The sequence below is a fragment of the Coloeus monedula genome (genome assembly GCF_965178545.1).
Source record: "Coloeus monedula genome assembly, chromosome: 2".
NCBI lineage: Eukaryota > Metazoa > Chordata > Aves > Passeriformes > Corvidae > Coloeus > Coloeus monedula.
The window spans coordinates 60,873,766-60,989,672 of record NC_138782.1 but is presented as its reverse complement, the minus strand read 5'-3'; the positions used below and the strand labels follow the sequence as shown (position 1 = coordinate 60,989,672).

At 40.4% G+C, this 115,907-nt stretch overlaps 3 protein-coding genes across 6 annotated transcripts; 1 reads left to right on the top strand and 2 right to left on the bottom strand.

The window, feature by feature from the left end:
- Positions 1–8,808: 8,808 nt before the first annotated feature.
- Positions 8,809–17,794, bottom strand: ZBTB2 (zinc finger and BTB domain containing 2; the record flags this gene model as incomplete). Of its 2 annotated transcripts, XM_082302396.1 has the most annotated exons (3): positions 8,809–11,678; positions 13,662–13,845; positions 17,621–17,794. In XM_082302396.1, 2 exons carry the CDS (start codon positions 13,832–13,834, stop codon positions 10,316–10,318), a joined length of 1,536 nt encoding a protein of 511 aa, XP_082158522.1. In that variant the 3' UTR covers positions 8,809–10,315. The 2 variants fall into 2 exon arrangements, with proteins under 2 accessions (XP_082158522.1, XP_082158521.1); XM_082302395.1 differs by lacking the exon at positions 17,621–17,794 and having other exon boundaries at positions 13,662–13,867.
- A 7,262-nt stretch (positions 17,795–25,056) lies between these two features.
- Positions 25,057–46,153, bottom strand: RMND1 (required for meiotic nuclear division 1 homolog). 2 transcript variants are annotated; one of them, XM_082277196.1, is made up of 12 exons: positions 46,039–46,153; positions 42,923–43,434; positions 38,371–38,479; positions 35,399–35,474; positions 35,012–35,051; positions 31,891–31,991; positions 30,539–30,645; positions 28,486–28,550; positions 27,536–27,612; positions 26,258–26,378; positions 25,474–25,590; positions 25,057–25,242 (listed from the first exon to the last, which is right to left on the bottom strand). In XM_082277196.1, the coding sequence occupies exons 2-12, from the start codon at positions 43,418–43,420 to the stop codon at positions 25,210–25,212; spliced, it is 1,344 nt and encodes a 447-aa protein (XP_082133322.1). In that variant the 5' UTR covers positions 43,421–43,434; positions 46,039–46,153; the 3' UTR covers positions 25,057–25,209. The 2 variants fall into 2 exon arrangements, with proteins under 2 accessions (XP_082133322.1, XP_082133323.1); XM_082277197.1 differs by having other exon boundaries at positions 42,923–43,439; positions 46,039–46,147.
- An 89-nt stretch (positions 46,154–46,242) lies between these two features.
- Positions 46,243–96,069, top strand: ARMT1 (acidic residue methyltransferase 1). Of its 2 annotated transcripts, XM_082303156.1 has the most exons (15): positions 46,243–46,307; positions 47,682–47,787; positions 48,331–48,572; positions 50,013–50,178; positions 51,166–51,888; positions 66,637–66,768; positions 69,738–69,994; positions 73,621–73,765; positions 75,479–75,664; positions 82,098–82,415; positions 85,235–85,435; positions 87,226–87,399; positions 88,170–88,412; positions 89,287–89,523; positions 93,232–96,069. In XM_082303156.1, the coding sequence occupies exons 1-15, from the start codon at positions 46,258–46,260 to the stop codon at positions 93,427–93,429; spliced, it is 3,378 nt and encodes a 1,125-aa protein (XP_082159282.1). In that variant the 5' UTR covers positions 46,243–46,257; the 3' UTR covers positions 93,430–96,069. The 2 variants fall into 2 exon arrangements, with proteins under 2 accessions (XP_082159282.1, XP_082159281.1); XM_082303155.1 differs by lacking the exons at positions 46,243–46,307; positions 66,637–66,768; positions 69,738–69,994; ... (6 more) ...; positions 89,287–89,523; positions 93,232–96,069 and adding an exon at positions 46,478–47,362 and having other exon boundaries at positions 51,166–56,390.
- The last annotated feature ends 19,838 nt before the right edge of the window (positions 96,070–115,907 follow it).

Here is a 115,907-nt window from a genome sequence, read left to right as displayed (position 1 = left end):
TGGAAAGCGGTTGTGGAAAATGTACTTAGACGAAGAGCAAACTCTAAGTCAGCTAAATGTAGAGACAACACCTGTTTTACATCAATTAGCTGAGCTGCTCCCTTCATAATAATCTTCTGGGATCCATACCCAGGGATGGTGGTGACACAGTACAAAAAAAAGTAATGACCATGGCAGAGGGTTTTAAGGATGTGGTCTCTTAGGCACCCACATGGCAAGAAGCAAATAACAGCAGATTATGGAGGCCCGACAGCTGCTGCCAAACCACTCACTGCATCTGTTCCCAGTATGGCTGATACAGTCAGTCCTCGTAATGATGGATGGCAACTATCGACGTGAAAGAAATGTTTTTCATGACCCCCAGCACCGGGGGCAGATCAGATGAGGTTTGCTTTCATCTGGCAGGGACTTCACTGTACATTTACTTTATTCCAAAGTTTAAACTGTAGTCCTAGCATACGTGTAGCTCATGCTACATTGCCTGAAGAGCTGGAAATGTTAAAATTTCCACAAGAGGTCACTGTGAGGCAGTGCATCAGTGATGGAGGAGGCGGCTGCTTCACAAAACCGTACAGACTATGGACACCCGTGACAACACAGCCACAGTCAGCTGGGGTAGAGATAACAGCAGAACAGGAACAAGAGCCCGGTCATGAATTCATCTTTTGGGGAGTCAGATGGACAGGTGGGAGAAAAACAGGTGCTACAAGAAATCCAAAGATTATCACTGCCCCAGAATAAGAAATTAGTTATGTGCCATGCTAGAGACTTTAGGATCTTGGAGGGGACATATTCCAGGATTAAGAATAATAATCTGGCTACTCCATAAAGAAAAGTGCAATCTGGAAATGAGCCCACAACATAAGAAGCCCCCTAGATCTATTAAAGAAAACCATGAATGTGTTTCAGTCACTGGAACTCATCTGCCCTATGTGGCCCCTCTCACTACACATCCATGTGAGAGGGAAGGGATATTTCTGGGGATTAGAGCAAGACCTGGACCCATGCAACATCAAGTCACTTTGGGTTCCAAATAGAATGTAAGAATGCAGTCATATGTAACAATAAGACTGCTATAAAATAATGACAAAAAGAAAAATTATTTTGAATAGGAAACCAGAGACTATGACTTTAGAGGAAGGTCATGAAGCTGGGCAGTGGGGTCATCATGAAGGCAAATGCACTTCCCCTCTAATAAAGCTTTTTGAAAAGCGAAGAGCATGAGTGTTTATCTCCTCCCTCCGAAAGCCTTTTACACGTCAGTGAAATCTGCGTCAGGAAAGATGGTAGGTGTAGCCTCTCCCGAGACCATTTTATGCATTTGCTTAACTGAGACCTTTTTTCCTCCATCTCTAAGAACTGCTTGGGAAAATAAGATAATCTTGAGAGAGTATATTGTCGTTAATAAAACTTTCATAATTCTCTTCTTTCTGTCGGATACACTGAGCATTCATGTGCCATTTGGACAGATGTGGGTCTTAGAGAACAAGTGGCAAGGCTGGGGCAGAGTCAGGAGCTTTATTCATGAGGCTTGATTCAGCGGTGCTGATGGTTACCCTTTGAAGACCTTACCTTTTTGTCACGGTCATAAAAAGCAATGCCTTTAATGCTCAGTATAGCTACACGTGTGCTCCATGCCAAGGTTTGCACAACAGAGCCAGGATCATGGAAGATAACTCACTCCCCTCCTGGAAGGCAGCAAGGATTCCTCTCCCTCCTACTCCCTTTTCCTATTGTGAGACAGGGACAGAAACAGGGGCATGTACTGCACATGCTCTCAAGTGAAGGGAAAACTGAAGCTGAAATTAGGGAAGACTGAGAGAGAAGGGGAGAAAATCACATTCTGCTTAGAGGCTGCAGTGCTTGAAATACTTGTTTGGTGTCATTCCAGCAGAACAGGCGGTGTCCTGTGCCTGCACTCTCCACCAGTTGTTACACTGACATTCTACAGCCTCCCTCTTCTTTCACCAGCTCTCTTGCAGCCCCGTTCTGGTGAGAGGTTACCACTCTGTTTCTCTCTGTTTCTCCTAACCCTTATCCTTGTCCTGGTTCTGGCTGGGATAGAGTTAATTGGCTTCCTAGCAGCTGGTACAGAGCCACGTGTTTGTACTCAGCATGAGGATAATGTCGATGACACACTGATGGTGTCGTTGTTGCTGAGTAGTGCTTTCCCTAAGCCAAAGACGTTTCAGTTTTCCTCGCTCTGTGGGTGAGGAGGAGCATGAGAAGCAGGGGGGGAACACGGCCAGGATGTGAACTGGTCTGAGAGCACTGGGGTTGTGGCCTTCTTGACAGATCCAGCATGGCTGCTCCAGCGTGTGACATTGCCACCAAAGGCCCTGTCAGAGGCAGGGCCATTCCTGGACCTAACCATGCTTCAGCAGGTGCTTGATTTCCCTGGGGTCCCCTTTGGGTTTCTTAGAGCTGGAGCAACTCATCCGTGTAATCTTAACACATTTCTTGCTGCAGGATGATACCAAGAAATGCCCCTTCTTGGTCCCATCAGACACTGAAGAAGAATTTTGCCACTCAGCTGGTAGGTTTTAAACACGGACTGAGGAACTGCCCTTGTCTATAGCGCTTCGTAAGCTGGCACTTCTGCAAAACTGCCTGCTTCACTTCAGGCAGAGCAGTTCAGCTCTGTCCAGGAGACCTCTTGAAGCCTGGAGTGTTACTACTTTGCAAACCCTGGTTATGCTCAGTGGCAGACATCAGTGCTAAGTGCCACTGTCATTGTATCTCTATTTCCCAGCTCTCAGAGCCATGTTTAATCGCGTTCCTTGACAGCAACAGGAAATAGATGTGCTCATTTCTCATGTAAGAGTCACCATGGAGGTGTGGCACTGCAAGGAAGTACCGCTACTGGCAGCTACATGACAGAGCAAATAAATCCTCTTGGCAGCAGCAGCTGCACTTTTTTCCTCTCACCATGCCAAACCTCAGCTCCTGTAAGCACTCTGGAGGAGCCCACCAGCACGGCCAGTTGTAGAGGGAACCATCACCTCACACTTCCTTGCAGTAGTGTCAGAAGCAGGGAAATGTTTTCTATGACATTGCAACACTAGATGACTTTCTCATGGGTCCACCAAGGATACAGTAATTGATGACATTTCATTTCTGTAAGTCAGCTTCTTCTTAGAGCACAAAACAACCTATCTATGATGGGGGGAAGGGTGGAAAAAGCATCAATACAATCATAATTTCCAAATTCCTAGTATGCTCTTCTCTTTAAGACACAGATACAAATCCCATGCTAAGAGATTTCTGACCCTCGAGCTAAGGAGCACTGAAGGTGGTGCTCCCATTCCCTGAGGCGAGTGTACTGCATTTGGTAGCACCTTCTCTTGCTGGAAGGGGCAAGGGGAAAGCACCAGCCCTGAGAGGAGAACTCATCAGAGTGCTGCTAGCCCTGTGCTGGCAGAGCAGAAGCCACGTGTTCTCAATTCCATCTGTGACAGGCATTGAAAGGCAGAAGCTCCTGCTTCTACTCTTGCTCTAAGTTAGGGGCACGGTCTGACTGCGTAGATTCATAGAACTGTGCAGGTTGCAAGTGCTGTCTTTGCAAGCTGCCCAAGTGTCATACCCGCCGTGCAAAGTTATCACAGAAACCGCTGCAATGTCAAAATCCTCTATAAATGTAAAATATCTCAGTGTTATTTCTGTGCCTTACACATTTCCACTCTTCTAAGAGGAAACAGTTAATATAACGCAAAAAACACCAAAACAAAACAAAAAAAACCAAACCCCACCCCAAAACAGGAAAGGCGGTGTTCTTACAGGCATGATCACAGCTTCACAGTTTAGGTGGCTGCTTCCTGAGTAACTGCTCAGCTCTTTCAGACTCTCCTCATTTAGTTTGAGCTGCTGTTTCACCACATGTTAGCTTTCTAATCTGTCTGGCACAGCTCTGCACACAGATGAAAGGTGATCTATTTTTCAGCTGATTCCTTCTACTGATGTTTGCTTTTGTTTCACTTGCAGCAGATAGAACTCTGGTAACATTGTGGCCCTTTGCTCTGAGACATTTCCTATGTGACAGGAGAGTGATGCACAGCAACACTTACAGCTTTCAAGTCATGCCTGTAGTATGGGTTTTTTTTAAATGAATATCATACTACAGTTTTATTAAAAATGGCATGAAAATTTTGAACTTTAATAAACTCAGTGAAGAAGGATGAAGTTTCCACAAAGGTTCTTTTTCAGTTCTTCTGCACAAATCAGGACTTGTTCTAGGTCCCCTTCTGTTATCAGCATTGCAAAGGTGCCTCAAAATGAGATTAAAAAAATTTAATTCTGAGTAAGAATGCAATCATATCAAAGAATAATATTATTACTATCGAACAATCATGACTCTATATTCTGTGTATATGTCTGTGGAGAACTGTGAGCCAGCAGCTGGAGTGGTGCTGGTTTGCTGATGGGGCATCACCTTCCTTTCCTCATCAGCTGCCAGTCACATGCTTTGAGTGACTATTTCCCTTCGCACCTTTCAAGCACTGCTGTTGGGGTGGAAGGACCTGACCCTCCCCATTTTCCAGACTTTACCCTTTTATAGGATGCTCAGGAAAGACCTGCTCGTGCTGGGATGGGAAGCCCACGCTGGAAGTTTAACGCCCGGCCTGTGCTGGCGGAAGTGCTGGGGCTGCAAGAAGAGCGGCAGCTGTGCTGCTGCCGAGGCCAGAAAATCAGGGCTGCTGTGCCTGCAGCCTTGCAGAAGTGACTGCTTGGCAGCTTCTGATGAGCCTGAAAGTCTTCAGAGTGAGCTGCAACAAGCCACAGCAAAGGTGTGGTCCAGGCTTCTGCTCTGGGAGGCAGGAATAACCAGCTAACCCCAAAAGCCTTTGGCAGCAGGTCCAGCAGAAGCCAGGCTGCTGAGACTCCTTGCTTCCTAGGGTGACGGAGGGGACACCTGCAGCGTGATGCAGAGGAAGGATGAGCACCCTCACCCTCAGCCAGGCAACTCTCTTGCTCATAAGCATGTAGTTTAGTCAGTTCCTGAGTTAATGAACATGTGAACTGTTGAAGCAACACATTAGAAAATTGAAAGATGAGACCAGTTTATCAAAAGGGGATTGAACCCTGGTTTGATTTTTACCTAATAAGCTCATGAAATAAAGCTTGATTGACAGAATATATTGTTCTGTGAATTTGAGAGACCCAAATAAACAATGGCAATACATAAAATAATTCACTGCTGAAACTGGAATTGCACAATATAATAGTAACAAAATAGAAAATGCTTTAACCGTATGGTTGAGAGGTTAAGGATAGAAGGAAACAATGGACTGATCAGAAAGCTCCCTTAAAAAGTGTATGAGCTGCTTCAAAGTGAGTCCTGACACAGTCAGCAGATTGGATACAGGCCATGGATCTGTGCTGAGGCATGCTGGAGTGCTGGGTACCTCCTCCACACTCCACAGAGCAGTACAATAAGTGAACATTTGTGCTAACTTTCATTTTGTGGCTCTGCTTCTCTCTTTCCTGAGCAGGCTTCCTAAGGTTCCAGGAAGGCTTCAGTTTTGCCCAAGGCAATAGGCCTGGACTGAATATGAGGAAGTCCTACTGGCAGCTCCTTTGGCACAAGGACTAAAACACTGGCACTGCAAGGAATGCCAGCCACTCCAAGGCCATGCTGAGCTCTTGCATCTTGACACACGTGACCTGTTCAAAAGCACAGATGCAGCAACATCACAGCACCAAGGCTGCACTACAGAGGAAATGTGTTACATGCTTTGGCTAAATTTCATCAATATTTATGTCCTTCTTAATGGCAGGCTTGATAGAAGCCCGTATTTAAGGACGGCGAGTTTCTCTTATTTCTAGAGATGATCACAGATCATTTGGCAAATACACATTAATGAAGGGTGTTGCAAAAGACTTCTTGCTTCTTTCTGTTTTGTTCACTTTTGGTATGAGTGGGATTTCATTATCCAGTGCCAATGGGCATTTTTACAAACAAAAACAAAAGAACAAAATAAGAGCTGTAGAAATGGAAACACTCTGTCTCAGGTCGAGTAACAGCTGGGCTATTTAGACAGCCAGCCTCCATCACCACTGGTAGTCTGTCACCTAGATTTCATTAACCAAAGTGTGCTGCTGTAATTAACAGTGTAACATTTACAGTGTTGAAGTATGAATGCTAATTGGTTTTCAATTGTATTTTTTTTAAATAACCTGATTACTCCTTATCATTCATAGCTATGAAGTATCCTAATACATTTGTTGACTTTTGGGAAGCAATAAATAAGAGAGTCAATGACAGAATTCCAAAATGAACTTCCCTTATTTGTGTTTACTTTTTAAGATTAAAAGGTGTGGAAATACAATCAAGGAAAATTACTTTAACTTGGTTAAGAATGAATCAATTTTAAGTGCTTGGGCTGAAGGTATCCAAAGAACTATTATTACTCTCCAAAAGGCAAAATACCCAAAGGAGGTAATCCTGCTGTTAAGCAGATTGGGAAAAAAATACTGAGAGATTGTGATGCCACCAGGCACCACAGCACCTGCTCTTGTCTAACCAGGTCTCCTTTAATTAATGTAAAATATGTTGCAATGTCAAAGAAGTTATTTAAAGTAAACAGAATGAAATCTATTTCTTTTTTTCTCTTGCAACTGACAACTTTTTGTGACTGAGGCTTTTATTTTGTGGGATTTGGAGCTGAAGAGCCAGCCAGATTTTCTAAACATCAAGACAGCAACTGAAGGTCCTGCAGTGTAAACAAGAGCCCAATTTTAAGTATTCAGTGTTTGTAACCCAAGCATCTTCTGATAAATTCTCCCTCTGCAGAAGCAGAATAATTATCAGACCAGTGACTAAGAAGATACTTGATACAAAAATAATTGATTGCAATGGACTGCAAACTTCACTTTCAGAAGTGATAACCCTCTGTTGGAGCAGATGGATTTGTAGATGTTTCGTTCTTTTGAAGTGAAGGTAGAGATGTCAAGTGACATGCCATGGAAATTAACTTCGAAGATACTCCTTTGGAAAAACATGGGGCTGAAGTTCCAGCCCGCAGCCTTGAATGATGGCAGATTTTCACCAATTTCTCAGCAGTCTGCTTTTGTTTGGTAGAAAATTCACAACTTCAGCAGGTGAGCAGACTGAGTGATCAATGAGCAACTCAGCCACAAATTTCCAATTCAAATACTGAAAAATAAACCCTGAAGTTATCTCTAACAGTAATAATAATTCAGAGTTTAAATGAAGAATCTTGAACCAAATTGCATCTGTGCTGTAATTTCCCAAATTCTTGATGCAGCTGTTAATAACCAGAATATAATTTCTAATAGTTTTTAATTCACTGTAGAGAAACAAAACTGCTCAAGCAGTTGAAAGGCAATGACTTAAACATCCCTATGGAGCATCAGACAATAAAAGGGTATTTAAAAGACACCATTATCATAGCTCGACACATATTAAAACAGTCTCTTTATTGTGATTTTTTTTTCTCTTTACCCGACAGTGTTATTTCATAAGAATAAATATTAACAGGTGAAAGTATCTCTGCTGAGCCTGCAATTTCACGTTCCTTGTAGCAGCAGTAGTCATAACCAACTCCTTCCACGGCTGCTTGTTCCCTGCCCTACCTTGCTCCTTCTTGCTGGGCAGCACACTGGCCTGCAAGGCCACACTGCCCTCCAGAGGAGCTACCTGCCCAAGTGGGAGTCACCACTTCCCATCTTCTACATCCTGGATGTTGCTAGCAGCAACACTGGCTTCAGTAAAGCCTCTTCCCGGCTCATCTCCATCCTTGCACAATCTCTGAGTTGTTCAAAACCTTCTGCAGAGCTAAAATAAGGAACAAACTTGACAGAAAGAAATAGCACTTTTTTAAGACTGGTTGTTTTTCACTTGAGTCCATTCAACATGTAACTGAGCAAACATCATGATGTCCAAAGAGTGGAGAAGGAAAGGTGGGAGCAGGAATAATGTCTCACAATAAATGGTGTGGCCATGTGCACCCCGAAACAACCAGCCACCTGGAGAGTTGAGCTGAACTGTTGTACTTTGCCCCAGAGCAGAGCTCTGGAATGAAAAGCAAGAACAGCATCTAAGCAGTAACTAACAGCTGAGGTGGCAGGACCTTTAGCAGCTTCAGTCATTTTGGAAATGAACTTTGACTATCCCCTAAACCACAGATACCTCAAAAGCTGACATTACCCTGAACTAGGAAAGATTTATTCTTTTGTTTTTCTACTCTGAGAGCATTTTTAAGGAAGATTAAATAAACCCCACATTTAGGGGAATTATATTGGTAGATGAAGATCCTAAAGAAGTTTTAAAATGGGAAACACTAAAATAATTCTGTAAGATGTTATTTTTTTATCTCAAAAAGACTTCTATACTTTGAAGTCAATTGATTTTAAATCTATTACTCTAATACAAGAGAGATAATAAAATCAATACCACTTACAATAAACTTTACAATAACTGTCATATTATAATAAACTGGGAAAAAGTCTAGTATGTAGTAACTTTTTGTGCTAAATCCACCTTAAATTTTAGTAAGCTCACTGTTCACGTGTGTGACAGAGGTTTTAGTCTGATGAACAGGATACATCACTTGGCTTTTAAACTGATTCAGCAAGAGCTCATTCAGGAAGACCGAACACCGGCAACCTTTCACCTTCAACTCAATAAATCATATCCCATTTAATTCAGTTTTTATTCAATGAAATGATGTATAAAAACTTACAAATCTGAGAACTTAACTATACACAAAAAGATGATATTCAGTTTAAACGTACACACAGAGAAGAGCTGTGGTTTGTGACTTGCCCTCTCCCACCCCTCCCCCCAAACACACACTGTCTCCATTTATGATGGGGCACTTTTTCTGTCCACTTACGCCTTCTGCTGGCCCAGTAATTGCTCAGTGGGCTTCACTGCTGCTGTCAGTTTAGGTTTTTAGGCTACCAGCAAAAAATCTGGGCATCTATATGAAATAATAAAAATCAACAACTTGATTTTTAACACAAAGATGCAGTACTACCATCAGCAGTAACTAAAACTACAGAATTCATCCTTTCAGTTTTTGCAGGCTTCGTCTTGGCTTTCAAAATAACAGGACTCTCATAGAGCAGAATTTCCCAGCCAGCACTACAGATTCATTTTAAAACAACCATGATCCCCTGTTGCTAGAACACCACTTTTTCTCCCTCTTAACTCATGCCATTAGACCAAATGAAATAATGGACATTCCTTGCCTGAGTAAGGGAATAAAGCTTTTCTACTTTCATCCAGAATGACTCAAACCTATATATAGCTAACAACACACGCATGTGCTGCACTAGCGATGGTGCAGTGCTCACCAGTATGCCACTTCTCTAGTTTCCTTGGTAGCTTGGGTGACAACACTTACCTATTGGCTTCTCTTCAACAGGTCAATAAAAATGCACACAGCTCAGGATGTTTCAAATTTGGTTAAAAGTAACCTGTGCAATGACTAGTTCTGTTGAACAACTAAAAGACATTCCAGGCTGAATCTGAGAGTAGATGGCCAGTTACTTAAAAAGGATGTGTGCATTTATTTACCTGTACCAAATATACACACAAACACTTTATATATATATAAATCTTTATACATATACAGTGTATATATATATATATATATAAAGATTGCCATCACATTACTATTACAGCTACTTTAGTCAAAATTTGACTAAGTAACGACTTTGCTTGACTCTGAAACGGATACCCAAAGGCATACTTGAAGGAAAACATACAGCTAAAAGAAAACCAACACCCTCAGCTCTTTTTAACTCAATGAACAGAGATTTCTGCATTCCTTGAGAAAAGTTCTGAGGGCTTAGGTTATAACCTTAATTGACTTGCATGTGGACTTGTAAAGAGCATGGTGTTTAATCTGCCAGATCTCAAAATGCCTTCTACCAGGGAAACTAAAATACATATATCCTTTGCTTACCAAACTGATACTCTGTTTCTCGTTACACTCATCATTGTATCTAAATACACTTTTAAGCAATCTAAATTTTGTTTAAAATCTATTAAATTTGGAATAACTAATGCTATCAACATAGTTAGCTGGATTGTTTTTTCACGTTCCTTTGTATTAAAATCAATTTTGTTGTGGTTTGATGCAAGAGCTTTTTTGTTTGTTTTGGTGGGAGAGGCAAAGTCCAATTTCCTAATGTGCCAGTACAGTTCTGGTTGTTGAAGACAAAGGGTGGGAAGGAGGTTGCTGGAAAAGATGGCGGGGATAAGTGAGGTAAGAGGTAGGGGGAGGAAAAAATTGGTTTAATAAAAAATGAGTAAAGAAACTTTAAAAAATTGATATAGGTTTCACATTCAGTCCAACAACACTGCTTCCTGCTCCTTTTTGATGGAGGCTAACACTGCATTATCAGTCTCTGAGGCTTCTGTGTCCCCACCACCTAACAGAATGGAGCGATCTTCTTCTAGTGTAAAGACAGAGTTTTGATTTTGGCACGAATGTTTGACTACTTCATTGGGAGTTGAAAAAGTTTTGTCACACAAGTTACATTTGTAGGGCTTGTTGGTCTGTACTAACATGTTGTCCATTTGACTGCCTTCCTCAAAAGTACAGAGCTCCAGAGTCTGTTTATCCACCATCGTGTACGTGTCCATGCTCTGGTTTAGGCACACGTGTCTGGCAGCCTGGTTAGCCCTACAAAAGCTTTTGTCACAAGTGCTGCACTTGAAGGGCTTGCCTGTGTGTATGTACATGTGCTCCCTCCAGTGGCTTTTCTGAATAAATTTGCGACCACAGATGGAGCATTCGTATTTCCGTCTCTTTACCTCCCTCTCTTGATCTGCCTGCTCCAGGTTGTCAATGTCTGCGATATCAGAGGGGGGAGGTGTCTCTGACTGCTGCTGCCCATCAATTATTGGGGAGTCTGAGATCTGCTGCAGCTCGCTGTCACTAATCATCCCTGCTTCAGGCACTTCCATGGCGTCTTTATCAGCTGTGTTGTTACAGAGAGACAAAGAAATATTACTTTCTCCCTGCTGGCTAGATGTGAAGGGAACTCCTGTGTGGATCTGCAGGTGCTCCCGCAAACTGCTGCGCAGATTGAACCGGCGACCACAGAGGTGACAGGCATAGTATTTTGGGAAGCTTCCATTCCTTTTCATAATGCTTGGCTTGACATGTGCAATCGTGAGAGAGGCAGGCTGTTCATCTGAAGAAGATGCTTCCATGTTGGCCTCTTCTCCCGAAGGTGAATTATTACCAGCAGCAGATACCAATTCTGGAGATAGAGAAGATGGCAACGGGTCAGAAGCAGACATATTTGCCCGGGTCACTTGTGGCAGATTTGCACCCAACTGCGAGAGCTGTGAGCCTTCAGAAACCTGCTCTTGGTTCATCCGTGATGTCTGTGGCCGTGGTTCTCGCCCAAGTTTGTCAGTCGCTGACGTAACCTTAGTGGGATGTCTTATCTGGTGATCTGCAATCTGAATGCCATATAATGAAGATGCTAATGGAAAGACTTGATCCGGGTGAGAAAAAGTTCCCTGACTTGCAAGGCTGGCCTCTTGAATTAGTGGATATGCATGCAGAAACTTTATTCCCTGTTCTAGTCGAACTGGGTCAATGAGTTGTGGTGCCATCTTCCCAGTGTACATCAAATGCAAGAGATAACTGAAGATATCTGGTTGTATGTCGGTCGCTTTCAAACGGACACATTCACTGAAAGGTGAAACAAAATTATAAACAAGAGATAAGGAAAATATTTTTTTCCAGTTCTAGGTTATTCAAGCCTTGATAAAAATAGGAGGCTTCTACTTAAATTCAAAAGACAGAATCTGCAATGAATATTAACAGAAATGATTTACTGTAAAAGAGCTAAACTTAGGAGCTACTTGAAAGATGACTTTTTTCCTCAGTGAAGTAACCAGCTTGAAAGAAAAGCTGTCCCATTGCAATCTATACCATTCTAAACTGCTTGTTGTAAATGTGGTGTCACATATTAATATATTTTGTAAACTACAAAGACATTTTTCCCCTTTTCTTGGCTGGATTCAAACACATCTGTAGCTAAATTAAAACCTGATAGCATGGGACTCTAAATTCACAGTCCATTAAACTCTTCTCAGTATTTAACCCTGAAAACACCTAAAATTCATCTGGCATTTCCCTGCTGGGCTTCTATGTCCCACTAGGGTTTACAGCTACAGTTCTGCAAGTGTGTGGTATCGCACTGTCCCAAGTGCATTACGATCCAGAAACCATGCGGGACAGGCTGTGAATCCCCCTGGGCATCTGATGCAACAGGTGTAACCCATGGAGTCCAGGTTCCTTACGCTGCAGAACAGCAGCTTCTTTCCTTGAATAGGGAAGGAGAAACAGCACCACCAGTGGACCGCCTGGTCAGCCTAGCAGTCCCTTGGTTAGAGCACTCAAAGGAAGATGCTTAGGCTGTGATGCTTTCTTCAGCCCAACAGGACTGAAACCAACACCACCCTCCAGCTCAGTGTGCCCTATGCACCAACCCTTACGATGCTCTGGACTGACAGCTACCACTGCTCTAGCCAAAGCTGTACTTCCGTGCAGAACGCAAGGCTAGGTTCTCAGAAGAAGAAAGAAAACACGGAACATCTTGGTTAGCTCAGTTAGCTAACCAGAGAGGAACTGGGATTCTAATTATTTTTCAGAAGTATTTGTAGCTCCTCTATTAAAAACAAACATAAATAAAACACAGAAATTCAGAAATGGACATGACTGCATGCTGTGGCCTGAATGCTCTAACTACCATAGGCTACCAAGCTGAGGATGAAATTATAGGCAATTCTTCCATTTCTTGAGGTACACCCTTCTCGAGCTCTCTCTGTGACTGTTTCTGAATTCAGATATATGACTCAAAAGTAAACCTTGCAATGCTGTTTTCCAAAGATGACTGTGTGCTCTTGATGGAGCATCAAGACTGATACATCTGCCTGCAGTACTGTTTCAGAAGTGCAAATGCACTTCTGTCCTAGCAGTTCACTTTTTGCTAAGAACTCTTAGCCAAAGAGTTAAGAGTGTGACTCACTTAACATAAACTTTCTGAGTTATTTCAAGTATTTTGGAAAAAGACCAAAAAATCTTTAGAGTGGTCTCACACTTTGGTGATCTTTTCAATGTCTTCAATGTAAGGCTGTGGTACAAAAAAAAAAAACCCAAACACAGAAAGAAAAGTACCACAAACCCCCTTATTTTCCACCATGTAGTATTTTACTATTTAACTGACTGATAAACTGCAAGGAAATTAAACACATACACCTCTTTTGTAAGTTTATTTCTCAAAACCTCCTAGCAAATACTTACTGGGTTGTATGTAACATTACACAAATGTCAAGAACAGTGTCAAGACAGAGCAGAAGATAGTAAGTGGGGGAAGGAAAGTGCAGGAAAGAAGACAGGATCCTTGAAGTACTCAACTGTAGAAATTCTATGTTCTATGCTTTTTTAAGGATAAAGAACTTGTGCTGAATTATAAAATTACTGTTAATGAATCACAGTTCAACTTGAACATGTTTTAAAGTGAGGTTCTAGTTTGGAGATAAGACTGGATTCCATACTCCTTATGTCAGAGCAAGAAGCAAAAAGAACATTTTTGTTTCAAAATGTTTCTAGACTTCCTTAGCTTAGTTAACTGAACAACATTTAAATGGTGAACCTTTTTACAGTTACCTGGTTTGATGAACAAACAACATCTTGAAGTAGTTGGAGAAAGAAGCGAGGACAGATTTGTGTGCCTTGAAGTAGACATCCCCAATGGCAACTGTGCAGTCACACAGGAAACCGAACTCTCTCTGAGCATTTAGCTGCTGCAGCAGAATAAGTCCATGGTTGGCCAAATCCATTTTTTTACACTCTGAAAAGCAAATGACTTTCATGTAAAACTTAACAGTAGATGCACAGATGCAACAGTAGCTGTCTCTTAACAGATATTTTCTCCAATATCCAGATGCCATACTTTAGTAACACATCTTAACCACAAGTTACTGTATAAAAGATACCTTACATATAGGCAAGGATCTCTCTTTCGTGATCGGCAATGCAATTCACAAAGGTGTGAGTGATTTACCAAGGCTTAAAGAGCAAAGGAGAACCACGACTAAAGTGTTCTGAAAAGGCATGTTGTGGGTACTTGGATACAGAAATAAAAATAGCTAAGGAAGATATATTAGTAAGTAGTAAAAACACCTATACACAATAGGAAAAAGAAAGTGTTTTGGTTGCTACCTGTCTGCTCAAATAGGAAAGCTGAATTTCTGACGTCAGTCACCCTCACCTACGTTGGTGGGGGTGTATTTTTAACCTGGATTTTAATGTCTCTCTATATCTTTTACCTAAAAGTTATGGGTCCATCCAGCTGAATCCAAGTTCAACATTAAATAACCAAACATTTGTGATGGTTATGCCCTCTCCTGGGAAACACCAGATACACACCTGAATCTTCCCAGGCTCATACAGTGAATTCATTCTAGGTATTGGCAAGCCCTCTGGACTATAATTTCACCTAACAATTATTGATCTATTTACTGAGACCAGCCACAACAGCACTTTTAAGAAGTCTGCATGCCTCATGCCTGCCTAGCAAATCAAGAAACTGAAAGAGTGAGAGGTGCAGTTCTGTCCATGGCCGGCCGTCGGCACCAGGTAGGATGACGAACGGTGAAACGTGGCACTGACTCAAGCCCCCCTAGGCTGGGCTTCCACAGCCCCTCACCCTCCCAGGCACCTCCTTGTACCAGCTGCTGGAGGCTGCCCATAAAGCACTACCTAAGAGCTATAAACTTTTTCTCAAGGATTCAAGGGCAGCCTTGGAAGCAAAAATTGGTAACTTTGGGGGAAAAAAATAGCCAGGAAAACACATTAGGACAGTTACGCATGGTTGGATGGATGGACAAATATAGGGCTAGTAAGATCAACGAGCAGATACAAAGTTAATCAAAGCAAATAGAGCTTTGGTCAAAAAAAGTGAAAGTATGAAGCAATGTAGATTTGTACATAAACATATAAAACAGCAAGAGAAGCCAAAAAAATTCCTGGCCATGTAATGCCCAGAACAGAACCAGAACAGAACAGAAAGAGAAGGTGAAACTAGAAGTGGACCAAAAGGTTTATAAAAAGTCTTGGGTGTTTTCTCCCTAAACTTAGCAGGAAGTTATCAAAATTTTAAGTCAGGTTCAAGTGCCTTGTTTCTTTTATACAGTAAGAGCACGGCTTTTTGGGAAAGAGAACAGAAGTGTATCCCACATATGCCAGTATGTTCAGTCATTGGAGAAGCAAGTATTTCTACTTGCTGGACAGGGAAGAATTCCCTCATATTTAAAGCAATAACCAGGCTGGCCAAATGCATTCCTTTGCATTCACACGAGATCAGAACTCACTGGAGACAGGTGTGTAAAGACAAAGAAAGAAATACAGTGTAAGATACAGCTGATTATTTTCCTACAGTTAATAAGAGAAAAAGGTTTCAGCTCTCTTTAGGTACACAGTTTCCTCCCTAAAACAATGTTTGGTTAACTAAGTTTGTACATACAATATGCTAAAATTCTCTTCCTCTCTCCACAAGAGGGAATACTTGCTATCAGCAGGAACAAAAATTATGCTTGGTGTTATTTAATCCTGCAAGATGCGGCACGAGGGTGATGTTACAGAAAACACACTAGACATTTTTTTTTAACCTTTAATTTAGATTATTAATGTGTTCTACATTTTTTAATTCAGTCTCGTTTGCACTTGGACAACAAAACTTGCCAAGCAGAGCAAACCACCGATGTGAGAGTACTCTAAGCCAGACAGGCATTCTTTCTAGCTATTACCGGCCTAAGTTTGTTTGGCTTGGAGCTTTGCTCTTACCCAAACAGCAGGCCCTTCATCAGAGACCTGAACTGATCTTTTTAAAAAATGATACGTGTGCACAACGTTGTGTTTTGCATGTATCTGGATTATATTTGAATGCTCTAGCTAAAAGCACTAAAGGAATTACGCTCTGAGGAAATCACAGGGCAGATGAAAAGAGCGAGGAAAGCACGTTGTACATTATAGGTATGGGTGTGCTCAGGAATTTTACCCTTAGCTAAATAAAATGGTGATTAACACCGGCAAGGGCGTACTTCAGTGCTGACCGATTCAACAAGTGTGTGAAATACTTGTTGCGCCCTGAAACCCCGTGGGGACAGTCCTTCCCTGGCCCGGCCCCGCTCTGCCACGGCTTTGGAAATTACCTAATCTGTTCAACGCTGGGTGAGAAGCCGCGCGGGGGCGAGCCCGATCGGGAAGGGTGTTCGCTTCGGAGACCGCGCAGGGAAAAGGGGTACGCACAAGCCCAGGATAACACCGGGGAAGCGCCGGTACCACCCCGCGGGAGTGCGCGGGGCGCGGGCAGCCAACCGGGCTGGCAGGGGACAGCTCGGGCACGGCGCTTCCCGCTCTGCCCTCGCACCCCGGGCACCGAACCTCGAGAGCACCGAGCCCGCGGCGCTGCTCCCGCTCCGACGGCGGCCCGGCCCCGGCCGCTCAGAGACGCGCCGCACCTCCCGGAGCGGCGGCAGGCACCCACGCGGCCTTCGCCCTCACCCCGAGCAGCGGGCGGGGACCCGCGATGGGCCCCGGCCCGGCCCGGCCCGGCCCCGCCCGCCACGACGCGACGCGACGGGACGGGACGGGACGGGACGGGACGGGACGGGACGGGACGGCGCGCGCCCCTTCCCTGCCTCCCGCCCCCGCCGCCGGGGCGCTCCCGCCTTGTCCGGGGCCGGGGGCGTGTCCAGCCGCGCGCCCTCTCCATGCCCGGAGCACGCTCGGCCGCTGCGCGGGCGGGGACGGCGCCCTCCCATTGGCCGCCGGGGCGGAAGGCCGGGCGGCCGCGCGCCGCTCTCACTGGCTGCGCCCCGCCCCTCCCTCCTCCTCCTGGCCCCGCCCGCCGCCCCCCCCCCCGCGCACGCCACGCGCGCACGGACGGGACGGAGACGGCGCGCGAGACGCAGCGCGAGCGGAGCCGCCAGGGCGCGCGAGACGGGAAGAGCCGCCGCCGCCGCCGCCGCCAGGGCCGGCCCATCCCAATCCGCCGGGGGGGGACGGGGGACAGGCGGGGCCGCCCCGCCCCACGCGCGCCGGATCCCGCTGCTGCTGCTGCTGCCGCCGCCGCCACCGCCGCCGGAGGGGGCGGGAGGGAGGGAGCGCGGGCCTCAACCGGCCGAGCCGAGCCCGGCGCCGGGCGGTACCGACCCGCCCGGCCCCCTCCCTCTCTCTCTCCCTCTCCGCGACCCACCCACTCCCCTCCGGCTCGGCTCGGCCCGGCCCTCCCCTCGGTGCGCACCCATCCCCCCTTCCCCCCCCCCCCCCCCCCCCCCCCGTACCGTGTCCCGGATAGAGCCGCCCGGCCCGGTCCAGCCCGGCCCGGCCCGGCGGGGATTCACCGGGCAGTTCCACCTCCCGCCCTGCGTCCCCTCGGCCCGGCGGGGCCCGGGGCGCCCCTCGCACACAATGCGGAGGTAGGGCCGAGCAGGCCCCGCCGCGCCCCCGCCGCCGCCGCTTCAGCCCGGGCCGCGGCCGGCGCGACGGGGCCGGGCGCACGTGCGGGCGGCGGGGCCGGGCTGCCCCGCGGGGCGGGCGCGGCGCGGCCGGTGCTCGCTCACCTGGGGGGCGTGGGGGCCGCCGGGTGGCGCCGCGCGGGGGCCGCCGCCGTCTCCGCGCCCGGCAGCAGCAACAACGGAGTCAGCGCGGCGGCGGCGGCGGCGGCGGCTTTTCCTGTCCGGTTACGTTCGGGTCACATGACCGGGAGCGGAGCACAGAGGCTGCGGCGAGGAGCCCCCGCCGTGGGGGAGGGGAGGCGGCGAGCGCTGTGGCGGCAGCGGCAGCGGGAGACACCCAGCCCCCGCCCCTCCCTCCGCGCCCGCCCCACCACCGGGAACGGGAGCGGCCCTCCCGCCCTCCGGGCACCCCTGGGCCAAAGCCGCTGCTCCCGTCCTAGCGAGGCGCGCTGCCCCTTTAAAACTCCCGGGCGGCGGCAGCCGGTGTGGCCCCCTGCACCCCCCTCCGCCTCAAGCGCTGCGGGATAACGGGGATCATGGTGGCGTGCGGGGCCGGGAAGGGATGGGATGGGATGGGATGGGATGGGGCCGTGCTGTGCCGCGCCGTGCCGCGCCCGCCGCCGCCTTCCCGGCGCCCGTCCGGCCTCGCCGCGGCGGCAGAGGCTGCTCGGTGCCGCCGCCGGGGGGCACCGAGCGGCTCCCGCCGGGCGGTGCTTGGCGGCGGGCGTGGGATGGAGGGATGGATGCCGCCCGGTGCTGCCCTCCCGTTCGCTGCCGGGGAGGAGTGGCGGGCGCAGGTGCGTCCCTGCGCTTCCCGCGGAATCGCCGGGGATGTGGGAAACGGGGACGGGCCGGCAGAGGCGGGACGCGGTGTCCCGGGCCTCTCGGGCACGAACTCTGAGAGCCGGTGCCCTCCTCTGCGTCACCCTGGCTGCTCTCCAGGTGTCATTTATAGCCAGTCTCGGTTCGGTGCGCCGGGAAGGGGCGGCGTGGGACCGGTCTCTGTGAAACTGCCCTGGGCACGCCGTGGCTGAGCTGTCAGATGGGAGGTTACAAGTTCAGTTGTCAAAAAGAGTGATTCAGAGTACAGAAGGGGAAAGGTTGGGTCTGCTTGCGGTCTGTTGAGCTGGACGCAGGTTATTGGAAGCGGGTGTTCTGAACTTGCCTTTTTAGATGATATAGCTGTCCTATGTAAAAATTACATCTGCGACTTCCCACAGTGGCAGATTTTGTTGTGGTGGAGTGTGGAGGGAAGGTGGCTGCAGCAAGGCCTTGTTTTATCCAAATCTGAGGCATGCTGTAGAATAATCCATGGATGCTTATAAAACTGCATAAAGAAATGCACCAACAGACATACATGGAAATACACGTATGTCTGCGATACGTGGAAAAAATTGTTGGTCTTGCAGAAATATTGTCAGAGCTGCTAGTGTGGAGCAGGGATGCTGTCTTCTACAAGACACTGGGAAGCCCTTGGACCTGATTTCTCCAAGCAGGGAATCAGTCCAGGGACAGCCCGGATACATCTGCTAAGCGGAGCTGTGGCATGGACAGAAACGTTTTCAGAGAGAAATTTTGTTGTTGTTTTTGAAGACCTTGTGGGAAGATGTTTGGCCAGCAACAGTTAAAGGGGATTCCTTTGCACCTGCTCCCCTGGAGCCCTGCTCCTGCTGTCCTATAACATGCTTTTTGTTGTTCATGGGGAACAGCATATGCTGCAATGCCAACTGTCTGAATTAGGTCCAGATGATTATTACCTTTTTTAAGGTACTTCTTTACACAAGCATTTTGGGGGCTAGCTGTACCTGGGGTGTTGTTTCCACCATAGTTAAATAAGATGTACTATGGAAAAAAATGCCCAAACTTTGAATTTTGCATCTTGACAGCAGGTGTGCTGATGGGGAGGAGGAGTTTTGTATCTTGTCTGTTTTGTAGATCCACAGATGATTGCAGCCATCCCAGGCTATTGTTACTTTTACAGGATCTAAACTGATAAAGGATTAGGCCAGTTTTATGTGAGTCTGACTAAGCCATCTCCCACTGAAATTAATGGATGTCTTGATAGGCACAGCTTGAGTCTGTTTGTATCAAATAGCTCATGAATATTAATGTATTTACCCAAGTTAAACTGCACTTGGAAAGTACAGGTTTTTAAGACTAGTGAAGTCTTAAAAAACCCCAGCAAACCAACCCCAAAACCCAACAACTTTTAATTCTAATGGAGCTGACAGTTTGTCTGCTGCTATTCCAGTGCTTTGAATAAAGCAGCTGAACAGAACTTCATCTTTAAGACCCACCTCGAATAGCTGAGATGTTAAAAACATGTCCATTGTAGTTCAGCACAACTCTTTGAGTTCTGCAATGTGAGCATGTGGCAGAAAGTTTATAGAGTGTATTTAACCAGTCTACTTGGCAATTTTTTCCCCTGAATGGTTTCCCTTGCATTTCAGTTTTGCAAACTAAATACAAAGTAAAGAGAGTAGATGGGCATTTGAACTCAAGTTGCTTAGTGTCTGATGATCTGTCTCATTCTCATGGAAGATACTGAAAAAATGATATGATTTTTAATTTAATTGAGTGGGCTACTTAGGAAAACCAGTGTGTTTCTGGCAGATATCTGGCAGGCTTTGTGGCCTCTTTTTCTCTTTTATGCTGCACTTGCTTACTTGTGTGTTGGCATTCGTGTGGGATTCTCCTCTCTGCTGTCTCTGAACTGGAGAAAAATTAACTTAGCTATGGTTTATTCGTATTATTAATAGCTCATAATTCAGCTTTAAATCATCTTTATTTGGACTGCAGTACTTGAATCCAGAATAATGCAGTTTCTAATCCTGTTGGATTCAGTAGAAAGAAGGCTGTGTTGAGTATAATGCTGACAAATTTCAGTACTGACTGACACCTGAGACATGTCACCTGGGTCGCAGGGAGTGATAAGCAGTTCCACTGGTGCATTTGGGACACCCAATTTATGATGTGAATCCAAAATACTACTTCTGTCTCTTCTTCTGAGTTTTCGGTTTGTTTGTTTTCTAGGTTACAATCCATGCACCTGAAATTGTAATAAAAATTTATTCATGTCTCATTAAGTGGCATTACTGTGCTTTTAGTTTTTATGTGCTGGTTTTTCCTCCTGAGTTCCTAGAGGTACTTGATTAGGATTTCTTTCCCAGTTTTATGACTTTTTGAAAGGACTGTTCAGACTGTTTGAGATAGTGCTATACATTTGAGCACATTTTTAGTTAGGTGTGATGCTGTTGATGACAGCATCAGTCCCTAGGTTTTGGGTTTTACTTTGATCTGCACGTACTTGGATTAGAGGCAGCATTTTGTCTGATAAGATCATATTTTACATTGTAAATGAGCATACTGCTGATGATTTAAGTGTTAATAGGATGACGGAAGTGTCTGCTAATCTGAGTAAAAAGTCACTTGAGCAGTGGGAGGAACTTGATTCAGTCTCAAGTCCTGTAAGTGTGTCTTTTTGGAAGAGTTCAGTTGAAATCTGGAGTGGAATAGCAGATATTTTTACTGCTACAGTCAAAACCTTAACAGCTCTAGTGATGTTAATTAGGCTCAAAGTGCTAAGATTTTTAGTGAGTTTTCAAATTTCTCAGCATTTTTGAAAAGTAAGAGAGCAGGGCCCCTGTTCTGAAGAGCTCTTTGCTCACTGTTCCCTGCAACACTGCTGACCCACTCCCAGAGGAGTGGAAGCCATGAGGATCTGAGACTAGGCAATGTGTGGGAACTCTTCCCTGAAGGTGTGGGGCACTGCTTTCACATGGCTACAACTGTAGTAAAACATGAGTCTATGTCAGTGCTGTAAATCTGTTTTATTAGCACAGCTGCCGTTTCTAACACTTCCACTTTTTGATTTATGTTGGCTACAAGGCTTGGTGGCAAGTGTGACAGCTGCAGTAGCTTCTTGCTGGAACACTGTACCTCTGAGAGTCTCCAAGCTTTTCATCCAGGACTCTTTCCTTCCTCTGTTAGAATTGTGCACAGTTGGCCCAAGTCTCACCTATCTTTCATACAGCATTGTAGGAATGTAAAAGTGATCCCTGGGAAAACTGATGTATGGGTCCAGTAGCATTTGTGGAATGGCTCTGCTTTTTCTTGCCTTGGCTTCTGTGCCCTTCCTTGCCTTGCTGTTGGGGTATGTTTGTGAAAGGTGAGTGGTCATCCTCAAGGAGATCTGAACCTTCACATTTTTGTCGCCAGTAGGTCTGGTGGTCTGAGAGGTGGAGGAGATCCATGGTGTGTGAGCCACCTTTTGTGTAAGACCTATGAGGTGAAAAGATGAAGAAATGGATCTTGCTGTTCTGTAGGCTAAGGTGTTTTTCTGGTATCAGGTTATTAGGAATTTTTTCTACACCTAGTGAACAAAACTAGTTGAGTAGCTGCAATTTAGACCAGGGGAAATAATAATTATAACCATACGTTTGTCAGTACAATGTATGTCATTTAAGGAAATGGTTTAACTGTGTGTATAGTTTTTCTTGTTAGGAGACTCATCTCCATCATGAATTTTTAGTGTAACCCAACAGTTCCTGCAGTGCAGATTAGCTGTCTATTTTCTGCCTTTGGCTTAGTCCGAAATTAGCCTTTTACATGGGCCCTGCCCACTTTTAACTGGTAAAGTTCAAATGCGACAATGTTGTCTTGGCTGGAGCAACATATCTAGTGGAGCTTGACTATAAAGTTACAGCAATATATGTACTTGCATGTGTTGTTTTCCTCAGAAAAAAAGGATTCAAACGACACTGGTTCCCAAGTGCATTTTTAATGCTCATGCAGGTGAGGTATTCCATAGAGGAAGCAGCTCTCAGTGGCAGAGCTCCAGAGAGGTGTGTGTATGCATCCAGCAAGCAGAGCTGATGTGAACAGCAGCACAGCTGAGAGCAGAGACTGACTCTATACCCACGAGTGCTGTCACCCCAGAAAAATGGGTCTGCAATTGAGTCACAACTCTCAGCATTCCTTGCTGTTTTACAAATAGCTACTCTTGTGACAACTTCCCTGCAAATCTGCCAAAGAAAATCATGTGCAAGTTGTCCTTTACCTCATTTGACAGAAAAAGCACAGATAGAAACAGTTTGCACAGTTGAGGTCCTTATAAAGAATGGTCTAACAAGGCTCCATATGAACAGAATTTTGCCATTCAGTCCCAATTTTGTTAAAAAGGTCAAAATTTCAGAGTTCTGGATATTTTAGGATTCCTCTCTGGTTTTCCTTGCATTTATTGCTACTGCATCTTTCTTTTTTTTTTTTTCCCCCTCAAATGACCCTTACTGGTTAGAGTAGACCCATTTTGATGGAGACTCAAACTGTGCAAGCTGTAGTGACAATGATTGTTTTTAGTTACATGAGGGCACATGGTGGATGAAGCAGGCAGGTGTGTTCTCACAGCTAAGGCAATTTTGTGCTGCTTCTGGAGCTCGAGTCTCATCCTGCCTCTGCCATAAAACTTCCTCCTGGTCAGCCATGTGTACATGTGCATAGGCTGCCCAAGGGATCTCTGGCTTGAAACAGAAACAGGGACTGCAGGCAGGCAGTTTCCCACATGCTGTGCGGTCACAGAGGGCTCTACTCTCTGGTATACTGTGCTGGGAAAGCTCAAGTTACGTTCTTGGTGCACTCAACTTCCCAGCTTGGTTCTCTATGTGCAATATAGCAAGAGGATTCTCTATAGTTAGCTGCTAAAACAAAAACCCCTTATCCTTGGATGCAGCTGCCAGTGTGTACACCATGAAAAAACGGATACAAAGTTTTAAAGGTCTGTTAAGGCTTAACTGAAGCTTTTGGTTTTTTTAAACTTGACTAGCCACTCAATGGAGTAAGCAGGGTTGGGGGCTTGGCAGAAAGCAGAGTGTGACTTTATGGCTGTGGTTTTAAGTGCCAAGATAAACTGATTTACAGTTTCAAAAGTAACTGTGCTTCTCTCGTTGACGTGTTGGTAACTCTTACAGTCCTGAGACAGAATGCTTTAGATAATCAAGCCTAGACACTTTATGCTTTTAAAGAGCATTTAGGAGTCCTCCAATGACTTTGTTAAAACCACTTTTCCTAGTGATGCAGTTGGTCTGCATATTTACGTTTTAGCAAATGACCTGAAATACTGAAACATTAAATGTCCGATGAATATCTTTAAAGAACTACTGTTATTGAAAGCAAGTATTACACTCAAAAGAGCAGAAGAAGCAGCCTGAAAAATATTTGCTGGAAAAATTAGAATTAAAATGTAACCTAATTCTCTGTTACTGGAAGTAAGTCGTGCTTGGTTAGTTTTCCTGCTGCATAAAAGATGTAACATTCTGTTTCTTAACAACGCTGTGTAAGTCAGGTTACTGATGCAGTCTTTGTCACCAAGCTGTTCTGACCGATTCACTTCCCTGAGCAGGGTCTGACTGTTCAGACCTTCTCAGCAGTTCAGAGAAGCAGTACTTGAGCTAGTCCAGAACTAAGACCTCCAACTACAATCTGTTCTGATTCCAATGGAGAAAGCCTACTCTTAAGAGCAGTGCTTCTTCACAGGCACCCATGGCATTGTATCATAATTTATGGCAAAAGGATGGGTGTGCAGTCAGATGTTTTTCCTAGCTGTGCCTGACTTTATTATTTTCTCCATTATATCTGTTTGATGTATTCAACAGGAGTCCAGCATTACACTCAGAAATAATGCTCTTGGGTGAAGAGAGAACAGTAAGCTACTGAAAATGTAGTTGCATTTTTAGCCAGAATTTAGTCATCATGGCTTGTTAATGATGCTCCAGGAGCTTTTAACAGAATCTTTAGGTTCTGTTCCTTATTCAGTACACTGGACTAAAGTGACTTTGAAACAGGTGATAAAACAGCAGTTGTGCAGCAGTTTCTGAAAATACACTTAGAAAAAGAAGTTGCTAGGGAAAAAAATCCATTCATCCTCTCCTGAGTAAGTAACACTGTGGACTAGGAATAGATTAAAAATAAAAGAGAAGAAACTTTTACCTTAGAGGATGATTAAGACATCTTCCCCTATGCTAACTCACTCCCTGCAACTTACACTGATGAAAATCAGATAGCATGATAAGGTGCACAGAGAAATCCTGTGAATCTTAGTTTACCATTTTGCCACAGGTCCCTGTGACCTCAGAGATAACTCATTCTCCTTCCATATGAATACTAAATGTAAAAAAATATAAATAGTACTACATCTCAACAAATGTATTCCTGTACAAGTATGTAAACACCACTTTCTGATGGGGTGGAACATAACATTAAATATATCTGCAACATATATTAAAATCATGCCAGGAGAACAAACAGTAGTGCCATCTCCAAGCTTGGGACAGTGTGGTAGCTGCCCAAGAGGGAGCTGGTGAAAATGAGGGAAAACATCATCAATCAGAAATACACAAAGTAGGAAAGTATTCAGCATCATTTTAACTGCTAGGGGAGAAAGCAGTAGACTCCTTCACCAAATACATTCAGCACAGATGGGATTCATCCATAGGTTAAGACCTCTCTAACCATTCCAGTAGTGTTAGGGAATAATGTTCACAGACTGATTTTTAATTTTTTTTTATTTGAATAGAAGATTTAGAGATTTATCAAGAAACACAATTTCATGATTCTCCAGAAGCATATGATCGGAATTTTCTAAGCCTTCTGTTCTCTATTGTTTTGTCTGTTTTCTTCTTCCTGAGTTTGTTCTGCCATCAGAAAACTACCCTTGCAAGTTCAAACAGAACCTGTGGAACAGCAAACACATTGATAAGAATTTTTATTTTATTTAGAAATCTTTAAACCAGCTTACACTCTAAATCAGATAATCTGAAAAATAACTGTAGCTGCAGTTTGGAAATTGCAAAGAAATACTAATCCCCATGTACATCACATTAATAAAATTATTCCCAAATCATCGAAATATAGAAATTGCACTTATTATTACATTCTTAATATTGGAAAGAAGCCCCACCAACCTCTATGGTGATGAGTATTACTATCATCCACTCAAGGCGTAGTGTGTGCTTTTCATTCAGGTGATTCCGCATCAGGTCTGTCAGCTCCATGCAGTGCTGGAGCTTTTCATTCATTACCTGCAAGCAATTACAAACATCACAAATCTGGACTCCCAAAATGGAATCAGATCACTAAATAGGGAAACACACTCCACAGAACTAGAAAGGGGTTAACACCTCTGCAAATAAGAACAGAAAATTCTGTAAGGCAACATGCACAAGCAACAGAAGCTTCAGTATAAATGAACCTGTTATTTCAATAGCTTCCCCAAAAGAATATAAATTTGGATATGCATCTACAGGTATTGAGGTGCTTCTGGGGGATACCTACTCATGAGAACAGTCACAAGCAAAAGAAGATGCAGCTTTCTGGAATGCCTCAAATATTTATGCTTTCTGTACAATCAGGAGAGGTAGTTTTTGTGCTTCTTATTCTTGTCCAGCAGTAAACATTATGTCACCCTTCAGGAACTGATGTGAATTCCACTTCTCAGTTCTTCTAACTATTTAAAGCCTAATTTAGTGGCTCAGGAGATAAGCAGTTCATTCATGTGAGGCAGGTTAACCTAAATTGGGTAAAGGTGCGAGTGGGCTAAGAACACATGGAAAAGGGGAAAGTGTACAAAATCTTATTTTTTATTCAGTTTCTGCAGTTAAAGCACATTCACAGAGCGATCTGTGACCCTGCTGAGCCAAAGACAACTGATCTGAGCATGAAAAATTCTCTCAACAATATGACACTCACCTTAACTCTGCGATTAATGTTGAGAAACTGGCAAGTCTTGTCATAAAGCTCTTCCAGTTTTTCTCTATCCCAGTAGAAGTCAGGTGTTATTAGCAGGTCTGAGCTCAGATTTATACGGTGTCTAAAAAGAATGGGTACTACTGTAGTTCAGGCTTCATCTTGGTGAATATAGGAGCAAATATTTACATGGCAGTTAAATGAAATAAGAAAATTTTCCTGTAATGCTACATAAAATATGAAAAGAATTTCCTTTCATAGTAAAAATACATTTGGAGCAATTGTTTAAAATTGATCAAATCTCCTGAAACCTTCCTGGGAATACTCTACTGTGGAACTGTTCTGAACAAATGACTTTTTGCCTTATGGCAACACCGCCTCCTCAACCTGTCACCTGCCTTAATTTTTGATACCTGCAGAGAGGTCCCTGACTATGCTAGCAGTACACAAAATAACAATTCAGAACTCCTAAATGTGACTGGTAGTGCATACTGGATGTGTGAACATAGCACACCCCTCAGAATCAGACTATGGTCTAAGTATCATAAAGGCTAAAAGCTAAAATCTCCTGCCTTCAACATACTGCTAACATAAACCTTTGGATACTTGGAACATCATTGTTGATTACTGATCAGTTCTTCAAGTAAGGATGTAAGTCCTAGTGTTTGAAATAGGAATTTTTTTTTAATTTTACCTTGGAGATTTTGGTGGGGTTTTTTGTTGTTTTTTGTTTGGTTGTTGTTGGTTTTTTTTGGTTTTTTGTGGGGTTTTTTTTGAGTGTGTAATGGTCTGTATTGTCAATGGCCAAATTTCACCTGAGGGAGGAAAATATGTTAAATCCAGTAATTTTGCAGAGGTTTCTGACTAAGTCAAGGCAAGACCAGAACTCACAGAAGATTTTTACCAACTCTAGGCTGTAGCTAACAGTTCTACCTAGTTGTCTTTCCCCTGGTATCCTTTATGCGCTGTAGTATCTGCTGTAATTGCTAGTTAAGAGATGTGTTGCTGGACTCAGGAAGGGAAAAGGGTGTGGAATTTGGCCATTTATGATACACTGCCTGCCTAATGCCTGTAGTTGAAATGCCAGTGTGAGTGGTGAGCCACGGGGTCCTCTGACTAATGTAAACAGCACACAGACTCCGGTCAAAAGAAGGCTGAAGGAATTCTTCCACCCCATCTCACCCTGCTTTATACTTAGTGTGTATTCTGCTCTTTGTATCATGCACAACATGATTTTTAAGTTCCATGTAATACAATGTCTTGGGTGTAACCAAAAATTACCTTAGTGCGAAGAGTTCTCCAATTTTCTGCATCACATCTGCATGAGAGAGTTTTACCTTCCTTCGAGACTTTAGAATCTGAAAAGTAAATTCTTTGCTACTTGATCAAGAAACATGTACTAGTAATTAAGAAGTCCAGAACTTTACAGCCTGAAGTGTGTTAAAATCTAAATGCATACTGTACTTATTAACATTTTAGTTTTGTTTGCTTAGTGCCTTGCTTCTCTAGCTTTCTAAGAGTACCAAGCAACTGGTTCATCCAGGTGTTTCAATAAATCACTGAGTATGTCATCAGTATCTACAAAAAATACTGGGGAATTTTCTATAAATGATTTCCTGAACAAGAGACCATGTTTTTCCTTCCTACTATTTTTAGGTCATGACAGTGTTCTTTTACCTTGTCGCTACTTAGCCTTTTAATAGACTTTCTCCTTACAACAATCAATGTATATTACCATTTATTTCCTTCACATAGAAGTAATAAACCCAGCACTTTCTCTTTTGAACCCTACAAATTTCATTTTTATATACAACATCATATGGGCTTTGTACAGTAATTAAGTCTCATGAAAAACTTTTAAGTAATTCACTCAAACTCTTCATTATATTCAAGTCAAGGCACATTGTTTTCAGCCCAAGTTACCACACAGTGTGTTTGGCCAGGTTTTTAAATGCTGCTTGTCCCGTTACACATACATTCACCAGTAGCAGGTGACAGTGCCACAACATGGGAAACATCATGACAATGCAGAACCCCACTCCCAACCCTTTAAAGGTTGATGATTTATTGTCTGACCACTTTGCAGGTGTTCTGAGCTGCTCTACATTGATGGATTTACCATCAAATGTGTTGAACATTCAATTGCTTTTTCCCTACAGCTACATATGCACTGGTCTTTTACAAAACACAGGAGAAAAGGAGGGGAGAGTTACAAACAAGACCTCACTCACCTCAGGAATTGACTGGATAGATTCCACAAAGTTATCCAGTAATGATTCCCAAATAGCCAGCTTTACTGCAACACAGAGATGAGAAAGCTGACTGTGAGAGGTACATATGCTTTCAAGTAATTTTAACTTTAAATCTGCCAACAGGCTGCTTCAGGACATGTCGATGCTTACAGACATTTGAAGCAAGTTACAGTTTGTATTATATTATCACTATTCATGTATCAGTGGACAAATCTGGGCTGGGCACTGACACAGCTCTGCACACAGAACCAGCTGCACTTTGAGCGCAGCTTTCTTCTCCAAGCGATTAGTTTATATCCTGGAGAGTTTTTGCTTCAGCTCAGAAGCTGTGTGTCCAAGTGCTCTACTGGATGTATGAGCCCTCTGCAAATTACATTCCAAGGAGACTGGAGAAAATGAGCTATGCTGGTGTCAGGCTGACTTCATATGGTACCTCAAGAGCCTCCACTGCATTTCTAGTGTCCTGCACAGCTCTCATTCTCCATTTGTCCAGTATGGATGCACAGTGCTCCAACCACAGAGTTAGCTGGCATAGACACACCACCAGTTCCTGTTGAAGCTCAAGTCAAACTTGAGCAATCTCCCGTTTTGTTTTTAGGTGAGTGTACTGTTACTGAAGATACTAACTTCTGTTCTCTGGAAGCCTGAGTTCAGCACTGGCAGTGGCAACACAAATTCTACCATGCCTCAGCTTGAACCTGTTTCTACAAGATGATAATATAACTTGGGCCTTGTTCTTTAGTCAAGAATGAAGTTGCAACAGATCAAAAATTAACCCCATTCAAACAGAAAAAATAATTAGGGAAGATTTAATTGTCAAAATGAACTCTTGTGGCAATAGTATCATCTGGTTAGGACACTGACAGTGAACCCAATGCTGAGCATTTTGCACACTCATCTTTTGAATACAGAGGCCTAATCCAAGCCACTGACTTAAATGACTTTAAATTTAGCCCCTGAAAGAAAAGAAAAGCCAGTAAGCATTTAATCTGTCACCTGTTACTTGACAGAGGTTGGTCTCTGCTGTGTCATAAATTTGACTAGGGACTATACTTGCATCCTTTATTTTTACTGAACATAATCTCTTGAGAAAAAATCCCTTGCTCCCTTTTAGGTGGCATTATTCTTCCATACAGTGACTTTATGTATAGGAAAACTATAGAAAACAATATGCTTTTTTCTCAACAGCTCTTCCTTCCTCTTCCTTCAGGAACCATTTAGTTACACTGTACTCCTTGATCAAATGGTGTAGCACTTCAAAAATGTGCATTCTGTTTCTCTCCTGCATAAAGGTGGACTTCCCCAAAATACTACTGGAATCCTGGAATTTACCCTAAAGACAGTAGTGGTAGGCAGACCAGACAGACTTCCGTTAAAGGCCTTTCTGAGGACAGCCTTACTGCTGCTAGTTCCTAACTCCCACTTCCTACATCATTCAAGGTCTGAAGCAGCAGACAGGTGTTATTTCCTGAAGCAGCAGCACGACTGGTAAGCCTGACTTCTTCCCAGTGCCTCCCACTGTCTGCTACCATGGCTAATAAGCCTGGAAAACTTTATTTTGACTCTGGTCCAGATATGTGTATACTGATACACCTCCCCAGCTGGGAATAGCTGCTCTTTATCACTTTAGCTGGCATCTAGCTTCTTCTGTCAGAGGAAATGTCGTCAGTATGAATTACCCAAGATTACTGAGAAGTTCCTAATACTGAACTCTACACTCATTGTTATCGTAGGATAGTTCTGAAGGGTGGGGAACAGGATGCTCAGTAGAACGTGTATCTTTTGCAAAGCATGCTTGTTAATGTGCTTTGTTCAGCTTTAGAACGATTTACATTGAATAAGGCAATTCCAATTTACAAAAAACACAGTAAAAGCATTGAAAACAAATCCTCTCACTGAAGCACACTCCTTACACAGTTTGTCTAACCAGATACCAAGTCTTTTCCAGCCTGTGACTGTACAAGTCCCACTTATAATGACATTTCACAAAATCTGTAGCACAGACTACATAGTAGGAACAATATTAACTTACCGGAAAGACAAAGAGCATTTGAAAAGGCAAATTTCTGCAGAACAACTTCATCACTATCCAGCTCAGAATTTAACAAGATTTGTCCTTTATGGAGCTTTGACTGACCTCTGTTAAGACAAGATTGAAGCATCTTCACTGACGGAGCCACAAGCTTAGGAACATTTAAAGAATAATTGACAATGCAAGAAAGGCTGGTTGTTTATTTAGATAAGGCATGCCATATCTGTATGGGTGTCATACTCATCCTTCCATTTTACTCATGTTCAACCTGACAACAATCACAACAATCACTGAAAATTAGTTCCTCAATTTAAGACTAATATTATGACCAAATTTTCTAGGTGTAAATGCAAGTGCCGCAAGCTGTGATGGTAACTACAGCATTACTGCATACACACAGATAATTCAGAGCAGGATGCTGGCCTCTCTCCTGCTCTTTAGCTCTTCTGTTATCTTTCTGTTTTCATTTTCCACTGTCACTCTTACCAACCTTACTCCCTCCCCACTATAATGTTACTTTCCCTAAAACCTCTACTGCATAGGGGGCAAGGAGCAAAGAAAAGAGGACAAAAGACTCGTTTAACTTTTCACATGAATCTCTATGAAACATGCATAAGCATAATGGAGCATGTCAGGAATCACAAATTACACAACTGAATAGTACATGCAGTTTTCAAATGGTCAGGAAAAATCAAACACCTGTCTCCTTACCAGATTACCTTAAAATAAGCTCAACCTCATTAGTTCAGTTCCTAGTATTAACAGCGTCCTGTCTAGGGGTTGCTTTTAGGTGCTGTTGGAAAATTACAGGTAATTTATATAATCATTTTCATTGTGAAATATTTCTGTAGAGATAATTTTCCTTCCATGATGAAAAAACATTATTTAACAAGGAAAGACAACTTGCCAGGTTTATCATTACCCAATAATCGAGTTGTAACTTTCCTAGGAAATGACGTATATGCTAAAATTACATCTTTGTATATGAACCTCAGGGACAAAGAGAAAGCTTATAGAGAGCATCTTCTTTAAAATCAGACTTATCTCAATAATGCTCATAAGTTTCTTTGCTGTGAGGTACATAGTTTCTGTTTGGGATTGCTGAAGAACACAGAGAGTTGTGTGGGCAGGGAGCTTCTTATTTACAAGATATATTGTATAAGCAAATAGCAAAAGCCACTACCTGCAAGTTTACCAAGACAGCAACACTTGTCAACTTAGATTTACTGTTTTATTTATTTTACTCATTTGGGAAAAAAGTAAGGACAAGTATATTTTTACTAGCTGCTTTTGCTTGAATTAGCTTTAGGTGTCTATTAGCTTTTATATACAGAATGCCTGAAGATACTTACTCTCCTATTCTATAGTTCAGCTCTTCATTCTCCCAATGGACTAGTGCAACTTCATATGGCTGAATTTCATGCTGCTCTAGCACTCGCATGATATTCTTCATCTAAGAAGAAGACAATTGCAGCAACAGTTACCATGCAGTAAATTATCGCTCTGCAAAGAACTTGTATAGAGCAGGCTGATGAATGCAACCTTTATGCTGAAGTTATTTACATAACAATGAAGAGGTGTGCTAAATAATGAAGTTATTAATAACATAGTTTACTTCTGAAACTGCTTCAGAAGAATTTGTGGCTATTAACAACTGCAAGTAATCTGGGAAAACTGAAATGTCATTTAATATCTGCACACATGGAACACAGTAAAGATTAACCACAATAGCATTGAGGACAACATGGATGTATTCAGTATTATAACAATGAGCTGTACAAGATTTTGGCAGATGTCTCAATGTGGGAATGAATCTTTAGGATAAGTACATCAGGTGGTTGTTTCTGATAAAATTGCTAGTTTGCTGCTAAATCAGTAATTTTGTTTCTGATTGCTGCTGAAATCAGTAGTCTTGTTTCAGCTACCAGAGGTCAGTTATATTAGAGAAATCCTTTACCACTACAAAAATCTGGAAAAATTGTTATAACTGCCACATTCATCCCTGTAAATAGTTAAATGTGCAATTTTACTTGCAGAAGTAATCTCTTTGCTCTTTTATTCTCCAGCACACTAAAATCTGATGCAGGAAGAAAGAGCCTTTTTATCTCACAAAACTTTGTCCTCTGACACCTGATTTAGGCTCTCTCATCCTTGTTCCTTTTTATATGCTACAAGGCTCCCCTCATCTGCAATTAGAACAAGTTCTGAACTAAAAAAAGCACTCACCTACAAGTTTTTAAAAGGCATTTAGCTACACAACAGCCAATAAAAAACCAAACCACAAAACCACAATACACTTTTGATGCCTAAATTCTTTAAAGAGGTCAATCTTCTACTAAGGCATACTTAAAAAGCACTCTCTTTATAAAATAAAAGATCATAGTTAATATTTTAGTACAAAACTGTATACTATAACTTTTTCATAAAGTATATTCTCCAGGTTAAGTACTCTAAAAAATCTGCTGGATCACCTGCAAGAGGGATTTCCTTTGCATTGCTAGCTTTCTTCATTGCTTTCAAGAATTTTGCTGATACTATCTATGTAACACAGTAACATTTTTCACTGAAAAAAAACCCCTCAACCCTACAGCTGCAACTGCTCCCTTTGTAATCCTGAATTCAGTATTAGCATGACTAAGATTTGCCATATAATTCACGTCTTTGCAAAAAAAAGGGTATGAAAACATAGGAAGCGTCTGTTCTGAGGCCAGTCACCTCAGCCAACCAGTGGTGTCCAGGGACAGTTCAGCAATGCAAACCCCGCTTGCTTCTAGGCCCAGCCGAATTTTATAGAAGGGACTAGTTGTGACACAGTGAAACTAATTAGAAGAGATGTTCTCGAGTCACTAGCTGCAAACTCTTGCTATTATGGGCACTTACGTCACACAATTTCCTTTTAAAAAAACCTCAAAGCTGGTTTTTCTTTTTGTCCTAGCTATTTTGGTAGGGAAGCTGCTCTACAACCTTCCTATTCAGGTATTTGAAACTGGTATTTCGTATTCTGAATTTTTTTTTGTGATCAGTCTGTATTTGTTACTTCTCCTGTTAAGCGTCTCTTAATGTAAAATAAGTTTTTTTTCTCCTACTAGTCAATCTGGAGCACTTTTGTCCATTTGCAGTGATACTCTACATTCTCTGTTTTACTGAATTACTTTCAGTTTCTGTTCTACAGCCCAGTTCGGGGTTTTTCTCCTTTTGTTTCAGTTCATTAAAGCATGTCCACAGAAATACTTCTTCTGTTTGAGCAAGTTGTTTGGCAGTTAAAACTTTGACTATGATTTCGATAAGCAGAAAGAAGCATTTTTCCTCCTCTTTTATAAATAAAGCTAGCAAGGGACCAACTACTGTTACTAGTATTGACCAGGAAAACAAGGTACGAAATTTTCAAAGGTACAAAGCATGTACAAGAAAAGGAGAATTGAGTACTCCAGGGGCTGAGGTGTCCAACTCAAAGATCACCAGGAGTTAAGTCAGCTGGTCTTCAGTAATACTTATGAATCAGTAGTGTAGTTACATCCATAGCATCCTAAGTGTGCTAGAGGCAAGGTTTGAAGGGAGAACTAGTATCTTTTGTTGTACGGACACCTGATATACTGACACCTCCCAGAACAGACAGGAAATCAGGAACATTTCAGTTCTGAAACAGAAAAAATGAACTTGGATCCAGAAATTGTTCACGTCTGGAAACAAGTGCTCTCTGTTTTCATTTACGCCAATGAAAATCCTCCTGTGAACTTCTATGCATCTCAGTATGATCTATTAATGACACCATTTAATTTCACATACTCTGCCTACAGATAAGGTCAATACTTTTTGTATCTAGATCCCAGTTTAACCAGTTATAAAAATACATTTAAAACATTAAATAAATTTAAATATATTCATCAAAACAGATATGCCTCTGGCATACCCTTCTTGGTCAGCAAAGATCACCAAAATATTATATGTCAGCAACATATTTAATAATTATACCAACCAATAAAAAACTTCCTTCAGGAAAATTGCTAGCTGGTAAAAACACAGAACAGTATTAAAGAGTTGCTTATAGATTTTTTTCTCTTTCAAAGTTAAACAAATACAAGTCTCTAATCGTTTTGACATAAAATGGAATAGAGTGGAATGATCCTTTTCTTCTAACATATTTTCTGTTATATTAATGCCTTTCAAACAATCATTCACAGGTTGATTTTTCTGATCTACTTTTTCAGGATGTAGAGCTGCAAAAATTTTCTTTTTGTCAGTCTCACTAGATTAAGGTGTCATATTTTTGTCTTAAGTATGAGTTGCAAAGGTGATGTATCAGCAGCCCACACACTTGAGGGCAGCAGCAGGTAAGAACCTGCACTCATTAGGAGAAGAATTTTCCTTCATGGAAAGATCAATCTTCCAAACAAACCCCTAACACACTGAGTTTTGTGAGACTGACAAAACACCTGCTTATGCAGTTTTAACCAATAGTTTCACTTTACTTACACTTTTCTCTTCAACATTCCAAAATACAACAGCCCCTTCCCTGCGAATTCAAGGAAAAACTGAGTGTAATCATACTGTTTTAAATGTATTTTAATGGAACAGTCTAATTGTACAGTGGCAATTTTTGTCATTGTGAATCAAGAAACTTAAAACTATCTTCACAGAAATTACATACCAGTTGCTTTTTAACCATACTTTAATGAAAAACCACGAGAAGGTGTTTTTTAGCCATTTAAATAATTCTGATTTTTTTTTAGTCATTCTGGCTGGACAGTTATTCCTTGAGTTTCATAAGGTAACATGATACAATGATTTAGCAAGCTGCAGTACTTCCTTCACACCATTACTACTAATCCCATAATGTTTTGAGCATGATTTATAGCTTACCTGAAGAAAAAGATCATGCCAGGATCATCTTCTTTTGCAGATTTCTCAGTACTGACCACCAAAACATTTGCAGCATCTTGTTTGAAATAAATGAAAAAATTGAATAATTAGTTAAACTTCTGAACATGACAGCTGATAGCTGTAAGCATATAATTCAACAGTTGCACAGTAACACATCTGCCAGTCCCACATTGTATTTTTCTGATATAAATGCTTGCCAGGAAACAACTACAGTATCAAACTACACTGCTTCTCCGAACTGCCATACTCTAGACCGACTGAGCCTCTACTGGGAACTTCACCAGAATCTTCAGTTAACGAAATGTAGCAGCCTTGAAGAACAAAATACTTAAGAGAAAACTGATGCAGACGTAGTAAATAACCAGGAACAGAATACAGAAGTGGACATGCAGTGTGAGAGAACTATGGAAGTTGGCTGCAGTTGCAGAGAAATTACTGTTCAAATCTGTTTGCCTGGAAGAGCTTTCTCTTTTCTATATACTAAGGGACTAATCTGCACTCAAATTGTGCTGACTTTGCTCTGCCAGTCAGAAACTTGAAAGAGCATAGCCCCTGGATGGGGGAGCCTACACCTGCATTTCCCTGCACATCAGAAGTGTGCTTTTGAAACAAATCTTCCACCCACCCTCCTTTACCACACTTCTCATGTGCACTGCACAACAGTACAAAAAAAGTGAGGGTTTTTGCATTAAATTAAACTGAAAGAGAAGCTCCAAAAAATGCACCTGTGGTACTCCAACCACTAATGGGGCATTTGTTACAAAGGATTAGACCAGAGCTAGTCCAAGTAGAATTCCCCCAAACTTACAAAATGTGGTTGCTGGGTTCTCAAAACAGGGGTTTGAACTTTCTTCTACAAATCTTCTCCACTGTGCCACTCACTAATACAGATAAAGTTTTAGAAGTCCTGATGCTGTTTCAAACCAGCATGACTCATTTTGTTGCAGCACTAGTGGAAGCTAGACCAGTAAAGCCCCCTATATAAAGTGAGACCAGTAAAGCCCACTATTATGAAGTGAGACTTCACAAAGATTTTGCAGGGCCTAACAGCTAAGCCTTAAAAATTTAAATGTCTTTGCAGGAAAATCACAAGTCAAGTGACAATTCTGCTTGTGTACAAATTCTACCTTCTGCTTTACTGCTCAAGCCATAGAGGCCAGGTAGACTGAGGCAGCAGACAGAGGTGACCAAGTGTAAAATACACTTTTGCTAATATCCGAATTGGGACCACATGGTTGGTCTGAATAAGCCCTTAAAGACTTTTCTTCCACTTGCTATTTCAGTTCAGAAACACATCATTGGGTGAACAACTAGAGCAAGTTTTAGGTGTGAAGTTTGAGTTCATCATGGAAGTAACATTTGTCTATATTTTCTCATTTGCCTTTTCAAATACTGGCCATATCTTTATTTATCCACTCCAGCCAAAACATATACAATTGAAGAGAATTTGGTCTACTTTAAGTGGAGGTGCAGGATCTGCCTCTAAAATGTTTTTAAAGAGGTCAAAACCAAGAATAATGCTGTGGAAAAACACTACAAAGTAACAAACCCACACAATAACTGCTGATTTAGATTTCTATGTGGTAATATTTTTAAAAATTATTTTCCAAGATTCAGTGTTTGGCTTGGTAACCAACCACTGCTACATGCATATGCTAACCATCACAACACTTCAGATTTGCTGGCACAATCCAATATCCTTTCATCATTACTTCCTCCAAACCTTTGATAAACAGTACTCATTATGAGTCAAAAACACCATGAAGAAATAAAAGGAACTGGCAAAAACGACATTGCCAGGGTAAAATACCATCAACAATAACATTTAATTCATGGTCATGCTGGGGTTGTACAAAGTTTCTATCCCAAAGCTGTGAAACCAGGGTTAGTTTTAATACGAAGAAACGACAGAGGAACATGAAGCCTATATTCTAGTGGGTACTGTCTTTCATATTCATCTTTCTGAACAAGACAATCATCAGTAAATCTTGTCCTTGCAAGAGACCTACTGGAGTATTATTGCACTTAGATTATTATTTGAGAGGCAGACAGGTTTTTGATAAGCCCTACTAAAATGCCCATGAACTGCCTCTCCTTCTCCTAGCTTCATATAATTTGCTCTTCCAAAAGGAAGAAGAAAGGCATTCTACTACTCACATATGAAAATCACAGCTGTTCCAGGGCATAAGGCTCCTTAAGCTATAATAAGATCCATTTGTTTTTCTTTTGTAGTATACTGCAGCTATTTCCAAGCCATACTTTCCCAAGTCTTCCGAGATACTCTACATGGAAACCAGAACCAATTATTTTGCTAAAGCCTAGCTAAGTGAAGCATTCCACAATTGCTAGAATATACTTGGCCCAATAAAGAAGAAGTATCAACAACATTCTCTTTACTAGAACTAAGCATTTATGTGTGTATCATTTTAATTTCACTTAGTCAGTAAGATTCTCTCTTGCATGCCTTCCTCTCCAGCTCTGTAATTTACATTAATAGAAATGTGGATAAAGAAAGAAGATGCAACACTTCAAATTACAAAATTGTTTTGACAGCTGAAGTAGTGCACTACCTCACTACTGAAAGATTAATTAAAATAAAATATTCATAATTTTCTCAGTTAGTGATGTCTATAGAAATTCTATCAGTCAATTTCCAAAGCTATTTCTCATGCATGCACGTAATTTTTCTATACTTCTAGTGTAATTGTAATGTTGGGAAAAATTATCACAGGGTAAGTGCAAGAGCTGCCCATATTGCTATTCTGAAAGGTTTTGTTGTGGGAATTTTTAAGCAAATAGAATCTTTAAAAAAAAGCAATAATTTTACAGGAAGTATGATATATTCCAGGATATTATCAGAATAAGAATACATAAAGTTATAAAAATGATATCCCTCACCCATATTTTATTTCCCAAGGTATAACATTGCATTTAATGTTTCAAAAATCTACCTCTAGGCAAACTTGTTATTTCAACATATCCATGTGAAGTCAGGTCATGACACAGATTACCAAGATGATACTCATCTGCTGTTGCAAAGGCTGTGCACTGCATCAGATTCTGTGCCAAAGGAATAAAGATTTGAGTTAGGGCAAGGCTGAAGCAAAATGTTAATAAGACAACTGTTTGCTTCAAATTTATTAAGAGTGACAGTTTTAATTTATGCACTGTTCTGTGGTATCATTGCCGTGCTGCCCACCTGCTGTACATATACTAATGAGATTACTTGCTCCTTGTTAAGTAGGAAAGCAAACCACACACTGAGAACAAACCAGGAGACAGGAGCTAAGTCGCACCAAAAAACTCCGTGGTAGAGCCACAGTGAAAACCCTTCTTCCCTGAATGCCAATCAAATACTTGAACAGCAGAGCCACACTTGCTGCTGCTCTCCCATCACACAGCTTATGACATGCTTGGCTGACCACTGAAACCAGAGGCAAGATATCCCTGATAGCAGTTTTAACATCCGTGTTTTAAAGATAAACCAAGTCTGACTACCCCAGACTGTTTATCAAGCAGAACCTCCAATCACAAACATCATGTTCTGCCATGCACCAAGCTACTGCCCAGGTTGAGCCACTGCAGCACAGGAAGTCACTGACCTTCTGGGCCACTTGCAGTGCTGCACATCTACAGCGTCCCTTCCCCACCCTGAGCTGCATCCTGCACTAACAGTGTGATCTCCACCAACACCACAGCTGAACAGTACACAATGGCCAGTTTGTCCCAATATCCCACAATCCTAAATAACTAAAATGCCTTATTCAACTGGAAAAATTATGTTGACTTGCAAGGAGATTTGAGATTTTCTTATTAATCAAGTCACAATAAACTGATTTGAAAATTGTAGTACTCATTTGAAGTATATTTCTTTGTTCTGACACCATGTATGACCTACAGTAATGTTTTTCCGTACAATGTAGTGGAAAATATCCAGAAAGCAATGTCTCACTGTGGATCAGTCACTTCCCAGTTTTTTCTAACTAATACAAATGGAGATGTAACTAACAACAAATGAACAAAGGAACTGTACTCATCTGGAGGGATTTAGACCCACAATACACTTCAACCTAAAATCCAAGTTACATTCTTGCAGCACTCATACACTGTCAAACAGCAAGGCTTAAAGAGGTGCTCTGCTCCCTGCAGGGGGCCTGTCACCACCAATCATCAGAATCACCACCTCACATCTGAACTTTTCTTTTTAAATGTTCACATTCTGCTATCACATCCAAAGCTTTCCTTACCCATCATCTTAATTCTGCAACCACTCGCAGAAAATAAGCTTTCAAAGTAATTCTAATATTCAAAGAGCAACTCTGTAGGCGTATTCCGACAACTGTGCTAGAAGGCTGAATTAACAGTGGAACAGAACTGTATTTTCAGTTCCCTTGAAGTAGCAAGTTTCATTATCACAATTTCAACTGTATAAATCCGTTCTCAATCTCTAAATCGCCAGTGCCAATTATGCATCTGAATCTGAAGATTATTCCAAAAACCTCTTATTGTAAGTACACATACTCTGCCATGAAATTCTTCTGTCGAATTAAGGGAGCAAACTCTCATCTTCTAGTTAGTATACAATTGAAAATCTCTATCCTGCTCTGTGCTTCCCACAGTTTATTACTTGGGCTATTCTTCATTTCAACTTTCTGTCCTACAGCTGCAATTTTAGTTTGAATGGCTACATTTCTCATTTAGTTACAATCAGAAGTTTTTCTGCTAAGCTACATGCCTGAAATAGCATTTTTAATATGAACTACTTTCAGTTTTTGGGTTTTTTTGTTACAATGTACTGTTTCACTTAAGTATTTACAAAATTCTTGTTTGATAGAGAACATTTGCCTTGGGTATAATTTGAGATTAAGACACCTAATATACATGTCCACGGGTGCTCTGAATATCTAAATTCCCATGATTGTTGGTGGAGATACAGCCAAAAAATCTACTCTAATCAGTGAATCAGCTAATCCTAAAATTGATGTGTTAAATGGCTTATCAACCTTAATGTCATGTTTTCTGCTACATCACTTTCACCTGCAAACTTCAAAAATCCCAGAATACAGCACCTGTACTGGTGCTAGAATGGAACTCGAGCTACTCACCACCCTCCTCCTTTCTGCCTACACTGTTATTGAGATTCCATTCAGAGCAGCACACAGGATGGCTGCTCCTAAGGACAGCTAAGTACACTGACAACTGATTTTCTGTATCATCATGCCCCCAACGACTGTACAAGCTCATGGAATCATAAGTCTCTGTAGTCCATCTCTTCCACTTTAAGCATACTAAAATTTTTAAGAAAGAAAATCTGCATGATGAGCTTTAGTCCTTGTATCACCAGAAGGGGAATCAGTCTTCACCTAAAAGTGTAGTAAATACTACGTCTTTGCCTGAATTTCAAGCTATTTCTATGCTAGATGACTATAGCACTAAGAATTAGCTCAGAGGCTTTTCCTGCCATCAGACCTTACGTACAAGATTAACCAAGTAGTGGTACCACTCACTGCTGGACTGACTAAACCACCCAACTGCTTTCAAGTAACTCCTCCATCTATCCTGAAAAACTGGTTGTACAACGATTTATCACTGCTGGTGCTCAGCACTCTGCCTGTAAAAACACATGAAGACCAGTGTTGGGGAGGATGGGAAGGACCTCATTCACCAAGTGCTCTGCAAAAGAAAGGTGTCAGCTGTCAGGCCCTCCCAGACAGAAACCACCACAGATCCTCAGGGTTCTCTAACCAAGAACCTCAGGACTGGGCCTGCAGCTCCTCCAGAGGCAGGAGAAGCTGGGAAGGAGATGTCCCCAAGGCAATGGCCTTGGCATTATGGCCTGCAATACTAGGGGGCACCTGGTTGCCTTCAAACATGCACAGAAAGCAAGATCAGCTTTTTTTGTGACACCAGGATTTAGAAAAAACTGATGGCATGCTGCAAAAAAACCCCTTCAAAGATTCTCCATTTGTGCTACTTCTACTAATCTTCCAGAAATCAGCTACCTCCAGAAGTTACTTCTCTATACTACATAGCTATAAGGACAGGTAAAAAAATGCTGACTCCACTACTGTCAGCCTGCAGTCATGGTGACAGCTTATCTGCACCCCTGCAGATTGGAATAAATATCTGACAAAACCACACTGGATTTACTAAAAAATAGCAAATGTTTCTGTTTCTGTTAGGTCTGAGTTTACATAATTTCTGGCCCAGGATTTTGCCATGCAAAAGCTTCCTCAGGAAGTATATTATTATTTCAGTGTATCAGGCAGTATTTTCTCAATTTCTTCACAATGGAAAAAAGTAAAAATAGCACTGCATGTTACTTGCACATATATATGAAAATGTCAAACAAAGAAACTGTTTGCATTCTATGCTGTCATTTAAAAGCCTCAAGAATGTTGCTGCTTCACCCAAAACCAAAAAGAATCAAACTCTGAATGTAATGTCATAGCATGACTAAAAAGCTGGAAACATTACATGATGTTTCAGGACTAATATTTCTCACTTTCCTCTTGCGAAGCAATATGAAAATAGGAGTGGGAACTAAATTGTCTGTAACTACCTCTTTATGTTACACTAAGGCATAGTCATCACACAGAATATTAACCAGAAGCTTAGATATGAGAAGGCAAGCACTAAAACTTTTCTCTGCTCACATTCAGTAGATTATGTAACAGGTATATTTTGCAACGTGGAAGCTATTTCTGAAGGGACAAGGCTTGTTTTAGTCCCCCCTATCATACTATTTAACTAACAACACCCTGGAACTCAGTTGTTTTAGCCTGAGAACAGTACACATCTCACACCAGGATTCACCATGGAAATCCTATACTCAAGTATACTTAAGGCCTGGCTTGGCTAAGAGCTATCTTAAGGAGATATAGCTACAAATATGCACTGTTCTTCCTCGTCCTATCTCAGGGTATCTAAAACAGTGTGTTGCTGCATTTCCTCTATAGCCCTAGGAGTCTGATAATCAAGGTGCTATTTCTACACAAAGAATGATCTTTCTCAGGTAACACAGGCTACACTTGCACGTTCATTTCCCATATGAAACTTAATCTGAATATAAACTTTATATTATTTACTTTCACTTTTATTTCTGTTTGAGTGAAGCCTTAAAACTGGGTAGCTCTGGATAAGCAAGGAAATGTAGGGAAAGTTCAATTATTCTGAAAGCTAGACTTTGTTTCTCAATAGTAAATGTGATTTGAAAGCACTGGTCAAAACTATTTTTAATGCACTTCACCTTTCCACTTTATAATAACCACTCATCTTCCCTCCAGTTTTGTTAACACATTGCAAGTAAACTTCCATTTTACCTTCAAAATACCAGACATGCCAATTTCTATCAAGCTTGCTTCTATTTGCAAAGGTCCCACACTAGTGTAAATAATGAAGTATGTTAATTTCATTAAAATGTTAATCTAAACCCAAATCTGAATGTAAATTAAAGTGATGCACTCCCTTAATGTCACACAGAATGTAAATGTCATCCTTTACCTCCATGTCTGAGAGTGGCAGGTTCGTTCTGGATGGCTGCTTGGTCCTCGGTGCCTTTGGTGGCCTCTTAACTGGCTGGTTACTGGGTTTGGAGACAATTTTACCAGCTGATACAACTGCATAAAATCTTGACGATGTGTTCCTAAGCTTTTTGATCCACTCTGACTTGAGCCTGTAGTTTTCCATCACTGTCGCACCCAAATGTCTCCAGGATGAGAAAAAGCCCTCCCCACTCTGATAATAAACATTTCTTCCCAAAGTGGATACAAATCCTCGGAGGAATTGGCAATTCTTGACTTGCACATGTTGACTTGTCAACCAAGGGAACGCAGTTTCCAGAGCATACAAATTCCAAGACTTTGCTGTTCTGTGAGCTGTTCTTTCAACGCCATTATCCAGCTTTAACTGTAGACATCCAGTTTTGCTAAAGCTTTGGCACTGGCATATTGTTAAAGTGTGGAAAGATCTCATCTGAAGGTGCAGAAGTTTCAGTCTCATTTCTTCCCTCTGAACTGTACTTAAAACAAACAAAATAATCGATCAACATTTTGGAAAGAAATAATATTATTTCCTCTCTTATCTAAAAGGTTGTCCATACTACTCTTGCATGTGTGACTACTCCTAAGCACATGACATTGGTGGGAATAAGATTTTTTTGAACCTATGGAAACACTAAGATCAAAACACATCTGTGTGCTTACAACAAGTGGTGAAAAAATAGAACTGGATGCTGTGTCAATGTACAAGCAGGCATCTTTTCCTTCTGCTGCTCATTCTGTGCAGCAGCCTGCACTTTCAGTAACCCCACTACTTGTGAGCAGTGCCTCAAAGAGGACATCAGACACTGTGAATCACTGTGATATAAAATAAAAACAACAATTAGATTACTACATGGTTATATGGGAATGTCACCTACAGAACATGCACACTGCTCAGCATCAGCTCCAGCTGCTGTGCCACGTACAGCCGAGCACAGATCCAGCCCCAGCCATCTGTCCTGACTACAGAGAATAAAGCTGAGTTACAGCCTTGCTCCTGCCAGTACATCCTGGTGCAACAGGGACCACCAGGCCTGCCTGCAGACTGATCCGTGCAGCCAGAAACACAACAGTGTCCTTATTCTGGTAGTTCAAACTAAGAGCAAACCTACTGTTTTCACACTATGTTGTGTGAGGTAATCAAATAAAATATTCAGACAGTAGACTCAATACCTCAGTGGATGTGTTTCATTTGCTGAAAAAACCCAGTGACAGTCCTCACCTGGTTTTCTTAATCAAGAACATTTCCCTTATGACACAAAATGCATTCCTCAGCAAGTTATTAACAAAAAGTCATTAAGCTGACTAGTTCATAAATCTGCCTATTTCAGAATATTTTTCAAAAACTGAAGAAGGATCTTCAATACTACAAATACTTTTTAATGTAACAGTCGAAATAAACATTTTCTTTAAAGAGCAAATCACGGTATGTGCTGTGGAACAAGCCCTTCATCCTGACAAGGATACCTAGTTGAACTGATATTGGGCATGACTTTATATCTTTATGTGGCCTTCACTCGTACATTTTTGCCTATTTTAGAAGCCTGTTATTGGCATACTTACTGGGATAAACGACTATTTTCATTTTAAACTTGTTCTGTATTTAAAAAGTGACCCTGTCCAGGGTCAGGCACATTTACCTTATCAAAGGCCTGTTACCTCTGGATAAAAAAAGAGCTGACAGAAACTCAGCAACTTCAGTCCAGGTGGTGGAGAGCTAGAGCAAGGGGAGAAGTCTCCAGCAGTGTGTGATAAGTGGCAGAATGAGACTCAAAATGGTTTTGTTGGCTTCCCTAGCCAACAAAACCTCACCCCGAATCAGTAATGCCAGGAATGATTTTTCAACTGTACAGGCTTACAGTAAGTTACAAGGAAAGAGAGATCATATAGACTGAATTCCATCGAGGGGCCTAAGCGTCAGACCCATGGCACCAGAGGCATCTAGCCAGGAGGAGCGGAACAGCAATCGGAGAAGAAAGCGGGACGAAGGGCGACCACAACAGGGCAGGAGGCGCCACCTCCGAGCAGCAGGCACGGAACTAGGATTTATTTTCCAACGTCTCTTCAGCATACGGCACACTTTAGCCACGCCCGTTGTCTCCCCGGCCGGGAGGCCTGGCTTGCTGCGGCACAGCCTCCGACATTTACGGATAGGGCGGGCCCGCTCCGCTGGCGGGCGGCCCGGACCGGCACAGACCGGCTCGCCGGCTCTGCCCGGCCCACGCAGTCCGGATGCCTCCAGACTGCCCCCAAAGCCCGCCAGCAGCGGGTGCCGGGACACTCCACCCCTTCCCTGCCTCCGCATTGCTGCCCTTTTCTCCAAGGAAAACAGCGGCCGCGCCGCCCCCAGGAGCGCCCCTGCGGCAAGCGGGGGGGAAGGGCGCCGGAGATCGAGGGCTCCGCTCCTATTGGCTGCGAGCCGCGGGGGGCGGGCACAGCGCGCCGCCAGGCAACCAATCGGAAGGCGAGGCCGCCCCGCCCGCGCGGGCACAGCGCCCCCGCCAGCACCGCCCCCGCCCCGCCCGACTCACGGGCGCCCCTAGCGGGCGCGGGGGGCAGAGCCCCCGCCACCCCCGGCCCGCGGCCTCCGCCGCTGCTGCGTCACCCCCGCGCAGCGACACCTGAACGCGGGGGGACCGCCCGGCAGCCGCCGCGCTCCGGCCGCGGGCGGGGCAACCTGGGGTGGGGGAGGCACAGGGCTGGAAATCGCCCCTCGCACCCGCAGGCAGGGCTCGTGCTCGCCCCGAAACTGCGCCCTCCTCGCGAGGAACGTCGCGAGGCCCTCCCCTCCGCGGCAGGATCGGAGCTGGCCTCGGCTCACCCACACCCGTCTCGCGGGCGTTGCGGCAGGCCCCGCAGCCCCGGGATTCTCCCGGGAGGGGCTTCGCCCCCCTCCCCTGCCCCGGCGCGGGCTCCCCCGCAGCTCCGGCCGGGGCGCGGGGCCGCCAAGAGCACCCGCAGCGCCGCCGGCCCGGCCCTCCTTCCCCTCCCTTCCCCCGCCCCGCGCGCGCGCCCGCCGCCGCCGCCGCGGCGGGAGGGGCGAGGCGGTTCCCGCCGCCGCCGCGCGCCAGCACTGACCTGGGGGAGGGGGCGCGCCGCTCTCCGCCGCGCGAGCCGCGGCCCCGCCCACCGCCCGCCGGGCCCCGCCAGGGCGCGCGGGCCGACACGCCCCGCCCGTCCGTCGCCGCGCGGCGGGGCGCGGCCCGCGCGCCAATAACGTCCGGCTGGCGCTTGGGCCCGCTTCCGGGAGAGGGCAGGGGGAGGGCGGGGCGCCGGCCCGCGGGGGGGCGGAGCAAGATGGCGGCGGTACCGGCGCTCCCGGTGTCCCTGTCGGGCAGGTTTAAGGGGTCCGTCACGGCCGGGCGCGCTCGTCACCGGCAGCGAGGCGGGGGGCGGGAGTGAGCTGAGGGGCCGTCCGGCGCCCCACCACCGGGGAGCGAAGGTTTTCGGGCGCTGGGCGGGGCCGTGGGGCGGCTCTTGGCCCGGGGGGGCGGGCGGGGACAGCAGCGTCGGCGGTACCCGGGGCCCGTAGGCGGCGCTGCGGGCGCGGCGCTGCCGCCGCCGCAATCCCCGGTCAGAGCGGGCCGTGGAGCGGTATCGGCGCCCGTCCCGTGCCCCCTGTGCAGCTGCTCGGCTCCAGGGTTCCGACGCACCGGGTAGAAATGTCACAATAAAAATCATCCTGCAGGCCCGCTTTGCGCTCTTTGCGGGCCTTGCCGCGTTCTAGTTGTTGTCCTCGTACATAAACAGCCTTTAGAGAAAATGTAAATCAAGGGTATAATGGAGAGCGTGTTTCTTGTTGATATGAGATACGTGATAAACTTTGAGCAGATATCTGCACTTTTAATTTTACGTTTCCCTGATTTTGCATCTGGGTATCTGAGCAATAGAGGTCGCGTTTTAGCCTAGAATTAACTGCAATTTCTCGCTGTTTCGGTAGGGCCAGTCTTTCTTTCTTGAAAAGACTGCTGTTTATCATTTTTTGCAAAAGTAGGCAAAGAACCTGACCAGTTTGAAGGGGTTTTTTTTGGTTTGTTTTGGTTTTGTTTTTTATTGCTGTCCACTGCTTTAAAGGCACGTAAAGCTACTTTTAATACTGTTGTGTTATAAGGCTAGCTGGCAGCAAGGCACCACACAGCTCAGCGGGGTGAGGAGAAGTGAATGGGAAGGGTAAAAATGAGAAAACTTGTGGGCTGAGATAAGAGCAGTTTAGTAATTGGAATGAGAATAAATTGTGATGAAAAGAGCAAAGTGAAATAGAACCCAAGAAGAACAAGTAAGGCAAATGAAAACAATTGCTCACCACGAGCTGACTGATGCCCCGGCAGAGGCTCCCTGGTCAGCTTTTCCTCCTGGTTTCCACTGCTGAGCATGACACCATATGGTCTGGAATAGCCTTTGGGTGAGTTAGGGTCAGCTGTCCTGGCTGTGTCCCCTTCTGGTATCCCATGCAAGGGCCTCCTCGCTGGTGGGGTGGGGTGGGGTGAGGCATGAAAGGCCTTGACTCTGTGCAGGCCCTGCTCAGCAGTAAGGAAAACATCCCTGTGTTATCAACACTGTCTCCAGCACAAATCTAGACCACAGCCCCATACCAGCTACTGTGAAGAAAATTAACTCTACCTCAGCCCAAACTAGCACAAAGATCGTGCATTTGTTTTTAGAAATTGAAGCTATTTCATCATTTGCTGACAATAATAAAATACTGATCCTTTCTTTTTTAGATCCTTTGCATATTTTACAATTAAAGACAGACTGCCCCAGATCCTCACAAGAGTTATTGATACTCTGCATCGACATAAAAATGAATTTTTTGAAGAACATGGTGAGGTAAGTGTAAGGTCCCTATTTTCCCTGATGTTTATCCCCCCACACACACCTAGTCCTTGAGACGCCTTCTCTGCCTTGTTTTTACTGGTGTCTTATACAGTCATTATTTGTCTCAATCCTTTTGTCTGATTTTTAAAGATCATTTCTTTCTAGTAGCTATTTTTGATTAGTTCTGTAACACACCTTTCTGTCTGACCTTTTTCTGATCTGTCACTTCTGCAATTTCATCACTTACTTGGGTTTTTGTGTTAATGCAGTGTTTGATAGACAGTAACACCTTCTTAACATGACTGTGTTTCAACACACTCATCACCTCTAATAAGCAAAAAGTCCAATCTAAAAAGAAATTCCATATGAAATTCATTTTAGGATGTTTGATCTGAAATGAGCTTTATTCACCAAAATGTATTTTGTTGAATCGAGCTCTGATTTGTCGGGAGCTCTCATTTGGCAATTAAAATATTGCACGTTCCATGAACGGCTGATCTGTGTCTATAGGAATAAATGTACAGAATAGGAACTTTTGTTCTCCACTTTTTTCAGAAGGGTGTTGAAGCGGAGAAGAGAGCTATATCTTTCCTCTCCAAGCTGCGGAATGAGCTGCAAACAGACAAGCCGGTGACCCCTTTGGAAGATGAGCTGCCTGATGCTGCGCTGTGGAACCAATACCTGGACTACCAACGAAATTTACCAAATGGAAGTGGAGAACCAAGTTGGTTTCAGTCCCCTTGGCTGTATGTAGAGTGTTACATGTATCGAAGAATCCATGCAGCATTAGCACAGAAGTACGTATTTATACTGGATTGGTGTGTTAATTTGCAAAACACTGCTCTTACCCATTTTTGTTTTGGGAAAAAGCAAGACAGCTGAGGAGTAAGATAAAGGAAAATTTTAAGCTTTTATCATATTCCTTTTTCCTCATCTTGCACCTCAGATTTAAAATTAATACCTTTACTTCTTCAATTCAGCAGAATTTGAAGCTTATTCATTTTTTTACACTTCAGTTTTGGTGAGTTGGTCTGCATGGAAACTTTTAAGCTTGACTGTATAGCTTGACCTTGCAGACTAATGTGAATGAAAATCATGTAGCATTTCTAAAAGGTTTCTTGGTGTAGAATTTTCTCTTAAGCCTTAAACACAGTATATGAGAGCCACAAATCTGTTGGTAATTCTAACGTGTTTTGCAGCTTGAAATCTGAAGTTACCATTAGAGAACTGTTTCTTAGAGCAGCAGACTCATCTTAAGCAGCCGCTGTTGTTCATTCTACACCAGCTTCTTAGTTACAGCAGTGCTTGTAGACCATGTGTTGCATTGAACTTTGGGAGCTGACACTGGTTAAAAATAACTGGCCAAGAAAAGCTTGTTGTGCTGGTACCATGGAGATGTGCCAGTACAACGTCGTGGGGTAGGAATGAACAATTTAAGATCCCAATGCTGCCAAAAAAATTTGAAAGCTCCATGAGTGCTGGATTTACCCGTAGTGTTGTGGAGATGCAAATACAGTAACGGGACTCAGTTTCTACTGGTTATGTTGTGTAATTTGAACTCTTGTACCAAAAGCTTCAAATATGAAGTTGCTCCACTGGGTTGCAATTTAAAAGCTGAGCAGATACTTTTCAGTAGTACGCTTTAAGTTTCTTGATCTCCATTATTTAGTTGCTCTTAAGGATATACTTGGATGGAAGTTCAGTTGTTTGTTGAAAGGTCTTCGTGCAAATATGTCTCATAATAGATTGGTCTATAATTTTAATATATTACAACATTCTCATTTGTCATGGTAATTTTCCAAAATCCTAGTAAAAACTTTCATAGGAATAACTTCCTGTTGCTTTAAGAGAATTTGGTATGGGAAGTACACTCCAGCACACACAAGCACGTTTAAAATCAGGCCAGCGTTTCTTGACTTGAGTTCACTTGTATGTTACAGTTTTAATTCTCTTGTCTGAAGATTGGAGTTCAAAGTGCTCACCGTATGCTGTGATTGAATACTTGTTCACTTTCAGAATATATTGTTATATAAAGGTGCCTTGCGTAGTGTCTGTTTTAGCAAGATACAACATCGGGCTATGGAGAGGTGTGAAAATATAGTATGATGAATGAGAAGTGGAAAATCTAACTAGGGCCTATAATACAGTCTAAAAAAGCTCACCTTTGAGCTTCATTTGCATGTGCTGTCATGAAAAATGTGGAAAGTGTGTCAACATATTTGTTCTTCTCTTTTTAGCCCACCTATTGACAACTTTGATGTATTTAAGGAAGGAAAGGCTCAAAATTTCTTTGAATCCCAAGAAGCTGTTATTGCCTTATGCACTTACTTTCAGGAACTTCTTAAGAACATCAAGGATCTAGATGAAAAGCAACTTAAGGAGGAACTTTTTAAGCTATTGCAGGTAAACTGGTAGTGCTTAACACAATAATTTAAAATATTTCTCCTATGAAACAAACAAGAATTTGAAGTTATAAAGAATCTGAACTTCATATGGAAATAAAAATATGGATCTTTTGTTTGTAGAAGTGTGATGAAGTCCTGATAGCCATACTGTATTGCTGCTATTCTGGAAATATTTACATTTTGTGTACTTGTATAAATGTGACACTTTTTTATTAACTGCTGGTCTTCATTATGTATATGAAAACCCATCAATTCTTCCTTCAAAACCAGTATCTCTCAAACACTTTAAGTCAAGTTCCAGATTACGTTTTTGATATTTACCTATAATTTCTTAAAACAGTTAATTTTAATTGGCACTTTAAATGTTTTTGAGACTTCTTTGGAGAAAAAATTAGAAGTCAGTCTGAATCCGAAGTGGTTTAAAAGCTTTGTAACATCATTATTCTTGGAATATAGTGCCTTTGGGTAGAAACACCAAAGTATCATGGGATTACAAATAAGTCTGTTAGTTGGCAACAGTGCACACCAAGTATTGATGAATCTTTACAAAGGGCTCATTAGTGAGTACTTAAAATATTTATACTTAAAATACTTATTTGGCTGCATGTAATAAAAAAACAAAGCTGCTTTTATTATTCCTTATTCTGTGTTACCACTGATATTTTTTGGAATTGCAGTATGGAGAATATTTCTGTTTTGAGCTTTGTGATCAGTGTGTTTATGATGATCTAAATCTTCCATCTTTGTGACTTCTGATGCCTGTGTAAATCCAGAGCTTTGTTTGGTTTCTTCCACAAAATCTTGTCTATGTTCAGATATCTGTGCAAGAAGTCGAGTTTTATTAAAGCTGGGAAGAATATGTGGAGTTAGAACCTTTATTTACTAAACCAAAAACAAGGAAACAAAATCTTTATAGTGTACGTAAAGTTTAGAATCTAACTACAGTGAGACTTAGCAAATGTTGTTTTTTTTTTCTTCCTTCTAGGTGTCATTGTGGGGCAATAAGTGTGACCTTTCTTTTTCAGCTGGTCAAGACAGCTCTCAGAAATCTAGTCCCTTGCAATCCCTGGAAAACATGGTACCTTACATCTTAGTGAATGATATGGAAAAAGTTTGGTCACTACTTGTAAATGCCAAAAAAAATAGAACAGAAAGAAGTAATGTTAGAGTTGACATAATCCTGGATAATGCTGGATTTGAACTTGTAAGTGATCTTGTGTTGGCTGATTTCTTGCTATCATCAAAGCTAGCTGATGAAGTCTATTTTCATGGAAAAAGTATTCCATGGTATGTATCAGATACCACAAAGCATGATTTTAACTGGACTATTAAACAACTGGGGTCAGCTAATCATATGTGGATGTCTAGATGTGGGATAAACTGGGAGGGCAATTTGAAAAAGGGAGTTTGGGTTTTCTGTGACCACATGTTTTGGACTTTACCACATGACTTTTCCAGTATGAGTGAAGTTGCTCCTGACTTGTATGCTGAGCTACAGAAGTCAAACTTGCTTCTTTTCAAAGGTGATCTAAACTATAGAAAATTGACAGGAGATAGAAAATGGGAATACAGTGTCCCATTTCATCAAGCCTTGAATAAGTTTCATCCTGCACCTCTCTGTAGTTTGAGAACACTGAAATCTGACACTCAGGTTGGCCTAAAACCTGGACAAGGTGAGCAAGTTCAGGCTTCTGAACCTGAGTGGATGGTAAGTGGAAAATACGGGGTAGTTCAGTTTGATGCTGGTCTCTAGTTAAACGATTCCTAATGTTCTGAAAGAGAGATTTAGTCTGAGTTTAATTTTGGAACTTTCTGAGTTCCATGCTTGGCTTCAGTAAAGATGCTTTTCTGTTTGCACTTTTTCCTCCAAAGTGATTTGTTGTTTTTGTCCCACAGAAGACTTTAATGTTGTGCAAAAATTTATAAACTGTCTTTGTACATGTAAATCAATCTGCATTTCAATACATTTTGTTTTCCTAATGTCCAAGTTCAGGAGACCTTTAAGATGATTATTTAGTTTTCCATAATATTTTTTCCTCATCAGTGGGTATGAGTTTAATGAGTGAAAATTTAACAAGTGAAAAATTTGCTACAGAAACAATTTCCCTAATGCCACATTAGCATGAATTTACTTATTTCAGAATAATTTATACTCCACGTCATTTCATGCATTGCATGAAAGTTAGTACTTTAGACAATTCAGAAATTAATTCCAGACAGATTCTTTTGATGTTTTGAGTATAGTTTGCTTTATATTAAGTGATAAGTTATTGGGTGACAGTTTGTAAATATTCATGTAGAATTGAAAATTGAATTTCAATTTTAAAGCACAAGTGAATGTTGCTAGCCAGTTTGCCTGTGGGAGAGAAGTTGTCCCACCTGGTAGGGAGATTAATGGGAGAAAGGACAATCTCATTTTAAGAGTATTGAAGATACTGTTTTTACAAAGCTCTACCAAGAAGAAGCACACAGAGAAACCTCCCCAAACAAACAAATTAATGAAACCAAGCAGTTACATTAACTGGATTTTAGCTTTAATGCAGACTTGATTTGCAGGTGGCCTGTCAGCAGTGTATGTATGAGGTTCAGGCACTGCTACTTCCTTCTGTTGTGATGATTCTCTTTATTTGTCAAATGTATTTGTTTGTGGGGTTTTGGCTGGTTGGTTGTTTTTAAGAGGGATGCCTTAATTTTCAGGGAGGGAATAGAATCCCCAGTTGCACTGAGAAGTACGGGCTAGAGAAGCATATGCCATACAGGTTCCTGTTAACTGGAGTTAGGTGCCTATTTCTACTCTTCTACCCTGGTCTCCAAAGCTGCTGCTCGTTATGTTCATACGATAAAGATTTATACAGTGGATAAGTATGTTCCAGATGCTGATGACTTTGATTATTTGTGTTTATTTTCTTCTTAAATCTGAAAGAGTATTTTAAGGTTTCAAGGTCAAGTATTCAAAAACAAAGATGCAAGGAATTTCATGAGGCAATGAGGGCAATTGTAGGTAGAGTTCTAATTTTGAGACCTGTGTTTACTCTATTTACTCATCTCCTGTGTATCTTTGGCTTAGTACTCCTACATAGTGAATTCATCCTCATCTTTAGGCACCTGATTGAACTGCAGAAATTAGAAATCCAGTCAAGAAAGCTGAAGTCAGGCTGCTGAAGGTTTCTCTGACTGGAGAGAGCTCAGCAGCACTCTGGCTTTAGTGCTTTGATCAATTATGTAAACGACACGAGGACTCTGTGCACTGGAGCCTCAGTGTCTCATCTTTGAAAATGCTGTTATCTTGTTTCAAATGCATTTTGAAGCAACAACTTTGGGTCAAGAACGAGAGATGGAAATTATGAAATATGTGGAATGAGACCACACCTTGCTCAGAGAGACAAAATGAATTTGGGATGAAATCTGCTTTGCCTGTGCTCAGATTGTTTGTAAGGTGCAGGCTTAATTTGCTGGAGAGGTTTAAAGGTGTGTAATGGACAAGAGAAAGTCACTGCTTAGGCCACCCTTGATGCATAGATTTGCGTCTTACACAGTCCTTACACATGCTGACAAACTTGGTTTTGTTTTTTACTGGTTGTTTGTGTCCCTGTGCCCAGGTTGCTTTCAGGCTGTTACTTCTGGGAGCTCACAATGCAGATCAGTGAAAATTAGTAGTATGAAGTTATGATAAATACAATCCTACAAAATGCAAAATCAATTAGGAGATGCAGCAGCATTTGCTCAGTGCTACTGAATTATGAAGAGTACTAAAATACATGGAATTCTTAGCATAGCGTGTGAATGCTAATGTAAGACATGATGTCATGCTGAAAAAAAATAGTTCTATTCTCCAGTTGATTAAAAGTGCACTTTTCATCTTTTGCCCCTCACAAAGAGAAGTTTATATGGTGTGACTACGTGGCTGTGTAAGGAATGCACAGCCGTAACTTCCAAATACTTGACTTCCATAGCTGTAACTGCGAAGTGCTATCTCTAGGCAGAATTGAACATGCAGCATAATTTCATGTTGGTTGGCTATATTTTTGTAAGATTTTGATTGATTGTATGAAAAAAAAAGAAAAAACAATGTTGCTGTAATGCCAGTGTTACAGTCTCCCATGACACAAAAAAGTTGTGAGGACATATTCCAGTGAGGCGCTGTGCTCTGCTGATGGGTTTGCTACAGTTTACTTAAAAATAGGAAACGTTTTTGTAGCTATTCAGTGTTAATTCCTTTTGTAATACAGCTTCATGAAATACCAGCATGAGCCTATTGCATTTAGGTGGAATTTACTATTAAAAACATAACATAAAGCATGTGTTAGAAGAGTAGCATGTGCTGTAATGTAGTGGTTTTTTAACTTGAGTATTCAAGCAAGTTCCTTCTATACATCTGTGTTACAACTGATTGCCCAAAATGCTTCTACAGTATAACTCAGGAGTTACTGATTTGTACATCCAAATTTTTGAGATTTTCGTTTCATATGCCGTTTGAATATTTATGGAAAAAACCAAAGGCATTTTCAGTAATTCTGAGTACCATAACAAAAAATGTTTTTTATTTTCTATTTTTGTCTTCTACCTTTTGAACAACTGTATTTGTAAGTCAATTTTTGATGGTGATGACTTTCATTGTTGATGAAATAGGAGGAAAGTAATGTCACAGGCACAGTGAATACCAGTACACACATCTGTCTGAATACTTGATAAGTTGTGTAAGATATCTACAATAATTTCTTATGTATATACGGTTTCTTAAGATAAATTGATGTGGAAAATAAGTTGATTGAATGAGTAGGAGCTTGTAAGAATATTGAAATAAATTATAAAATTTTGTGCAAGTCAGACACAGTTATACTGTATTTCAGTGGCTGGGGAAGCCAACTTAAAATAATTCAGCTCTTAGTTTTTGGATTTTTTTTCTTTGAAACAGATTTTATGCATAAACCTGTAAAGCATATTTATTCAATGAGGTTTTGAAAGACACAGATGCAAGAGATAGGTATCATAAAATGTTCTTCTGTAACAAGACAGAGGAATAATAAGGAATTTTCTGACTTTTACACTACTTATATTCCTGTTAAAATTTCAAAACCTTAAAAATCATTGAGAATCTCTTAAAATGTATCTGGTAATTACTTACTAAGGTTGGTGCAGTTGATGGTGTCATTTCTGGAATCACTTCTAGAACTGATAGATGCTCCATGTGTTCTTAGCAAAAATGGAAATACTGTGGTGTTACTCTTGCTGTAACTGAAACATTTCCAAAATATTTTGGTTTACACACCTTGCTGATGTCCCATAAACCCTAACTGTTGTTGTTGAAATAGTTTCTTTAAAGTTCATAGTGTATTTGCATTCATGGTTAACTATTTAACAACTTGTTCCATGTGAACATTTGTCTCCTGTGCTGTCAGACAGCATAGGAAAAAAGTTCACTCTGTTGCATGAAAATTACTCTATGAAATCGTTTTAATCTGAAAAGAAACCCTTAATTGTGTCTAAAATAAAAATTCCAAAATGGAATCTTGTACAGAACTGTTGGGTTTTTTTCACTAAAGTTTGTTTGCTTGCCAGTTTTCTGTTTACCCAAAATTACAGAACAAAAGCTTGTAATTATTTTTATTTAAAGCAAAAATATAAGTTGAAATTCACCTAACACTTATCTAAGGATTTTAAAATAAAACTGAAAATGTACTGGTTAAAATGGTCCTTTCATTCTTTTCCATATGTCAGTGGCAGAACACATGTGAGGAAAAACATGTCATATAGTGTGGACTGCCTATGTTTTCTTGTTTGCTTCTAGTTTGGGGTTTTTTTCCCAAAAAAGATTTTGAAAACTTCTATACATTTTTGTTCTTGCTGGTGTACTTCTGTTTCTAACAGCCCTGGAAATAAAAAGTCCACTTACATGTATTTTTACATGAATGAAGAATTATTTTATAGATTCACAGATCCACATTCTGCATCAGCTTTGCAGCTGTGAATTCTGCAGACATGTTGTGAGAAGCGTTTTTATTTACAGTGCTTTTTTGAGATTAGCTCATCTGGCTTTGTTTCCACTGTGAAAGAAATATAAAATGTCCTCTTACGATAACTTACAGTGAATAAACGTATTCACTATTTGTGTACTGCTTTTGTTGTATCACTTTCCAGTAAGTGACATAATCACAATCTTTCAAACTCCCTGTTAAGAAAAATCTTCATCCTTGTAGAAGTCTATTTTTCCTGGGATTCTACTTCTTCCAAGTCTAATGAAGTAAAAGATAAAAGCTGAGGTAAGATATATCAAGATATATACTATGGGCTTTTTTATTTGCTTTCTTAATGTTAACTAAGTGATTAGTCTCGCACTACCATGGTAAGGCTGATGCTTTCCAAGTGACTCTAATTGATGAAAGGTCTGATGAGGCATTTCATGCAGTTGCATCTGGGATAGGTTTCAACTCTTATCTCCCACTTCCCAAAAAATACCATTAATTGTCATAGATCAGGAAATGCACTGAGTTCTGGTCCTGGATGGTTTATATACACACACATATTTGTTAATTTTGTCTAGGATCTTTGTAAAATGCAGAGCAATTCAGGAAAAAGGGTTAGGGTCCAGAAGTGCTCCCTCAAGGTAGCTGAAGGGTCTTTCCACCTACTTTTCCTACTGTCCAGTGACTCTTGTGTTAGAATCTGTGTGGTGGTCCTATTTCTGCTCAATAAGCATGTGTACCCCTGGGCTAAGGTTAGGTAATTAGGAGACAGGTAAATTCCTCCAGGCAGAGAAGGGCCTGCAACTTGCACTGAGGGCTCAAGTATCTTTATGTCAACAAAGAACATCCCCGTTTTTCTGTAGTTGGTTGTATCCTTGTTTTCAGGTAATCCTAATTAGAGCTACATTTGAATGCCTTTGTCATGTATTGGATGCTCAGCTTTGACTGCATCCATGGTGTTAGATTGGCCCTTGGAAGTTTTGCTGCTACTTTGCTGGATTGTGATGGAAGCATTAGCAGGAGCTAGTTGCCCAGTGCAAATAGGGGAGTTTTCATATGTTAGGAAACCTAAGATCCACATACAGAGAATTTGCAAAATAGCTGCATGAGTTTAGACTTTCAAGGACTCTGTATCTGGTTTAACTTCCTCAAACTGAAAACGACCTAATACAGCAGCAGCTTTCATTTACACTTCTTTCCCAAGCCTGATTAGTTCCCCCATATGCATATTGCATTTTCACCACCCCCTTTGTCCAGGAGGGAAGTCCAGGGTTGTAAAACCAGGGTATTTCCTTCAGAAGATTGCTAACCCCACGACATGTGCGTATCACGGGGGCATCATTCTGTGACTTTTGGCTTTGAAATTATTTTTAGACATCCATTCTCATTTAGACACTTGCAGAATATCAGCTGGTACATTTTTGAGTGTACTGGGTACTGGAATTGGGGTTTCATAACACAGATCAATTTTAGCATCTTTTCTCAACACCGAGCATTTTCATGGAAGGGAAAGTTTGTAGTAATTTTTAAATTATTTTTTGTTTCAAAAATTAGTGTGGCTTTATTAGGTATATACATTCAAGACATTTGCATCGTTCTTTGCTCAGAAAGGCTGAGAACATCCTTTCCATGTGTTTCATCAAACACAACAGGAAGAATTTTGATTCATGAAAATGGCTCCTTGAAATTATTTAGAATTAAAAATCCCAAATTTACCCTTCCTAAATTGTCATTTCCTGTCCCTGTTAAGGAAAAAGAAACATGAGATTCTTTTGAGAACTCTACTTTGAAATACTAGCAAACAAGGGTAAAGCATTTGAAAGTGTGAGCATTGTGTAATAAGGTAGTTTATTCTCAGTCAAATGGCTTGAAGTGGGTATTGCACCCCACCAAACTGTCCCGTTCTTTTTTCAGAGTGTTATGTGACATTTCTACTTTTCTTCATCCTTTTTTAATGTTGTCTCTTTTGTTGTTACTCTTGCTACAGTTAATCAGATCCAAGTGGTTTTTTAAGGGCAAATCACTTCATAGATCTGTGGTAAAATACAGCAGTATAAGCTTTCCTTCCCCGTCACCAAGGGTGTAGAAGCAGCTGAAGTGTAACTCCCGAACCAGCCGTGGCACTGCAGGACTAGCGATGGGGAAGTGTGCTCGAGCACATGCTTAGAAAAGTCAGGACAAGTTTCGCAATCATTTAATCCTGCATCTGCACGCCACTCCAGTAGTAGGACAGATTAGGCTGTAGTGGAATGCTGGACAAATCCAGGATGATATTTGCAGTGTATAGTAAAACGTGCCAGAATTATGCTGGGTTTATGCAAGACTGCCAGTACAATTTTAACCTCTCAAAAATACTTAATGAAGAATGAGGTTACCCTGGAGCAACATTTTGCACCATGCAGTGGTAGCAGCTTTGTCCCTCCTCTGCACCCCCATCCGCTCTGTCAGCACTGGATAATTTTGTTCCGGAGGTGCCCTACTGGGTTTCACTCCTCTGCTGCGGCACCAGCATTTGCGTGCAGTTAAGAACAGTGTTTTTTGTGATACGTTTTTGTACCCCTGTGCCGTCTTGTGTGGCTGGTAGCTCACTCTTCGCCCGTGAGGATGAACTGGAAGGGTGCCACCAAGGAGCTGTCGTCACCCCGCGCACCCCCAGTGATTGTGTCTTTCCCCTGACGCTCAGGAAGGTGGATGCTGGCGGCTCCTCCACTGCTGCTGCTTGTGCAGCACCGCCCCAGCCCCGTGCAGGGTCTCCATTTCCCCTGACCTGTTCGCAGCGCTCCTTCCTCACATTAAGCGATTTTTGTCCTTTCCTTTATGAGTTTAGTGTCAGATTCCAGCTGAGGGATGGCATCGTATACCTGTGTGCTTTAAGCGATGCAGCATTTTAATTAGGGTGATGATCCACGCCGGCAAACCCCCTGCTTGGGGTGTCCTGTGACCTCGGCAACAGCAGTGAAACGGCGTCGGGCACACAGGGACAAGGACAAAAAAATTAGTACCATCCCTAGCTTTGCCATTTTCTTCTCTGCAAAACGTGATTACGTCAGCATTCCTGAGAAAGGTGGGGTGCTTTTTGATTTGTGAGTACAGAAATGGTGCACGATGGCACTGTCCCCAGAGGCTGATTAAAGCTCACAGGGTCTTCAGAGGAAATGATATGCAGCCCCTATAGACCCGCAGGTCTAACTTTCTTTTATTGCAGCCTTCATTTCCTCTCTTCCCATATTTATCCGCTTTGTTTGGATGACAGGTGAGGAAGAGGAGGAGGAGGTGCCCTTTCGGCTGGCGGTAGTTCAGCAGCCATCAAGGAAGCCTGCTTTCTCCGGGCTGCGGGGGTGCTCCTTTGGCAGGTTCTGGGGCGAGAAGGAAAGCCTGCCTGGGTCACAGGAGCCGCTGCTCAAGTGCCCTCTGCTCTGCTCGTCTCTTCTGACTTTTTTTGAGAGAAAATGCGAGCAAATTTTCTCGGGTGGTGTTTATTTGAAGTGAAAACAAACAAACAAAACCAACAAACCCTGGCGTTTCTGTGAGCATCCCCTTGTGAAGACTGTTCATTCGCAGCCACCGAGCTGTGTCCCCCCCTTCCCTAGCCAGGGCCTCCGCTTCGTCCTTCCCCGGGACGCGTTGCCAGGGGCACGACCGTGGCCATGAGCGGCTCCAGGGCTGGCGGGGCAGCGGCGCGGCGGAACCGCGGTAACCGAGGGACGGGGCAAGGCAGAAGGGGCCCGGGGGGTGGTTTGGTTAGGGCTTGGGGGGTTTTTGTCCTATTAGGGAATAAAGCCCTGACTTGGGAAAAATGCCCCTTCCTTCCCTCCCCTCGCTCTATCAATAGTTTCTATCGGTGCTACTGTAGAGGCTGACACAGGCTGGCTGTAACCCCCCTTTGCAAGTCGTCTGTGCAATATTCAATTTAATATCGCCTTTAGCACCCCATCATCCCCCCCCAAAAAAACCCAAACAACAAAAACCCCAAAACAACAAACAAACAAACGCAAACCAATCAAAAAAACAAAGCAAACAAAAACCCCAACCCCAAAAGAGAACTTCTGCAGGTGCAGAGCTGCACCCGGTGGTGCAATTGAAGCCCCACGAACTTCAGCTGATCATTATAGCTTATCTTTACAAATTCAAGGTCAAAAAGATTTATCTTACTAAGTGCTGCAGAAGGGAGTACTTTCACAGAGCAGGAATTTCTAGTTATCTAAGAATTTCTTCTTTGCATCTATGCCTCCTTTTAAACTGATTTGCTGGCTTTGATGTGATTTTAAGGGAGACACTTGAGGATATTGCTTAGAAGGATCAAACCCTTCTACTAAAGATATAATAGGAACCTTGTAACAGTTTTGTGTTCCAAAAGATAAGCAATTTATTTGTGTGTGAACAAGTTCATTTTCTCCTGAATAGTTGAGCTTCAGTTTTGTAATGAAGCTATATTGTTCTGAGGCAAAAAAATTACAAAATTTTGGTAGCTTGTGGTGGCAAAACCAACTGCCATTATATTAAATACAACTGTTATGACCCAGTTACAAAGTTTTTGTTAGCGCTGCTTAGTGACAGAGTGGACAGCAACCTGCTCCACATTCTAACCAACCCAAAGTCAAATGGTTTGTGAGTGTTGATTTTGATACTCAAAAACACACTAGAAATTACATGTTTATAAAGCGTGAGTTATAACTGGTAAATCAAACTACAGCAATAATCAGTCTTTAATTGTGTATATACCAACATACTCAATTATTTCTAAAACATTTGCTTTTTGTTTACTGCAGTGAAGTGTAGTAGGCATTGGAGGAAAATTGCAGCTGTTGACATTGCATGATGGTCTGTTTTTTAAATCTGCCATTTAAGTTGTTCTGTTACAGAAGTTATTTAACTGTATTTAGCACTGTTAAAGTAAAAACAGTAGAACAAATTGTTTGTAAAAATCCCTGCATAAACACTTAATTTTTTCTTAGCAATCACCCTTTTTATTGTTTTGGGAATAAGCACAGCAGCTCCTTTTTAATCATTTTGGAAAAGCTGTGAGAGAAAGTGTCAGGGGAGTTCCAAATTCCTTAATTTGTCCATAGAGACAAAGGATGAAGTCAACCAGAAAGCATGTTAAATAATGTTTAGAGTAGGTGATGTGTCTCTCTAATTGCCTTGAGATGACTGCTGTGTTTCATCACATGAAATGCATTTATTATATTTAGATGCAAAGTCACCTCATCCTAACAGAAAAACGAAATATGAAAATGCTTTAACTGCTGCTTGTAGTAGTAGCAGTGGGTAAGACTAAAATTTTGATTGTAATGAAGCTTTCATTTGGGCCCATTAATCAAGCTTGAAATTGGCCTCTTCAGCAGATGAACACCACAAGTGATTTTTATCTTTTCAGTAATACCTTTCAGTGATTACTTCAAAGGGAGGAGGGTAGAGCTGAGCAGTAGCCTTCTGAAAGGAATTTAGAAAATCTCTTTGCTAATTTATTTGAGCTGCTGAGAACACTTGAGTTAGTTTTACATGTTTCTGGAACATTATGCTAATGCAGAAAAACTCCTTAGGTATATAAAAATAACAAAAAAAAAAGGTACTGCAAGCAATGAGTTGCGCCTAGTTACCAGGAGGAATCAGCAAGGGGAAATAGGTGTTTACTGAGTGGAAAGTGATCAAAAGTATTTGAGTGTTTCTGGAACTTTATAATGTGCAAGAGCAAGCGACAGAACTGAAATAGTTGTGAAATATTACTTGCAAATTTTGATTTATGTTAATATATAGTTATCAATACCTTTTAGATCCCTGATAGGCAAATTGGGCAAAGTATTATCTATAAAGAAGACCCAAAATGTACATACAACATGGTTAATTTGTGAACCTTTTTTTTCCCTCCCCCTGAAGTGACTCCAGTGGAGGGGTCAGCCTATTCCAGGTAACTAGGGACAGGACAAGGGGACACAGTCTTAAGCTGCACCAGGGGAGGTTTAGTTGGGCATTAGAAGGAATTTTTTTACAGAAAGGGTTGTTAGACATTGGAACAGGCTGCCCAGGGAGATGGGGGAGTCCCCATCCCTGGAGGTGTTTAAGGGCAGACTGGATGTGGCACTCAGTGCCGTGGTCTAGTTTACAAGGGGGTGTTTGGTCATAGGCTGGACTCAATGTTCTCAGAAGTCCTTTCAAACCTCATTGATTCAGTAATTCATTTTAGTCTGTTCTCGTATGCGTTAGCAGAATCTGAGTCACTGTGGAATAGTGTCTGAACCTTCTCATGCTCGTTATTGTGTGTAGGTGTTGTGGCTTTTCTGAGGTGATGTGCATGCTGGCTGGCTGGCTGCTGCTACCAAGAAAAATCTGCACTAGCCAAGTATGGAAATTTTTTAACTACCCATTCTTTCCAGTATTTCATGTTGGATGTCATCTTCTTTCCGTTGCAGCAAATAATAATAATAGTAATCAACTCTGCTGCTGCATTGTGTTTTCAGAAGTTAGAACAATTTTATGCACATATACACTCATGAATATTCATTTGTCTTAAGAAAAAAGATTGCAGATTTGGGATATCTCATTTTGCTTGTTTTCAGAATATGAGCAGTTGTGACACTGGGATTTACAGAAATCATTGAACAGTCCACTGAGCCCAACCAATGTACCAAGTCCTGTATAAACACGTAGGTAAAAAGGGCCCACTGATTACTTTAACATCTGAGGGGGAAAAAAAGATGTATTTCAGTTAAGATAGATCCTGTGTTATTGCTTAGCTCTTTTTTTCCTTTTAAAATATATCAGTGTAGAAGAGATGCAGGACAAAAAGAGAGGTGAAATAAAAACTTGGAGCACCTGAAAAGCAGTGACAAAGGAAGCAGTCACTGCACGAAGGCCGACTGTGTAGCTGAACCGGTGAAAGTAACCTGGACAAGCCAACATGAAGGTGCCTGTTTTGGTTAGATGTGTGTTTAAATAACTGTGGAGACAATTAGAGCTCATAAGCTACTAGAGAAACTTTCCCATGCTGTTCTGCTTTCATGCCCAACTTTGCTGATGGTAACCTATGATATAGTTTAGTAAAGCATATCTGTGAAAGAAGAATGTCATGTGCCATCGTATTACAAATCTATTAAATTTTCAACCTTTCTTCCCTCTTCCCCCCCATTTGTTCTGTAGAAGCAAAGGAAGAATGAAGTCAACAAATGTTCGTGAGTCATCATGTTGGGTATGTCAACCCCAATGTCTTTAGGTACTTTGAGAATGGGAAGAAGAAATCTCTGCCCTGAGTACAGTCTATGCCAATGCATTGACAAGTCACTCAGGGGAGTGATGGCTGCTTAAATGCTTGCTGGGGGTGTTCTGTTTCAAAAAAGATTCTTAAAAAATATATTTTTTTGGAAAGGGGTCTGGGCTGTGTGCAGGCAATGGCAGTGGTAGCAGCATTTGCCAGTGCTGAAATAAGAAACACAGCAGGAAATGACAGAAAAGTTGTCAAAAGCAGAATGGGAGTGAGTGGCTTTAACAGCTGGCTGATTTCAAAGTACATGGATAGTTGTAGTTTTGTACTGAATGTTGTTGTAGTTTTGTTGTTTCTGCATCAAATGAAGTTTGCCAACTAAAGACTGGATTCCAGGGAGATAAAGGCAGTTATTTGGTAAAAAAATCAAACCAAAAAATGGTCAAAAATAACAACAATCACCATATATTGTTGATCTTCTAAGAAACATCTATTACTAATAAAACTGAATATCCAAGTAGATATTGCTCTTAAGTACTGTAAATATATGCTTAGCTTCTGTTTAGCATGTGGAGTTAGATGAAAGCTTCATTTTCTTTCAGGTAAGTGGAAAGAGATCAAAAAAATTAGTAGTATGAGTGGGAGAAACACACAAAACCTAGGTTATTTAGAGCTGATTGAGTGTTAATATATTAAGACTTCTTCTGTCTAATCTCTCTTATTCTTTTAACACTTCATTAATTCTATTTTCCTAACAAAAATCAGTATAGATTACATAGTACTCATGAAACATTACAAATCTGAACTTTTCCACACATATAGAAGTGCCACATCCACATTACAAATTTTGCCCCTACATTAAAGTCATGCCAAGTTAATTGAGTTGTCTGATAGGTCTGATTAAAGATCAGACCTGTGACTAGCTGATGGCAAACCACAGAAACATAGAAAACTATTAATTTTAGAGCATGCACATTTCCTGCAAAAAGTATGATGGTAATACCAACTTCCCTACACACATGGCGGTGCCACCATGTGTGATTAGTTCTGTGTTTGCTAAGGCACTGGAGGATGCAGAGATCTGCCTCTGTAAATCTCACTAAGACTGTAGATGAGTTGAACTGTAGTTCCCATTGACTTTTGCCCCGGCTTCATTAAACTTCTTTTAAGTCCTTCTGGATGTGTAGCTGCATCTTTAAAGTGCTCATCATTTAAAAATTTAGGTTTGTATGAAAAACATAGATTTTGGAAGTTTCAGCTCTAAAGCTGTTACATTGATCATTGTTTCTGAAAGGGGGCTTATTTTCTTCAGCTATGCTCTGAAATATATTTATTTCATCAGTTTTGCGATGTACTCCTTTCTGTAAAGTTGTAAGTTGTGTTTGTTTAGAGAAGAAAAGGAAAAACCTCCATTCATGCAGTACTACAAATATAATAACATACATAAGCAGCATACAAAGTGTTGCTGTTTGCAATCTCCATCCATCGTTTTGGAGCCCTGGTGTACTACAGAATGAGAAGAATGCCCTCTACATTAAAGAATTTAATGTAGTTCTACATGTGAAACAAGCAGAGTGAAGCAAAAGCAAGGCAAAAGTAGTGAGATGGCACATGCTTTCCCTCACTCCCTCACAACAGTGATAAAGTGTTGAGAAAATTCGCACCCCTTTTATCTCCAAGATTATGAGCTGTGTTCCATGCGGCCATGAGTTTTCTGCATGTGTCAGTCTGGCTTGTTGAGAGTGGCAACTCCTTTGTGGAAGAGCACAGCTGAGTGTCTTTGAAGGAGATGAATGCAATTAAACTTGATGGGTCTAATCTAGTGTCAACTAGGACAGGGAAGAAAGATTAGAGAATAGAGTTTGTGATATTATAGCAACTAATCCAAGGTGATTTATCTTCTGCTACAGCCTAAACGAGTAGTTTTTCCTTATTCCTCAGGGATTTCTCTATGTGTTCCATGGTAAATCCTTATTTTACGAGATGTTCACATATTTGGAAAGCTCTTCAGGTTTTTTTTTCTATTTAGAATGGGTAGGGGCTGAACTTGTAATTTATCTCAGCCTGGAAACTGATGCTGATATAAAAAAACATGAAGAGAAGATGTCTCTGTCTCCATTGCAATACCTTTTTCCAATAGCAGCCATTATCTGGGGGTGTTTTGCATTTTATAATTCATACCCAAATGTACGAGGATTGCAGCTTTGTTTCAGTCCTGTGTGAGAGCTGATGGAGTACAAATGTCATGTTCAGTTCTCTGCCATGTGTGCTCCCAGCATAACCTAAACTTAGTTCTGTTCTGAAGAGGTTACATTTCATCGTCTTATAGTTACTATTGATCAGAAAAAAAAAAAGTTCTCTCTAATGAAACTCTGTCAAGACTTCAGGTCTGAATTTTCATCTTGAAAGACTTTAAGTAACAAAGATCAAGAAATCCAGCACATTCCTGCTCTACTGTAGAAGAGCAGAACACCACAAAAAGGAGAAAGCCTACTATAGAATCTAAAGGGTACAGCTAAAAGGGTTGTACAAGTGGTGTGAAGGAGACTGTACTAGAAAGACAGAGGCAGTGCTTGCCATGGAATCAGGACTTGAAAAAGAATCAAAGGAAGTCATTATGGTGATTGCTGGGGATGAGAAAGCATCAGTCAGGAAGCTGAAGTGGTGCCCAAGTGATGGAGTTCAAAAGGACCTCTAACCTTGAAAGGTTAGATGTAAAAAAAGTAAATGGCAAGCCAAAAAGTGACTTGGAGGAGCAGATACAAGTGTCTGAGTAGGCATGGGCTCTTCAACCTGATAGAGAGACTGTGGAGGTGAGATACAATAGAGATCTGCAAAATCATGCACAGAGAGGATAGCCGTTGCTTTTTTTCAGCATTTCTTTTGACATAAAAATGGGGGGACGTGCAGTATAACTGAAGATTAAAATCCAAAGTGATTCTTTGCATGAGAGACATCTGACTCCCTCTGGGTTAAAGTTTGTACAAGTTGAAAGAGTGACTGGATAATTTTGTAGAAAAGGAACCTTTTGAATGTTACTAAATACATAGAAAGTGCTGGAAAGAGCCGGAGCTGAAAACAGTGGGAGGTCATGGTGTTGGTGGCTGAACTTGAAGATGAAAGTGGTGACTTGCAGAAAAGGACTGTTTAACCTATTTTTCAGTACGTGTGTGTTACTCTGGGAATAATATTTGGAGTAATGCCCTTGAGCAGTTAATCAAACAAAAACATGCTGAAGCAAAAATGTTCAAAAAATGTGATGTCTAATAGTTTTGTCTTCATGCTGTCTTCACAGGAATCTCACGATCACGTTCTTTTGGATATTTCTGTCACTAGAGAGCAGATGAGTCACTATCGAGCTGCAGCTGAAACTGCTCAAAGTGAACTTGCAGCACTTTCAGTGAAGTATGACTGTGCCCAGTCAGAGGTACATTTAAAAAAGTTCAAATCCTTCTCCAGACCTGAGGATTCTTTGCATCACCTTCTGTAGAGAATAGAAAGCTTTCAGAAAGTCCAATACTTGCTTTTGCTACAGAATTTTTGGAGCTTTTTTTTGTAATAAATTTGTTTTTAGAATGTCTGTGTGATTTTTACTTTGCTTTCTTCTGTGATCAAGAACTGATTATTAGCTTGTATTTGAAAGACTTGAAGCAGTCTAGCTTTTTATTATCATCTAAATTCAATCTTTTTATATTAAACCTGAAAATTAGCATTTCTAAATTGTGGTTGTATAAAAGTTCAGATAGATATCTTCCTGTTGATGGCGAGTTAAGATCTAGCTGCCCATCTTTACTCATTTCTCCCCTTTATTCAAGTTTTAGCTCCCCAAATTTGCTCTGCATTCATCAGTGAAACCGTGTCTGTGCTGATTTGCTCTGCTTTCAGCACCAGTGAAACTGTGTTTGTGCTAATGGAGTTGACTGTAACTAGAGAGGCTGAAGAACATATACACATACTTTTCTACTCTTCCTGCTGTGTAGATGGTGCTTCTCAGGAGAGGATTTATTCCAGGATAACTTTCAGAGCTTCATTATTTCCACAAGTAATTTTTTTTTAACATGTAACTGACTAAAAGTGATTTGATGGAAGTCAGCAATGCTGGCAGTGGTCAGTTTTAAAGTGGAGTAAAATTTGCCTTTAGAAGACATGAAAGGTTTACATTTATTCATATGCAGAACTACAGGCATAAGTGTCCATTGACTGAGGTTTAATTTGATCAGTTGATCCTGAAATTACTGCAGGGCTCCCCTACATTTAACATTTATCCAGAATTCGTGCTTTAAATTTAGATTTTAAGAAGCCATAGAGAATCTCATGTTCTCATACAAAGAATTTATTACTGGAAATGTTGAATGGCTTTATTGCCAGAACATCTGACTGATTTATAGATTCCTCAAGACTGTGCTTGCAAAAGCATAGTCAAGAAAACAGCTGTTCATGCTCTCGTTAATAAAGACCTTCATGACCCAGCTGAGGTCAGAGCCTTGTTCTTTTGAGTGCTCTGTAAAACTCATGATATAGGATTATTCTTGCTTTTTCTGCTATTGGAACTGACCACAAAGACAATGGACAGAGGAAAAAAAATTGGATGGGGAGTTGAACCACAGAGAAATTTTAAGGCTATGAACACTCTAAGATACCATAGCTTGGTCCAGCTGCCAAGCAAAGCAATGCTATTGTTCCTTCAGCTGCTCATTTCCTTCCCCACACTGCCCCACCCCTTGTGCCAGCACAGATGTATGTGTAAGTGTAGTTTTTACAGTGCACTGTTGTGTCAATGCAATTGAAAAATAATTCCTTTCAAGTTGTTTCTTAGCCAGATCAATTTCCCAATCTTATTTCACCTTGTAGCCATATAAATGCTTCTGATAGCACAAAGAGGAGGGTATGGAAATGAAGCCCATGAACTCGGGAAAAAGCCAAGCTGCTTCTGCTTTTCTCAAAGTCAGTGCTGCTTTATGTCAGCTCCAGAGTGTCTGATAAACCAGTGCTTGCACGTGAAGCATAAGCTTATCGCAGGCTGTGCTGCTGCTGCAAGGATAATCCTCCTACCTGATTTCTCAGCATCAGCCTGTACTCTGTGATGTGACCAGCTCCACTTCCTCTTTCTCCTCTGCGAGAGAAAAAGTGAATATTTTCTATCAGTTGTTACTTAAGTTGTTTGTGGGGAAGTCAGACAAACACAGAGCTGGTGTGAGGGAGAGGAGAGGCGTGCGTGGCTGAAAAGAGGAGAAGCAGGACTTTTCCAAGGCAGTTGGCTCACCAGCCTCTCTAATTTCTCTGAGTGTCTTGGGTCTGGTGATACTGAAAGACTCCATCAGAGAAGTGAATTTCTTATTGCCCTGGATTGCAGTTTAATATCTTAAATATTTTTGCCTTAAAATGTTTGCCACAATTTAAAAGTTCTATCACTCATCATAAAGAGCAGTTAACTTGGCTTAATTATTTGCCTGTTAATTTTATGTAATAGGACAGAAGACCTTCAGATTGTGTCTTGCTGCTTTTAATTGGAATAGTCAGGAAAGCTGAAACATGCCTTACCACTTCTTGTGACAAAAAAGTCCACTTTAAATTACTTGTTCCTATAACGAAAATAAATCATATGAAAAATGTTGTTTGCCTGGTGAGTCTCCCTCAAGCGCAGTCTCCTAGAGAAGCTTCTAGCAGAAATAGTTCAATGGAAAATGGTATATTGAACAAAAAGAGAGAGGAAAATCTACTGAACTCCATGAACTCTTGGAAAGCTCTAGCATCATTGCTGTAAGAGGTCTTTAGCATTTGAGGGTGATTTTCCTTCTCCTCCCCTTCTTTAAAAGGTGCTATTACTGTTTCAGCATAAATCCAGCTACATTTAATTGGATTATCATGCCCAAAAGTAACTACTTGCATAAGATGAGAAGAGGGTGCCTAACACACAATGCTCCAAAAATTTATTTGCGTCTGAATATGCCTCAGATCATCAAAAGTCTCTACACTCATACAACAGGATACTTTGCTATTACAACTCCCTGCAGCTATAGATTATCTGTGGAATTGTGCACCAGAATTGGAAGCAGGCAGGCGGCAGGCAAAAAAGAGGGAATAAAGGTGTTAATAACTTTATTGTAATGCAGACACATAGGAGACATGAGTTAAGGTTGTGCAGCAGAACATAATTTAGACTTGTCCTAAATTCTGAGTTAGTAAATAAATTTATCTTCCTGTAAGGTGTTATCTTGAAAAGTTGTATTGTGTTACCCAACAGTAGCTTTTGTTTTTGCAAACCTCTCCTATTGCTTTTTCTGTCTTGTAGTGATAGAAATGCATTTCTGTCACATTACTAAGCTTGTTATAAAGTCATGTTATTTCAGCCTGGGCAAAGTACTCTTCATTAATTTTCTCCATTTCTATCTATAGCTTCTTAAACTCAGATCGAGCATGATCTCTAAAGAAGTTTCTTTTCAAGAGCTGAAGGCTGAAGCTGACAGCTATAAGGAAAACAATGCCAGACAGATGTCTCGCCTCCTGTCTCTGCAAACACAAATCCAGGAGATGGAGAAAGATCTGTGTGCACTTGCCACTTCTAAAAACCAGGCTGAGCTGACAGCTCAGGTGGCATATAAGGAAAATTTGGAGCTGAAGGAGGAGCTTCATGAGAAAAATGCCAAACTTAAGTAAGAGTCATGTCAGATAAGAAACAATTTTTCGGGGGGGAGGACAGAACAGTGTGGAGGACAGAACAGTGTAGTTGTCAATACAGAAAAATATGTTGGTGGATAGACTTTATTGCAGTTCTGAATTCTGTTACAGTGCCTTGCACAACTGTTGTACCTGAGTGTGTGGCAGGTATTGAAATTTGAATTTTATTTTGAGTTGTTAGTCCATAAATGGAGGTTGGAGTGTTTTGTACTTTGAAGGTGAAATGCATTAAACTTATAAAAGATAGTATCCTTTAACTATACTGTTTTTAGCATAGTGTATCAGAGCACTGATCTGTCAGTTCTGCATAATTGCTTGTGTTTTGGGTCTTTAGGATGGAGACTCATGGCAACATTGATTGGTATGAAAATATTCTGAACTCTGAAATTCCAAAATCAGTGTCAGTCATATTAATAGACACCTTGTAGACTTTTATAATGGATTTTTCCACCCATTATCAGGCTAATATTTGTGACTCTATCAATACTGTCTAGTTAAGAGCAAGATGAGTGTTTACCAGACACCTGTATTTCCCAAATCAGTATTTCACACAGCTCTGCCAGGCTTTGTGCATTAAAAATTAATAATTAAGTAATTTTAAAACTTAGAGAAAGCCATTGCAGTGTACTTGTTTATTACCAGCTGATTTGCCAAAAGCCCTGCCTGGAGAGCGCAGCCTGACATAATGGCTGTTAATATTTTTAAAATGCTATTTCTGGTAGAAAGAAAAAAAAAATTAAAAAATGGAAGAAAATACTCCTGTTCTCTTTGCTTGCCTAACTCACTGGGAGAAAACTGCTGGAATACTGGGTTTCATACTCACCTGCCATTATAGTGATACAGTCAGTTTTATGGGCATAAATCTCTGCTGTCACTCCCAGAGCAGTCCTGGCTGCTCTCTTTGGCCCACAACACTTGTGTAATCAGTTGTGTAATCAGTTCTGTTTGTGTTGATGCGTGGTGATCAGGACCAGGGGACTGCTCCAAGAAATGAGCAAAATAAAAAGCTCAATTTCCACCTCTACCAATCCCAGATCTGGTTCACTGTGCACCTGGAGTGTGCCACTGGACTTCTGGCAAAAAGGAAGGGGTACAGGGGTAGTGAGTTTGCTCATTTGGAAGGAACAAACATGTTGGATTGCTCATGAATGTGCAGTGTTTGCTTTCAAAGCTTTTTCTTCTCCTCAGCTAATGGTTGCATGTGTCACTTCATACCAACCAATGTACTGACTCAGTGAACTTCAGCCACGTAGTCTGGCTGCCTTGGTAATACTTGGCACAGGACTAGTCCTAATTAGGTGTTCCAAAAAGATTTTCACTGAAAACCACTAATGAAAGGGAAGAGCAAGCCAGCACCCATGAAGCGCATATTTACATTCTGTACCTTGGGGATATAGTAAGAAATGTTTGGTGAATTCTATGATTGGTTTCCAGGATGTGCACCTCTCCTATTGAAAATGGTGCTTTTCTACTCAACAGGTCTATTGCCATGGTATTTTTAGAGTCTGAACTGTCAAAAGCTTTTTTCTTCTTCTTTTTCCTTCTCTCCTCTTTGCTCATTAGTTCTGAAGAGCTAGCAAAACTGTGAAAAAGCTGTGTTCTACTTTTTTTTTTACCTGACTGCCTATTTTCTAGGTGCTCACGCCTTTATGGCCCTACAGCAGGTAATTAGATGATTTGTAAAGTTATCAAGTGAGTGCTTTGTACTTCAGATTTTTTTTATTTTTAGAAGCAGGCATGGTTTTGTCTGTGGATACCTCAATTTTTTAGACAGAGAACAGTTGTGGTGTTGTTGGTCAATCTTATATAATGGTCTGACATATAAGCATGCATATATGTCATGTCTAAGCCTAATACCTTTTCACTTAACATATCCCTCCTCACAACAGCAGTTTAGCAATCATCTCATGATTTACTTTGTTGGGGCTACAGAGGAAAGGAGGGTGCTGAGAGGTGAGGAAGCTGTGAGGGTGCTTGTGTTCTGAGGGACAGTGTCTGCTGCAGAAGGCAGACTTCTTTTGGCTCATGGTGTGTGCTGTGTGGTAGTATGTGGAACTGCCCTCACAATATCCAGAACAGTAATGAATGTTTTCCATTCCTCTCTGTTGTTCTGCCACTCTCTTTCACTTTGCAGCGTTTACAGCAGCTGCGCTGATCGCCCTCCTAAGGCTATGTGTTAAATCCTTTCATGGACTGTCTGTTTTGCTTACTGATTTATAACCATTCAGTGTACTGTGTTTGCACTCACTGTGCATCTCCTGTTGGAGTCTCATGCTGCTCTTTGGTTATGGAATGATACTCTGTTTGATTGCCAGCCTAGAGAGGAAGAAATCAGGAATGGAAAAGAATGAATCCAGAAATGACTACCATGCCCACCTTGAAAACTGAGAATAGTGCTACGCTCTGATAAGCAAATGCATTTCAATAAAATACTTGCTCTAGACACCTGTTTGGTTACATCTCAGGTCTTGATTTATTCTAGAGTGAAGAACTTGCTTTAGGAAGAACCTTGTTTTTCAACTGGAAGCACAATAGTTTGTCTTGCAAATCTACCATTACCTATCTACCACTCTTATGGGAGTTAGTGAGAGGTATTGGAGTTGACATTTGGATTACACTGGTGGTCATTTTGAGCTCTGTTTGGTTGACTGATTTTGCTAATCTGTTTCTTTTTAGTTTTCCATAAGTGATGTGTGTTTCAGCATCATGAACAAGATTTTTGTCTGTGTTTGCTACCAAAGCAGACTATGGTGGCTCTTATTTGCTGGACCCATCTTTGTCCCTGGCAAGGGAAGGAATTTATACTAATGAGTTAAACTCACTATTAATTTATTTGCTTTGTTGTTCTTGTAGAGCATTTACAAACTGACACCTGCTGTTAAGGTTGAGAACCTGTTTCATGTGGGACATTCATCTGCATGATAGGCACTTGTTGAGTGATAAAATTGCTGACAAAAAGCTCCCTTTTCTTCATATCTTTGTGGTAGCCCCTAGATGGTGTCTTTTTTTAATGCATCCCTTTCATGGGTAGTGCTTCAGAGTACAGTACAGCAAAGTAGTGTCTCCCATCTCTGCTTCTGCTAGTAAACTTCTCTTCACAGGTACTCTGGATGTCTTACACTTCCATTAGTCCAGAAAGGCTTCTCTTTCCTTGGAGTTTGTTAATCATCACTGCCAGCTTCTTTAGAGAGGGGATGTGAAATGCTTTTCACATAGTTTTGCTAAGAGTTGATCACTCTCTTCCTCCCTGAATTTTCTAAGCTTTTGCTTGCACTTTCTGCTTCTAGTATCTTGAGGGCACTATTTATTTGTGTCACTTGGTTCTTGTGTTTTATTCAAATTTTGTGCTGAGAATGAGATTGGGGTCATAGAAGATTTTTTGAAGTGTTAATCAAAAGCCAAGATGAAGAAATGTTTATACATAAGGCAACAGCAAAAGTTATATGTATTACATAACAGGTACAGAGAATTAAATGTAACTTTTAAAATTCATTTGGTGGTATGCAGAAGCTAGCAATAGTCTTGGGACAATGTATTTTGCCTAGAATTCCTTTTCAGGGAACATTCATCCTGATGTGTATATTTTTTTTTGTCTGATTAGTAAATATTTGAATGAGTATAAAGAAAACATGACTCAAGCTTCTAAAATCAGCAAAAACTATGAAGAGCTCCTTACACAGATTTCTGGATTCTTGGACATAGACATCAGAGAAACAGAGAAACCACAGGAACGTTTAACATCAAAGGTGATTGTGTAGGCAAATGTTTCTCTACAGCAATTTAATAAAAAAGTATTTAGTTGTCACAGAAGTAAAGCAAGTGATAGAGATCTTTGTATTTAATAATGGTTTGCAGACAGTGCTATCATTTAATGACAGATTTTTTTTTCATACTGGGCTGATTTTCAAAGGTGTTAAACACTAATAGGCCTCAGTGAACTCAGTCTGCCCTTACCTGCATAAATACTTTATCAGCTGGTAGCTCCCACACATAGCCCTGATTAGACACTTGGTTGAAAGATTTCCTCAAAATATTAACATGGGGGTCAACAGGTGATGTGTAAACTGTAGCACTAGATCTTAACTCTTATCTTGAGCTGACATACCATTAAATGCAAACATCTGAAATGGTCTGCCCTAAAACAACCCTAACTGTGTCCTGTAATAAAATGCTGTAAATAACTTCATGGTGCTTCTGAGACTTAATAATAAAACTTTATTATTTCTCTTCTCTTCTGATGTTCCAATAACTAAGCTTCCATTTAGGAAAGGAAAATTGTTTGTATATTCTTTTAACCTCTATCAATGCTGCTGAAAGACATTTTATTCTAATTTTTGCATTTCACTCATCTTCAGTCTACTCTTTGATCCCAATTTTTCTTCACTTTGGAGCACAATAGGTATTTGGGGAAATTCTATTTCATTATGTTCATAAGAATACAGTCTTAATAAATCAAGATTTTCTAGGTATGTATCACAGTGAGTGTACACCCTCATAATATTACATAATATTGCAAGCACACTGAAATTTTAATAGATACTCTAAAAAAAGTTGTCACGCAAGATGCAGTCTTGCATGCTTTAATATTAATAAGTTAATAATTAGAGCTTTATAAAACATATCTTCACGTCTTTTAACAATGTAGTAATAAATCTAGTTGGGAAATCTAATTTGTGCTGAAAGCTGTTCCTTAGGAAACCTTTTCTGGGGTCTTGGCACACCTATTTAGCTTCTTTTTCACATTATGGTTTTATTTAAGACAGAATTAATCTGTTTTAGTCTTAACAAATGTCTTGCCAGTAGGAATCAGGGTACATTTCTTGCTCACTCTTTGAAGTGCCCACATTCATCTATTCCACTGATTGGAAATAGCGTAGTGTACCAAAACAGCCCTAGAATCCTCCTGGAAAGGACTGCTTCTTCCAAGGTGCTGGCTGCTCATAATGCCAGCACACCCAGTATTTGGCCCTGTCCTTGAATGTGCTTATGAAATACCTGTTACAAACTCAAACCTCTCGTGTTTAAAAAGTTTTGAGCATGAATTGCAGCTTTCTCATTCCAAATGAAAGGCACATGTCTTAAAAAGCCAGGCTGAAATGATTTGCTTTTCACATGGGGTAGCTGCATGGTCTGTTTTGTGACCTGCTTCATGTCAAGCACGGAGATGCAGCAGCAGTAGCTCTCCACCTGTTTAATACATCAAAATGTCTGTGTGGGAGTAAATCTGAATCACATTATGCTAAGGTGGGGGCTTACAGTGAGAACATGATTCTATGATTTTAATTGTCTTTCTATTCTTTTCCATAATGAATAGTAGAGTGCAATTATAAATCTGACCTAGGGGTCACCAGTAACACCATGTCTTTATTGCCATGATTAGGAGGAGGTATAACTGGGATGAATATGTTTAATTGTTAAGAGCTTTTAAGAAGATACTAATATTTGAATTATTTCTCAAGGTCTCTGAAATATGTAAAGAAAATCTGTCACTAAAAGACCAGGTTGCTGCTCTTCAAGAAGCTGTGAATGTCCATGAGATGGAGTCCAAAGCTAGCAGAGAAACTATCATGAGATTAGTTTCAGAAGTGGCCAAGGAGCAGAAAAAGGCAGCAGGATACTACCAAGACATGGAAAAACTTAATAAGGTACATAATTGCATGTCTTGTATGCTTGTCTGGTTTTCAGATGATTTCTTGAAATTTCAAATTAATTTTCAATAGGAATTACCTGAGAAAAAATGCTTCTGAAAAAATTATGTTGATTAGGGTCTTTCCTAAAAAGGACATTTCTCTAAGGTTATTTTCAACTTTTTGAAAGTGAGATATGAAGATGAAACAATAACATTTTGTAAAATTAGACCTGAGGTAGATTAATGTCTTTCAATGCTGTTTGCAAATTTCTATTTTTGCTTTCTTCTTAGTGTTGTAGCCTTTGTGCTTGCACAAACATGTAAATAAATGAATGTGTATATTGTTAATATCTGAGGCACAAGCACGCAGTGGTGAAAAAATGCTCTTTTAAATAACATTTATTTGATACTGCCAGTTTTCTGAGAATTCTTCTACTCAGTTTTTCAAAAATTCTAATGAGAAATTGAAAGGAATTGATAGGACACTATTCTTTCTTTTAAGGCACTGGAAGATAAAGTGTCTTGGCTTCCATACACCCTAGATTATCTTTTCAGTGCATCATAAATTTGTATTTCATAACCATTGGCTCATACCCAAAAAGTTGTAGGCAGTAGGATGGCTCTTGCAGGAAAGCACTGTTCACTGTTGGGAAGTCTTAGAGGAAATCTGTGCAGCAGGAAGGATGGTCAGATGAGAAATATAAGTTAAGTTGTAAGTCAAGTATTCACCAAATTCACCTAGCTATGATTTGGGAAGGAAAAGGATGTGATTTAAGGATTGAATTGCTCCAGGAGAGTTTAAACTCCCCATTAAGGGTTTGTATATTTTAAAGGATGGATGAACAAAGTGCATTTATGTAGCAATTTTCCTTACTGCTTTGCACTTTGAGTGATGACTGTGAAAAGGAAGCAGTTTAGTGAAGCCAGAGCAAAGATTTCCTGCAGGTGAAACAGTGTGGTTAAAGCTCATGGCCAGAAGGTGAGAAAATTAGAGAAGAACCTTAGACTGCCAAATATGTAGCTGAGTTGTGTGTGACTGAGTTTGTAGGTTACTTAAACATAAAGGCAACCTTGTGCAAGTGAGTTTTCAAATGTAATACAGCATTTTCCCCAGCCCTGCCATTCCTCTTTTCCTAAAGAAGAGACACCCACCATACACTTTAAAGGATATAGTGTTCTGATTCAGTTGTAAGCAAAATACTTAGGAGATGAGAAATAGCTGGCAGTGTGCTCTGGAGGAGAAAGAATTTGTGGGGAAGATAAATGTAAGTACCACAAGGGTCATAAATTTTACGTTCTGCTGAAAATAGTTCTTACCAAGCTGTGTACAATTTTCTAAGACTCAATGGAACTGAGAGAGAACCCAAACCAAAAACTTAAACAGGTCCTTTATGAGAACATTCTGTTTTCATGCTTCACTTCAAACACAGGTGTGTGAGGAAGAACAGAGTGTAGTTTACTCAGTAAGCCAGAAGCAGGAGATGTTTTAGACCAGGATCCATTTGTGACTTGTTTTTCAAGTTTTCTCTGACTGCCAAAACATTTACCAAGTTCAGCTAGTTTTCTGAAAAATATTCTCCTATCATTATTGTGCATATGACAAATGAGTTATTTATTTAACCAATTTTACAGAAATGTCTTTCTAAATGATTGGCATTGCCTTTCAAAAGCATTGCCTTTGAAAAGCCCCAGCTTCATGGAGGCTGCATATTCCTCCAGTGGCATTTCAGTTTAGCTACTTACATTTGCAGACACTGAGTAAATATGTGGAGAAGGTTTTGTGTTCACAAAAGCATATTAAGAAGTTCATTATTGAAAAAGAAAGTAAAAAACAAAAAATGCTTTAAGTCCTCACATGTAAAGTGTGATGTATGGGATCCCCTGTTCCCGTGATGGATGTCTTACTTGGTTACAGGAGGGGCACCAGCAGCATTGAGTCAGTCTGACTTTGCCATGTACTTCATGCTGCACATTCAAGCACATGAACGGAGTTGCATGTGTTGTGACATGTTCCCCTGTCAAGGTGAGAAGCAGAAATCCATACTGCTCCTGTGCCAGAAGACTCATAATTGGCTGTGTGTTTCTGGGCTGTTTTCTGAGCTTAATTAATGGAATTGCCTGTAGCTGAATTCACCCAGCAAAGGCTGAGTACAAGTGACTCCTGCCTGCGTGTGCCTAAAGCTCTTAGGGCCAAACATTTCGGCCATCTTCAGTATTACAGATTGAGATGGCAGCCCATTTCCCCCAGTTTGCTCTTAAAATTCTTCCTAAGTGTATAGAGACCATCACACTGTTCTGTCAATCATCTCCAGCAAGATTCGGCCGCCGCACTGTCCCCTGCCACCCCTCTGAATAATTGCCTGTTTTAATTGCCAGGTAGTTCTCCACTCCTGTTCCTCAGGATTTCTGTGAATTCCTTCTCTTGACCAAGTGCTTTTTTTTATGTGCCAGGAGGGACATATGCCTGTATTCAAAAATTCTTACTGAATAAAATTAAAGCCAGTTAGTTATGTTTTAAGGTTAATATATTTAAAATATTCTTTAGCATGTTTGATACTTGAGTATTGTTGCAGTTAGCTGGAATTGATTCGAGGAACATTAACAAGTGAACAATAATTTTATCTGTTCCCCTCTCAGTCTCACTCTATGACAATATGAAGTGGCAAAGAATAAAAACCAGTAACTCTTAAAACTAATAAAAGTAAAAAAAGCAATTCAAGAAGCAGTTTTTTTCAATCTATTACTTTTTCAATCTATTACTTTTTAAATTGCTGAATGTATGCTTCTATTTATTTCTGAATTTCTCATGTTTCTGATAGAATATTGCAAGATTTTGCTTCTGGAAAGCTGTAAATATCTGCATAACTTTATTATGGCTGCATTGGATATCAAATTTGCATTTAATGAAAAACAACTTCTAAACCCTGCCCGGATTTCTAGACTGAGAATCAGAATACCTGTCCATGCTTTCTGTATGTCCAGAAAGTGATTATTGATTATGGTAATCATAATTAGAGAATTATAACATTCTTTGAGAGTCTCTGTAGGTCCTTTAAAATGTCGTACTTACTCTAACCAAGTTTCTTTTTAATATTTAATAAATTCCTCTATGGTATTTATCTAAGGTATAGAAGAGGATGCATATATTCTTCCAGATTAGCTTAAATACAGCATTGCCATTGATGAATTACAAGAGCTAGTAAACTGTCTTGTTCTGTTTCACATCTTTGCTGATGAATCAACCTGAAAATATTTGTGATTTCCTTCTGAAGTGTTATTTTAAACATCTGTTTTTCAAAGATGTGCACCATGCAAAATCTTTAAAGGACATACTTGAAATGCAAGCAAGAAATTTTAATTAATACAAATATATCTGCATGTACTACTGATGCAAAATTAATCAGTATTCAATATTGACTTATATTGTTATGTTAATGAACAAAATAGGTCTAAATAGTTTCTAATCAATATAAATTTATTAAAATAAATCAATTGTATGAAAAGTGTTAATTAAAATATGAAAATATAATTTACGGAAATTGATTGAACTTGAGAAACATGGCTACATTTTGAATATTCCCAAATACTTAGATTGTAGGAGAGACAGCCAAATGATTTCAGGTTTTCCTTGTCCCAACAGATAAATACAGGAATGAGTTTCTCAGAACCTGTTTTTTTTTTCTTTTTTGTTTATAAGATGTCATTAAGAAAATATGTATTAGAGACAGGTTTCAGCAGATGTTTCCAGATTGAATCAATCTGGAGAAGACAAGCGATAAGAGCAAAACAGTTAACAATCCTTATGGTGTAACAGTGGTAACTGGTGGTGCAGCTGGTATAAGAATTCATCTAGAAGATACCTGCATTCTCTTTAATACCTTATATTACTCTTAATAAGATAATAATAAAGTATTGTGGGTTCTTTTTTGTATATGTATATGTTGCTGACTTCAGCATATTGAGACCATGCTGCTGATTGGGGTGTCAGTATTAATAGAAAAATGGAATTATTTAGGTGGGAAAAGACCTGTAAGATCATGGACTCCAACTGTTAACCCAGAACTGCCAAGTCTGCCACTAAACCATATCCCTAAGTACCACATCTACAAGTCTTTCAGATGCCTCCAGGGATGGTGGCTCCACCACTTCCCTGGGCAGCCTGTTCCAGTGCTTCATGAAGCACTTTGATGAAGAATTTTTTTCCTAATATCCAATCTAAACCTCGCCTGACAAAATTCTGGGCCACTCCCTCTTGTCCTATTGTTTCTTAACTGGGAGAAGAAACTGATCCCCACGTGGTTCCAACTTCTGTTCAGGCAGTTTTAGAGAGTGATAAGGTCTCCCTTGAGCCTCCTCCAGATTAAACACCCCCAGCTCCTTCAGCTGCTCCTCATCAGACTTGTGCTCTAGACCCTTCCCCAGCTCTGTTGCCCTTCTCTGGACGTGCTCCAACACCTCAGTGTCCTTCTGGAACTCAGGGGCCCAAAACTGAACACAGGACTCAAGTTGCAGCCTCAGCAGTGCTGAGTACAGGGAGACAGTCACTGCCCTGGTCCTGCTGGCCACACTATGGCTGATACAGGCCAGGATGCCACTGGCCTTCTTGTCCACCTGGGCACAGCTGGCTCATGGTCAGCTGCTGTCAACAAGCACTCCAGGTCCTTTTCTGCCAGGCAGTTTCCCAGTCACTGTTGGTGGCTTTCACTTCCTTATTTTATACCTTGATCTTTTGAATAAACTGTGTTTGTTTTCAGCTGTTCACAATTTAACAAGATGGTGATTAGGTAAGATCCCTGGTACTGGCAAGCCATTTTAGCACTGCCTTTCTGAAAGGAAAAATACACACTGCTGAAAACTGTAATTGAAATAAATGACTCTTTATTCTTTGCTGTAATTACCATAATGTAGTTCTGAGCACAAGTGGGAATTTTCTATTAATAGGACTTGTCTAGAATAAAAAAGAGAAAATGGCAAGGAATCAGGCCAACATTTGTTTCTAAAACAGTTCTAAAATTACTTCAGAAAGGTGTAATAGCAAATAATTTCCTAAATGACAAGGGTTGTTTTTATTTGTGTTTTTGCATGATTGCCTTTTGGTAGCTATTAAAAATTTGAGTATTTTTAGTATCATATTTTTATATGTTATTTTCTAAAAGTGCCCTGCAAACTCCCTTTTTTTTGTCCACCCTCCCTGCTGATCTGCAGAAATGCTCCCAGATTTACTGCTTGATTGGCAGGTATTCAATTAATACAAATGGCATACTATGCTCCACAGCAAGCACACACAGACCGTGAGAGACCCTTGAGTAATCACCATATTCATAACTGCTCCAGGAACAATTCTTTAACTCCAGTGTGCACAGTCATAACTCATATCAGTCCAATTATTGAGCCTTTACTTACCACTGAGACCTCCAGAGGAATCCCTCTCTGTAAACATTCCATCCTCCATAATAATTTAGTGTCTTGGGTGAAGTATTATTCTTTCCTTCTGTATCATGTGTGAATATTCTTTCCCATTTGTTCTTACAAATCAGAAAATGCCTTGAGAAATGAAGACTTATTCTTTCCTATATTTTTAGTTGCTTTTGCTGCAGAGATTTTTCTTGTATATGTGTGTGTAAGCACTCTTAATACTGGTATTGTGGGTAAGGGAAAGAGACTCACAAGACTTTATTTCTTTATGTTTAGATGGTGATTTTTCTTTATTTTTCCTCTCATAATTTGTTTTGGTGTCATGGGTCAGGATACAGAATTCTGTCTGTCTGCTCTACCCTGTTAGGTCAATATTTATATACAACTGATATAGATACATTTGTATTGGCTATATTTTATTTATTCCCAAGCAAACCTTGATTTGTCTGGTCCCTCATTTCTCATTTCTGTGAATAAATAATCTCAGGAATTTTTGTCACATTCAGATAAGCTGGTCTCAAAGATCACCTCTCATCACTATATTCAGGGAGACTGTGACTATTGTTTTGGTCATCTCTGAATTGTCAGGCAGTTGGAGTTGATTATCACTGCAGGCTACTTCCAACTGAAATATTCTATTTTATCCTATTCTTTTCCCTCTCAGTTGTAGTACTTTGGCTTTGTGACACATCTTTTTCAGTGCTTGTTTTTCAGGTTTTTCAGGAAAAGCAAGATTTCAATAATTTTACAATAAAAAAATTGGTTTTGTTCACCTGCAAATTTTATTTATGTATTCATTTTTTCAATCCAATATAAGATGTTAGCCTTTAGTGTGATTACAGCAGACTTCAGGTTTTCATCAGTTTCACTGGCAGTTCTCCTATGAAACCCTGACGTTGAGCAAACATGACGAATATGGGTCCTAGTTTCTCTGTCTGCAGTACCTGCTCCTGAGTTATTCCTTAATTTGTGTGTGGTGGAGAGGGTTTATAACTGATTTTAAAAATCTTGTTTAATTTTTCATGCACTTTTAGGATCTTGACAGTGCTATAATAAAGAGGCAGAGTTTAGAGATGGAGATCAGAAACCTCCAAGAGAAACTGACTGTTAACCAGAAAGCTTTGGAAACATCAAAGCAGGAACTGCACAATTTGAAGAAATCTTCCAGGGAGCTAGATGCAAACTTGAAGAGCAGCAGAGAAGAGGCCAGGACTGCTCAGACCTCTTTAAAGGCTTTTAAAGAAGAAATTGCTACCCTGCTCAGCCATGGATCTGCAATAGTTAAACCTTCTGAGAAAGCCATTTTGGAGAGGATCCAAGAAATAAATCACAAAGAGGAGACTAAAGAAATAGTAAGTCAGCAACTACTGCACTTGCCCAGTGTGTGTATTAATTCTCTTTGGGTTCCGTTTTATTTTATTCATCTGGTAGAGTGTTGGTTCTTTCTGCTTAGGTTTTGAAATTACAGAAACCTTTCATTTTGTTGTCTATTTAAGGTAATATTATATATTATTTAATATATAATTATATTATATATTATATATTATTTAATATATGTTTTACTAAGCAGGAAGAGTTCAGAAATTAAATTAATAACAGATGCTGTTAAGAAGAAAAGACTTGGAATGGTCTTTGAGTTCCAACATTGAAATTTGGTTTCTGTGCCAGCAGACATCAAAGTTGGCTGTTTGGTTGCTATGATTCAGTGAAACGTGAACAAGTATGGATTTGCTGCTGCAATGGTGACTTCAAGAACTGACTTCTTTCTCAAAGCAGATATAATTGATGAGTTGCCACAGGCAACTTCTTTCCCTCCAATCCTCAAAACCTGCACCTAAAAATAAATATGTATTTTTACACTTACATCTAAACATTGTTCGCCATCCAGGAGAAGGTAAAAGGGAGGCTCTGGGTTGAGGCGTTTGGGCTGGTAGTGTTTACAAATTTGTATTTGAATGTATAGATAGAGAAGGGACATCTTGGGAGGAGGATGAGTCAGAATGCAGTCTTACCAATAGCAGTACCCTGACACTGCACTGAAGTTTCTTGCTTGCTTGCATAAGCATTTATTAATTTTGTCAGTGAAGACTATTTATATAATCAAAAGTCACACAATAAATCAAAAGTTGCTTTCAGTGAGCTGCTGAAAACCAGCTTTGGTGTCCTTGCCAGATTTTAAAATTCTAGCATCTTCTGCTGATGTGATAGTTTTTAATGACAGCAAAAGATTTTGTATTCTGTCCAAGGCTGGAAATAGTTCTTGAAAATATCCTGTGCATTTTGATGAAGTATTTAAAAAAACCCCTAAAACAAAAAACCATGCCATTGGCATTCTTGCCCACCTGGGCACGCTGCTGGCTCAATTTCAGCCAGCTGTTGACCAGCACCCCCACGTTCTTTTCCACCATGCAGCTTCCCAGCCACTCTGCCCAGCCTGTAGCAATGTTGTGACCCAAGGGCAGGACCTGGCACTTGGCCTTGTTGAACCTCATACATTGGCATCAGCCCATTGATCCAGCCTGCCCAGATCCCTCTGCAGCGCCTTCCTGCCCTCCAGCAGATCTACACTCCGACTCAACGCAGTGTCATATGTAAAATGGTCATAGTTTGAAATTATCCAGTAGCCACATTAAAACAAAAAGGAGGAAGGGGCGTTTTATTTTGCAGGCTGACTGATCAAGCTGCACAAGTCATAGGAAAGAGAAATTGTGGAGGTCAGAACTGCAGGACCAAAAATGCAGCCTTTGTAAGATGATGGATCAGGCATGGGTGGGTAACAAGGGTGCAACCTTGTTTTAGGAAATGCCTACATTGTGGGTTTTCGCTAAGCCAAGGATGAACGTTACACCAGGATGCCCCAGGATGATAAAAAGCCAGCTTGGTGGTTTTTTGCTCTCCACTTCTGTGGTATGGTCCTTCAATTTCTCGTGCTTATGGAGGCTTTGAAGCCTCCAAAACCCCATTGCAGTCCCTTTTCAGCCTGATAAAGGGGCTCTGGGTTCTCTGGCAGCAGCACATCTCTGGGGGAACAAGTTACTGAAACTGTTGTTCCTGCTGAGTGATGTGAGATGCAGAAGAACATAAAATGTGTTTGTGGGTTCTTGCAGATTCATTATTGTTTAGTGTTGTCTACTGTATGAGCAGCAGTAATTTCTCAGTGTTTTTTAGGCAAGTTGGGTGCAAACTGTTGTTTGTATTTAATTGTAGTAAGATTTGGAAACCTTTCAGTGCCATTAAAATTAATGAGAGCTCTGTGTACTTACTGTTCATTTCATTAACATAAACCAACAGGATGCTTAAAATGAAGAGGCTGCTTGCAGATGAGTGTCTGAACACTGAGTTACAAATGCAATATAATTAATTATGTAACCAAATTATTATATGACAGTAAGTAGAAGACGGAGGCAAACAAGCAACTTTGTGTATAGAACTGTCTTTCAGTATTTGGCTGTAGTGTAACTAGATACTTTCAAGCATTTAATTTATTAATAGTTTACAACTTAAAATCCATTACATTATATGTAGGTGTTGTAAAGTTAACAGTAAAGAACTAGAAGTTTTTTCAAAATTGTTCTAGTAGCTTGTTTTGAGATTTTATCCTTTTATCCTTGGGCTCTGGCTAGATTACAGAAATTATTATCACTATATTTTTTAGCAAAATCTTTTAGTCACTTAAACACTGTTTAACAGTTAACAATTGGGAAACACTCCTCCGAGACTTAATTATCCCTATCTACATTCTCCCCTACATTCTGCATGTATTTTCTAAATAGCTTATATTATTTTTCTAATCAACTCCTCAATAGAATAGTGATTTTTTGGGGTTATTTTAAAGAATGACAGCTGACTACCAGGTATTGCTGCTGTGCCCACATGTTTGGAAATTTTGTGTCTAAATTAGTTCGTATTGATTTTTTAATAGATAGCAACACCTTTCAGTCATTTGACTAATCTTATGTATGATATCTGCTGTTCGCTTTTGGGTGTCTTACATGTCACCCCTTCTGCCATTTTCTGCCGATGGTTATAGCAGATTTTTCTTTTTGACTTTTTAAATGCATGTGTTTTAAAGATAGATATTTTGCTCTGTTTTTAATCATTTGTTGGTTTCATATCTTCCTAGCATTTCCCAACTAACCCCATATGCTTTGTTGCTTTGCTTGCTCCCTAGATGGTATCTCAGCTTGAAACCCAATTAGCTAAATTGGGTGAAACTTTGGAAAATCAGACCAGATTGTACCATGAAGCCCTGGAGAGGAGCAGTAAAGCTGAAAAATGTTCAGAGAATTTCCACGATCAGCTGAAGCACTTGGAAGAGGAATTATTAACTGGAGACCTGATGCAAGATGGATTGAAGCTTGAGAAACAAAAAGTAGTTGCACACATTATTTACTTAAAGAATAGAAGTCACTAAAGGCAGAGACACAGCTCATTGTATTGCTTTGGTCACTTGGAACACTGCGAGTAATGCGAAATAGCAAAGTCAGACGTCATGTAGGGAGTAGTAATACCTTTTCTTTGACCAAAAATTACAGTTGGAAGATGTAGCTAAGCTTTTGAGCTCCAAGTCCATTATTGTGAAACAAAACAAACAAACCAACCAAAAAAAACCCAAGCAAAAAAAAAACCCCAAAGCCAAACTACACCCCAAAACCACCTTAAAAGAAGTCCCTGTAGATACATTAGAAGTCCTTCAATTATTCTCTGCTCTCAAAATGTCTCTCATCACTATGTCTTTTTCTAAAACATCGTCCGGTCTGCAATCTCTCAAGATCTCGTAGTCTTTGATTCTTTTATATTCTTAGACAATCATGGCTACTAGGATTTTTTGTTAATTGTATGAATAAACACACTGTTAGCCTGTAACTCATTCACATAACAAAGAGTTTGAAAAATGACATAGTACCTGGAAAGCCAAACACTACAGCTAAGAAAAGCAAAGTTTTAGCATGTTGCCAGGCCAGGATTAATGCTTAGAAAGTTGTATTTGCAAAGAATCATCAATTCTGTGCTATTTGTTTTGCCTTAGACTATGATACACTAACTTTTTTGAATGAAGCATCCACCACATTGGGAGAAAACCAGAAAAAGGAGCTGTTTCTTCAGCTCTGCTTCCTCTGTGAATAACATGTGGCCCTAGATTCTTAAATTTCTCTCTAGATTTTGCTCCAATCAAGAGAATTTTCTTGGGATTTTTTTTTTTAATGAACAACTTCAGTACTTCTTCTGCTACTGTTTTTAATTTTTTTAATCAGAAGTATCATGAGACAAAAAGGTATTTTTGCTAACGAATCAGTTGTGAAACTGGTTTGTTGGTGGGATGATTTTTTTGCTGTTTGTTTTGTCGTTTCTTTGCAAAGAAAATGGTCTGCTACAGAGGTAAGAGGAAACAAAATGAAACAGTTCTTAGTGGGAGGGAGGGCTTTGGATTTTCCAAGACAGGCTAATTGAGAGCAAGGGACTAAAGCAATTTTTAAAGAGCTGGTAGGGCAGGACAAAAGAAGGAAAAAACCAGATTGAATAATATTTTGTATCTGCATGTGTTCACACATCAGCAAACCAGACGGAGATGCCATTAAAATAATCTTAAAAGCAATTTGTAAACCAGTAACTTATCTCTAAACCTTGCTGGTCCAAAGAAGGGCTGAAGGCTGACTGTGTTAACATTCCTGCATCTCCTCGGACTACATCGTGTGTCATCCATGGCATCACTGCTATCAGTTACATCTGGTTTAGAGCTCACAGTACTGGGCAATCACAGCACTTGCAGTATTAGTTAGGACACAGCAGTCCATTCTAACTTCTCCCTGCCAATGCACAGCCATGCAAAACAACAGAGCTCCAGATAGGAACTAAAGTCAGAGGCAGGAACATACCTGCTGCTGCAGAGAAGCAAACCCCAAGTTTGCCTGCTAAAAAGATAAATAGAGTAGATCTAGGGATTTATGAACAAAATAAGTATTGACTAAAAATAGGACATAAGGAGAATTTGAAGTTGTGCCAGGAGTGTGCCCAATTACACCCTTTCAGTATTATTTCTTGTGGGTAGTGTACTTGGCTATGTATTGCTGGCTGCCACTGTAGCAGGAATTGCTTTTAAATTGTACTTCATGACTTTTAATGAAGTTTTATTATTCTTCTGCCACCTTTCCCACCTCTCAGTATCTGAAATTTCTGGAGCAACTTAATGAGAAGATGAAGCTGGATAGCCTAGCAGCAGAGGTTGGATTTGATATGACTATGGATGCAATTCTGGCCCGAGTAGAGCAGTTGGTGAAACTGGAAGGTGACGCGGTGGTTGAGAACAAGACTGTGGCATACAGCCTCAGAAGGAAGGTATGTGAAAAGGACATACCATTCAAAGATAAACATATGGCTGTGTTTCTGTAGTGGCTTGCTAGAGGCAGCAGATTGTATATGTGCAAAGAATTTCAAAGATGTCCATGACATAAAAAGAAGATAGTGAATGATTGCAAACTTTGCAAAAAGACTGCTTATTGAAATAAGTAAACCTACCGGTCGGTTGAACACTATACTGCTTTTCACAACTTCTTAAGAAAAAACTATGAAGTTATGGATGTTTATATCTGTATATTTGTCTACTTTTTAATACACATTTATAGTTCTGTAAACAGCTGCCATTAATATTTAAATCTAAAAGGATCTGCCAAGGAGGGAGGCACATTACACAAACTTCTCTAGGAACTAGTAGAGTGTTGGTTGTACTTCATCAAGAATTTCAACAATTCCAACAAGAACTGTTCCTTCATTCAGTTGTTCCTACAGGAACAAGTCTGTTCAAATTTGGTCAAACACCCCTCTGTCATCCTGTTATGATACAGGGAAATCTTTTGGGTTTAGGCTTGTCAGAACAGTATAGAGCTGGGAACTGGGTCTGTTTAAAGTTTAAAACAATAGAGAAGCACAATGAATTGATAATACAAGGAGCATCAAATTAAGGTATATATGTTGATACTTCACAGAATTTTCAAGAGAGAAAGAGGAGTTCAGGTTGTATATGCAACACGAGGATTGAATTTGCAATTATGTAGCACCACTGCCTTTCACATATATTTTTTCCAATGTCCTTGTGTTTGGAAATCAAGCTTAAGGCTCAGAAAGAAAAACTTGAAAGCAAAGAGCTGCACATGAGTCTTCTGCGGCAGAAAATAACCCAGCTGGAAGAAGAGAAGCAAGTGAGGGCTGCCTTAGCTGTGGAAAGGGATGAGGCCAATCTTGCTGTCAGAAAGTTACATAAAATGATAGAGAGGCTACAGAAGCAGCTTGATCTGGCCAGGGAAACAAATACTGATCTCAAAGCCAAGCTGTCTGAAACCAGTGAACTTAAGGTGAGTTAAAAGATTGTCTCAATCCATTTTTCTATTCCAGCTGGATACAGCTGGACTTCATTTAAAATAAATGTGTTCATGGAGAACTGCTCAAATCTAGGTGGCGAAAGCAAATATAGTATTACAATGTTTTGGGTATTTTACAATTTGTCTTAATATGCTAAGTAGAATCTGCAAAGCACAATGTAAATTTTCCGGCTAGTGTAAGAAAAATACAATATATGCATCCCTTTCTTTCCTGTTGATGTGCCTGTCAACTTGTATTTTCCCATGCACTGCTCACAGAAGGTCTATTCTGACAGGTATGGGGGGGAAATAACAGGGAAGATGCTTAATTTTAATTGTTTCTATGTTTCATTACATAGCAGTAGTAATATATTACCTGCTTTAACTCGGGTGAATACAAGTAGTTTGCAGCCATTGATAGCTTGCCACCACAAGGAGAAAGGAAGATTGATTTTATGGGACTTAGTGTCTTGTGGCTGATGGAGTGAAATAGCCAACTATAAGCATGTTCCCACTGAATAATTTTTACCAGCAAAACATTTGGCAACACTTTTTTCATACTATTTTTCCAGGGTCTGGAAGAGAGTGAACCCTCACTGTGGATTTTCTCTTCTGTCCAGATACCTCTTTCCACAAAATCCGTGGAGGATTAACTGTCATTGAAGGAAAAATCTTTTCGTTAATCGTGTTGAAATAGGCCAGTCTCCTTTAATAACTTTTCAGTTCACAGGTACATGTGATGATTAATGAAGAACCCAAAAGAAACCACACTAAAGTGCTTATTCATGATCACTCCTGGTATTTTTATTATTTGCTCAAGTTAGATGAAAAAGTATGACAAATTTAACACTTCCTTATCTTATTGCAGATCAAAACTTTGGAGCAGAGCAGAACAATAGAGGAACTCAGTAAGTCTCAAGGCAAATTGGAAAGAATGAAAGAAAAAGCTGAGAAACAACTTAGATCTGCCAAATCAGAACTTCTTTTAAACGAGTGTAAAGCTGCTGAAGACAAAGAAAAAACCAAAAATATGTTACAAGCAGCTACCAGTGAGATGAAGGTGCTTAAAACAACCCTTGCAGAACTAGCAAAAAGAGAGAGACAGGTAGGTGTATAGGTGTTTGAAAAGTGCTAGGTGTACTCAAGAGTGTAGGAAAATGGTATAGGTGGAGCAGCTATCCAGCTGTGCTTAAAACTGTTCCAAACATTATCAAACAATGAATTTTTAGCTCACACTTGTGAGCCAGAGTGACAATTGTGATTGCAAAGCTATTCCACAAGTTACGTTTTGCAAGAGAATAGTAAATACAGGCATTATTTTCTTTGCTCATCACCAAATATTGCATCAAATTTTAGAGAACTATCAAAATGCTGTAAATCCTAGTATCTCTTTTAAAGTATGTCTTTTTCCAAATACTTTAGGTATGTAATGTATCAACTTCTCATCTGTTTCCTTTTGTTTCGTACACATCCATCTCTTGCACTTTCTCCTTGCCAGTTGTAAGAGATTCAACAAGACTAAGTCATAGGAAGAAAGGAAGCAGCCTCAAGTTGTGCTGGGGGAGTCTAGACTGGATATTAGGCAAATTTATTCACTGAAGGGTTAGTCAGGCATTGGAACAAGTTGCCCAGGGGAGTGCTTGAGTCAACAATCCCAAAGGTATTTAAAAGATGCCTAGACATGGTTTAGTGATGGACTTGGCAATGCAGGTTAAGAGTTGGACTTGATAATCTTAAAGGTCTTTTGCAACCTAAATGATTCTATACTCATGTGTATAGGCCACAAATTCAAAGAACATTGGAAAATACAAGAAACACAACACTCCCCCCCCCCCCAATCCCAAAACCCCCAGATTTAATATTGAATGTAGTTATTTTGGATCAATTTGTGACATATAACTTTGTTAAAGTTTAGATCAGAAAAATTTTTGTGGTAACTCAGAGGGAGAATATAATTTGTGGGAAACATATTAGTAAATGTGTTCCATGCTAATTTCAAAAAATTATGTATGTAGGTTATTGCCCTGCATGCTGTGTTTTTTAGCAGTGCTATAGGTGGCATAATTGTTGAAAGCAAATTGGATGTTTCTTTAAAGTAAAAAATTTGTAATTTTAAATTTATTTCAACTGCCTAGAATTTTATTAGTGCTGTATGTTGGGCTTAACAATGACTCTGAATGAAATTTAAGAATGTTATTTCAGAAAATTAGTCTAGAAATTTTTCTTTTTATTTTCATGGAGAGAAGACCAACAACCTGGGGATCTTTTCACCCCTGGAAATCTTTAGCATGGTTTTTGTTTTATAACAAAGATTAGAAATTTGGCAGGAAAATTTAATTTCTTCATACATTGCATGAGGAATCAAAGCATCCGGCACAGAGAAGATATTAATTATATGGAGGAAATTATTCCATGGAGTCACACATTGAGTATTTTGCTAAAAGCACACAAATGTTGGACTTTTACTGTCTGAATCCAAGGCATTTCAAACCACTTGACTATTGTTGCAATATTCTTTGGACTTATTTTTTTTGTTTTCTTTCTGTTGGAATAAGACCCCTTCTACTTTCTTGTAGTTACAGGGTGAAAATAAAATATAGTATCTGCTTTTTACTTCCCCAAACTCCTGCCCCCCAATATCTTGGGTTAATGCTCTAAATTACATTCATTGTCTGTTTTTTACTTCTGATAATTTTACTCACTGAATGGAAGGTGCAAAGAAAATTTAGCAGGAATGCTGTTTCCTTAGCACAGCTTTGTGTTTGAGTCTTTGGTGACGTTTATCCTTTATTATTTCTCTCCTTCATCCAAAGGCTGGATCTTTGCAGAGTGCTGCCTTGATCTTCTAATGTAAAGTCTGTATGGAAACAAATTCCAGCTTTGCTGCCTCCTTATCTTGTCTGTGATCCAGATGTTTAAAAAAAAATCTTTAGCTTCTGCTAAATACTACTTGCCTAACATACTGCCAGAGCCCCGCATCGGTGACCTCCTGAACTAGTGTAGAAGATAACATATGGGAACTTTGGGGTTTTGGCGTAACATTGTTCCAACATTTGATCCAAGACGTTGCACTGCCTTGGTGATACAGGTGGCTGGGACTGAATTCTCAAATCATAGAATTGTGGAATAAGTTGGGTTGGAAGGGACAGTAAAGATGATCTAGTTCCAACACACCTGCCACAGGTAGGGACACCTTCCGCTAGACCAGATTGCTCAAAACCCCATTCAACCTGGCCTTGAACACTTTCAGGGATAGGGCGGCACAACTTCCCTGGGCAAACATGTTCCAGTGCCTCACTATCCTCCCAGTAAAGAATTTCATCCTAATATCTGATATAAATCTCTTCTCTTTTAGCTTAAAACCCTCCCCTCTTTTCCTATTGTTATATGCCTGTGTAAAGTGTTGCTCTCCCCTTTTTTTTTTTTTATAAGCCCCCTTTAAGTACTGGAAGCTTTTCTTCTCCAAGCTGAACAACCCCAACTCTCTCAGCCTGACTTCATAGAAGAAGTTCTTCAGCCCTCTGATCATCTTTGTAGCCCTCCTTGGGAGCTGTTCCAACAGGTCCATGTCTGTCTTGTGCTGAGGACTCCAGACCTCAGCTGTGTTCTGTATTGGTTTCCCTGTTTGTGTTTCTGAACTGATGGCAGCTCCTCAGGGTTTGAAACAAACTGTCTTTGGCAAGGTCTTGGAAACTGAGACCTTGTTTTCAGGAAAGCAGCAAACCCCTTTCCTCACAGACTCTAACTGCTTTAGAATTCTGCACAGTGTTCTTGGGGTCAGAGACATTTCAGGACTGTCTGTCTCCTTCTTGTCCTTAGCCCTTGGCATGATTGGTGGAGTGAGGATGCTGCTACACCAGAACATGAGTCCAGTTTCTTGATGGTTTTGATGATTTTGTGGCATTTTCAGTCTCTTACATTCTTGGGAATGGGGATCTTGGCATTCAAATAGATAGCAAGAAAAGCATATTTCCTCAAATAGTAACATTTTTCTCTTTTGTGTGTAGATGATAAGGGGTATTAAAGCATTTGTTGTTTTGGCTGTGTAATTTATTTTCTGTTGAAGCGGCCTTGAAGCTTGACTGATAATGATCCATACTGTGAGTTGAGAAGAGTAAATCAGCAGAGATGACAACTACTTGTGGACGTCTGTCCATTTGGAACTGCAGAGAGAAAGCTGGTGTCTTTAATTACTTTACCAAATACCATTCCTATGACATTTTCAGCAGCTAGGCACAGAAGAAAAACAAGCATTTTCCTAAGCTGCATCTTGAATTTGGGCTGTATCCTAATTCAAATCAAAGTTAGACTGTAGGATGTGCCAAAAACTTCCACCTTTCTTCTGCCTTCCTCCTTTCCTTTTTCTCAAGATAGTGCAGGGTGGAGGGGAGCAGTGGCAGATAGTGGTCAAGGACGAGCACCTTAGCCTGTGCTCTGGGATGTGCCCACCAGAGTTTCCAGTTTGTATAATTTGTGGTCATCTGGGTCAGGTAAAAGTGTGTTTTCCTCAGTTTTTGTAGTTGAGTCAGCAGGAAAGATATGCCTGTGAAAGATACTAAAGAAACACTTGAAAAATGTATTTTGTGTTTGAGATACTTGACATCTCAACTGTTTGTGTTTTGTGATTTGATGTATGCCCCAAAGGGCTGTTTCTGTCCTCTTCTGCTCTCTGTATTGAGCAACAGCAGATATGCCTATATTTAGCACGGATAATACAAGTGCTTGTGTTTGTATGTATGCCTATGTGTACGTGTTTTCCCTGACATCTCCTTTGCCTCCTATTTAATTTATTCCCCTCCATTTGCTCTCGCAGCTGGCAGATTTCCGAGAGGTGGTCTCGCGGATGCTGGGCCTTGACATTGCCAGCCTGGCTCTTCCTGACTATGAAATCATTACACGCCTTGACGGGCTGATTCACTCTCATCAGCACCATTTCTTCCCCTGTGTCTGCCCCAAAGACATGGCAAGGACCCTGCAGGAGCAGCAAAGAAACGTGCAGCTTCTTGACTGAAAGGAGACGGAGCAAAGTAAAACTTTCTGTTTGCTTCCTTACCTGCTGGACACCCATAGAAAACAGATCCTTGTTTTTGTTCCCTACTCTACAGACACCAGCCAGGGCTGATTTTTAGAACTTCAGTAGCGAGACTGAGTGGAATGGGTAGAGTAAAGTCAGCAGCCTGGAGATGGCACACAGAAAATCCCTGGGCAGCATAATATTTCAGTTATGAAAATGATAGGCACCACATCAACAGTACCCTCGAGTTTCACTGCAGAGGCATTGAAGTCATGGGTCACCCAAGGTCAGTTCACAGTTTTGAGAAGTTACAGAATGTCCTCTTCAGTGGCATTGCTTGTGTTTTACCTCTGGGTGACAGAGATGAAACCAAGTAGAGGTAGTCCTGCTTCTGTTCCTCTTGCCACATGGGACCTCTCAGCATTTTTACACATAAGGGCTTTAGCTTCAAGACAGTTATCTGCAAGTTAGAGCATTATCTCAATTTTGGAACAAGAGATGTTTTTTGCTTCTGCTAGTTTCTTTTGTCTGTTCATATGGCAAAACAAAAAATTTCGCTTTTGCAGCAAAGGCTTTCTCAAAAGATCCTGTCATGTGCCTCATGTAGATATATCTGGTAAAACTGGGTGTTGGCCTTGGTAATGATGCCTTGAAAATTTTGCTTCCAGCTACTGTATTCCATGGGCAATTAATTCACAGGCCAAATAAGTGGCAATTCTTCTGGGTTAATTAAAAATTATTTTTAAACTCTTGTTCACTACAGAAAATAGTTGAACTACTAAAGTGTTTATTTTCAGACAAGTGATGATGAGGTGTACAAAACTACCTCTTAGTCATAAAAACTTCTTTTTGAGTGTTGTTAAACTTCATGATTTTTTAAAAAGAAATATGGACAATAAATCTGTTTTAATAGCAAATTCAAACTTGATTCTGTAGTTTCAGCTTTCTCTTCTCATTATATGTTTTCTACAGATGTGTAGAACAGTAAAGAAGACTTACCTATTTATGTCTGACCATTTGTGGGCTTTCTACAGTATCTCAGTAAATGATGACCCACTTAGTAAAACTGAGCACACTATTTTAAGAAAAATGACACTTTTTCAAGTAAGAGTGGTAATTTTGGTACCTGGCTGGGGACTCAAAACATGATTTTATTTCATTTGCTTCTGAAGAATTGTTTCTCAGTGACTTGCTGTAAAATAAAAAATAAACACACAAGCTTTTGTAAAATCAGTAATTTGAGGAGATAGAGATAAATCTTGTGTAAATTCTTATGCTTCTGTGGCTAACTGGATTAAAATAAATTTAATTTCTTGTTTTACAATGTAACACTGTATTGAGGGGAATGACTTCAAACTGAAAGAGAGTAGGTTAGATTAGATATTAGGAAGAAATTCCTTTCTGTGAGGGCAGTGAGGCACAAGTTGGACTGAGAAGTTGTGGATGCTCCCTCCCTGGAAGTGTTTAAGGCCAGGCTGGATGAAATGTAATTTTTAGGCATGATATGTTGATTGAGAATTTAGAGTGTGGGAAAGGATGCAATAATTTTATAATTATTTGTGAGATAATACAGGTAGTTTCACTTTGTGTTTTGTTGTTTTAAAGGCACTTCTGTTTGATTTATTACTAAAGAACAAAACCTGTTTTCTTCATCCACATTAATATATATCATACAGAGCATGATTTACTGTATTTTGAAAATTAAGTAAATTGAATTACAAATTTAGGTCCACTCAGCCCAGATAATACATTCATAACATTAAGAAATAGTCTCTGAGACTGACAATTATAAAGTAAGTTTGCATTGTGAAACGACTCCTGATGTCTGCCTGTTCCTGGAGACTTGCAGCCTTCCTGTCGTTCTCGTTAGTCCAGTACCCTGCCACCCTGTGACCAGCCCTGGCACCAGCAGTGAAGTTCCAGCCCCACAGAAGCCACCAGCAGAGTTCTCAAAATTATTTCAGACAAGGCAGATTTTCACATGAAGTTCACAGCAATGCTTCATTACTGGTTTGCATGCTAAGCAAGAAGAAAGAATAAAGGTTTTCTGAAGTATTACTGCTCACCATGCTCACAAAGGAATATGACCTATTATCTGACTACTAATACTGCCTGTATTTACTTTACTTTTGGAAGCGTACTGACATATTTCTTCATTTAGCCAAAGCAAATAAATAAATAAATAAATAAGAAGCAATTTGATGGGAACAAAGTTCAGGTGATTTTTGACTTATATAATTTAGGTTACCCCTGAAAGAACTGACTTTCAAATTTCAAGGCTTGTTTCCTACAGCACGGAAGTTTGTTTTGGAAGAAAAGTTAGATGAGGCTTATAAATGTTTTCAATGTTTGTTTCAAATGTTTTCTTCTGTTTTAAACCAAGATGCATTCAACACAAGACAGGTATTGCAAGTGTGTATTAAGGTTGTGTCAGCAGACACCCCTCCTCCTGTAGATTATTTTTGCTAGGTTTGTCTGTATTCATAAAAGGTGCGGGATCAAGAGTTTTCTTTCTGTTCATTATTGCTCTTTTATTGTGGTAAAGGATTCTTGATTTATCAGCAGAACACATATGAAAATAGAAGTAATGTGTGTTAACTCCCAAAATGGTACAGCTACAGAACTTCCTTTTTTTTCTCCAAAGAACAGCTGAACCAACTCCAATGAAGACAGCTTTACTACGAAGTGTTAAGGCAAAACTCAACAAATTAAAATGTTGCAACTGTAGATAATGAAGTGAAATAATTTACATGCTATAAACATTGTAATAATAAAATCACAAAGCAAATAGGAAAACAAGTGTTATAGTTTTATGAGTGTATTAAAGTTCATGGAACTGAATTTTTGCCTATGCATCCTATTGTTGATAATACTATTTGTAACACAGCAGAACCATGCATCAGAATATTAATGTAATAGAACCATGATTCCTCAAAGAAATTAAGCACAAAAGTATTCAAATACTTTGCTAAATTAGAATTAAGACACATAAGGACAGACCACATTAAATTACGCTTTGACTTCTGTCACTCTGTAGTTTATTATTGCTGTATAAAGCAGTTTCCTTGCTTTTTCACATTTTCTGTGGATGTGTGCATCATACACATTTTCCTAGGGCTGTTCAGTTACAGGATTATTTTACACATTATGAGGGAGCAGGAGAGGGGAAAAATGGATGACCCAAGTCAAAGTAGCTGTTATTTTTTAAAAAGGCAGAGAGGAATCAGGTACATTTTGAGAGAAAAAGCAATGTATTCTCCCAAATTTTTCATGTGAAATAGAAGTATTTTGTAAGACTACAGATGATGAACATTTCTCTTGACCATCTAAAAGAAAAAGGGTGAGGAATGAAGCAAAATGAAGTGACATTCGCTATGAAATTAGAGAAAAGGGATTTCTGATATCACTCAAGCATACAAAACAAAATCAGTTAACTATGTGGAAAATAAAAAAAATGATAGCTTGCCAGAATAGGAATTGGAAAGAATGTTCAAAGATAATCCTTTTCAAATGGAAGATTTCAGTGAGGTTTTGTTTTTTTTTTTTTGTTTTTTTTTTTTTTTTTTTTTGTTTGTTTGTTTGTTTGTTTGCATTTTTGGCGCTTTTTTGGGGGTTTTTTTGTTTGTTTGTTTTGTTAAAACAAGTAAGAATACTCTATGGCAATACTTCCTTTTTGTGGAAGGAGGACGAGTTTATTAGATTGCACTCATAATCAGTGAGGATAACTGAGTCAGAAAAAAAAAAATCTGCAAAATATAACAGTGTGTTTGAACAAAATAGTTTACTTTTCTGTCAGTTTTAAATTAAGTCAGCTAAGGAGCCCTGAGACAATGAGGAACATTTATTTTCAGAAGGGAACAAATAAAACAGTTAAGAAATGTTATTTTATTTTTTCCCCTGTGACTACTTACACTTTGGATAAGTAGGAGAAACAACACAAAGAAGATTGCAGTGTGAGTAAGTGGGCTCCAAACAGGTCCCAGATAGAGAAACCAAGTGTCAGATGGCTTCTGGTAATGCTGAGGCTGGGACTGGAGGGCAGGAAGTCTCACCAAACTGGGAGCTGGATGGGTTTCAGCCACAGGTTACATGTACATTTTATAGTTTTTGTTGTAAATTGGTGTTTCTATGAAATGGTTTAGGCTTTTTTTTTTTTTTTTTTTTTTGAAGAGGAATGTTGATATGTTGGGTGGGGATGATGAGTGCTTGGTTATAAACAAAACAGTTTTCTATTAATGCTGTTTTTAAATAGGCCAATGAATGCAATTTAATCTTAAATTCTTAAAAAATAATCTTGCCCACAAAACACTGGGAGCTCTGGTTACAAAACAGACATGTGATGGTACCCGTGGAATGCTGGAAGACCTTCCCCAGGGCAGTTCTGAAGGCAGCAACACGCCAGCAGAGCTGAGTCAGCCCTTTCCCCTCCTGGTTATGTTTTTCACTGTGAGGAACAGCACGGCCACAGCAGCTCTGAGGGCTGTGCACACCAGAGAGGCACCTCTGGTCCCAACAGGGAGTGTCTGCAGCCTGTCAGCTGTGCTTTGATTGATGGCTTGGGCTCAAGCTGGCTTGAAGTAAGGAGCTCTAAGAGTATTTCTAGCACTAAAACTATTTCACTGAGTATTTCAAAGCATTTCCTCTGTGTACCCTTCATGCTGCAGTGGCGATGTAAATATGTGCAGCATAAATTATAAAGTAATGATATGAATTTATATGGTCAGCCACTCTGGCTGGCTTCTTGCCCTTAGAGGAGGTCAGAGACTCATGATTAAACCAACAGGCATCCCACAGGACCAGCAAAAAACACTACTGGCAACAACTCTCTGACCTTCATCTGAAGAGTTTTTTTTTCTTAGTCTCTACATGCTGCATTGGATTTGTTGTGGTTCACGCTATCTTTCTCACCTGGATCTTTCACAGATCACTTGCCTGCAGCAAAGTCTCTGTGGTCAGCCCTGTTCCTCATCCAGAACGTTTTGCATCCATGCCTTGCAAGGAGCCCCAGCGTCAGCCAGGTTGTGTAGGTTTGCTGGAGAAATCTGTCCATACCCTTGGTCTGCTGCCACTTTCCACCCCTCAGACCTGGCAGCCTCCTCCTGCACTTTATCCCTAGCCAGGGTGCAGTCGGAGCTTTGCAGCGTTGTGTGGCACTCAGCAGACATCAAGATACAGCTGACTCTCTCATGTAAGACTGCAGTGTCTTTTAGATGCTCCCTTCCCCTTCTAGGTAGTTTTCTGGAGCTGCTGGGACAAGTACAGTCAGTCCACGCTTGTGTAGGTGGGAGAAAGAGCTGAAAGGCTTTGGTCAGCCTAAAGGATCCTACGAAGCAGCAAGGCTGTGTCAGGCATACGGCCACAAGGGGACAGATACGTTCTGCGGGATCTGCAGGGGAGGTGGAGCTGCGAGAAGGAGAAATAACACGAGGGTAAAATGATGGCAGCTGACAAACCAGGACAGGTGCAGGTTCTTGTGAAGCAGACTGCAATGATTTTTATAGCAGATGTACTATGGCCATCAGTGTAGATGGATGGAATCCTGCAGGTTATGGAGTGAAAGTCCCTTAGAGCTTTCCATAGAGATCAGTCCAAACCAGGCTGTGCAGTAAAGTGCTAGGTTAGTGCTGAGATTATCATAGTAATATCGATGTTTAATATTTTTGATGTTGTTTGGTATTAGAGACATTTAGAATAATACCTCCATGGTGTTACTGCAGCATGTGACACCACTATGTAGTCCTGGCTGCCTCTGAGAATACGGATTGGGAACAGTGGAACAGAGGACAGACAACAGAGCTGGGGTGTGTCCAGCAGGAGTGGAATAGTGACTGGGGCTGACATAACACGTAGGGATCTGAATCTCAGCTTGTATTGATGACATTTAGCTGTCTGAGGGTTTGTGGAAGGAAGTGGGAACAGAGGGTATCTGAGACACATCTCACAAAGTCATGGAGCTAAAATGGATTGATTCAAGTGGCTAAAAATATGCCTGAATATATTTTCCTGTATTTACTATTAGCAACTATTCATCTCAACAGTTTGAGACAGGAGGCTGTGGAGAGTGTAGGAATCAAAAAATAAATATTTGAAAAAGCAACCAGTAAACAGACAGGGATTTAGACTAATGACCTAAACAGAAAATAATGTCATGGGTTAAGAGCTGCACAGACTAATCCTCTGGTGATAAATCTTAACTGCAAGGCTTTATAAACTTCTCCTGACTTGTGGGTGAACTTCAGAATAGAAACAAGAGGAGCTAGTTGCCCTTGGAAATCAGCCTGTGATGTAGAGGGAAAAAAGGAAGCTGGAACAAGAGGAAAGACTGGCTCAGTGCCTGAGGACTGCTGCCCAGCTGGTTTTTGAATCAAGATAGGTAAGCTTCCTTTCAGTCTCATGAAGCTCTACAAATGACAATATCTGCAGCAGCAAGTGACAGAGATCCCAAATTGCCCCAGTTAGGATAACAGTTTCTCACAACAGCTCTTTTATTCTTAAGTAGTGCATGTTCAAATACTTCATAGTTCTTTATAGTGACTTCCTGGCCTAATCAAAGAAGAGGTTGTATTTCTCAAAAAATGTTCTCTCTGTCGTTTTCCTAAGAAATTCCTGACTGGACTGCTTTGGAAGTTCGGTTTTCACGTGTGCCTGTAGCAGTAGCATCATTGCCTGTAATGCAATGTGATGCTTTGCTTTTATTTACAGGAGCAGGGAAGTCTTCCATGCCAGATGGCAGAATTTATTTATTTGAAAATTCAAGCCAAAATGATTCAGTCCTTCCTAAAAACAAGACTAATGGAAAACCTACAATTTGCCTATATCCATAAACAAAAATCTGGCAATTCGGAGCAATTCAGGCCAGAGTCAAAACTTAGTTTCTTTGTAACAAGCATTCCTGGCTTGCTTTGCCAGAGCAAAGGTTGACACACCTCACTGCTCCCAATGCTCTTTTTATTAGAAATAAACAGGAGTGGAAGGAGGGATCCATTTCCAAGCCACAGGGAAAAGGGACAGACTCAGGAAGGTGCTAGTTATGGCAGGCTTCACATGGAAGAGAAGAGAAAGGAAGTTCCATGGGAGAGATAGAGTAAAGATGGGCTGTAAGATAAAAAAGGAAAAGGGAGAGGTGTGAGTAGCTGAGTAGGGATTTGGGAACGAGTGTTTGGGAGAGCTGAAGATTGGGAAGCAAGCAGCAGATAGCAGTGAGGATGGGAGCATTTCAGAACTTCCTGGTCATAGACCAGCATGAAGGACAGGGAGGAAGCCAAGGGCAAGAGACTGAGCCTGTTGGATGCAGTAATGGTAAACCCAGGAGCAGTATGAGAAATCAGCACTCACATCTCCAAATGAAGTGGGAAGAGTGGGAGAAAGCAAGGTAATGTAGGATGGAATCAACTGTGCAAAACGTTCCCAGCATTTCACGGCAGCAGGAAATGGGACATGCCGTGTTTGTGATCTTCTTCCATTGTGTTTCTGTACATGCATTCTGCATATAGGAAAGGTTTTATTATCTGGGTTTTGGAGGTACAGAGAACCCAGAAAGACTCCTAAAAATAAGTTGGAGTTAAGAAGGGGAATATCCTCTGAAAGGGAGGGACAGGAGTTTGAAAGAGATACAATCAAAACTAGACTAACCTGCTGCCTGCCTCTGAGAGACTTCAGCAATACTGTCAAAATGAGGGGGAAAAGAAGTATGAAGAAAAAGCTGGTTTGAAAATGGTCTAAAAACAAGGGAGAAAAGTAAGATTTTGAACTGTAGGAATTGTAAGATGGAAATAATTCTATTTTTCTCACCTAGCAATTTTCATCTTCTCTCTTACTGTAATGGCAAATGCTGTTTGATTTTGAGAAACTGAGAAGTCCCTCCCATTTCTCACTACCATCATCAGGAGTCTTTCACCCATTAATCCTCAGAAGATGGTTAAGCTACAATTTCACCTTATGGTAGCAGGGTGCTGTGGTCTTAGTCTCACCCAGCAAGGCTTCTGGTCCCTGCCTGCCTTCCACTGCTTGGCCCTTGCAGGGGAAGAGCCTCCCCAGGAGCTAAAATACTGGTGAATCTATTTGGAAAACTGCAAAATGTTCAGAAGGTGGCCTTCTCCATGAAAAACAGTAACAATGACTAAAAGTCACTCTTCCCACTGGTAGAGCTCCTGATTCTTCCAAGTGGAGAAGGAAGAGTATAAAGATGCCACTCTGGGCTGGTGTCTTGGTGAATTTGCCTGGCTTTGGCTGGATGAAGCACTTCACCAAGGGATCTCCATTTGTACCTTGTGAAACCCATAAGGAGGAACTGCAGGTTTGGATAGCAGCTGAGAGTACTGTGTCTTCTCCATATGGCAGAGCAATTTGTTTCACAGTTTCTAAATAAAGAGGAATTTTAAAAGTCTTTTTCATATGTATTCACTGAAAGATAATTATAGTTATAACAGCACAAGGACTTTACTCGAAAAAACAAACTAGTAAATGTAGTAAATTAGTGCTTCTTACAGGAAGAAAAGCTGATTACCACACATCCATAACAGCATCAGTGGTGTATTTCTCCCAATATGAAATTACTGTTTGTACTACTGTTTTGAAAAGGAAAATTTTAATAATATCTAGTATTTTATTGTTCCATTTTACAAATCCCAGTGCTGTAGTAACTAGACACATCTCCTTTGCTATCCCAAATCCTGCAAGATTTCTGCAAAATTCTGTGAACATCAGAATAATTTAAAATTTTAGAATGTGTAAGAATTAAAAAAAAAAATACATTTGCCTTTGTCTCTTTCATAGTTAAACACCCAAAATACATTTGCAAGCTGTGTTTTTTGTCAGAGAAAAATGTAATTTTTTATAATAGAAAAAGGCTCCTTTCTGTTCTGTGGTCCAAGACCTCAGTTCCAGAAAGGTTAAGCACTAATGTTTTCATTCTGTTTAAAAGGAAGATAATTACAGTTTCTCACCCACCTTTAGAAAGCTCTTTAAAATTTTCATACAAGAGTGTAATGACTTTATATGTGGTTATATAAAAGACTCCCTATAATTTGTTGAATTTTTCTTTAGGAAAAAATGGAAATATCATTCTATGTTATTTACTTTTAGTTTTGCATTTAGCTTAAAATGAACTGTAATGCTATTTATTTCTTAGGTGGATTGCAAATTTTACACCCCCAGAATTACAACCTGTTACTGTTAAAGAATCCTTGAATAAGCTGTCCTGGAAAGTCTCTTATATACTTTCAGTGGCAAAGAGCTACCTTGGAGAGTAAATTTCTCAATATATTACACTTTGAATAAATATTTCACAATTGAGTCTACGCTTGTCTTAGAGTTGTAGTCAGGAGTTAACCCCTTTTTTGGCTTTACCACCCTCCTGTTTCTTAGCTGGGCACAGGTTAGTGACCTTGTTATCCAGTGCTAAACAGAAAAAGCTTTCTCATAACATCCACATTTTTTCATGTGAGTGAAACACATGATAACATGGATTCATATGATATCATGTGAGTGAAAAATTGCAGCAGTGGTGCAATTGCCCAAACTTCTGACGCTCCTTCTTGTGCTTTGGGAAGCTGAAATTGTGTTCCTGGGGAGGAATAAAGATTTACAAAGGACTCAGGTATGACAATATTTTCCTTTTAACCATATTGATTACTTTTTGAGAGCCTTCTCTGACAGCAACTCTCTAACTAATGAACATCATGGTAATGCTGTCAAATTCTTAATCAATGCCTGTCCTTTAGATCTTAAATGCAGGTTTAGCACCACTATCAATATGCAAATTAAATTAATATTGTAAAGAAAAGCATCAGAATACAAAAATACTATGATGTGTTGAACAGAAAACATACACAGTGTTGTCCACCTAATAACAGTCATAGTGATGATGATAACAAAATAATAACACTGACTTCTAATAAATACATTTATTTGCAAATATTTTACCAGTAAATTATTAATAACTAAAAATATAATTAGACTATATTAAATGACAAAAATTAAAAAAATAATAATTACTTATGATTAACTAATTATTATTAATAAGAATGTGTTCCAACATAGTACTTTCTATGGTAAGATCTCAAAGTTCTTGACAAAGGGCTTCTGACCTCCTGTTACTGTCTGCATACAGAGAAACTACAATGAAGTGAGGTAACTTGCTGAAAAATGCAACAAAGTGCAAGGCAGAAGGATCACTGTATCCTCTCATTCTGTCCTGTTGCACAGCTGCACATCTGTGCTGCAGCTGGACCTCATACTTCCCTGCTTTTCCAGGCCTCATTTCTCAGCTGCATTTCCTGACAAAGTATGGATCTTCTTCTTTAGTGTAGTACACTAAACCCTCCAATTTAACAGTTGCTAAAGGAACTGTGCTTTCTTCACTAAAACAAGATGAAAATATATGAAAAGCAGTTCAGCTCAGTTGCAGTTTGAATGCCATCACTTTAACTCCAGGCTGTTTGATAGACTATAGAGAAAGGGGGTTGGAATCATGCAGGAATCACATTTAGCAGTCTTAAGATTGCTTCCACACTCCCTTGTAAAAAATCTGAATATCATTGTCACAAATATTTCTAAATAATCACAAGTATAGGGTGCTTTTTGACATTAGTGGGCTCAGAGAAATTAGAAATAAAACAGGAAGTGACATCAAAGAGAAAACTCCCCTGTGTGTGGGGCGGTCCTTTCTGGAGCAACCTGTTATAACTTACACCAGGGGACTTTGAAATGATAATTAAGAGTAGTCAAAATATCAAAATCCCAGATCTTGTAATTACCACAGAATATATTTGCTTTTGTCTCTCCTGGAAGCTTGCCATAATTTTCCAGATTGGCATGTTGGTTTTAGTTCCACATGATAAACAACAGGAGCTCTAAAAAAAATGGCAAAAACTTTCAGCTTCAGTTTAAAGGAATTATTTATATTTCTATTAAAAAAAGGAAGAGTTTTAAAAGCTCCAAAGTATCAGCCAGCAGGAGCCACGTGCTGTGGGGTGATTGGTCTGAGGGATCAGGATGCCAGTGGCACAGAGATGTGCAGTGATGGAATGGGACCAGATTGCAAACTGGTAAAGAGCTTCTGGTGATGCTGGTGTAGAATAATCACCCAAATTACTGAAGTCTCCATGTGGGCATGTACATTCCTTCTACACATCCAGACACATTATGGTCTTTCTTTTCTAGCATGTAGGAATTCCCAGTCATGAGTCTGTGGTAAGTGTTCATCAAATAAGATAAAGTGATGTTTGCCATATGAATATTTGCCATTGCCTCAATTATAGGCAGTTCACAGGTAACGTCAGTTACATGGTGTTCCATTAATCTTGAAATCCAGCTAAAATGCCTGCTTGAAACAAATGACATTTTTTCAGTGTGTTGTGATGCCTTGTAGTGCTTTATCCCCAAGCTGAAGGCAATTCATTTAGTAAGTGTCAATTCCTGTTTCTCTACTAGTAGAGCAATGGTAACAACTTGCAAAAAAGATTAATAAAGAGCACATGGGTAGGCCACTAACACAGGCAGAAAGGAGAGGCTTATTTGCTGAAATAAGGTAAATGAGGTCATTAGACTGGGAAAATCTGACAAACTTGTGGTAGTAGCTGTGATCAAGATTTGACAGGACTATCAGTGGGACAATGATCTGTGCACAAGTCTGGAGAGAATCTGATCATTCCTGTCACAAGAAAGGGACTGGAATAGATGTATTTCAGGGGTTTTTTTCCCATCCAGAAGTACATAATTATGTATCAGAGATCTGTCCAAGGTTGGTAATATTTTCAACATAAACAGTTATAGCAGTATTTTGCCATACCATTTCTATCCTCAGCTTTGCAGTTAGAAGCTACAGTTAAGTTTTTATTTATATTTGTTTTTAAAGCCTTATCTATAACAAAGTATCACCGTAGCTTTTTAAAGAGCAACAAAAAAGGCTGACAAATAAAAATTTAAGGAAATTATATTCTATGAAAAAGTTAAATACTTTGGCTGCTGTGGAATTTCTTGTTCAATTGCTCCTAAGTGTCCTTTCCTCTGCTCAGAAGCCTAGGTAGTCAAAATTAAGTGGAATAAAAAATGCCTTAATTTCAAGAGCAGTTTTTTAACACATTACATTATTTGTGTACTTGTATGTTTTAGTCTGTTACTGAATACTAGCAGGAAACTAAAATGGGTACTTACTGCAGATGTATTTTACTGGCTAGGCTAGTGCGAGGAGTTATTGTGAAGCAGGGAAACATGTTACCAAGGTAAGAAATAATGAAGGAAGGTGAATGCCAGTGCATAATAAAATTTAGGAGTTGGCTTTGTAGGAAAAAGCCTGAGAATTCTTACCTTAATGTTTTCAGAGATGAGATAGGTTGCACACATTTGTGGCAATTTGCAGCTCAAAGGCCCCAGCTAACAGGTAAAAGTCAGCATAATGCTTTTATTTGGGAAGCTGGCAGAAGATTGTCAGTGACAGAACGCAAATTCAGAAAAACTGATGGGAAAATATTGACTGTGTAAACATGGAACAGCCAAAAGAATCAGGAGGCAAAATGCCACCAGAGCTGTTGCTGTCGTGCAGCGAGATTTGTAGGCTGCTGCCGAACAGTCTCATGTCAGTACTCACGAGGATGCTCTCTCAAGGCTTCAGAAGGTTAGCAAACTAATTCATTCAGTTGGTCACTATCACAGAACTGGAGAATCAACATATTTTACATGACATATCAAGTAGCTGCCTTTTCCAATGTGATTTGGTTTAGGACATCTGTCAGATGCAAAGAAGAGAGTCCAGCATTGTTAGCCTGCAGTTGCTGCCCGCTCAGGGCAAGTGCCTCTGGAAGGCAACACCCTGAAGAGCTGAACGTGTTCAACCACAAGAGGACCAGAATTTGTCCTGTTAAGGCCAGGTGAGTTTAACCTGTTAAAAACATTTTACTATGTTGTGTATCAATGTAGGCATCAGAAAGAGTCCTGCTGTGGAGTCTTGTACCTTGTGCTAAGAAAATGTGGACATTTATAAGAACGGCCCAGTTATTAATGGGGTGGAAATTTTCCTTGAGTACCCTGCAAGCTTTAGTCCCTGTTGGAAGCAACTCAGAACTGGGTTCTATTTATAGCTGTAGTACAGATTTTCTGAACACAGTTATTGATTCAAATTTTCTTTCATTTAATTGCTAGCAATTTAGCTAAATAGCAAGATAAAAAGACTCGAGCCAAACAAAATCACCACAACAAAAGAGTATAGAACTGAAAGAGGGATTGAATTTCTATTAACCAATTAACATTTTTATTCTGGGGCCAAGCAATACACATTTGCCTTTAACAGAATGACCGAACAAATTGCTGTCAGTCAGCCAATCTGATAAAGGTCAACTACTGAAAACGCAGTCTGTCAGTATACAAAATAAGTGACCTGGGCAGCCACAAGTTCATTTGTTGTTTTGAAAGAAAAGTACACTATTTTCAGAGATGCATCTGTTCTGCATCAATTACAAAACGTTTAATGAAATTTTATGGTGGAAATAATATTATCAACTTTCCTAATTATACTCCTTGTTCACTGGGGCTTCTTTGGATATCTTGACAACACAAACTTGTTTTAAATAAAATTATATGTTTTAAGTCCTTTTAAGTGTTGTTTACTTTTAGTTTAGTCAAACAACTCTTCCTGACAGTTAAACTGCCTGAATAAAACTGGCAGGGGCAGAAAAGAGGAATATAGACACTATTCCTAAGATAGGCAATCGATTATTTTGTGTAGAGATTTACATTTTAGATTGTAGAATAAAACTTCAACTGTTTACCTATTTTCAAATTACCTAATTATGAAAAGATTTTAAGCAGGCTTAACTCTCTGTAGAGTGCTGGCCTGGCAAACCTGGCCATGGGACCTGGCAGTGGAACTGACTGATGCTCCCTCACGGCTGATGCTCACCAAAGGAAAGGGCCAGGATGGGGCACCACAGACAGGGAACAACAGTAGAGTAACTTTCCTACACGAAGAGGTTTGCACAGGAAAAGTTTATCAGTTGCTACAAAGAAATTCCCTTATGTTCTTGGTTAGGAGTTGATTTATTAATTGCAGGCTTGTTTATATCCCTTCTAAGAAAAGAATTTAAAAATATGTCATCCTCTAAATGTGGCGGCCTCTGAGACCATCGGCTGGACACGTTTAACTTTGGAGTCAGCCTGAATAGTTGCAGTACCACACTGATCTAAATCTTTCCCTGCCATGTCTGCCCGGAGGGAGCATTTTGAGTATTGCAGCATTCCTCATATGAGGGAACAAACATCATTTCAAGATGTAGGTAGCTTTTGGTTTTGTAGACATTTCAGGAACTCACATCTGCCAGTAAAACTATCATGCAAATTAGATGTTCTGTCTTAATAGGTAAATTATGTACTTATTCTTTTAACATCCCTTTTTCTTTTCAAACATACCAGACATGTACATTTTTGATTTGAAAGAGGGAAGCTGCTCCCCCTGCTAAGCTGCAGGTGTCTTAGCCACTTAGCTCTTTTTTCCTCTCACTTGCCTCAGTTCTGGCGTCTGTTATCTGTAGTCACTTCTTTCATAAGGATGAAGGTTTTTTACATCCATGTTCTCCCTTTCAAAAAAAAGGAAGCTTAAAGGAATTAAGATTTACTCTGACTTGAATGCAGGATATAATAATTTCTTAATAGAGATGGGAATAACTTGTTACAGAATAAACTACCTAAATGCTGTGTGAAAGCAGTGCACAGAAATCCTCAATAATAACGCTGAATATATCTGCTTACATGATTCCAGTAAATATATGATTACTGAAAATGGCTGCTAATTCTTCTGTTGCTCAGATGGTGCCAGTTTCAGAAGCTAGAAAATACAAATTTATTGTTGTTTGTTAAATCCTGATTTTATCCTTGTGTTATTGTGTACTTCTGTTCCCTTATTAAGAAGGAGACAAGCAGAACTATTTCTGGTTTATGTGCTTGTTTGAGCAGAATCGTCACTAATGTCAGCATTACTGTAGAGAAGAAGTTGATACCTATAGGCTGCCATACAAGCAAGAGGATATTTTCCCCCAGTTTATACCATGCCACTGTGCTGTGAGTGCACAGAGGAGCACGTAAGCACATATTAGCAGCGCTCATGTGCATTTGTGTGGCACTGAGTCGCGTGTGCATGAAGCAAGTCTTATCTAAGGAGATGCTGGCTTCTCTAAAGCGGTTTGAAATGAATCAAGGTGGCAATATTTTGGAGCCTGAAACCTAGAGTTTTAGCTATCACATTAATCCTTTTCTTCCAATGTTCTTGGAGGATGTTTGTCTGGCAGCTTGCCCTTCCCCAGCTTTCCACTGTCTGACAGACCTCTGGGGGTTTGTACCATCATTCTTCCTTTCTTTCCCGTCTTTGTCCTTAGTGTCTCCAGAAGGGACAATGGGGAGAGCAGCTGAATGTTGGCACCCAGATTCCTGTCCCATGAGGACTCACCCCAAGTGTTTGTGAAGGAAGGGCTTGCTCACCATGATCCATCCAGAAGTTGCTTCCTTGGACTAATACATCTTTCCAACTGTGAGTGAATTTCCCTCGCCAGTCCCAGAGGTTCAGGAACACATGGCCTCTCCAAAAAATCCTGAAGTGAGAAAGGAAAACCAGCAACCACACAGAAGCTCCAAATAATGCAATATTTTAGCCTGATTTCTGATTTCCTTCTGAGCAAGAATGCTTAAGAATGATGATGGTTGTTGCACTAAACTACACATTTGCAATCATAATCTTGGAGGGGTGAGCCTAGTCTAAATAGCTTTCAAGAAAGAGTTAAAAATGGTGGAAGGTACACTTTAGCTTTTCTTCCTTTCCCCCTTCTGAACTTACATTGCATTGAGCAGATACTATCCTGATGAGAAGGAATAGCTATTTCTTGCTCTTTATTTTTCACAGAACTAAATCTAATGATTTTTTTTTAGAGGAGGAACAAACCAGAGTAAGGAATTAAACATACGACTTTGAGAACTTTGAAAAAGGGACACATATTAGGTCATTTGGCCCAACAGTAATGTCTTGATAACAGAAAATTTATCAACATGTAAGTGCAATAGAAATGTTTCTATTAAATCTATAAAAAATAGTAATTGTAGAGCTATTTTTGTGGCACATGAAAGGATTTTTCCTCCACAGCAGTTTTTCCTTGAAACTGTGGAAAGTGTAATACCTCAATTTTTGTGAATTGATTTGATGGTTGCCATTTGTAACATCTACATCTGTTGCTCAAGAGGAACAAAATGAAACTAGCAGACAGCAGAGAAGCCAGAAGAAAATTAGATTTTAAAAGTCTATCTGAGTCTCATTTACACTTTGCAATGCAGGTGTTGAAATCTATTTCTCAACCAGTAAATTTTAAAATCAAACTGTGCTCCTTTAAATTGTTTAAATAAGATTTGTGCTACTTTTCTGCTTCCCAGGCCTCCTCTTTCTTAGAAGCGAAATTAAATTGCTTCAGGAAACAGGAGGCAGAAATGGAAACACCATGTGATAGTAGGGAAGGGCCCTGCTGGCTGAGGAGAGATCATCCTTAGTCCAGGGTCACTTTGCAGAAACCCCATATTTCTTAGTGTTGGGATGAAAAGGAGTGACAATAAAATATGTGTTTTCCAGGGGGAAAGTAATTGTGCTGAACTGTCTCAGTCCACCTCTGCCAGCCACTTTATGTTCACTTCCAATATATGGTAAGCTCTCAATTATATTTCTGTTTAACTCAAATTGCTAAAATAACCCCTTGTTTGAAACTGTTTCTACATATGAAGATTTATAGTGCTGGGAATAAAAATCATCGTCTGGATTTCATTAAGATTTTCCTGGCAAGTAATTAATGCTGAAAGCATGTTTTGATCAAGCATCTCCAATAGCAGCAATGGTAAGTGAGTTAAAAGCAGCTAGCATTATAGAAATAGGGCTACATGGTCTCTGAAAGTTTTTGCTAGTTTTCCCAGCCCTCAGCAAATGGTGGTGCTAGTACCTTATTTTTCATTCCCTGTGTTTCCTCATTTCATGGTCATATCAGCCTCTTGGTGACTGCCAATGAGCAGATCTCATCAGCTGAAAATTCAGGAACATGTGCAAAGAAGCCACCCAAATGGACAAGAAATTTGAATATTCTCTTTCCTGGCTTTTTGCTTTAGAATGAGAGGACTGCAGGTATGAATCTGTCAAAGTAGGTAATTAAATTTTTTATTTGTTTGTTTCTGTTTTGATTTATATCTGTTGTGACTTAATTTCATGTCTCTATTTACATGTACAGTAAGTCAATGTAGGTTTTACTGTGTTATACCTGTTGTGCATTTTTGTGTTCTAGACTATGAGAGCAGGACTCTGTCTCAGCCTGCTTTTGGGAGAACTGGCTTTTGGAGCAATAATCAGTAAGATGTGGGGTACCCTTTTCCCAAAGCAGAAATGACAGCTTATCTAGAGTACTCCAAGTAAAATACATTGTGTACAGGTCCCTGTAAAGTTCCATGTTGCAGAAATGCAGAAATACCCATTGGCACCAAAACAGTGTTTTACACTGTGCACTGGGCTGGGGAGGTACCTGTGAGATACCCTTACCCTTAGAAATACCTAATAACTCTTGTCTGTATTCAGTGGGGTTATTGAGTATATTGGAAACTATCAGCTACAGGTGAAATTTGGGGAAATTTCCAGAAAGTACCGATGACTTAGAACAGCGTAGCAGCAAGTGTACAACTCCTTTTAATTTCACCCATTGAAAATTACAAGCTGGAAAAGCCGTTATGAGTTGTTTTGAGAGGTCCGTGTTTTATCATCAGCTTGAAATTGTGCTTCTGGCTGTTAGTCACTGGGCTGCCAAAATTCAAGTGGCTTGAAGTGTGAGAGCTACTGGACCTGCAGGGCAACAACGGGAAGGAGGTTATTTTATGGCTGATCTCCCTGTATGTGCAGTGTGTTTCCCTATGATAAGGTGGCTGTATCAGCCCCACCTATTAAAGTTGTCTGACACTTCCCATCACAGACTTTGTTTTCAGATGATTATAATGTAGCCAAACTATAGCTGTCTGAGTTGAAATCTGACTTCTTGTACTGGCATGCTGAAGTGCTTCGTGTAGAAATTAATCAAAATTGGTTCTCCAGGTTTGGGGTCTCTTTTAATAAGGCTAGAGAAATTGTTTTGCACAGTGAAGATAATCCCCTCTTTGTGGAACTCTAAATGTACTTGTGTGATCTTTGATCTGCAGATCACCATTTCGTGATCTCATTAGGGTGAGGAGAGTCAGTGGAGGCTTTGCATTAATGTAGAAAATGTGGACCCTAATGGATTTGTTCACATGTACTGTGTGGGCTGCCAAAGGTATTTTCAAGTCCTGTTTGGCTCTCATTTCTTGCCTGAGTGCATCTGTGTTTTCTGAGTGGAAACTGGACACTTGGAAGAGAAGTGGCTATTGGCTAAAGGACAGCTTTTATCTCTGTGAAATCAGACCAAATCTGGCAAAGCTGTAAGCTGCTTAAAGAACACGTAATTCCAATATGCTCTTGCTTGATGGATGTTTTCAGCCTTATTCCCTATAGTTTATCTCTTTGTGCCCAGGCTGGGACAGTTCAGGCTGAGCAGATGTCTCCCGTAACTGAAGTTCGCAAACTGCTGCTGGCTACACTGGCCCTGGATGTCACTACAAAGATCAGGGGCTCTTTCTCTTCATTGCCAATGCTTTATAAAATTATAATACAAAGTTATAATATTTAAAAGAATAACAGAGGAGACCTTGGTCTTGGCAACACATTAGATCTGGCTGTGGAAGACCACCAAATACAGGGACTGCGGGCTTATGGGGCAGTGAAAACAGTATTTGGGTTACTCTGCTGGGTAAAAGCAACCAGGATTTAGTGGTCTGGATCAAAGAGAGACAAAGAAATTAAGGTAATGAATGAGGAAGGGAGTTAAGGCATAGACAGCCAGAGGTTATTTTACCAGCCTTGAACAGAAGAAATGGGGCTGGTGGGCCATATAGCCAAAGCACGCATTTCCTGCAGGAGGGACTGGAATAGTGAAAAAAAAGTTCTGCTGTAGTGTCTATGAGAAGATGAACTTCAATCAGCAGGCTAAGCAGTAAACACTAAAATTGGCTCAGAAAGACAAAATGGGAAGACTTATGTGTGAGGCAGCACCAGCCTAAGGAAGGAGAGAATAAGAGAAGGGGCAGAAGACGGTTTTGTGGGTTTTGTGGTTTTAGTTCTACACATGAATCGAGGCATCAATACATAACTGAAAGAAAGAATGTTACTCTGTTTTTCAAACTGAAACAACTGTACACAACACCTATTCTAAATGCATTTGCAATTCTGCAGTGCCAAAAACTCAGAATGAGTGGATTCCAGAGATAAAATATCCCATGCAAACTTAATTTTGGCCTTGCTTATTTACATCCAGAAGATGTTTCCCTTTGCCTAACACATGCAAAAAATAGGGGGATTGAACAGTCTGTGAAAGTTCAAGTCACAGTTATTTTAATAGCAAAGAATTTTAATAAATATATTACACTAGCTGTTAAAGGTCCCTTGTTCTGAGCTAAATAGTATGTCGTATTTTAGAAAAAATTATGAAAGAAATAATTTTTAAACCCAAACTATTCTGTTGGAACCTAGAGGAAAATGAAATCTATGTTAAAATGTGTGCAGCAAAGTGGCAATGGAAATGTACAAATAGAAACAATAGTGATAACTAGGCTTACTTTGAATGCCCAAGTTTGCAACTCTGTTCTTCTAATGTTCTTCTAATTCTTGTCTTGGAGGAAATGGCTTGGTTTTCTCCACAAGACAGTCCAACAAGGTTATAATACTCATGCAGAGTGGAGGATACTGGATCAGGACCCAAGAATGAAAGCAGGGGGTCACTAAACTGCCCCTGTAGACACCACCTGAAGGTCTGTAAAGGCTGTGCATAGCTTCCATGTGAATTTGAATTACTGCCATGAACTCTGATAAGTATTTTTTCACCACAAGATCAGTATTTAATTAAAATTATGCATATTACATATGGTGCTTCCCCCCCCCCCCCCCCCCCCCCCCCTCACAATATTGGCAGGTGTGCATATGGCTTTATTTTACTTCTTGCACTGGCTTGGAAGAATGAAGTGTTTTGTGTATGTAATCTTTTGCAAGTTTGTTTCTGTTTGAAGATTTTGCCTGCTTAATGACCAGTAAATGAGCTCCCTGACAGAACAAACCCCTCACATACTCCAATATTCTTTACCAGATGCTGACAGCTTGCACGCAGAGAAGGTGAGCACCTGAATTAGGTGCCTGTTAGGAATGGCTGTCTGCTCAATGGAAAGGATTTAATTTGTGGTTTAGGACCCATCTCTTTTCATTAATTATAGAGGAAGCTAAAATGAGACATGCGTATCTGGAATAAAGTTACACTGCCAAATTAAAGTTCAGCAGTGATGTCTTTCAGTTCTCATCTGTTACTGCCTAGCGAGTCAGTCTTGTTCACGCTCACCAGGGCAGAGCTGCCACGAGAAGCCCTTAATGACAAGCCTTCCTTTCATCAGATGCAGCAGAGGGCTCATACACTTCTGCTTGCAAAATCAGAGCAAATTCTGCCACAAGCAGATGGAAGGTGTGTGATTTTATAATTTACGAAGTGGTTGGTTGTAATTTTGGAGAATAAGCTCAAGCTTGAGTTTCCATTAGGTCATGGTAATTGTAATGGTAAGTAGACAGAGACAACAATGGAAAAATATATTTTAATTGGAACAAAGTTGTGATTATGCCTGTTCCCAAGAACAAATTCTGTTTGCTCTATGCTGATAGCCCCTAGGTGCACTTAGCAATTTGGAAATTTTGAATTCAGAATAACAGCTTCAATTCTGTTTTCTCCCCACTTTGTATGCCTTAAACAGACAGAATCAGCAAGAAGTGAATAGGCAAGATTTAAGTTTTTCCAAACAAGTAACATACAAATGAAACCATATGACTACAAACAATAGCTCTTGTGTCCTATCCCTGCTATTTGCAGGTCCATATAGTGTTCCTTTGGCTAGCTACCAGAACTCATAAAATGCTTTTAGGCAGCTGCGTCCCATTAAAGCCACATGTTACATTACATCAATAAGGAACCATAGAAGTGCAGAGCTGACAGGGATTTTAGAAGACCACTTTTTTATCTTCATAGACTGAGAAAGGATCAAGCATGCCACCATGGAAGATATTAAAAGCCCTCAAAGGAGGAGATTCCAGAACTCTTTAGTCTATTTTGGCATTTCCCTTCTCTGACTGTTAGATAACTCTTTGTAATATCCAGAGTTAGTTATTTTACTTTTTTTTTTTTTCTCATTTCTCATGGTGGACATTGTAAACTGTTGATTACTGTCCTTTTATAGAGCTCTGTTACTTACTGTAAGACCACTGTCATATCTGTTCCCAGCCTCCACTTCAGAGAAAAGAAAACCAATTATCACAGTCTTTTTTTTATCTTTTCATCACCTTTTCTGTTTAAATTCTCTAATACTATTACAGTTCTCTGGATTCTGATTTGTTTAAATTTTTCTTGGAAATGGATGAAATAATTTCTTCAGCTGAAGAGCCATCATTGACCAATATAGCAATCAATGGCTTCTGTGGGTACATGTGATGCATTTGCTGCCTAGTCAAATATCGTCTTGGTGCATTTGATTTGATTATATTCTGTAATATTTCTATAATGTGAAATTAATATAAAACATAGAAATGAATTTCTGCCCCTTGGCTATGGTCTAAACAAAAGAACACATGGGTCTGAGTATTAAAAGAATCACTTTTTTTTTACAGTATTTTTGTTAAAAACAAATTACGCAACCACAAGGAGGACTTTGTTAGCAGTCTCTCTTAAGCCACAAATTTCTAAGTTTTGCTCATATACTGAGATTAAATGGGGAATAGTTAAAAAGGTTAAGACTCATCACCCTAAAAATAGATGAATTAGGGGGTATTTGACAGAAATCTGCAAAGTTATACATGATGTTGACAGTTTATAATTTTTTTCAGTACATGAAAGCTAACAGAAGCCAGGCTCAAAACAAGCAGAAGATGTTTTTTTTGTTTGTTTGTTTGTTTTTTTTTTTTTTATGCAATAGTCATGCAGCAAGTTAGTGTTAAAGCATTTTATGGCTAATTTACATGTGTGATAATTTACATATGTTTGAGGACACGTGGATAAGTTTGTGTAAAAGATTATGTATATGGTTAGTAAATGGATAAACCAGGGTCAGTAAAGGGACAAACAAGACCCATTTCTCTGAAGGAGAATAGCTGGAGCTTAGTAAAGTACTCAGAAATATCCTATGTACTTGTTCCTTGAGTATCTGCTTCTGTTCAGCTCTGAAGATGTGGCACTAGAAGAATTGCCTAGTCTGTGCACCTGTCTGCACCAATGGACCAATGCTGTCATACTACCAGAAACCAAGGCAGTTTCCTAAGAGCATTGCCTTCTCACCAGAGTTTGAAAGTTACTTTTTTTCGCCTGAGAGGAGAGATACTA

Bases quoted from the DNA above. Each gene is read 5' to 3' on its own strand.
- RMND1 (XM_082277196.1), bottom strand. From the start codon at position 43,420: ATGAGACTGAAACTTCTGCACCTTCAGATGAGATCTTTCCACACTTTA. The intron at 38,480-42,922 runs GTAAAGGATGAC...CCTTTGGCACAG, and splicing joins TGCCACTCTCAGACATGGAG to AATCTGATGCAGTGCACAGC. The intron at 27,613-28,485 runs GTGAGTGAGGTC...TTTACTTTTCAG, and splicing joins CTATCCAGTCAATTCCTGAG to ATTCTAAAGTCTCGAAGGAA.
- ARMT1 (XM_082303156.1), top strand. From the start codon at position 46,258: ATGGCGGCGGTACCGGCGCTCCCGGTGTCCCTGTCGGGCAGGTTTAAG. The intron at 46,308-47,681 runs GTCCGTCACGGC...TTTCTTTTTTAG, and splicing joins CTGTCGGGCAGGTTTAAGGG to ATCCTTTGCATATTTTACAA. The intron at 51,889-66,636 runs GTAAGTGGAAAA...CTGTCTTCACAG, and splicing joins CTTCTGAACCTGAGTGGATG to GAATCTCACGATCACGTTCT.